At 43.4% G+C, this 144179-nt stretch overlaps 1 protein-coding gene across 2 annotated transcripts; it reads right to left on the bottom strand.

Moving 5' to 3' along the window:
* Positions 1-3689: 3689 nt before the first annotated feature.
* Positions 3690-93301, bottom strand: LOC133124985 (ephrin-B1-like). 2 transcript variants are annotated; one of them, XM_061236626.1, is made up of 5 exons: positions 93122-93301; positions 47692-47969; positions 17101-17193; positions 12005-12130; positions 3690-7148 (listed from the first exon to the last, which is right to left on the bottom strand). In XM_061236626.1, the coding sequence occupies exons 1-5, from the start codon at positions 93199-93201 to the stop codon at positions 6772-6774; spliced, it is 954 nt and encodes a 317-aa protein (XP_061092610.1). In that variant the 5' UTR covers positions 93202-93301; the 3' UTR covers positions 3690-6771. The 2 variants fall into 2 exon arrangements, with proteins under 2 accessions (XP_061092610.1, XP_061092609.1); XM_061236625.1 differs by having other exon boundaries at positions 92196-93301.
* Between the last annotated feature and the right edge of the window lie 50878 nt (positions 93302-144179).

Here is a 144179-nt window from a genome sequence, read left to right on the forward strand (position 1 = left end):
GAATTGACAACAGTATGTTCTTGTAAAAACAAATTTCCCATTTTGTGACTCCTTACAGAGATGAAACAATGAATGCACAAGCCGTTTTTCAAGTAGGCGAGACATAATAAAATCAGGAATATGCTAAGCCCAGCTCCTCCACCCTATGAAAAAGAACACCCACTCTTCTCCCCAGTTTTTCTCCAACACCCCACACTGGGGAATAGATGCTGAGCAATCACATCACTGATTCCATACAGGCACCAGATAATCAGCTCAGAAGATTAAAGGCCCTCTACTGTTGGTGGAAAAACATTCAGGTGAAAATGTATTAAGGGGCATGGCCAAGGATCTACTGTATGTAGTCTTTAATAAAATCTCTCTGAGGTGTTCAGCAGACACAGCACCTCAGGTGTGAAGTGGGCAGGAGGACGTTTGTGGGGTTGGCGGGCAGGGAGGGGGGAATGTTGCATAGCAGTGGCAATGAAAATCCAGGTACACTACTCTTCCCTGATGCGGCTTTTGGGTCGCATTGTTTTAAGATATCAGTGGTACATCGAAAGGAGGGACATCAGTGGGAGTCCAAAAAGCTCCTGGCAGCCATCGACACCACTGCTTCACCGTCCAAATCTGTCTGCAGTTATTCTTCAATTACTTTATCAGCCGGCCTGGACCACACAGTGGAGGGGTTATCCTATCTCATAGTCTGAATCATCTCTTTCTCTCTCCCCTCTCTCGTACTCTTTTATATCAAACCGCTGTCAAATAAACTTTAACATTTCATTGCGGACAGAACCTCGGAACAGCAACCGCAAAACGACACTGTAAAATTAATTAGCGGAGGACACAAAGCGATGTGTTGATGTGCAATCCGTGTAGCTGCAGGCATCTCCAGCGAGAAACACGCTCACCAGCCAGACCCCTTTCTTCTGTGGGGTAGACTTCCTTTTGATTGGCATGTTTAATTTCACTGTGCAAGGGACACTAAAATGACTGAGGACACCGAACCGAGATGAGCATTCAATGGAATATAGGACACCATGATTTCTGTGAAGCTTTTTTCCTTTCCCATAATTGGTGCTGTGCTAAAAAATTGTTAATGATTTCTTTGTTAGTCAACAAGGACTTGCGACAGGCACTTGAGGTTTCAGAAGCTGTATGGAGAGTGAAGAGGCTGGCTTACACTGGCTTACTTACAATACTCTCAGTAATAATACATTATTTCTATGGGAGAAAATAATCAGCGAGAACACTTTTATGCTACCATGTGTCTGATGAGAGGAACACTCACACAATGCATGATAAAAAAAAAATTCATGCAGGCACACTCTTCAAAACAGATATTCACTGCGGTACAAACCCTGAAAAAAACCCGCACTGAAAACCACAATTCAACAATTCAATAAGCACAGCGCTTGGAAACAGCACAGGGTGTGCTCATTGAACAGACTCCAGATATTGCTTTGTGTCAAATTTGTGCTCTCCCCCTCTTTCCCAGAAACAGGCCAGTTTGCTGCTGATGTGCCTGAGATTTGCTGCCAACACGGCACAGCTGTGGACCTCAGGCCCACGGAGCGCGCTGTATGTCAGCCCCCTTGCGATCCCTTCATTAAAACCCCGCCATCCCTGCTTTCGGGGGCCACGTCGCCCTTTTGTTGATTGCCGGTTCCGCTCCAGTCTACCATTTCTGGCTGACCCCGCCGCCCTTGCTCTTGCTGAGGGTCAGGGAGGCTCTGGATGGAAGTAGCACTGGCTCGGAACCCCCCACTTAGAGTCACTGGTTTATGGGAAGTTAATTGTTCTGCGGGAGGCCTGTTGGGAGCGGTCTTTTCCAGTTCGAGAGTATGCCGTTTGGATTCAACGATGCTGTTTCTCTTCCGAAATTGTTCTGAATGGCTGCTTGTGTGTGTGTGGTATCCGATTCTCCCCATGTCTGAACAAATCAGTACTGTCAAGCCAGATGAAATAACAACTGGGATAACAAAAGAGCCATTCTCAGATCGTCTGAAAGAATGAGACACCATATCAACAGCATTTTCTCCTGATGCTGATCAGTTTTGTTGAGCAATTGGTTTTTTCGCTGCACTCTGTGGCCTCAAGTAATGCATGGAGGGCTTTCTTTTATCCAGTCAATTATTAATATGATTTAAATAATGACTTTTTAGTATTTATGTTATTGCATAAAATGAAATATGTGCTGTGATTATCTAACTGCATTAATATAAAAAAGATAGCTATTGCTACTAACTTCTAGCTAGTAATGATAAATAATGTAAGAGATACATTACATTAAATTTACAGATGTACATGGAAAATGTACATTCTTCTTTCAATATGATACACATTCCTTGTAGTGCAACAAACACATTTCCCTGAATGATTAAAGACAAAAGAAATGACGACCATTTGACAAAGAATTCCATAGGAAAAAAATGTATTTATCAATATGTAATTCCAGGTCTCCGTATGTGGCCAATGGAGCTCTGATTCCATAGAAACTGGTTATGCTGAATTGGGCAAAAGCTGCATTGTGAATGGCAAAAATAAATGAACAGACATTTATGAAGCAAAATACAGACACAAATCCACTGGGTTTGTATACAGGTACATCAAACATAAAACTGTGTCTTGTGACATGAAGAGAAATCAAATGAACACAGGAGCATTGCTGAAACCAGAAGTGAGCAACCAGCCGCACATCAAGCTATCACTGCTATCTGTAAGGGGTATGCTTTAATTTGGCTCTAATTATCCGTCCTTCTTTGCTTCATTCTAACCATTCTGTGCAACCATAAAGCAGTGTAAAAATAAATGGTACAGGTATGCAGATTTTCTGCATTGAAAGTTCACTTCAAGCTGCCATTTTGGATCTCCACATTTCCACCCTTAGGTAGGTGGCCACTGAAGGTCTTCTGGCTCACAGCATGCCAACAGGATTGTCTCTCTCCCCCGCAGTCGGGTGCTGGCACTGTTTGTTACAGCGAGCTTGTGATATCACCGTCACAATCTGTTAGAGGTCGAGAGGTCGTCCACCACCGACCTTCAGGGGCTGATAATGGTGCGAGATAGCGCTTTCAAACTGGATGTTTTATAAATTGGTAAAGCCACCAGCTTTGCAGGGTCTGAAGGACACTGAGTTAGCTCCGTCCTGGCATGTCTGGTCCCACTGTGGAATGCGATAAGAGACATCTGGAGCCCAACTCGGCCGTTAGTTAAGCAGTGTCCCCACAAATTAGCAACAAGAGTCCGGCGAGCTTCAAAGAGCAGTGACATATCAGCAGAAATAATATACAAGCTTGAAGGGAGGTGAAATGTGTCCTCCATTTGAAATAGTGGTGTAAAAATAATAAAGTGACTGCTACCACCATGGCAGCCCTCTCTCTGTTTACGTTTCCAAGGCAACGAGTGTTCTACGCTGGTTTTTCACTTCTAAGAGTTTTACTCTGGATTCTCATATCAAGAGAACGCCCTGTGTCACAAGTGTCTCAGTGTAATCAAATGCACAGAAAATGGAATAAACATGTTTTTTTTTCTCACAAAATGTTCTTCCCATGTCCCCCCATCCTCACGAGAAGTTATGTCAGGAAACCATGTAAATAGCATTAAAAAAAGAAAACAAAAATCTCATATGCTGTGAACCTTAATGTACAGTTCTGTTAAGATACCTGGCACTTTAGACACGATCAACTCATGTGTGACACTCGGTCGGAGAGATTTTTTCCTTATCTTTATTTTTATTAACAAAAAAATCAAACAAGAAAATAATTAAAGTTTATACAAAATGCCTTTTTAAAAAGACAACTATTTACAAAAAATTCTGCATTAAAAAATCTAATTTTATATTTTTTTCATAAAAGGGGTTCTAATAAATTCAGCTTTTAAATTCATCTTGTCCCCCACATATTTACACCATTTCAATTGTTTTTTGCTGGATTGTAATTAATGGGATGAACAACATACCACTCAAAATGAAATGTGTGTTGAAATTTCTTTAAACTGCAGTATACTATTACAATTATTCAAGAATGCATTTAAGAGGGGGGAAGCCCAAAATGGGTTGATTAAATCAAGCTATGAATGACAAATCTAGGCAGATACAGTACATTTTCAGTTGAGTAATCTGCCTTTCACTGAATACTCTATTCCAGAGAATAGGTGGATTTCTAGAATATTCTAGATGTGCTATAAACAGACCCCTCCATTATAGTAGCACACATACACCCAATTAATACCACATTTTGTCAAATTATTTGGCCAGTCAACCTTGGGTGAAGCCTTCTCAGCAGATAAATGCAGGATAACTGTCACGATTCCAACAGGTAAACCAGGCAGCAGACCCAAAGCACTGTTCTTTCCTACTTTGTGAATACTGTCAATGTATTTTTGAGGTAAGCGCTCTTCATTAATCAAACCTATTAATCAAATCTTTTTAAAGTCTTGCACATACATAAATTGGTATTGGTAGCAGCGGCAGGCTGCAATGACTCGAACCCCGGGCAGAGAAGGGCCTTCCAGGCTTTCTTCATATATTTGGTAAGGTGTGGGCGACGTCCATTGTGAGAGCTACCTCATTATTCGCTTTCAAAAGTCTGACACTGACAGGAAAAGACAGTCGCAATTCCTTCGTTACTGAGAAGTGACAGCTACAGTGAAACAACAGTCACAGTCTTTTAATCTTTCTGTTTTGCCCTAGAAACAAGATGCTCTAACAAGGGCTAAAATAAAGAACGGCAAACTGGAGGGTCATTTTGAGAAGGCCGGCATTGGGAGAGGATACTGAGGGATCGTGTGCATTTATTAAGATCAAACCTGAGGTGAGATAGACTTGTGTTTAGAATATTTTGGTTGAATAAAAGCTATTCTCTTGAATAATATCCGTGTGGTAGAGAAATGAATGCTCTACATTAAGTTTAAATGTAGTCACTCATAATAATAATAATATTGAGATTAATAATACTAGAGCATACAGAGTTGTTGCAGGGTGAATTATGAGTAACATATGTTTGTTTCTTGACTGGATTTATAGCTTGTAATCGTACACTCAGGACTGTTTAATGCATCAGGAATATGGTTCTACCATTATCTGTCATTGTTCTACCATCGATCACCAGGGCCCTGCTGAGAACAGAGCTAAAGCAGGTCTGGAGTGTTTCATCTTTGCACGCTCTTCTCTCGAGTCTGTCTAATGGAGACACACCCAACAAAGAATGTACAATTTCGATCCCCCTCCCCACCTCAGCCCCTCCGGCTGAGTATGGGTGACGCTATGCACCCATACAGGCAAACTGAGCTTCAGAGGAAGTATCCTGACCGGCTCGATACCTTCCTCCAGTGCATATCAGAGAGCGTCGTACCTAGCCAATCGGCTGCCACAGAAAGGGCAGTAAATTAATGTCCAGCCGCCACAAATGATTCTCACTGCAGTCTGTCCCATTCCAGGCTAGCCTGTCTACTGCGCTGTCCTTCTGAAACTCCAACATTAGGAGAGGAAACGTGCCCAATAAATCTGCTAGTCTTTCCCCTGATAACATCCTAATTGCTTCCACGCCGGTGTTGTTTTTGCAGGACATATTTGATCTTGTTATTATTTCTTGCCACCAGGAGGACCCCTGGGGTCGGCAGCGGCAGAGGTGTGGAATTTCAGATCGATTTCAGCGCAGGGAGGCACATGACCCCACCCCCCCTCCCCCCTTAGGTTTTATTTACGTTTCGGTGGCTTTGGAGTTGGCCCCTCCTAACCTGCTATCGTTGCTGTTTTAATTAATAACACCTGGTGGCTTTTCTGCAGGAAGGCATGCAAGCGCCTTGAGGCTCCTCAGATTTTCACCGGTCAAATTCCTGAGCGAGCATGACCAAAACCAGCCTCTCAAACGGCTGTGGCGAGCGCCGGCTTTAAATACCCAAAGTGTGGACGTGCCCTGCCTGCAAATGCATGGAAGCCAATGTTTGTGTTTGTGTGACGAGAAGACAAGCTGGTCTGTTTAGATGCCCCTCTGCTTAAATGCATGACCTTCTACATAACAAACCTGCACTAGTAACGAATGAGATGAATTGAAATATTTACCATTATATTGTATACTGTAAACATGAGAAGAGGAGAAAAAAACAACAACAACCAATCAACCAACAATAAATGTCTTACAAGCAAAGAAACTATTTTGTGAAGGAGGGAACAAGGTAACGTTCAATGAGGAAGTGGAGTGGTAAACACAATGTGAAATAGTATGGTCTTCAGCTGTTTGTCATCGCATCGTCCCCGGTTACCTGAGCAATCTCCCAACAGGGTCACCTTGGCGACGGAGCCCTCATGTCAGTCTGTTTAAGCTGGGGGGTCCTTGTTGCTTTTCAAATACACCCCCCCCCCCCCCCCTTGTCTCTCTGCACGCACATACAGAAACTGTCCTGCATCGAAAGACCTGACCAAATTAAGATGGCACCTTTTTCCAAAGAGTGATACAGAACAGAGAAACTGTGAAGAGGTGGAGGCAGGGAACCTGTGCCTTGTGTCCAGGAAAGAGGGGGTAGAGGTGCTGGGGGCAGGAGCCGTAGCGAAAGGTTGAAGTCTGTGTTTGTTTGTGGGGAAACCTTTGCTTGTTTCCCGCACGTGCTCACTCTCGTTTTCTCTCGATGTCTCTGTGTGTCAAACACTGAAAGTGTCCTCCAAAGCCACAAGGTCAAGGTAGTTAAAAAAGGCAGGCCAGAATTCTTTTTAAAAAAGCAAACGTCCAATAAGCTATCGACTCTTCTCTCTCTCTCTCTCTCTCTCACTCACTCTCTGTCGTTTCGTCTTCCTCACACTTTGTAGTAGATGTTGGCGGGACTCTGGGGGGGCATCTCCTGCACGATGTAGACGGGGTGTCCGTAGTCCCCGCTCACCTTCTCGTAATGGGGGCAGTAGTTGTTCTCTGTAGTCCGTAGCGGGATGATGATGTCGCTGGGCTCGGAGCCTGCGTTGCCCGAGCCCTTGGGGCTGGCCAGCGTGCTGAGGGTCAGCGCCGGGGCCCGGGGCTGGCTGTGCTTCCTCGCCCGCTTCCGGATCTTAATCAGCAGGATGATCAGGAGGATGATGATGATGATGAAGATGACACAGCCCGCACCGATGGCCGCGAACAAGGCCGCCTTGGAGCTGAAGATCCCGTCGCCGACGTCGGTCTTGTCGTTCATGGACTCTGGCGGAGACAGATATGAACATAAATCAGAGCCAGGAATGAAAAACACCATCGGAAAGTGCGGTAAAGGATCTGCAGGCACCGTTCCAGCAGCGGCCGCACTCTCTGAATTCCACAGACATGATACCATATGCATACAACATAAATATACAACGTAATACTTTGTAAGTGCACATTACCGAGCATATACACACCGGGCCGGATCTGTGTGTAGGATTAAAACCTGATTAATCGACAGCATGTGTTGGATATCTCCTGACGCAGGACGGAGGAAGAGAAGGCAGCGGCCTCTCATTAGACAGAGAGAGCCCACAGACGAGCTCCAATCAGTGCGACAGGACGGTTTCCCGAGCGGTCTCCCTGCCTCCTTGCGCAACCTCCCTCCTACGCCACGCCGAAACGCACAGTCCTGTCCTGTGCCACGCCGTCACATCACAAACTAACACTCCTCCTGGAAATGACAGAAAGATGGCTTCCACTCCCCATCGCCCCAACTCTGAAGGGAACCAGGGCTCTACACAGCTCCCATTTTAGCATTTGCTCCTGAAAATGTATGCGCTAACTGGAAAAATGATTTAGGAGGGCGTCTACTAATTGGGATGTAAATGTGCTCTCCTAATTTTTACAACTTTGGATCAAATGCGCCCCATGGAAAAAATGTTAGCATCGAGCCCTGGGAACTAAAGCTAGTTCAGCAACATCCATGAATATGAAAAAAATATGGTGGGAAAAGCTCTTCTGAAGCTTTGAAAGTGGACTGAGTTCATGTCGTTACCTACGATTGAACTCTTGTTTTCTCTGGATGAAACTGTAAAACTATGAACCAAATCCTTGTTCAGAGCCATGCTTAACCCACCCCCTTCTTTATTTCCAACTTTTTCCCTTTATTAACCTTACATTATTAGGCCCCTAAATTATTGCCTTTGAAATGCATGTAAATTTTTTTACACTGGGAATTGTGCCTGCATACATACCATTTTGTATATACAGTACACTGAGAAGTGTTATATATTTTTCCCTCTCTCTGCAGTTAATGCAGTTAGGCCACCTGCAGGCAAATGAGGAGCAGATTGCGACGGTGATATTGCAAATTAGCCTCCAACACGTGACCATGAGAGATTCTTTGTGCTCCTCTAACACTTTGACGCAGTTTCGCATATCATATTACCTATTCATGCCAGCACTTTTGTTTTCCGTCAGCACTGGACTCTCATGGAATTTCTCCCTTAAAGAAAACTGGTTGTACATAAGCTCTCTCTATCATTTAAAACGTGTCACACTGGAGCTTTAAGTGAATTTACTTTGTGCTGAGAAGGGTAAATGAGGTCTTAAACATACTGCATAAACCAAGTATTTGTCAGTCAGCCTGCAAAGGGAGTGCTCCAAATTTTAATCACCTTCAGTGACACTGACCTCATATAATGGGAGGAGCCACTGATCCACAGAGCGAAGAGAGCACCAATCAAAAATTATTAGTAGAAGGGAATAGAGGGGCTGAGGCAGTAGCTTGGATATGCAAAGATAGCCAAATGATACGTGTATTCATTATCGGCTGGATAAGGGTGTTCAATAATGCACAACAATCACTGAACCTTTTAAGCGTTTCAATTTTTAAAAGTGTTCTAATTACTTATGACTTTCTGTGTGAAATATGATACCATTTTTGTGTTGTGCACAAAATAACCACAAGCCACGTGAAGTCCTGACAGACATAAAACTGCTGCATTTTGCTAATGCTACAAGGTTAGCTAGATACAAATACAAATAATGTAATGTAATTCAAATAAAACAAATTGGTCACCACATGCAAGCACAAGGAAGACAGATTCAAATGTAAAGAAGAAATAACAATTTGCCACCACTATATGGCAAAAATGAACTGCGTAACAGAAAAATTAAAAACTTTCTTTGTCCATAATAACACTCTGTATGCCAGGACGTACATGACATGAACCTGACCCCGGGGTGGTGTTCCACCTACAACTAAAGCTCCTATAAGTAATGAACAAAAAATTGGAAAGCCTAATGTAAAGTCAGTTCATAGGATGCTGCCAGAACATCACTGCTCCAATACAGTGATGAGGAAACTGGTAGGAGGGGAGCCATTTGGAATGAGCCATTAGACCAAGGTCCAGTAAATACTCCACAGTGTGTTACATTGTGTAGGGGGTTCCCATATACCCTGGCTAAATCCCCCCCAAATCATCCTGTCTTTATCTACTGCAGATATCCTATCATTCCTTGTTTAACTGGATTAATGTTGTAAATGCTTGCAGTGTTTTGTGATGTTTGCTTAAGTATTCTGGGTCATACCGTCTGCCCTGAGTGCTGTCCAATACCTCAGGGTTGGATGAAGTCAGTTCCCTCCCCTTGAGAGGGCTGTACGTGCCAATGCAATTTTCTTTTATTTTCTTATTATAATTGTTATGAATGCAGGCATTCCACAGCTGTGAAAGTTGTTTACAGCAATCTGCCTTGGCTCGCCCCTGCCCGAACAGCCACGGTGCTTCCTGTGATTTGTGGATTCAGCGGCCGGCGCTCCCATTAAAGACGCGTCTCACCTCTCTGCTCCGATTACTCACTCTCTAACTGCAACGCGCTACAGCGGGAACCCTGGCACAGGAAAGGACCGGGCTCTGCCTTCGACACACCTCAGACACGCGTGCCATCGGTCCCAACCGCAATACACAACCACTCGCTTTTCCTATCCCTCCCCATAAAACTCCCCAAGCGCATAACTGGTAGTCATTCTTAAAGAAATGTCATTTCGATGGAGCTGGAGTCTGTCGGTGATGGTTCTTGCATGTGTTTGACTGGCTTCCTGGCTGACCACACTGGCATTGTGTGCCTTTGGCTGCTGTGAAGGTGCAGCCCGACTGCAGACAGCCATGATGGAATGCACAGTTTTATTGCATTTCTCTCTCCCCCGGGGCGCGGTGAGAGAGAGGGGGCGGAGGTGTCGGACTACTGCTGCCTTGCAGGTTGTTATGGCACCTTGTCTGGGTATTTGTGTCCTTTGGAACACGATGTTAATGATAGAATTAAAGTTTAAACTGGTGAAGGCCCTTGTATTTCAGCACAGCAGGACTACGGCACTGTGGCCGTGTTACTAGGGAAAGGGAGTGTGGGTAGAAAGTGAGGGAGTAATTGGCTGTGGGCAGTAGTATGGATGGAGAGGGTGGGGTTTATTGGCTGTGGGCAGTAGTGTGGGTGGAGAGGGTGGGGTTTATTGGCCATGGGCAGTAGTATGGATGGAGAGGGTGGGGTTTATTGGCCATGGGCAGTAGTATGGATGGAGAGGGTGGGGTTTATTGGCCATGGGCAGTAGTATGGATGGAGAGGGTGGGGTTTATTGGCCATGGGCAGTAGTGTGGATGGAGAGGGTGGGGTTTATTGGCCATGGGCAGTAGTATGGGTGGAGAGGGTGGGGTTTATTGGCCATGGGCAGTAGTGTGGAAACAGAGAGAGGCTCTGGGAGAAGGCTACCCCAGCTGTTGAGAGGGGAATGTCCTTTTTTGCACATCTGATCTTCATTTGTCTCTCAATAGGCCAATAACTCAGAAGGGGGGAAAGAACTCCCAATATTTGTGAGCTTAGATGTTTCTTTACTTGGCTCAGTAAAGAGAAAGAAAAAAATGGCAGTGTAGCTTTAGTGAGCGATACCTCAGCTTCGCAAAAGCTAAACAGAAACGAGCACGTCTGCCATGCAGGTTTCACACAACCCCCCTGGACTGCTTTACCCTAGCCTCCATGATGGATTCTAACAGTCTCTCAAAATCTTATCCGGCGCTCTATCACCGTGCCACCGCTATGCTTTTAATTTTTCATTATCACACTCCAGTTGCATGTCTTTCTGCACAACCACTCTGTATAATTAAAAACTAGGGCGGACCGACTATCCCCGGACAGATAATAACATGAAGTCTCAAAAAAAGACTAGGGAAATGCGGGGAGGGTAAGAGGCGAGGAGAAGGAGCTGGGGGAGAGGAAGAAGTAAACTATTTAATGATTATTTGCTTCAAGTGCTTATTACAATCACATCAGAGCAATTTGAGACTGCATTGATGTGAGTAATGGACTCAGTCATAAATACAGCCACAGAGGGGAAATTAAAGGCTGGATTGAAGTGCTGATCAAGTCTCAAAAATGGGATAATAAAAAACGGAATCACTTGGATTCAGATGAGTTACTCTGTTATTAAAGATAGCCGAGGCATCAATACTATTGTTTCTCTTTCTTCTGGAAGAAATCCTGATTTCTTTTCCCCCTCTGCATTAAAGAAATACCCAAGTAAGTACATGGAAAAAAGTGCATTATATTTCAAAGACTGTCTCCTGGTCCTAATTTTGAATGTTTCCCTTCATCATGAAAGACTTATGTTGCCTGTATGATCTGCATAAATCCATTCATCACAAGCTGTACTGGTTACTTACCGTATATGTGTGTGTGTATGTGTGTGTGTGTGTGTGTGTGTGTGTGTGCGTGTGCAAATGTGCATGTGTGTATGTGTGTGCGGTGTGTGTGCATGTGTGTATTGTGGGAGTTAACGTACATGACTGGGAGCCCACACTGCTCCAGGGGGGACATCCTCCTGCCTCGTCTAATCAACTGTAAGTCGCTTTGGATAAAAGCGTCAGCCAAATAACATAATGTAATGCGTGCGTGTGTGTGTGTGTGCGGGGGTGCCTGAGTGTGTATGTGAATGCGTACGGACGGGTGTGCCTGTGTATGTTTGAGCACAGACAGCACCGTGTGACAATCTGGTTATGAATCACCACTTTTAGCTGCCACTCCAGCTGCCCCCGTTCCCCAGCACACTGGAGCACAGACAGGAGAGTGAGTGCAGGTACACTCACCGGTGTTCCCTGGCTCCACAGGCCTCTCGTTCTGGGCCGGGCTGGTGGTGGGGGCTTTCACAGACTCGTCCTTCCCATTCCCCGGATCCTCCGTAACCACCGGATCCTGAACCACCGCATTCGGGTCTGAACCGAAAGAAAATACCAGACAAAAAAAGGGACAGTGGAGCACACCTGGTTAGCATACACCATACAAAATTCAGCTGTTATCACTGTAGCCATTAGACCAGGTAATGCAGCTAATTTGCAAATCGCTAGTGTCTTAATTGCTTAATTATCGTAATGATATTTTTTCCCACACACTAGGCTGGTAGATTCAACCAATATTTATACAGCTTGATGATTTTCATAAAATTAAAAACGAGAATTACTCAGTGAAAGGTGCAGGTGAGTGAAAAATGTCTAGCAAGCTGGAATGCCATTTCACAAAAGCTTTCACCAAGAGCATAAGGAATAGTTACAGCTACTTGTCACTGCCACTAAAACTCCCGATTGTTACAGCGTTAAAATATTTAATGGTGTGTCTCTTGGGTGCTGTATACTGTGTTGAGGGCAACACTTACAGACATTGGCTAATATGAGAAACTGGCTCTTGGAAAATGGTCATTAGTGCAGGTATGTTTCACCATTTACTCTCTCAAATGGGGACTCTGAATCCCAGAGGAAATGAATTTATTTAATTTGTCATAAAAAAGAGAAAGCTACATTGAATAAAGTGCTGACTGCACACCTCTCCAGGCGTTTACATTCCAAGCCTGACATTTAAGAGTGTACGCTAATCTTTAATTCAGCCTCTTTTCGCCAAACTAATGTCAGTGCTGCGCAAAATTTAGCGGTATCCTGAGGTTTGTGGTTAAAGGAATCGCAGCAGCAATTTCTTTTCACAGCGGCCATTTTCTACTGGCAGCCATTCCGCGTTATCATACACACGCCCCCATCTGGAGACTTTGGTTTCTTTTACCCTGCAAAGACTTTAAACTTTTCTTTTCTGCCTCTTAGTGAGATAAGGAAAGATTCAATTCACACATCTAAGTAAGAATTCCAGTTTTTTTATTTTACTTACTTTACACAAATATTATAATTATTACAAAAAAGTGACACTAATGTAAAAGGTTACAGTCCCTTATATACTGTAAGAGGGAAGGTTTTGGCTGGATTCTTGCCATAGTATCAGTCTGAAAGCAGTCAGCCAGAGAGACACAGTAAGCGTGATTTACGTGTACATTGGGTTCTGGGTTCAAACCTGAGCATATATTGTGCTCTGTCAGAAAGAACAAGCAACATGCTGGGGAGATGACACTCCAGCGTGTCCTCACACTGATAGTTAAATAAGCCGTCCTTTCGCGCTGATAATTCGCGATGTCCTGCTTCCTCTCACGCTTCACAGCTTTATTACCACACATCTGTGGAGCGAAGCGCCCGTTTCGTCTGGACGCCCAATGTTCTGGGAGAAAAGGGGCGAAGAAATGCCACCTCTTCAATGGAAACAAGCTGAATTCCTTCTGCGGAATGTACAAATACACAGACCACAGAGTGTTTCTCTCTTCATGATTAGAGTATGAAGAATCTGTGATTATTATGTGTAATTATAGGGATTTAAACAAAATAAAAAAGTGAAATCCACAACCAACATAGTGTATTTCCCAAGCAATAAAAAAAGCACATTTTAGATTTATTTTAGAAACTAAAAGCATAAGCCCATTGCTATAGAGTTCCTTTGAGCTTAGCTTTGACCTCCGTCCCACACGTCTCCATGATGACCATGTATACAGGAAAAAGAAAAGACTATTTAGCTGATTTCATACACTGTTACCATACAGCCACCAATGTAAATATCTGTGTTTCCTTGTTTGGGCAGTGGCTCAGTCCTTAATGAACTAGATTAGACAAAATTCTGGCAAAATCAAAACTCGCCAAATAGCTGGATGTTTATTGGCTTTCCAACACACAGGTAACCACAGGGACGTGGGTAATCTTTTGACTGCGGCTGGAGACCATTTTAAAATGCAGTTTCCTGTTTTTGAAAATAGTCCCTATAAAAGCACACATGTTTACTTGCCTTATATAAATACGCAGGGCTAGAAGCTTAACAGTTTAACGGTTTGTTTGATGACCTGGTGCACCACTGAACTAAAATTTCTTCTAGCATTTTACTGCCATACCACATCCTAGGGACATTCCTGGGAAATTCACACCCTGATGTTTTTTTTATACAGATATATAACATTTCTGCTCATTTAGTGGAAAGCCCATAATATTGATGTACGAGATGTAGCCTGCGATAAAAGATATATGGTGATAGAGTCAGCGTTTCAGCTGTTACCGAGTGATTCCTGTTTAACTGCAGGCCCTGCCAGCAGAGTGGCCGAACAGAAAGTCAACACTGAGGGGCTGTATGTTCGCCTGGCCTGCTTGTCAGTGCGGTGCATATGTTAACTCTGATTTTGATAGGCCTGCCAGAACAATCAATGTCCGATGTCCACTGGGGCTCGGTAAAGAACAACCTTGTTTCTCTTCCGCTTTCCTCCATCTCCAATGCTCAGGACAATTATTCTTGAGGACATCTTGTTATCTTTTTTTTTTACTGGGCCTATTTTTTTTTTTGATAAATGTGGGAGGAACAAATTCAGCTTTTTACAGATCCAGCGCGAAATCTGTCTGCGGTTTAATGAGGCTCTGCTCTGCCAGATTTCCCAGCCTCTTCAAAAAACACATCTGCCCTCCCAGCAGCAGGAGGAATCGTTTAAAACACGGTTAATCTTCTCCTTCCCACTGTCTCCAGGTCCGGCGCGATGCATCACCGTCACCATGGAAAGTCAGGGGCCTGTGTCTTTGCTGAGTTACCTCGACGTCCCCCAGAAAGGGTACGCAGCGGGGCGTTCCCGGGGAGCCAGTATTTGTCAGCGTGGAGAGCCGTGAGAAAGAGCCGCATTCCTCGCCCGCTCACAGCCATGGCAGAATGGGGTTAAAGTCATCATACATTCACTTTTTTCCCATTGTTTTTCATTATTCATGCAGCTAATGGGGCCAAATGGCTTGTATCCCCACCCCCCGCTCCACCACCCAAGAGGGGGAGAAACCTCACTCCGACAACTAAATGGGAAACGGCTACTCCGGGGGGACAGAAAATTACGGCTAGTGTGATTTGAGGCAGTCAGATAGTTTTTACTCTTTTATGGGTTTTTGTGGTTTGTAGCTCCAGCTATCCTGCCCCCCTGCCTGCAGCAGGAGCTGAAGCGATAAGTGACCCTGCGCTCACGCAACGGAGAGACCGCGGAAGGTTATCAGTTCAGATCAGACCACACGAAGCGGTCTGTGGCCAGGACTGCGACTACCCTCTGTGGTCAGTAGTGCATGTGCACACTGAAGGCCCAGCCTCATCCCATCGCAGCTTTGCTTGTCGTGGATTGGCCGGCCCTGGTATCCACCTGACCCACAGAGCGTGGGGTGGTCTGTGTGAGTCCAGCCCTGGAAGGGAGAGGACACGTGCTGAGAGACCATGTCCACTGAGAGCCTCCCCCCGCTCCTCAAGACCTCCTCCTACTCCTTCTGCTCCTCCTGACCTCCAATCTGCTCCCTCGGGCAGAGGAGACAGCTGTGGCGCTCTTGTTTCTGCGCCTGTCATAATACAGCGGGTATTAGGGGCCACTGTAGCCGTGAAGGGCTCCCCCCTCCCACCCCACCGCGCGGCACATGTAATGGACGGAGACAAGCGCACGCTCTGGAAGCCCTCAGAGACCGGCAGCACCAGCGGGGGTCCGCGCGCGGAAGAGGGGACGGAATGCTAGCGGGGATCAGACAGCCGCCATCGCCGCCAACACAGCGCACATCGTGTCCTGACCCACTTTACGCCCGGCCCTGACACCGCCCCAGAGACTGCTGGGTAATCAGAAACCCAGTTCTGAGGGCGGCGTCAGCGCTTGTGCAGGCTGCCAGGTGGCAAGGGCGCGGCGGAGGCCCCTGTCAGGCATTCCGGACGGTCCGGAGGCACCCGGGCGCGCTCTCCCAGGAACAACACGGCCACCGACCAGAGAAGGGCAACACGTGTGGCTGGCCAAATTCTAACAGCTCAGCGATACAAGAAAACCCTGCATATACAGGGGGAAATAAAACAGCAAAAAAAACATATACCGTGCAGTCCGTAAGTATTTGGACAGAGGTACAACGGCTCTGTACTCCAGCACATTGGATTTGAAATGAAACAATGCTTTATGAGGTTAAAGCGCAGATTGTCACATCAATAAAGCTCTTTAAAAAAACCAAAAAAAAAAAAATAACCTCATTGGACAGATTGTAAGTCCGCAAGGCAAGTTCTGATGTGAAATGGAGTCAGTGGGCTACCTTCCACTGTCAGTAAGGGGAGCTGGCGAGAGGGGAGCGGTGCGCACTGTAAATTCCTCACTCTGGGGCGACCGCTTCAGGAACAATAGCTTGTGAAGTCAGGCCTGTCAGTCCACAAAGCTCACATTATCAGTCAGGCATTCACACGCTGCGGGCAGCTTGCATTACTGCGCACGCATTTCACAGGCCCTCCTGGTCGAGATGAAGACCTCAGCGTGCGATTGGACACTCATTGGACACAGATGTTATCGCACAGCACAGTGCCAAGGCCCGTAGCATTTAGCCTTGGCGCGCAGTAAATCAAAATTACCCTCGCAAAGTCTAAAATGAATACTGGCTTTGCAAATATCAGGCCTGTGACCTTAAGATTTTCAGTAGCATCCGTACATAATTCTGTATTTGTATTTTAAAATAAATAGTTGTTGTTCATGGCCGTTGTACGGTATGTGTATTTAAATGTAGTGCTTATTTAGTGTTATTTAAACTATTTTTAACTACCATCCTAATAATTCTGTGAATTGTAATATTTTTGTAAAATCTCACCAGAAGAACTATACATAGTATCTACTGTAGCTATGCCTGCTATTTTGTTCTTTCCTGGTTTCAACCCGCCCTCCACTCAGCCCCCTACACTTTCCTTCTGTATAATAATAACACTAATAACAACATGTACTGAACAGCTCACTTAAGATAACTATTGAAAAATGACGGTACTTGCCAAAAGTCAGTGATTAGGAATGAAAGCTGTACATTACCCTGTCCAACCTTCATGATGATTTTCATGGTGAGGGTGTTGCAGACTCCGCCCTCTCGGTTCTCCAGGCCCTCAGAGGTCCCATTGGATGTCGCTGCAGAAGAGAAATTACATGACCCAGAGTTCGAGAAACGGACAGAATTCAGCAGATTTTATCCGAAGAAAATAAGGAAAAAAGTAAACGTAGAGGGTAAAAGCTCACACTGATGCGATGTGTCAGAAAATAAGGAGTTCACTCGCTAGAAACCTCAAAATATCAACCGCAATATGTTGCCTGTTTATGTGTAACTGAAGTAGCAGCATTGACAAGGTTTTGAGGTCACCGCTATGTAATGAGAATACGAATGAGGGAATTTCCTGCAGTTGAAAATAAAGAAAAGACTTAAATTGAACCAAAAAAGGTTTTTTTTTCCGGTACGATCAACAGTCACAGTTTGTGCCCAAGAGGAAACCTTATCGCTGGATTAAACGTGTCTCTGCTCCAGCGATTATGGGGGTTCCTGAAGCAGCCCTCTCCAGGGCTACCAGCAGCGGATGTTGGGGCACCTCCATCTGGCAGGTATGAGAGACTCCCCAGAGGCCGGCGTGTTTACACCCACACACGCGTAGGCGGTGCGGAAAACAGCAATCAGGGCTGATAAAAGCCCGGGTAGCCCCCTCATGGGGGCCTTACGGAGATATCGACTCCGATCCTAATCTAGCCCCCCCGGGAACGAGCTTTCTCTCTGACTGCGGTAATTATGATTTAGGCCAACGAGGAGCACCGCACTGCCCTGCTCCTCCTTCTGCGCCAGTCTGAACCTCTCGCTCACTTTCCCTCTCTCTCTCTCTCTCACTGTCTTTCCTTCTCAGCCTCTCTCCCTCTTCCATCGCCGACAATCTTTAACGCTTAAACAACGGTTCTTTGGTCTTCCCTTTGCTGAGCGAATTTTAACCGAGCGTTCTGCAAGGTGAGTCATGCCAGCAGCAATTATAGCAAGCTGCAAATGCCTGTAGCTTAGCTCTGCTCTGTGTGTACGGTCTGTAATTAGTGACTGGGTGGCACAGTAGCCTAAAACCCTTACTTTACAGAGACCCCAACCACCCACCCACCCAGCCCCCTTCTCTCTCTCAACTCAAAGCTCAATGCAATGGACAATGTCTCTCAATTGGGAGTCTGTTCTAAGCGGGTGGGGGCAGGTTTGGGGGTCTTGGCAGGCTCTCAGTAATACCCCCAGGCCCAAACACTAGGAGCACCCGACCCCCACCCAACCCTCCCCGTCAGCCTGAAATGTGCTGTGCTCCATTCTAGTGACCCCCACCCCCCCAAAATCCCCCAATGTTGAATATTTTCACCTCCAATCCCCACGTTTTCCCAGCCTTTCCGCCTTTCATTGCCTTGCACCCATCCCTCTCTTAAAACCCCCCAAAAAAACCCCTTTCCAAAAAAAAATAAGAAAACACCCCTTACCCTGCCCCGCCCTCTCCCTCCCGCTCCACTCCAGCTCCGTCTGCCTTATTAACTTGTCCAGATTCCATCCCCAATTAAAGTGTCGTGACAGAGAAGCCATTTAGAAAAGTGGTCAGCTAATTAGATCCCACTCCAGGAGAATCAAAGCCCTCTCTTTGTGGCCCTGACACAATGGCCGGGGGAGATGAGAACCGGGAGAGCGGGGTATCGGCGCAGACAAGCGGCCGCAATCCCCCCAGCAGCACGGCCCCGGGAGAAAGGAACGCTCGTTAACCTTGTGTTTCTTTTTCTTCCCTTGACCCCCCTCTCCCCCCCGGCCGTCCCCTAGCCTTGCCTCCGATAAATCCACCAACCCCCCCCCGACACACCACCACCACCAACAAGCTCCCAACATTCCTCTTTCATAGGTTTTCATTTAATGAACCTTTCAAGAGCGGGATTATACAAAACAGGGGCTTTGAAGATCAAGTGCATTTTGGACGTGTTCTTTCATAGCTCCCGCTAATAGGAGACATGTCACGCTCTGAGTTTCTGGGTTCAGACATCTTTGCTTTATCTGCTTTTTATGCAAGATGCTATTTCTGCATCATTTTCAATAGCCGTCTTTCCACCCCCCCCAACTAAAACACGCTCATTCAAGACACAGACGGAGCGCCGCGATATATTCTGCATGATAATATTGCAGTTTTTATAATCAAAATTTTAAGAATGGTGTACGGGGGCTTGGTGTTTAGACAAATGGAAGGTGAATGCCAGCTCCAGTAACCATGGAAATGGACATTTTGGAACCCATCCACATGTGCCTCGCTCCGCTCAGGGTTCTCAGTTCTCTAAACACTGTGGTTAAATAAGATGGCTACAATTCAAAAAGGACTAAACGGAGAAACCAGCCAATGTTGTGAATCAGTGGTTTTCACTCTTGCCCTTGGAAAGCCGCTGGGTGTAAAGGTTTACGTTGTTACTCAGCGCTTAATTGACCAATTGAAGCAGCTGATTACACAACTTAACGCACCTCTTGTGGTTTCTTTGGTCAGAACAGGCTGCTGATTTTACAGTGAAAACAAAAACCAAACTTTGGCCGTCGGCTTTAGGCCAGGGCTCTGTTTTGTTTCATGTATAAACTTAAAATAAAAGGTGTCAACACGTGCTGGTGTTACTTAAAGTCAAAATATATCAGCTATATATAGCTTCCCTGAGGTTTACATCCACCGGTAGTGATTTCATAACTTCAAAACAATCAAATAATTTAAAAAGATTATCAGAAAAGTAGTCAAAGCCACATAAGAGGACAGTAGTGTGTTCAGTGAAGCAGTGTCTCCCAGACTGTCGACCATCTTGCACGCTATTGGAAACCTTTTACACTTCTGGGACAGGAAGCAGACATGATACCTCTTGTTTTGCTGGGGAGTCAGGGAGCTAGGAGCCAAGCGGGAATTTTAGTATTCTCCATGGATGAACCTCAATTTCATCTCAGTAAACATGCAAATTAACATGGGAGGATACACTTCAAACAACCTTCAGACCCCCAACTGTCGGTGGTCATGAGGGGGGGAAACCGGGGCAGGCTAACGTCAGGCAACCAGACACGAGCGGTGACGGCAACTCCAACTGTAAAACACCGCCTTTTTGACGTCCAAGGCTGGGGACGGCGGCCTGCTCACGTCGCCGGCCTCAGATTTACGGCTTAAAATCCGCACAACTGAGTATTAATGAGAGCGGGAGCACGAGAGGGAGAATGAAAGAGAGGGTGAAAGCGGTAAACAGCAAAAATGATTCACGATGAAGAAAATGAAGCAGTGGGGTAAAATAATAAAAAAAAATCACCTGGGTGACCTAATTTTCCCAGACAGGGGGGAATAAATATAGAACAAGCCCAGGCGAGCGAGCCGCACATCCACATGCCTGCTCCACTCTGCCAGCCGCCTCTATTCCCCACGGCTCCAGCCTGCCCCTCTCCTCCCCGACGGCCCCGTTCGCCCAGTCCTCCTCCTCCTCCTCCTCCTCCCACGCGGCTCGGGAGGACCCGAGGGGGGGGCTCAGACGGAAGCCTAAGTGACATTTCGCTTTCCGCCGGGCCCGACAGAGCGCCGGGAGAAACTCCTTTTGTCGAAATTCATGGGTTTGCGTCCGGCTGCCGCCTCCCTCCGCTGCAAACGCAGCGAAAGAGACGAACCCCCCCGGTTCTGCCTCACTCCACGCGTACGACCGCACACCTGCGTCTACCTGTTTACGCTTTCCCCTTTTTATATTAGCCGCTGAATCTACTCTTAAGGGGAAACAAACATTCCGAATATCTATTATCTATTATTATTATTATTATTATTAATATTATTATACAGGAGGACAGCAAAAGTATAGGGGGAGTAATGGAGGGGGAAGGATGAAACCAGGAAAGAGGAAAATCAATAGCTCGCAGCAATTACCCACAGAGCCCGTCATGTCGTATTTGTCGTTTTCCAAATGGTTCTTTAATGGTCTATTAGCAGATGGGTGGGTGGTGCTGAGGGGGGGGGTGTGGCCTTCTCCCTAAATGATGTCATCACTATTAAGAGGCAATGGGTCTGGGAAAGGTGCCAAGACATCCCCACCCCCCGTTTCCCCCCCTCCCCCCCAAAACTCCACCATATTGTGATGCACAGAGCGAGGAGGCCACAGATCCTCCCAGCAGTAGGGCTACAGGAGATGATGACTCTATTGATTCAGACGCCTCCTCCCACCTCCCACCCCCAGAAACCGGGCGATGGGATCCTCTCGCTCCTCCTCTCCGGCTGAAGCAGCCGGGTAGAGTCCCGGCACCGTTTTCCTCTCTCTCTCTCTCTCTCTCTCTCTCTCGTCTGCCTGAACACAGCAGTAATTATGTGGGAGGAAGATGCAGAAAAAAGAGCTGGTAATCCTGTAAAGTGTGTCTAAAATGCGGTTTTATCTTGTCTCCGAGCGCGCGGCGCTCCTCCTCTCTCCCGCTCGCTCGCCCGCCGCATGTTATCCGTTCACGCAGCGGGGCGCTGGAGGAACGCCAGAGCCCTGTCCGGGGTTTCCGTCAGCCCCATCTGGGATCTGAACCCACAATCGCCTGATTTCCAGTCTGGCTCCCATCCTGTCTCATTTTCTCTCCAGGCAGGGGGCTTTGCAGTAGACTAGATTAGAACCCCCTACCCTGCACTGAAGCTCGTTATTAAATTGGGAGGCATGGCAGGAGACTGGGTGTGAGTGAGGTCCAGTTGTAGGGCTGGTGGGGCTCCATTTTATCTATTTATCTTTATTTAACCGAGTCTCATTGAGATTAAACATCTCTTTTACAAGAGAGAACTGGCCAAGAGGCAGCATAAAACAAATAAACAAAACATACAAACAAGAAAACATTTACCACGGATGCCTTCTTGCTAGGCTTGCTTGACCAAACAAGGTGAGCAGAGACTGTGCTGCTTCAATTGTGGATGCATGTTACAGTACATTAGCATTTTACCATTTAGCAGAGACTCTTTTCCAGAGATTTATTTTTTATATGCTGAGTGGGGGAAGAACCTCTCTCGACACTGATGATGGTCTGAGTGCTAAAATGTCTGTCTTGCCGCCACTTAAGTGCATTAATAAAGCGTATTTGATGATGTAAAACATTGCCTTTTTCAAGTGAGATCAATGGCAGTTTCTGTTTTAGGGTCTATTGTTGCCAACTTTTGAAAACGACCAACTATACTAGTGCAGTGGATGTGTGCTCTTTCCAGGTTGCTTAAATTAAATTTAGGCATTTAGCATTTAAATATTATCCAGAGCAACTTACAGAGCTTATATTTTTAAACATGCAATTATTTCACAGCAGGTTAAGCTCCTTGCTCAAGGGTAAAATGGCAGTTTCCCATCTAGTAATCCGATCTGCAACCTCTGACATCCCAGTTTTCCTTCCCTGTTCCCTAAACCTTACTCTCCACGGTTACTCCAATGACAGGCACTGTTCATGCCATTCCGTGCCCAAGCCGGGGTGCAGTGGTTTCAGCTAGCTTCCGAGGTCCCACAGACACATGTGCAAATGCTCTTTTCCAATCTGTTTCCCCCGGGCAAAATCCATGCCATTTATGTGGTCAAATCCCACCCCAATAAAGCGAAATAAAACGTGTTAAATATCAGGGCACAGTTGCGTTTACAGGCCTTAACGAGAGCAGTGAGTTAAAAAGCGCTTTCTGAGGGCGGTGCGGTCTGACTGTGACGTGTGTTGAGCTGGCAGAGAAACCGCCAGGAACAGTGCTCGTCCAGTGGGAACTCTAATCCCCTCAAAAAACTTTTACTCTTCATCTCTATGTTTGGTACTGCTCTGAAAATATCCGCACGATTCAAACCATGAGAGACTCTCTCTCTTCTTTTTAGTTAGCTTATGCACATTTTGTCATTGGGGACGGGAACATTTTTTGCCTCCCTCCATTAAGCAACGTACCTTTTGCTGCAAATTACACAAAACACAATTAAAGCAGTCATAATAGCGGAATGTAACCAGAAGGTAGCAATTTTCACACTGACGTTACGCCACTGAGCAAGGTGATGTATTTAACAAAGAATGCCTTAATACATTTTCAGCTTCGTGAATAGATGTAATGTAAAGCATGGCAATGCGATTTGCCCTGGGAAGTGGCCTGGACACAGCAAAGAGAAACTACAATGGCGGCTAAATAATGCTGTACACGGGGGGGTGGTATGTCCCAGGGTGCATTGCACTCCGTGTGGCCCCCTCTCCTCTTGTCAGTGGCGAGACACTCCCATAACAGCTCGTTAAGTCTACTGACGCCTTCCCCTGGATCAACAAGAAAGGAGCCGTCAAACCAAGACAAGCAGATTGGAAAGACCACCAACCAGTGGGGCTTTAGGACTGATGGGCATAAATACATACACAGACATACGCGCACACAAATATACACACACTTACTGAGCTGCTGAGGCAGACTACAAAGCTGCAGCTACAATGCACATATGGAAGTACACACGTGTACTCACATAGACGAGGCTATGCGCTCTCAAGCATTTTGACCAGTTCTGTCTACATTTCCATGATCTACAATTGATAACCGCAGCAAAATGCGAGGCAGTAAGATCAGCAGTTAGGAATATGCCTCTGGAAATTAGAGTAGTCTGCAGCTCTTGAACTGAGGGGGCAGGGACAAAACTGCACTTCCTCTCAAAAAAGCTAGAATGCAGTACCTCGTGACACCCTGACACATTTATTCTATTATGACTCAGAAATGAGTATGTTCCTCTCCCAATCCCGTACCTCTTTGCACCTTTAATTAAGCAGAAACCTGTTCCCTCATGTTCTCCCTGTCTATTCCTCTGGCAGACAATCCCTTAGCAGGCAAGCACCGTCTTGTCATGCTAAAGTCTTTATCCTCCACTAAATGAGAGCAGAAACAGGAACCTGCTCAAACGCCTGCCATGACATTGCATTGCATGGCCTTCTTTCTGCTCTCTAGTGGTGAAAAGTCACCATTGCAGGAGCTACATGATCGTCAAAGACTCCTATGGAGGAAGATAGTATCAGGCAACATTCATCAAATCAGGACCTTGAATGCAAATCTGGTCCTGGTTTTCTTTTTCCTAGGCAATTAGCCAAACACATAGTGCTACTGTTTGGCCAGACTGTCTTCACACCTGACTCCCAGGTAAAGGGAGGGTGGAAAACCAGCAGTTCTCGGATCCCGAGGACAGTGATTTGATGATCCATGGTCTAGGGGATGTGAAATCAACTGGTAATTCAAGGCAAGGACACAAAGACAAGATAGCTCCATTTCTGAAGCACTGAAAATTGCTGCGTGCAAGGATGACCTCATTTCCTGTCACTCTGTTTCCTGCTAATGAATCCGCCATGCATTCATTACCTCCACCACAGGCCTAGTGTCGGTAAAGAACACAGGGAGGCAAAGCAACAGCAAGTTTCCATCAATGTGTTAGAAATTGCAAACGGCAATTTCTGCTAAATAGACCTGGCATTTCCTAAAAGCAAGGTCTGCCATTAAAATAAACATGCTTCCAAAGACGATATCCCAGCATTCATCTTTGAAGAGAAAAAAAAAAAGCGTTTCAGAATAAACCTAGTAGCAGCTAGATTGTCTTGGGGGATAAACAGCTTAATTATGTGAATGCGAAGGCATTACAGGGTTTTAATGCCAACCAAGCAATCATGCCTTTAAGAGAACCTGTGTTAATGGTGTTCATTGGTGTGAATCGAGTGCAGAAAGGTGGTAATTACATGCATATGTAATTGCAAATGATTGCATGAGCATACAGTACATGCAAGTGAGTCACTCATTTGCCAGAAGTTGAAGTGCCAAGGGGTCTAATTTGTGTCTCCCATGTGATTGGAAAATCAGTGTTTCCTGTCCAAGAACGTGTTGTTACGCTGTCTTTGTTTCCATTAAGGATACGGTAGTCGCCTCTTAAAGACTCAATGTGGAAAAAGCGTGACACTTGCAATGGAAACAGGTGAAGTTCCATTCCCACACTTCTCTACACTGGAAGATAGATTGCACATGTCTGAGATCCCAAAATACTCTCTTGTGCACCTTGGAGGTAAAAAAGAAAAACCAGCTTAATAAAGCATGCGCGTAATTCCTGCTCCCATCAGTGGCATGAGATTTTCTGTCTTTGAAAGACGGACATCTTACTTTGGCAGCGACAACCCCTCAGTCGTCAGCACTCAAGGTCCAGCCAATCGAATGACAGGGAGCACTTCAAAGCAGCTTGACAAGAACCTCGATGACCGGCCGGCTTAATACGAGTGAAAGAGCTGTTGTGAACTAAACTCCCAGAATCCCTCTGACAAGGATGCGCTGTGTGGTGTATGTGTGTGTCTGATGTGTGTGAAAGGGTGTGTGTTCCCTGCTGAAAAAAACAGCTCAAACTAGGTTTTGGTTGACCAGCTCAGACCAGCTCCATACTCAACATGGTTTGATCAACTCACGCTATGTTTTGAAACAGCTAGTAGTTGGTATTCCAAGCTGGTCATAGCTATATTTTACACCAGGGTGTGGTGTATGTGTGCGAGTGAAATAGTGGGTAAAAGAGAGCAAGAGAACAAGAGAGAAATGGACAAAAAAAACCCGAATGCACAAATAAAACACGCCATGCTCTTCTGAAGAGCACACAAAACACACCACCAAACGGATCTTTTGTAACCTAAACTGCAGCTACAGCGAAGAAGCAAGAGTCCATTCCAGCTAGGCTCTGTTTATTTCCGCAGGCTGCACCCCACTTTTAAAAACAAACAAGCCAAGACGATCTGGCCCGGCATTCTGAGGGGAGAGACATCTGCTGTGGGCGGCCTGGCCCGTCCCAAAATGGAGGGCGGGGGGGGGGGGGGGGGAGAGGGGGGAGTACAGTGCTGCCCTGGAGCCTTGGCGTCAGAGACTTAGGGCGGAATTGTCTTCCAGCGGACCCCCGGGGGGGGTGCTATAACTCCTGGCCACCCTCCATTAGCTCTAATCAATCGCAGATCCCACGTTTTTAGGGTCGCCGCTGAAAACGGCCACAATTCCCCCAACGCACCGACAACCGGCTCCGGGGGTGTCATTATCACACAGCCCCCATCTCGCCGCGCTAACGAGCGCTTATTCAAAGCACATGGCGACACACTCCCCGACCGACCGCGGCAGGTGTGATCGGCCGCCGGCCCTGCGGACACGCTTATTTTTATTCGCTCAAATTGTTTACATTTCAAAAGTATTATCCAGTTAAATGACTGAATACTTGCTGGTTTAATTCAGGTTAAGTACCTTCCTCAAGGGTATTGCTACTGGGGAAATACTCCGGTGTTTTGAGGGACGTATCCAGGGGTTTTTTTGTTTCCTCGCTTCGCCATTTGTCACGGTTTCTTGTTATGCGTTCAGCTTAACTTGCGTTTGTGAGCTTTATTTTTTTCTTTGAGATATGTGTTAGCCAGGAGCAATTACAAAAATAAAATGAGGGTTTAAAAATACACTGACACAAAAATAGTGTCAAAAGCAGTGTAGAAAATGAGCAGATGGGAAGGATTTTCATTTTAAAATGCTAAAATGTCAAAGAGGTGGTAAAAACCGGCGAGTAGTATCTAATGTAGCTGTATCTACTTAGACTGTCCACATAGGGTGCTGTCGTTACATGTAGTTCTATGAGGTCTGGATCTTTCCTTAAGCTCCTCTTCCTCCATTAGTGAACTAGCCAAGTGCACGTAGGTCCAGTTAAAACCATCTGTCAGGCCGGGGTTCAATTAACATTTGCCCTTAACTTTGACTGAAAATGCCAAATCCGAGCATTAGCTGACATCTTCACAAATGTGGTCTGACATGTTTAGTGATTGGCTAACTCAACACGTTTCCATTTAACAAAAGTACAGTCAGAATTATTTGCACTCTTGATAATGATGACCAAAAAAGTATGTATAAAATAAACTCCGAAAATCAGATAGATTGAGATACTGTGGAAAAACTAATACAACAGAAAAGGTTCTGTTTTACATATTAATTTTCTTTGTACAAAATCTTTCAAAATCTCAAATATTATTATTATTATTATCATTATTATTATTATTATTATTATTATTATTATTATTATTATTGTTATTATTATTATTATATGATTTTGATTATATTAGCAGTATTATTATTATTAATATGATTATTAATACATATACTCAGTGAGCACTTTATTAGGTGTTTATTAGACTTATTTTTTATCTTATTAAGTCTGCTGCTGTAGCCTAGACACTTAGAGGTCTATATGTTGTCACTTAGATCACATTCATTCCCGATTCTGAAATTTGGTCTGAAAAACAGCTGAACCTCTTGACCACATCTGCATGCTTTTAGACGCTTAGTTGCTGCCACATGATTGGCTGATTAAATATTTGCATTAACAACCGGGTGTACAGGCCTACCTAATACAGTGATCACTGACTGAGTGTACATTATTATTATAACACTTTACAATTCATATATTATAATATTGTTAGTAAAATATATGTTACATTTTGGGGGAAATGTTTTTTATTCACTTAGGTTGTGGATCTCTTCTGTTCTGGCACCCTTTGGGTAGCCTGCCGTGGGCCTCGCCGGCAAGCGTTTGGCTGCCGGTGGCACAAAGAGGAGTCATTAAACTCCACCGCCAGGCCCAGGGTCAGAGGTCAGCCAGCCCGGCATGGGGGAACTTTCCGCGACAGAGACGACAAGGCCAGCCCGTCTCAGGAAAACAGGAAAAACGGAAAATGAGAAAAGAGGGTAGCAGGAGACTGACTGGCTCAGTAATGCCTTTTAATGATTTTTTTCCACCTGATGCGCTGGCTGACTCCCCTCCCCCCACTGCTGAAGAGCTGAAGCCAAGACAGCAGGTGAGCCTCAGGACACGGTCGGACAGGAATGACTTCACAAAAAAATCTACGAAAATATTATTTTACACACATTCAAATCCACAGTAGTTTCAGCTCACAATATTTCATGTTTTTATTTTCACAAATAATACACAGATGCCCGGCAATATTGTCGGATACTTTCTGACTCGTTGAACACAAACAACATAAAACCTGTCGAGCTGCTACTTAATTGAAGAGAGAAATATTTAATAGATGAGATAAATATGAATTAGTCAACAATTCATACTAAATGTATTTTCAAAATTGATTACACTAACTAAGCCAGTAATACTTTATGGCAGAAAAACAGAAGTCATGAAAGGCAATAACATAATAAATCAAGACTAATATGCAACTGAATATGCTTGAATTCTAAATGATCTTAAATATGAGAAATTAAATTACGGGGATGGTCTGGCCGTGTTTTTGAGGTACTGGCAGGAGTGGTGGTGGTGGGAGGGGGGGGGGGTGTTTGGAGAGAGACAGGGAGAGTTCAGATGGGGGGGGGGGGTTGTGCTGGGTTTTGCGGCTGCCTCATGAGATCAGGAACAGTTGTCCAACCCCCTGCCAAATTAAGCCGAGGTTTTGGAGAGATTTCAGCGCTGTGGTGAGATTACAGCTCTCTCCAGTTTGAGCAGTAATATTGAAGGTGACCTTTAAATCCCCGGATTGAGCTGTACCATGGGATCTAGAAGCCGCAGAGCAGTGAGAGGCGGCTTGGGGGTCTAAGCAGGGCAGGAAATTCCCCTGTCTGGTCTCGCTGGACTGGGGGAGATGGGGGAAGCACATTCTAGCAGGCTGGAGGAAATCTATTAGACTGGCGCCTATACTACTGCTACCACTATCATTTTTTAAATCATTATATTAATCAGCTGGCAGATGTCCCTATACGGAGGAACTTACACATGCTCAATTATTTCGAAAAATGTATCCACCCAACGAGCTGGATATGTTATGAAACAGTTCAGGGTAATTGTACATTGCTTGAGGTCTCAGGGTCCCACAGGTGATTTAGGCTTCAAATTCAAAATGGCAGGCCAGGCCCTCAGCCACAGTACAACATGGCCACACAAAGTCATGGAGGATTTGGATGAGGTGCAAAGGAAATTGGTCAAAATTCCATCTTCAATATTATATGTGAGATATTTTATTTTACATAAATATTTTAGTGAGAGGTCTCTTCTTCTTTTTTTTGCGGAAAAGTAGATGTTCTAATGTGATTTTAATTCCCACCAATTTCAGATCTGGATTTGTCTTGGCAGGGAAGTTTGAAAAGGTAAACAAGCTTTCTCTACAGCTGTCCAGCTCTCTCCCAGATGAAGGATGGGGGAACGTCTTTGGGACCGTTTGGATCAGAACCGCTCATCCGTCTCACAGCCTAACACAGCAAATATATATTTCTTTCAAACGACATGAAATGATAAACACAAAATCCTTTGGCCTCTGTTCACAACCAACCCCTATTTCATCATCGCGAATAACCCGCGGATGTGTTCTCTCTGTGATTAATGACGAAAAACAAACGCAAGGAAAATACAGGTTGTTTTTCGAACCTGAAACACCTAATTTCTTACAGGTGACCTCTCTGCTCCTACGCTCAAGCGCTAGACAGCGGATCAAACTCGCACCTTCTCCAGGTACTTATTTTTATTTTTCCCTTTTTCTTTCGGTAGTGAGCTTTATTACAAACCAAGGCCGTGCCCCCGTTTACGTCCCAGAAACGGAATTGATGAGTGAGAGGAGACCTCGGATCAGGAGCGGTTAGGAAAGTGTGTTTTCAGATGAGAAGCATGAGGGAAACACGCCCCGGCAGATTGACTTTGGCCGCCTCTCCTCTCCTCCTGACCCCACTGGCTCTCCGCAGCCGAGAGACGAGGTGCCGGGGGAAACGCTGTCTTTTCTACCCGGCCCTCCGCCGGGGTTCCTCCTACGGACCCTGGGAGTATCTCCTTTCACTTCAGAGGAAACATTTGCACAGAATTTCCCATCATGCATCAGGAACCGTGGGGAATTCGGTGGCGAAAACGGCATTCTAGGGAAACAAAGAATTTGTTCTAGACTGTCCTTTAAAATGTATTTGTTTTCCTCAAGGTTACTGAACAAGATTTGGAAAAAAAGGGAAACATGGAAAATTGATTCATATTTTCCACAAACATAAAACGAAAAAAGAAGGTCTTCGTGTTCCCCACAAAGAAATGGATGAGTATGAGTTACAAAGCTATTGAAATATTTTTGTTAGAATAGTTCTGGCAAGATCTATGCCCTGACCCATAAACAAACACAGTGTAGTTAGGAGCAAGAGATTCCAGCTGAGATAACTTCAAATCAAGTATAAATCAAGAAAGATGACTGGGTTTATATTCTTCCACATTAAATATTTTGGATAATGTGTGTATATGTGGGTATATATGGGTGCATGCATGTTTGTGTGCAAACCGTGATGAAGCCCTTAAATAGTCATTTCCCCTTTGGAGTATGTGTGTGGCATCTACCGTAAAAAAACTTAATTGAATTTGTTGTTTGGTATTCCACAACAGGCAATTAACAGAATATATGCTTTTTGTGCCTTCCAGTTTCAGCTAGGTATTGAATATAAATTCCAGGGGAGCTGAGACTACCTAATAAAGAGACAAACCCAAATAATTGCTACTATGGTTTTTTAAGTGTTGTTTTGGAAAAGAGCAGCCTGCAGCATTAGACATATCTTTTTGCATACCTTCGCACATGAAAAGAGTATTAATGAAAGCCTTTCTCACCGGATAAATTCCGTAGTTCCTCAGTTTTCCTTCAGGAAAGATCTGGTATCCAATCACGGAATTTCACTGATATGAAGGCAAGCTGTGAGATACAGGTATAAGCCAATTGATGCATTTATCACCTAAGAGACTGCCAGGGAAATATCTACTCAGTACACAAGCTGTACTCAAACATAAGCACCTCGAACCATCTGTCCAATCTCGGAAATTTGTGTCATTCTCATAAATAGCGGAGAGCGGGGACCTGCGTTTCCCAGTCCCTCTTTAGCCTGAGACCTAGGTATCTTCCATCTTACTTTGACGTTTTCTCTTCACAATCTTTCTCATCAGAGAGAGATAATCTATGAAGAAGGTCAGGGTCATTTTCTTCCCAAGTTGGCAAAGTCAGGAAGGGTCTAAGTGGAATTCTGTGCTCCTGTGGATATATACACAGTCCGCGTGACCCGTGCAGTCTTCCCATGCCTCACGGTCAGTTTAGCGTGTTCGTGGGAAGCCGCGGCCGTAACGGCTGACCCCTCCCCGCCCCCCGGCGGCGGGTCCCCGGGCGCGGTCGCGGCGATGAGCCGGCACTGGTTTAAGGTTGCGGCGGAGCACGCCCTTGAAGCGGCCGCATGAATAAAACATGCCGGGGCGGAGGCCGGGGCGGCCGATCGGTAAATCCCGGCTGGAATCCAATCAGCAGTGAAGTAAGCCGAGCAGAAACACAGAGGACAGTGCATCAGCCACAAAAGACACTTCATCTTTCAGCCCCATTTCAGACATCAAGAATAAACATGCACATGCACACACATGTACACACAGATACACACACACCCACACATGCACACACAGACACACACATCCACACACATGCACACACACACACGCGCGCACACATGTACACACAGATACACAGACACACACACACATGCACACACACAAGCACACACACCCACACAGATGCACACACATGTACACGCAGAGACACACACACACCCACACATGCACACACAGACACACACACACGCACACACACACACACACATGCACACACACATACTGTACACACACATGCACACACATGCGCACACATTCACACACACAAACACACACATGCACACACACACGCACACACACGTACGCAATGCACACACACATACGCAGGCACACACACGCATGCACACACACACAAATGCTGGGAGTAGTGTGACCCCCTAGTAGCGTTAAGACTCTGAGAAAGGTCTTTTAGATTGTATGCATATCTCACAGAGGGGACATACAAACTGCCCTCTCTCTCAAAGCAAGTGGGCAATCCAGTGTAGAGAGTTTATAAAAGCATTGTTAATGTGCTAAATCAGGCCTTCAACTAACACAAATGGGCTCCCAAACTTGAGGAGTCAATCACTCAGCACCTCTTCTGCGACCCCATACATTTTTGTTCACACAATATAATGTAACCAGAGTGATTTTAAAAGGGTTATAACATAGGCAATTAAACAGATGATAAAATAACTGAACACAGTCCGGCACCATGTTTAGTTTACTGAATTTAGAAAATGCCTAAATCAAAGTCGAAGAGCATGCCATCCTATCAATCAAGGTCTATGCTGAGCTTCAACAAAACCTGCATGAATGATAGATCATAGGGCTGGTTGTACATAATGCTGTATATTGACAGACAGCTGAAAAGGAAAAACAAAAAAATTGACAGATGGCCTACTGAAGCAGAGAGAGAGAGTGAGCGAGAAAGAGAGAGAGAGAGAAAGTGTGTGAGAGAGAGGAGAGAGGGAGAGAGAGATAAATCTTCCCTTGTGTTCCTTCAGGAGGCATCTGTAATGTCCTCAGTGACAGCACTATGAGTGTCTGTAATTTGATATTTCAATCAGTGCTGAATAGTGTTTGATGGTGAACACATGAGAGCGTGACTCCAGGGCTTTAGAAGGGGGGAACGGGGTGTGTGTATGTGCGGGTGTGTGTGTATACGTATGTGTGTGTGGGGCGATGTTCGGCTCAGCCAACTGACTTCACTCATCTCCGGTGACATATGAAAGTGTGCCCCCAGACTCTCTATCCTTTTCATGTTATGAATTAATAAGAGATGGATCCTTGAAGAAGCCTCTTCACTGTGTGCTTGGCACTCCCAGCATCACACGGCCCCGGGTTTGCCGCACCACATCCAAGTCTAAATCCACAGCTATATGCATCTCATCAAAGCAGAATGACTTCAATCAAATACCCCTTTCCTCCATTTCACCAGTTTGTCCTAAATCAAGAGTTCCGGCTGAGAAGGCCCCACTGGAGAGCCATGCCCCACCACCAGCCCCTGCTGAAATCTGCCAGCATCCAGGATCAAATCAGCGATCTCTTCACACCCAATCACTTCTTTAAAGGAAAATTTAATTTGCTGATTGTTATGGCGGCGATGCATAATGTGTCATTTCCGATGTTATTGCTCAGTAACATCCCCGCCTCCTCCGTGTATTGGGAGCGCGAGCTACAAATTGGACTGGCGTCCGCTCTCGGCCGACCGCCTGTTGGGCATACGTGCTCCTGATGCGTGTAGAAGTAGCCCTCCTCGTAACCACGTCCTTGTCTCTGCGCGGGAGGCCTCTGGTCTGGCAGGAAGCAGAGAGCGTGAGAGACGGGGTAAACGAGGGCCGCCTCGTTAACGCTCGCTGCGCTGAAGCGGCCCACCTGCTCGGCCCCGGAAAGTGTCCGCATGATGAAAATATAATACGGGCCCTTTCACCGATATCACCGATTCGTTTATGAACAAGGTTATAAAAATGAAAACACTGCAGGGATGTGTTCTCCGTGCCTCCATTGGCTGGTTCAGATCTCTGGGCCCACTGCACTAGCAATGTGTGCGTACAGCATTTTGTGTACTAACCCCTGCTGTGTATGTATCAGCTTTAGGCAACTAGTCACTGCGCCTGTTTATGTGCGTGTTTGCGTGTGTACTGTATATGCATGCATGCATATGGGTGGATGCATAAATTTGTGCATGCATATGTTCATATTTGCATTCTTGTTCATGCATATTTATGTGTGTGTGTGTGTGCATGTGTGTGTGCATGTTTGTGTGTGTGTGTGTGCATGTTTGTGAGTGTGCGTGTGTGTGCATGTTTGTGCGTGTGTGTGTGTGCATGTTTGTGTGTGAGTGTGTGTGTGTTCTGTTTTTCCCTTCCCATGGCCCTCAGTACCGAGGGTCACACACACCTCTGTGTCCTTCTCCCAGCACTTCATACTCACCAGCAATCAAGCGCAGCCCGCCTCAAGACAACAGTGAGTTATGAACGAGCTCCTGCCACGACAAGCTTTTTCCCAAGAATTATTCTTATCGAGGACACAGACCAGCTGGTTTACTGCCATGATTTACGCGTCAAATACCAGTTAAACATAAGTAATAGCACTCACATATATTTCTCCACAGTCTTATTGGGAAATGATTGACAGAAGTGGCATTACGGGTCATTTGCTCATTTCAGATCTTAATCTAATGACATTTAGAATAATGCATTCCCCCACCACACAAGTGCATTCTTGTATTTTAGAGATACGATCTGCAGTTTTTTTGTTTTTTTCTTTACAACCTTTCCAATGATTTATTATAAATCATTTTGCTTTAGACCACTGTGAGATCTGGGCCCCCAAAGGGACAGCACCGGCCTCTGATTGGCTTAGCTGTCGGAAGGCCAGCCAGTCAAGGCCCAAGGAGGTGTTGAGATTGGCTCTCCTTTTGTTTCGGCTTATCAGCGGTCATCAGGTAAAAACCATCACTGTCTCCCAACAGACATTACATCACATTACTGGCATTTAGTAGCTCTATCATGCAGAGCGACTTTGACAAAACTTTCTGCATTTTTACATAGCATCTATGTAATGCTGGATATTTACTGAGGCAATTCAGGTTAAGTATATTTTTCAAGGGTACAACAGTTGTGTCCTACTGTGGAACTGGACCTGCAACCTTTAACATTACAAGCCCAGTTCCCATTTTACTACTCTGCCTCCCCATCGAACATTCGCCTGTCAGTCATGCACACACACACACCCACATACACACATATGGACACAAGCAGACACACACACACACATACACACACAAAAAGTTAAGTGCTTACATAAGGGTGATTTTAAAAAATCCCGCACAGTTCCAAACAAACATTTTCCCTTTGGTTTCTGGTTGCTCAAAGACGACCTGTGGGGCACTTTTTAAGCAGACAGAAGGGAGAGTTATCCATGCTTCTGCCCCACAGATTTCGCCCGGGGCAGAGCGTGCTGCCTTTATTCTCCCTTCAGTTCCTACACGGACATGCTAAACCCATGCTGCTCAGCGCCCCTCTCCGCCCCTGCCTTCCCTGAACCAGTCAGGCCCACATGAAGAGCACGAGGCTGGAGCTGCAGCTACGCAGATGGGGCCATTAGATCGCTGTTCTAATCTGCAGTCCAAAAAGAAAAGTTTGGCTTCCAATCGTAGCCGTGTTTACGATTAGGTTAAAAATCGAAAGCACATGTCTTAACCCCAAGTGTTGGCACAAATGAAGAACCGAGAAAACTTGCAGTTTGGGAAAAAGCACAAGTAACTATGCGTCTGCTAACCAAAACAGCCATGCAACTGGTCCGAATGATGGGGGGGGGCGGGGGCGGGCGGACACTGTCACCAACCAACAGAATTAGCCGTTGTACCTTAGAAGTTTATGCATTCTACTGGCTCTGCCAACATATGAAACTGATCAGAACAGAGCATCTGTGATTCACCAATCAGACAGAGACCCACGGCAACTACCGACAGAGTAGGGGAAGTAATCCCAAAACAATTAAACAAACGGATATCTAAACTATCCTCCTTCAGTCTAGCTGCAGAATACTCAAATCCCAAGACATCCCTGCAAATTAGGACATGTTCTCAGTCCACTTCCTCTTTAAATAAAGCTTTATTTCAATAAATAACAATGGACCACTAGGTTATAAATGATAACAAACATGCATGCATGCCCCAGCAGTGTAAATAAATAGACATATTAACTAAATAAGTCATGAATAAATACAGGTAGCACCAGTGTACCTAAATAAACACACTTTAACCACCTACATCCCACTGACCAGACAACTGATCCCACAATCCTGGCTAATGCGTCAGATGACACCATTAAAGAATGGGTTTACACACTACCGGAAATAACGGTAGATAGAAGGTACATTTCTGTTATTTAAGGAACACATTTCCCGCACGTACAATACTGTGCTTTTGGGTAGAAATAAGTACCTAACACAAACAAAAGCTACAAATGTGTTCTTAATCCAATGGCAAGAGTTACAATTGTATGTGCCGCCCCAGTGACAAGCTTTTTCAGCGCTTTCCTTAACTTTTTTTTCTTAGAGTCCAGAATGCATGAACGTACTGTATATCTGCGTGAAAACAAATTTGGAAAACTTGATTGATGCCGGAATGAAACGCCGATAAACTGTAAGCTGCGTTTTCTCCACTAAATGAATTTGTATGGAATATAAATATACATAGAGAGGTAAGTGTATAATGTCGGCTGTTTTGGGGACTGTTTCTCCATGGTTCACGGTCCACATTAATGGCAGCTTGGCTTTTCATTCCTCTTCAAACTTCACAGAGGTTAATAAAGGTTAATAAACAGTCAGGGAGACAGGGAGACAAATGAAATAAACGAATTAGCTTGAATCCATCGGTGCGTTCGGTTCCTCTTCGAGGTCACAGTAGCACTCAGCCGTAACAGGGTTTATGGGAGTTTTTTTTTTTTTTTTGCTCTTTTGTTTTTCATTTTTGTTTACTGAACGAAGAGACTAAATAAATGGAAATGTGTTCCTTCTGTCGCCCGTTTCAGTGAATGTGATTTAAAATGGCATTCCTGGCTTCAATTCAATCGCGCTGCTGAAACCTACAGGGGACTGGGGATCTCTCCCCTGAAGGAGCACGTGTCTAGACATCTCATGTGCAGTCAGGCACCACTTTAGAATCTGCGTGTGTTTCGTAGCAGCGCACACAAATTAGCATTTGTATGTTGTGAGACCGCTTAATAAGGTTTGTTTTAGATCCCACAAGCTGAATATTAATGACCTTTCTCTTTCTCATTTTACAAAATAAGATGTGTGTGTGTGTGTGTGTGTGTGTGTGCGCTGGTGGGAGTGTGCGTGTATGTGTTAGTAGGAGTGTGCGTGTGTCCGTGTGAAGTGTCTATTTGTTAGTGAAGTACCTTGTATATCTCATCTGTGACCTCAACAGAGTGCATAGAAAAGGAACTATTTTGGAGAGTGGAGTCACACATTAAAGACTTTAGACAGTGGAGTGTCAAACTTTGACCTTTAGACAGCCCGAGTGTTTGAGTCTTTAGGCAGGACTCAACCTTTCATTCCATGACTTCAGCTGTCTGCAGGCGTGTGTCTCAGCGTCTGATTTTTATTTTTTCAGAGAGGTTGGCTTAACTGCCAAGCTTCAACTCGCCTAACTTACTCAAGAAAATCTACATCTCTGTCCGTCTCGCTCTCTCTCTTTCCCTCACTCTCCCTTTTATTATTTAGTATTGATAAGGTGCTGATTAATGCCGGCTTATGAATGCTAGTCAGGCTTCCAGATAAGCCAGCATTGATTAAGCAGGGAAGGTGTAAAAATATGATAAATCGTGAATAGACGGATGAAGAGACACAAAAATACAATTCAAGAACCCGGCAACCCCACCCCGCGTTCACCCCTTCTCCCTTTCTGTCCAAACGACACACATGAAACTGCAACCTGGCCCTTTAAGAGCGCGGCTGTTTTCAATTTACAGTAAACACCCCGGCCCGATTCCCCCAGCTAGCCCAGCGCAGTGCCACGATTTAGCCACAATATTGTCCCATGAGAGAGGAGGAGACTTTTTGTAACAGAGCTGCTATTCATGGAACTATCTGCCTGAGGTTATTGTCTGGCTGTGACAAGAAGACGTGACTGGCTGAAAGAACCCCCCCTCCCACCCATACCTCACCTGTTCATTACTGCCAGAGGTGTCAAAACAGGCAGCTCCTGTTAGATCAGGAATCAATTTCTCTCGCAGGCAGAGAGACAGAACTCCTAACGCGTCTGATCAGTCTACTTCATAGACAGGGCTGCCGCAACTGCTACTGCTGTTACTGCTTAGGTGTTTAGATTATCTCCGCTTTCCAGGAAGGCGGGTGTCCTAAGAACTCCACTGTCAAAGGCAACCTGTTTTACTTCTGCGTACAATGGCTCAACAAGGCAAAAAAAAGGTCAAACTAACAAGTAAAGTAAAGCTAACAATGAGGATAAGGCAGCTGTTGTTGAAAAGACCGCAGATTAAAAGTATCTTTCAGTGGTGTTGCGTATTTTTGTTGAGAGAAAAAAGTGGGAAAGCTCTGGAGTCTGAGCTGGATACACTGAGGAGCGCTGTATTCGGAGAACAGTGTTCATAGCCGTGTTGCGTCGGCACACAGGCCATTTAGATCCCGGAGCTGAATTCACAGAAATGGGTTTTGCCCCTGCCAGCGGAGGGATACGCCACCCTTCCGTATGCGTGCATCGACCGCAAGCTTTTCAGCTTCTTTTGAGTCTCTCTCCCTCTATGATTCATGGTGTTTGGCCCCTTTATTTTTCATCTACCACTCAAAGTTCGGGAAAACAAACTCACAGCACTTGTCTCAAATTCCCCCAAACTGCCACCGCAAAAGTTTTATTCAGTGTCCAATGTCCCGTCCTGGCCACTTTTAATGGTTTCTAAACTATTCGTATATGAGAATATTGGCCACATACCACTTACTGCATATGGTAGGCTATAGTATCGCACTGACAGGTGAACCCGCTTTTACCCTTTACCACAAACACGCATCCCCGCTGCCCACACCTCCACCCTCGAACCTATGACCCGTCAACCACCGCCCCCCCCCCCCCCCCCCCCGAGACGAATGTATCCCGGTGGTTTGTACATTCCTTGTCTACTGCATTATGAAAAACTTCGACAAGAACCGCGACCAAATCAGGCAGCTTCAAAGCAACGGTAACGTGCTGCAGATTGAAATCAGATGTCCGTGTTCTAATGCGACCCTGTTGCTCAATTCCCGCTTGCACCATTCCCCCCTCCCAGGGAGGGGTCAAACTCATACCACTAAGGGGGGCAACTTCTGTAGCCATGCCCGCAATACAGTCACCCACATACCTCATAAGGAATGAATGTATGCAGAACTGCAGCTTGTTTTGGTTTTTTCCAAAACAACTTATTTATAAAAAATTGGGAGATTTAATTAATAAATGTATTTGGCAGCTGGCTCTCACCAATGATGAAACACTGGAGTGCCTAAACAGTGTGTGGGGGGGGGGGCACTTTTACTGCTCCACCCACCCACACGTACACCCACCCCAGACACTTTGACGATCTGTGATAATAAACTCAACACTCTCTCGACGTTGAGTGCGGCAGGAAATTCACCCGTATGAGCACATCAACCTATTTGTCAGAGGTGCTCACGTAATAAACTTGTTTTGTGCTTTCAGACCTGGAACAAATAATTACTTTAACTAATTAACTATTTACGTGCCAGAAAACTGCAGTTTTGTGGGAAACTAACAGTTTTTCTCCCCCTCCCAATAATCAGAACAAAATGTTGATATTTATGTTAGCTTGATAACATCTCTCAAGAGTAAAGTGGGCTTAAAGGACAGTGGTCTACTCCAACAGGAAAAAGTCTTGCTTTCCTCCTTATTATTTTTTTAATCAGATAACGTTTTTATAGTGTTGTCTCCGGGATGACAGGTTTCAGACACACAATTATCACTTTGATGCCCACTCTTTTCTTAAGAGCTGATTTCCGTGAAAACAATGAGTAGAAATCTCACGTCATTTCTGCTGAAGACAAAGGCAAATTTGTGCAGCTGAATGCTAAAGGAGAAACAGCGTTCTTTCTGAAAGACGAGTCCCGGCTTTCCACGCGTGAGTGAGACAGACTTCGCCCAATCTCCCGGCTTCCGTCTGTTTGCTATTTAGCAGCTTCCTCAAATCCAACTCTGGATGTTCACACCACTCTCCAAACAAACCATTCTGTGCTCAGGGAACACAAACCCCGTCTCCGGCAGGCTCTGAGCAAACTCGGCGACAGCGATTTGGGGCTTTGGGCCGCGCTTAGCGCGTCCCCGGGCGGATGACATCACCGTTCGGTTTTGGCGTCTCCGCGGATTTCCATGACGATGCCCCATTTCCAGGCGGAACGTTCCGGGGGGAAGTTTGCTGGGCCCCATCTGGGCCAGATGCGGTGGGATCCAGTCCATGAATGTGACAAGCCCGCCACTGCCAACTATCACTTCTCCTCCCCGTTAATCTGTAAATAGGGATCTGCAAACCTGGCATGAGCCTCCGCGCTGCGTATGGAGAGGAACATATCAGCACAGCCCAGAGAGACGGAGAAAAACACTTCAACAGCTATGCGTCATCACGAAAGAGCATGGTCCATAAGGCCACTCCTTTCCCTCCTCGCACATGAAGTACAGAGACAGAGCCTGCATGCAGCCAGCTATTTCCAAGAGAAAGTCACCAGTCACCATCTCCTTCCTGAAGTTTCTTTGTGCTGCCCAAGCCAGCTGGGTTGAGGTAGGTTGCAGTAAAAACGTTTTCTACAGTTACCCATAAACACACAAAAAGCAACATTTACATTGTGTTTATGTCGGTGACTGGGAAAATATATATTTTTGTGGATGGAAATGTCATTCAGTGACTTTAAATAGTTTCCACAGCAGGTCATAAATTTGAAAAGAAATACAGTAACTGCAGAATCGCTATACTCGGGCCATTTTACTACCTAAACTACTACTACTCCTACTCCTACTACTGCTACTACTGCTACTACTACTAATAATAATAATAATAGTGTATTCACACATATGTATGTATTCAATGCTTTTCTTCAGAGCTGCTTTATAGACATGCTAGTACATAGGCACACAATATTAATAAGTATGCCTTGCAGGTCGCAAAATATTTATTAATAAAAACATTAAATTAATTTGATTCGCATTGCACACTGGGGCTATCGTGGCATCTAGAAAAGGTGATGTCACCCCCTTAATCGATGTGACCGCCAAAGAGCTCCAGGCTGCACTCAAGCACTGCAGGAGGTGTACTGGAGTGCACAGAACCAGTTTAATTGCAACCAGCCTGGGATTTTGGGTCATTGGAGAAGCATAAAATTCAGCCTTCAGTCCCGTCTTATGAACCCATTTTGACAGTTTTGATTCTTTGCATAGTGGGGCATGTGTAACAAAAAACATCAGCGATTCAGTTTTTTTATAACAAGTAAAATGCTCGACAATGTACCACAAGTTTTTTTTAAAAGAAGTTTGATGTAATTACATTAGCCACCATTATAATGTCCATCTAAATCAATGAGGTAACAGGATAAATTCTTTGTCCAAAAAGTTGTGCGTGCGTATGTGTGCATGTGTGTGTGTTTGCTCGTGTGTGCATACGTGCAACTGAGTATGTGTTTAAAATTTCTACTGCATTTCCAGGTGGAGACAGCACAGGGAATTGAGTCTCCTTGTTTTAGGGATCTCATCAATGGCAGGGCTGCTGCCAATTTCTATTTGGTTTGATCTATACGATCGTTAAACTGCGGATTGTGAGCCCAGAAAGCGCACAGCGTTTGAGGAAAAGAAATGGAAAAAACCTTCAAAGGGAGAGCAGGCAAAGACACAGGGCCCTGGCGGGAGGCAGACGGCCCCCCGGACACGCAGACAGGCTCCGCTCCAGTGCGCCTCCATGTTCCTCAACGCTCGGGCGGGCGAAAAAGCCCCGACAAAAGGGGCCTTCATGCTACCGCCACTCCCGGCGAGCGGGGGCGGGGATCAAACGGAATCCATTCCGGCTCACCGTCGTGTGCTATAGGGGGCCCGGCCCAATGCGAAGGCGCGTCATAATAGACTGCCATTTTGTCCGTCCGGTGGGGCGCTTTGCGAAACGGCCGCAAGCGCCAATAACAGCAAGCCGAGCTCCGGGTGTCACCACGGTCCACCAGGCCGAGTCTCAGCATCTGTCCGCACAATATTGTTCTGGGGCTCTCGCTCGTTCACAGACCAGTCCCCGGCATTATATACTGGGTGGCTGCAGCTCAACCGAAACATTAAAATCCATTGTGATTCAAACTGGCGGAGGTAGAGACGATGAAAGAAGTGCGTGAGACGTCGTACACTCGTGCTCGTTGTGTGCAAGATGTACGCGTGTGTGTGAGCGCGTCCGTGCGTTTAGTCGGGCGCGTGTGAGAGTATGTGTGGCCCAGAAGGAGTTTTAACTTTAACTCTACGGCTGCGCAATGCTTTGAGGAACATATCATTTGAACAAGGGGGAAAAAAGCAAACACATTAATGCAATGAGATGCTATTTTTAGTGAGGCGGAGGAGATATCCAGGAATTCTCCAAACAGAGAGCAACAAAAAAAGCTATGAAAACAGATGTTCTCGCAAAGTAGCCTAATAGTGTGCTTCCGTGCTGCGTACAGTGGATTATGGTAATGATGATACCAATGATAATCTCACATGACCTCATGAGGACAGCTATAAATGGGCTATGCCTTAGGAAGCCTCACTGATTTGCAGTTACGCTGGATGTAATTTGCGATATGCAAAGCGTGAATTAATACAGGTGGTGAGCTGGCGCTTCTGAGACCTGCAGATGGGATTCATTGACAATTTATTCGGAAAAAGAAGGATGACCTCATGAGATGTTACACACACCGCAGGCTTATGGAATTAGGACCAGGCATGGATACTAGGAAACTAAGATGGAAGCTAAATTTCAATGGTAGTCATCTTTTATTCATGGACAAGGATTTGAAATATTCGAAAATATCTTTGCGATGCGTCTGTAAAGCCCTATCTGGAAGACTGAAAATGTGATGATATTTTCGGTTAAATGTTTACGTAGGACATCTGACATAGGCAATCACATATACCGGTGTCTGAAAACAACATGACATGTAGGTCAAACTGCATTGATTGAATCAACCATGAGCCTACAGTTGGGAAAGCAGTCCTGTACATATGCTCTCGTCACTGGATAATTGAAATATAGACATCCCTGTCTATACCCAGTCAGAGTTACGTTTGACCAGATGACGCATTGTTCTGGAGGAGAGCTTTAACCTTGACCTTTAATCCTCTAACACTCATCATGCTGACCATCCTAGCTTCCTCCTAATGCAGCTACCCTCTCTGCAGAGCCCCAGGGTGCGTGACGCTCCATCCGTGGAGACTAGAGAGAGCAGTCCGTCACTTCACGTCACGGTTTTCAGCGGCCGAGCCAAGGGGGAAAATCCGCTGAGGCGGGGATGCAGCGGGGGGCAGTTTGAGGGTGCGTTGGCCCACTCCCTCGCCTGTCTGAGGGCTGGCTGCACTGGAATGTCCTGACTACAAGGTTTTTCCCCCTCGCCGTCCCAGAACAAATAAACAGCGGGAGTAAACAGAAGTGTAAAAAACAAGAACAGAAAAAAGAGCAGTAACACGGCGGGTTGGTAAGGAAAGCGGAGCGTAAAAGGTGAAGGGGACACACTCAAACCCAGCGTAAGGACTCTCACCCTCACCCTTTAGCCTTCAGTAGAAGATACTTAACCTGAATGTGCTTCAGCTAATATCGGGCGCATAAATGGATGATTTTTTTTTTTTAATGTGTGCTATGCAATTGACCATGCATAATGCCATTTGATGAAGTCAGCAACCTCAAGCAAAAGAATTGGAAAGAGTGGTCTTTTAAAGAACATGGGATGACCAGGCAGGGAAAACACCAGGGAGAGCATTTTGTTCCCAGAAACCTCAAAACCAGACGTCTTAACAGGACCAATACTTCAATGAGGGCTGACGTTGAAGATTCCTTGACCCCCCACCCTGACCCCTAAATTGGACAGCTGAAATTTAGATTAGTGACTAACAACACTTCCCGGGCAAAGCCACCCCCCCACACGCACACACACGCACATAAACAGAAACAGATAGAGGATGAGTTGAATATAAAAAAGGTTAAAGAACATCTTGAGACACCCAGGGGAAAATAAGTAGGCAGAGGGGCTGAGAGACAGTAACTCTGATGGGAGAGAGAGAGAGAGACCAGCCATCCCTAAAAGGATGGACAGAGCCTGACCGTCAGTCCCACCATCGGTGAGTACAATCGGCAGAGATAATCTGCCCAGCACGCTGAAATAGCAACAAGGTCAGTCATCGCCTCTTCCCGCTCCTCGCCCGCTAACCCTGGTCTATGGGTCCCATCTGCGGGCTGAGCGCGTTCGCCAGCTGCCTAGCGGAACAGCCCCAGCCGCGGTCACAATCACTCCAGACCGTCCTGCAGCTCCCATAAAAGATGGATTGTCTGTGTCGATTTACAGCGATATGTGAGCAATGCCCTCAAAAAAGTTGTTTTTTTTTAACGTCGATTTCATCATGCAAAGCCATCTTCGGGAAACTGACGCATGACTTGTTTTTCGCAGTCTTTCAAGGTCAGCACAAAAATGGCCACAGGGCTTTTCATCCCACCATTTTTCTCCCGTCATCCCTGTTGACCTTATCATAACTAAGTCATGTGACCTTACAACTGACAGCTTGTGCAAAATGGTGTGATTAATTGCTATCATCTTTTATTTTATTTTTTCAAAGCCACAGGAGAATTGACTCTCTGCAGCCCAGTAGAGGAATTAGTCAGAAGAGTTTTCGAGACTTGTCATCTTGTGTAGTTGGCAATAAATTCAATAAAAACATTATATACAGCTCATATGTTCATACTTACGTACAAGAATGATTATGAAGTAAAGTACAATAGACATGTCTGGCTCAAAGGGGAAAGCTCGATATTACTGGTCATTCTGCTTAAGTTCAGTTTATAAGTAACAGATGTAATATAAAAGAACACAAACATTTATATGTAAAAGAGGTGCTATATCTGGTAGCCTGTAATCCTCAGTCCCTAGCCAATGTGGTTAACACAACTGAACAGCACACATATCACCGAGCTGGGAGACTTGTGGTGCCTGGACTAGCTGAGGCTCAAAGGTCAACAGCCAAAGGTCAGAATGGCCTGTCCTACTTCATACTGACATAGCTGTCGCACCACATCAGTAAGAGTTTCAAATTATTTTCTACTTATTTAGTAATCACTTTGATAATTACATCCCCACACCTAGTGTAATTAAATGATTGCAGGCAAGCTGCATATCTCCGAAGAGCAAGCACGTCATTACTGTTCTCAAGATTTTTATTGGAGTTTTCTGATTAGTTTTACTTAATTTATTTGATTAACAGGTTTTGCACACCAATCTCTGAGTTTGTCAATTTGACTAACCGCAATCACCAGCCAGTGTCAGTAACATTAAAGAGTCATTGCACACAGTGAGAGGTCCTTTTTAACCCCTCACAGTTCAGAGTCAGACGTCAAACAAGGCTGCTGATTGATAACATCAGGCAGTCGCTTAAGCCAAGCACGTGCGGGGAGCTGAGATATACACGGGCGAAAAAAGGCTGAATATAAAGCACCTCACAGATAAATAACTTCCCGAAGCCAAAGATTTCTCAATGTCTGGAGCTACATTAGGCTCAAGTATTATACATTAAAAACCCTTCACAACAGGCTTGATAACCAAGCTCAACAAACAAACAGCAATCAATAAGAATTATTCATTTTCCGAATACTTATAATCAAGAAGCTCCTTTTTTCAGTCAGAAAATGGCTCTGCTCTGTTTTTTCTGAGGAATGGAAAAAAAGCTCCTTCATTTAAACTAAGTCACATTTGAAATATTCTCTCAACAGGAAGGCTAAAGGGCTGGATCCTCTCGCTTACTCTATATCCACAAAGAATCCAGAGTCCCTGCATACAGGCCCGGGTCCTCCAGGCTACTGAAAGCCCAGCACACGTGACAGAGCTAGAGTTCTACACCAGCGCACTTTGATTTTCTGAAACACTCAAACGCGTAGAGCCATTATACGCCGTGAAACACTCCAGCAAGCAGAGCTTTTCGCACCTTGAACTTACAGGGCGGTGCTGATTAGCCACAAGAGCCCAAAGGCCCAAATTATTCCTACTAAGTTTCCACTTCCACCACCACTACCAATAGCAGTAGCACTGGCACATTCATCACTTTGGGGGGAATGGTCAAACCAACGATAACCTTGTACTCGAAAGGGGAAGGAGGGAATTAGCAATTAGAAAACCCTCTACATAGTATGCTGAGAAAAATATCTGTTTGATGGAAGACCCTCAGATCAAACCTTGGGATCGGTAAAACAATAAGAAAGAAATAACAAGACTAGTCAGACTTCATGTCTTCGGTGATTTCAGAAAGTGCCCGTCAGGCTGGGCCGCCCCATATACAGAGGCGCCCAAGAGCCTCACATGACCCAGGGTCACGACCCCTGCACTGGCCTTATGATGCCACCACGTGTGACAGAGGGGGCCTTGGGACTGGATTAGAGGGGGGTTATGGAAATCAGCCCGGTGGCCTGCCCTGGTGGGGTAACTCTATGTGCCACGAGATTCAGAGAATCACGCCAGCTTGACCTATGCTGACCTCCCGATTACACGACTAGCATTGGAGCCACTCTGCGGGTCTAACAGGAAAATATGTTTTTTTCAAGGTTAGGACGCAGAGCAAGAGACAGGACCGGGCCTGCGCTGTTTACCAAATGGGACACATCATGTCACACATAAATCTGTCACATGTGTCTTACAAAAGTCCTGTACTTCTTTTATTTGTGTTAACACTGGGCATGAATAAGAGCTAAAATCCAGTCGAACATGTCCTTTTCTGAAGGTGTACATAGGGAAAACTAGTGGCCAGCCGCGTATTTGCAAACATAAGTCTGCCATACACCGGCAGGATATCCTCTGTAGCTCGTTATTTTGCTTGATTTTAACCATCCTTTGAAAGATTTACAATGCAAATGTGATTTTAAAAGTTGCACAACCCGAGGTGGTAATATAGACCAGAAGATATTACAAAGAGAATTGTTTACAGATAAAATTCCATGTTTCCTGTCAGTTTGAATGAGAAGTCTGATCTCTCGTCTTAGTCTTAAGAGTCTATAATGCTCCCTGATTAATTTTCCCTGATAGTTTAACTGATGTTGGTTATCAACTTTGTTATTGATTAGCACTTGTAGCTTGTATCTGTATAGCTAGCTGCATTTAAAGTTTCCTTACACACAGACGAAGGCTTGGAGCCAAAACATTTGTGTTTTTGTGGCCCTGCTGCTTCATATTAAAGAAGTGATTCATTGTAGGTCCTGTGTGTATTTCTTTTAAATTTCTGAGAGATTTCTTTATTTATTTTTATATCTGCTATTTCAATAAGACATTTGCCCTTGGGTAAATATTTACAAAGAAAATTGCATTTAGTGAGAGCAGCACATCCAAATTTTTGGTGTTTGCTCAGAGATAATGAAGATTTGTCATTCAAAGCCAAGGCTCGGTTTCTTGTTTCTCGCTCACTTGTGTTCTTATAATCTCATGAGAAAATAAACAGCGAAACTGTTTTTACATGCTGTTTTTATGTTTAACAATGATGGGGCAAAAGAGTATCAATTAAAAAAAAGCCCCAGGACAACGTTTGAATCTGACGTGTTGTTGCAATATCAATGTGGATTATCCACGTTTGATCGTTGGTGCGGTAGCTGAGGTGGCCCACAGCAGACACAGGTGACGCACGGTGCCAATTAACACCAGGCCTGCCTTGCCCCCGGGGGACAGTGGGTGAGCTGAGTCCAAATTTTGTCAGCGATAAGCACATGCAGTAAAGAAAGGCAGAAATGCACTTATGCACCTGCTGGTTAAATGTGCCAAGGAATTTACATGAGTCTGCAGTCATGTCAGTATCCTGTTTGGACTGGTCATGCATTCACAGTACATGCACTGACATGTCGACCTTGTAAGCAAATCTGGTGAGGCATATTCGCCAAATAAAATAATGAATAAATAAAAAGGTAGATCGCACATACACAGGGGGAGAGAAGGATGGCAGACAGGCAAGACAGACAGATAGATAGATAGACGGTGACTCACAGGTGATGTAGTAGTTGATGTTCTTCTTGAACTCTAGACCCATGTAGTTTGGGCTGAACTCCTGGAATTTGATGGTGAACTTGATGTCCTTCTCAGGCTTGTTGCAGTTGACCAACACGTTGGGGTCCATGATGGTGCTGCAGGCGTCGGCCTGGTGCTTCTTCACCAGGTACAGCTTGTAGAACTCGTAAGGCCGACCCACGTCTGCCTTGGGGCAGATAATGTCCAGCTTGTCCCCGATCTCCGGGTAGATCACTAGACCCTTCCCTGCCTGGAACCTGTAGAACACACCAGAGGGGAGGAGGGGTTAGGCTAACTGATATCACGTCATCAAACATTGTTTTCCTACAATCTTGGAAAATCTCCCATCTCCCGGACTGATATTGCCGTCCCTGGTGATGTGGCAGGTCCCATCTTTCTCATCTTTCTAATTCAATGCTTAGGAAAGAGGACGGAGGATTGACAGAGAGGCAGACCTTGGCAGAACCACAGTGGAACAACAGGGGGATGGGGAACTCCAGTGGAAAGTTCAAGAGGTAGAGACTGTGAAGGGATAAGCAGGTAAACGGTGCGCACCGAAGGATGAACCTTATCAAATATATTATTCATGATGATAACTGTAACCATAAATAATGCAACAGCTTGCACGCTCAGCATAAACGACCGACGGGGTGGCAAGGCTGATATACGGTATGTATCAGACCTGCTGTCGCTGCCCTACACTTTCTAAAATGTATGTACAAAATGGAGGTTCCTGTGGCAAAAACAACTACCAGGGGCGAGATGTGTGAGGCATGTAGGTCAGCCATGCGTGATCCAGCCCCCATCACCCGCACCTGCCATTTTAGATCTGTGCCATGACACTTTCTCAGCTGTGGTCCCTTTCCTATCTGTTACCTTCTCTGTTTTCTATCCGTCTGTATAAAGCAAACAAAAAAAAAGAAAGGAGGGTTGACTCTCTTGCATTCCTTCTTAAAAATAATAAATAAATAAACAACTGCCAGGGCGAGTCTAAGATTTGACACAGAGGTCTTAGCCAAGTGCCTGTAAATCAACCATAAAAGGGCCACAGAAAAGCATCCCCACTTGGCATGGAAAACTGAAGAGATTCCAGAGGACTGTTCTCAGGTAAAGTAGCTGTTGACATTTGGCATTCCTAAGAACTTCACAGTTTCACACCAGTTTTTGGGATACACACTGGGACACACATGCTAATAGCTAGTTGGCTATCATGCAGATGGTTCTTTGTAGGAGACACCTAGCTGCCCTTATCCCAGACTTGCTTTGAGAACTCCCATGTTAGTCCTATGAATAATGCATGACATGGGAAATGGATTGAGGAAATTGGGGAGTGTTTTTTTCCAGAATGCTCCGGGCTGGACCTTCACAAACAGATATGTTTGGAAATGCTCTTCAGTCTGGTCTTGGCACTCCTTTCGATTTCCTGAGTGCAGTGTCTTAAATTGCTTTAAAATGTAACTTAAATGCAGACATTGCAATCACCCCCGAGCCTGGTTTCAAGATACGAGCCTAGGTTAGTGAAAACAACCAGTGCTAACCAACCGCAGTGCACTGGTGTTAATTCAGTTACGCTGGAAGACGGATTACCCACTGCTTACACCAAAACATCAGTTGTTTCATTGAATTTCCAGGCCTTGAATTCACAATATCCTTTCCTTATGTAAATGTGCTAATGGCAAGACTCTTAAAGCTGACACAAGCCTGGTTGAGCTGCTGTGGAAAAATAAGTCTCATCAAAGATGCAATTCAACGTCAGTGTCAGCCACATCAATGCCAGATGTCACCAATTAGCCACTTCACTTTTCTCATTTCTCTTATTTCAAACTATTCACTATGTTTGAATGAAATGATTATGCATGAACATCCAAACGGGTGCTGCGCTACAAAAAAAAAATGCGCTGATGAAAGAACCTGCACACAAACCGCGTTTCACCATTTACTAGTAAACAGACAACATTTAGTTCTAAACCAGACCTTCGTCCAAACACTATTCATGTTTCCTATTCATACAGAGACATTCAACGTAACATTTGGAACAACACTGTGGAAGAAATATGCTTTTTTCTGAGGAAGAGTCCAGGTTTTGCCAGTGTTTGGTTTTATTCCTATCACACACACACACACACTCACACACACCCACCCAAGTATTCCAATGAAATAGTCATGTATTCATCCATTGTGGCTGCGTGCATGTGTTTGGAATAGAACCAGACACTGGCAAATCCTGGACTCGTCGTCAGAAAAAAAGCACTTGGGCCCATGAGTAATGATTCTGGAACACGTACAGAAAATGTTTCATTAAAATACTTGCATTTGGAATTTGCACCAACCAACACAGCAATGCAAACCCAGGCCTGCAATGTTAGTCAGCCTGCCCTAACATGCAAAGAGAAGTTTCTCGCTCTCTCTGAGAAATGTTACTTTCTTCTTGGCATACTCTACTGGTGCAATTGCCAGTTTTTAGAATTTGTTTGTTTAAGAAAGAATATTATTTTTTGTGTGCGTATGTGACTTGTGTATTCTGAATAGCCCTGCGTGTTCCCATTGTGGTATATTCTCAGAAGGAAAAACAGAGTTAATGGAGATGACATACAAAACACATCCACAAATTAGAGTCTGGCGGTTCTTTTTCCAATATTGTGTTCTGGGTTGTTTTCTTCAAATATACTTCTCAGGAGGGGCTTGCTTGTTTCAGTAAACAACTGCGTTTGGAAAAAGAAATCTACACAAAAGCTGCTTATTGCCCCTCTGTTTCTCTCTGTTATGCTATATCTCAAAATTCACCTCTCATCCATCAACTTTATTAACATTTTAGCTCAAGACAGCAACAATAAACAAGAACAGGAACAATAAAATAAAAAAAATCCATAACAGCAGCAGCCATGACAGAAAACAACAGAAATCATTAAAAATGTATATTTTCAAACAAATGATATCTAAGCAGATGTTGAACGGTCTATTTCAGGAGAATCGTTCTGCCCCTGATAATGTTTAATCTGAGCTTATTGAGCAGAAAATGGATGATGAAAAGGCTGCCCTTGAGGACAGATGGCATTCTGTGTTTCATCTCTAGAAATCTGTTTTCACATCTTTTCCGTCCAATCCACAGCAACATGGATTTGATACATTGTAATTAAGGATTCAAAACAAACTGTGCATTTAACAGTTCTCAGGGCATCAGCTGCTTGCCTTTTTAGGGACTTTTCTTGGAAGAATATTGCTCAAAGAGGTATAAACGTAACGGGCACCCGCCGTTTCTGATCCAAAGGCGCGGCAGAATCCTGGGTTTTGCTATTCATCTCAGGCTCAGGTATCAGCCAGGTATGACGCCGGTTGTCCTAGTTACCCGGGCGATTAGCCCAGACAGGTTGATGCCATAAGTTTGGTTACTGCAGGGAGGATGGTGAATTGAACACACCATGTGCCTTCATTAGCATCCCTGGTGTAAAATTCAGCAATGACGAGATTGAAATGACCAGCTGGCAGCTGTTTCAAAATATAGCTTGAGTTGGTCTAACCATGAATATGGAGCTGGTTTGAACATGTCAACCAGCTACCAGCTAATTCAAAACCTAGCTTGAGCAGTTTTTTTTCAGCAGGGATATGTGCAGCTGTATGATATGAATCCAGCTTTATACAGTAAATGGCTTTTCAGAAGCTTTAGTTCAAACTCACCATTTATTGCTTATTTATCCTTTGTACAGCACAGTACCAGCCTCTAACAGATGGAGTTCAGATCGCATCTTTGTCAAGAGTGATCTCATAACACAGTACAGCACTAATACTTGGGGAGAAAATCCATCTGTTTCTAAAATAATCTCCTACGTCTGGTCTGAAGAACATAAGAACAGTAATATTTCTTCAGCCTGACAAATCTCCATACCTCCAAACTTTCTCTATGTTTTGCAACAATACTATTTTGTGCCCTGTATTAACTTGTATTTCACGGTAGATTCCGATAGAATTAGGTCACACTGCTATGGTAGCAGAACTTGATGAAGCTACTTTAAACTTTTTACACTTGTAAAAAAAAAAAAGCCTTCTTTTAATAACACGTGTTGGAACAAACTGAGCAGGGACTTTTTATGACTTATGGGAAAGCGGCTGTGAGTCTTCAGAAATGGCATTGCGGGGAATTTCATGGAAACTGTCTTTTGCCCTTTACAACCAGCAGGGCATCCAAGCTCTGCAGCCAGCACAAGCAGAGATATTGATAATCACAAATGCTCCCTTTGCCCAGGGAACGTTGAGCAGAATCCACTTTTTTCTTTCTTTATGATCAATTCCGTTCTTTGGTCATGAAACAGTAAACTTTTTATACAGTTCATATCGTAGACTGTGCACACACAAACACAACAAACACATGCACGCACACATATGCGCGCACACACACACACACACACACAAAGACAGCAAACTTTCTGGACTTACATCACAGCTGATTGATCCAGACTTTGCCCTTATCACGGAGAGCAGAGCCAAGGAATCCCAGCAGACATAATCTCAAATTCCCGCAAGAGACTTAAAAAAAAACCCACCATGAACCTCCGTCACTTAAGCCTCCTCTGATCTTTCATTTCTCCTTTAATTAAATGCACCATCCCCTCAGGAGTCCTGGGACAGATGTACACCAGGCTTCCACTGGTATCTACAGCCCCACACAGCAGTGCTTTCTAAGACTCATGTATTGCAAGAGGGGTTGAGATAGGTCAGAAGATACACATGCAGCCTGCTGTACTGCACTGTACTGTATATCTTCCACTTTCTGTTCATAGTCACTCTAAACAAATTAGACAACCTACTTGTAACACGCCTTGTAGCTACTGAGTGCATGCAGTTTTAACATGCTCAAAACATTTCAATTCCGTGTTTGAACGCGCCAGGCACCATTTTAATGAGGCGTGGAATCACACAAGATGCTTCTGCTCATTAAGTGAGCGGTGGGTTCTGAAAGATTGGGAATAATTCCACGATGGTCCACATCCTCCTCGAGGCTTGTTAAAGACAACAGCGATTTGAAAAAAAACAGCCAGAGTCCCAATTCCTCCTGCAGTGCCGGGCGATAGAGAATATTGGAAAACAGACACATGAGCTTTGAGGCTCTTTCCTGGTTATTGCTTTCTATTTGAAGGTCATTTTATCTCCTCCTTCTACTACGGGGATCTCGGCAGTGTTCGGGGCCATGTCGGGAGACTGCACATCCGTTGAGTACCAAATCCATCCGTGGAGTGCCGAATCCATCTCCTTCGCAAAAACAAGTTTCACAAGCAAGTGGATAGACATGAACGATTTTACAGAGAGAAGCCTTTTGCCCAAGATTTCACAAGGTCATCAACTTTAGACTTTTCCAAACAAATAACAGGAAATATACTTTATTTAACTAAATTAACTCATGACCACATCCTACACCACTTTTCCTTTCAGAATCCATGCATATTTATTTATTTCTGTCCAAAGACATCAAACTTCGACCTGATCACTGCACGCTTTTGATGTAAAAGCACAGACCAAAAAAGAAAAAAAAATCCCGAAAGTGAAGCTGGCTTTGACTATTAAACTGTAACTCTTTAAAAGACATTAAAACCCTGCAGTGAGAACCTGTGGCTGGTATAATGTGGCTTAGGGAGCTGGGACTGCAGGATTGTAAATAAAATGTCAGTCGTAAAGCATTAAATATTTAAGATGCAGAGTGCATTGGTTTGTGCCCCTGTACTTCACCCTAGGCTGGATATGCACTTTGGGGCAACAAATTTACGCCCATTTTACAGACCCATCTTACAGACTCACAGCGCAACTCACTCTGCCCAGCTTTTAAGGCTGGTTTATACTCGGTCGGGCGAGCGTCGTTGTGATCAGCGAGTGACATTCGGTCTATACATTAAAATATATTTTAAATTAGACAATGACCATAGTCAATGTCGGGTGACGTTAGAACGATTTCAGTCAAGTATAAACCAGCCTTTCCCTATAGAGTCTTACAGTCTTACTGACCACATATTTAAGTGAGATTTGATTAAAACGGTACAGGTTCAAAGGTTCCTCATTCGGGGGAGGGGATTTACCCTAGGATAGGATAACGAGCGAGCGGCGATATTTCCTTTCACAGCACACACAGTTTTGGCTTGCTTATTCTTTCTGCCCCACCAGTGGACTGGGGTAACATGTCTCCACTATGAAACAGAAAACCCGCAATTAGCTTGTCTCAAATACCTAAGCAGACAGCCAGATGAGAGGCTGTAGGGGGGATTCGCCACATTATCACTGTTATTCCTCTTTCATTAGACAGTACGTCTAACAGTATTACTGTTTAAAACCAGGAACAATCAACATCGGCTTTTAGTAACCTTGGCATGCCTGTTTTAAATATGCGTCTGATGGACATCCAAGCAAATACTTTCATGCCATTGCTTCAGTTAATGGTGCTCATATTGTTTGGATTTTTTTGGTTTTTGCTGTCTTTCCTTTGAATAACTCAGTTGTCTCAGTTTCCCAGACATGTAATACAGCCTTCAGCCAAGCTGCCATAGATTTAAGTTCAATTTAAAAAAAGGATGCTGATATTTTAGAGGGTAACCAGTTTCACCACATTGTTTTTATGAACGATATTTATCCATCATGTTTACTACCCAAACACACCTTTACCAGTCTTATGACAATAGAAATCTGAGTTTATCTGCGAAACATAACTGCAGTGGACTAACGGCATATTGTAACTGCTTCCTCTCAGAGATACTATACACCTGCACTGGAAGGTGGGCAATAAAATGTCATGCACTGCTGCGGCATCAATTGCCAATTGTTGATTGAGCAACTTGCTGAGTGGAACATTACTTTTGGCTTAATAGCCAAGAAAGCTTTCAGATAACCCGCATAGCCTACAATGAATCATGGTAAGAAAGCCCTGCTGTAATGCCTCACATCTGACTTCAAAGATTATTTACTCATCTCCTGGTACCACCCGATCCTGACTTTTTCCTTGTATTCTGAAATTCCTTGCAGGAGAGTTTGCCCCCATCGTGCAACAAACCCCAATCACTCTCTCCAGAAGGGGCAGGTATTTGCCTCATTGGAACCATCTCTCTCCCCTGTCTTGCCTGCCTGCTGCCTCCCTCTCCTGCATTGCCCTAAAGCCCCTGATATGTTGTGCTGTCTCCATAACACAGACCCCTCTTTTCAATGCTGATCCTGCTCTCCACCTCTTTTAAGAAGGGCGTCAGGTAAGTCTGTTTTAAGTTTCCGCATTTGTTTCCAAACCTGGCCTTTTTCTTCTGCTTTTATCATTTCTTCCCCCGATGGGAAAGGTGAGGAGGCCACCGTAAACATTTCTCTTTGCAGTTGGAGAATACGAGGCTACAGTGCCCTTGTCAAATCTTTGCAAAGCAAAAAACACCTCATCTCCCATGAGCATTTTTAAATGGGAAGGCCTCAAATGCTGATCATCAAAGAAAAGAAAACAAAAGAAAACAACAACAACAAAAAAAACACCTGGAGCCACAGCTAAACAGAGAGAGTGCGTTGAAACAACAGACCCACATAGTCTCTGCCTGGGTGAGTGGCCTCCCTTTGAACCTTGTCTTCGGCTAGAGTTGAACACTGACGGCGTTTGAAAATGGTGTTTGAGTTGCATCATGGTCACACCCGTTATTCGCAGCTGAGCTTGCCCTGTGTAATTAGCGCTCTCGCTCCCTAGCCCCCTCTACTGGAGACCTGTGTGCACTGCCAGTTGTGTGAGGGTTTAGAGGAAATGGTGCACACTGAAAAGGGTCTGTGTGTACTGAAGCATATTTTCCTGGTTTCCACCTGTGTCCGTAAAAAGATTACAGAAATGCAAATGCGCGCAATACGAACACAGAGAAGGGTTTCTCCTGGAGCTGTTGTGATAATATTGTTTGTGGCCCACAGCTGTGTGGGGTTAGCATATCTGCTGATAACTTATCAATAATGCACCCCACCCCCAGATTAAACCCTGGCTTAAACCTTTGCCTCCCAAAAGGCCGGTCAAACAGAACACGTTTGAATGAGTTTCAAACAGAAAACTAATTGTCTGAAAGGGCAAAAGAGGGGGGGGGTCTGAGGGGGTTGGGAATGGGTGGGTTTTTCTTTCCCTCGGTCCAGGGGTCATACTCCATATCAAACTGGGCTCCATTATCTCACACCACCTCCCACGCCATCGTTATGGTAACAGTCCAAAGTGCCAAAAACATTTGTTGCTATTATTTATTTATCAACTTTTTTCTTTATTGCCTTATTTTGAAAAAAGAAATCAGCAGACAAAGTAGGGTATGCTTCATGTTATGGAAAGTAATGAATATTGATATGGTAAATTAACATATTCATCAAGCATGTTCAACAGAAGCCATCTGATTCACTGCCCCATCTAACAAATCCTTCCATGTAATATTTTTTTTCCAACCACAAGTTCTCTGTCGCAGGAAATAAAAACAAGAAATTTTGATTATCACATTCATCTTTTGGCTGCGGGGTTAATCGTGCCCACGTAAGCACAGTAAAGCTCCTCTCTGTTATATGTAGTCATTAAGTCTATCTCTACTTCAAACACAACCTCTTCCCACAGTCCCAAAACATGCTGTCTAGGATAAGGGGCGTCTCCAAAATTGTCCCTTCTTTTGTGAGCGCCTGTGCATGTGCATGCATGCTTGTGTGTGTGTGCATTTGTGTATGTGTGAGTGCCTGTGCATGTGTGTTCCCGTGTGTGTGTATGTGTGCATTTGTGTATGTGTGTGTGTGTGTGTGCCCGTGTGTGTGTGTGCCTGTGTGTGTGCCCGTGTGTGTGTGTGCCTGTGTGTGTATGCATTTGTGTATGTGTGTGTGTGCCTGTGTGTGTGTGTGTGTGTGTGTGTGCATTTGTGTATGTGTGTGTGCCCGTGTGTGTGTGTGTGCCTGTGTGTGTGCCCGTGTGTCTGTGTGTGTGTGCCTGTGTGTGTATGCATTTGTGTATGTGTGTGTGTACCTGTGCGTGTGTGTGTGCATTTGTGTATGTGTGGGTGCCCGTGTGTGTGTGTGTGCCTGTGTGTGTGCCCGTGTGTATGTGTGTGTGTGTGCCTGTGTGTGTATGCATTTGTGTATGGGGGCAGGGGGAATGATGTAATGTTATTAAATGAAGGTGCGTACTCCCCCGTGGCACCACAGGTTGTCTCTCACATCTCCGCGCGGCTCGCCGTCAGTTCTCCGGGGATTGGGGTTTAGCATAATAAAGTACGGAGCCTTATCTCCGCCGAACATGCGACGGAGTAATCACCCCTGAGACAAACTCCAGTCCCCGAGACGCGCGGTGACTCCAGCTTTCCCCGCCGAGTCTCATCTCTTAAAGTTTAAAAACTATAAACGCAACCGTTTAATGACTGCAGGTTTTCCAGCACGCCGGTGTTAAAGGTTTTTTCGTTTTTTTTAAATCACACCTAATTAATCTAAGTCCTGTTAATTCTCTTAAACCACCAGCTATGTTTATGTTTTTATTTATTTATTAATTTTATTGCAACAGACATTGTCCTCTTAGTTGGGTAATTAGAGCCACTTGAGATGGAAGATCTACCCTTCGCTGTGCGAAATGGCGGCAATAAAATTACCATGTAAATATTTAATTTGAGTCCCTGTTACGATTTGAAATGAGTCAGCTCCGACTTGATTTGCATGAAAGTCCACATTTAAAAATCAAGATATTCACTACTTGCATCACTCTTTTTTTTTTACAAGTTGAAGAAAAAGATTAAAAAGAGATTTGTAAATGTTAAAAAGGGAAGCAGCGCCAGTGATTGATGCTAAATGTGCCAGGTGCTAAGACCAAGCTGCTGCAATATGTGCACACTCTTTGGCCTCAAGAGAAAGTCTGCCTCTAATGTGCAGGGGGTTAAGGGCCCCATTAATAAACTCCGGAGAGATAAGACGAAACCAGCCTTCCTTTGTTCCCACCTCTTCACTTACTGGGGCCTCCGACACACTTTAAACTTTAAACCCACTTTTTCTCTCGCGAGGCTATTCAGGCTGAGCAGAACACAAGGCCTCATTCTCCCCCCAATTGGAATTACAAGATGCACCAGTCAGGCATAAACAAGTTGCCATGGAAACGCTGGGCTTCTAGGCTGAGCCCTCTCTCCTGCTCTCTCCCTCTCTCTCTCTCTCTCTCTCTCTCCCTCTCTCTCACACACAGACACACACTCACGCGCGCAGACACACACTCGAGAAGAAGTGCACACAGTTTCCTTGAGTAGGATGATTTCATCAGCCCACGTCTGTGTGTAGATGTTATTTTTAGTGCAAACATACATAGTCATAAAAATGCTAATAAATGTTGCTATTAAATGTTCCTTACTGTAGTAAGGAGTTATGAACCAGCAAACCTTACCAACATACATCATCCGTAAAACATTAGGTGTCAGTTTCACAAGGCCCCGCATTCTGTCATGCAGACAGTATCAGGACACATCCATTTAACTCTATGCTAATTATATCGAATGCTGTGTATGCATATTCCTGTGTGTACACATATTTGTGTCCATGCACATGTTTCTTTGTCTATATCGTAGGGTTATAAAGTATTGTTCATGTTTCTCAGGTTGCTAAGGCTGTACACTGTTGTTTGTGTGTTGATGGGTTTTTAGCTGGAAAGTACCGAAACAGAAACAAACTCACCGAACACAACAGGGATACAGTTCATGGAGTTCATCAACCCCCAACCCAGCCTTTCCCATCAAAATACCCACTGGCTGACCACATCACTCAATACATGGCTCGGACCTATCTCTCTACCTCCCAACCCCACCCCGTTTGTTTACTGTATGTTTCCTGGATGTTTATGTTACTGTAGCTCAGAGAGACTCCTCTTCCTCTCACTCCCAGTCCCCGGGGAGTGCGGCCCGTTGCGGATACCCCATGAGTGCGGGTTATAGAGTTACAGAGCGGGGGTTCGATGGGACTTGTCTGGGCAAACCAGGTGCCTTTACCCCGTGACTGCAATGGAAAGCATAAATATATCCCTGCTCCAGACTCAAACAGGTCTTATATTACTTATCAATGATCGGATTCGCTTTTCCATAATTTCACACCAAGTCAAGCATACCATTAATGGCGTATTTTATATTCTGTACAACATTCACATAACGTCCTACGAAAGACATGAATCAAAGTAATGTTCAGCTACCACCATACGTGTGAACCAAATCCGTAGTTGACACTCAGGAGCATATTAATCCCAAAGCCTAAAGCTGTGATCTTAATTATTTAAATGACAAAAGTGACCTGAAAAACAGCCTCCTATTATACGCGTTTTTTTTTTTTTTGCAATTAAAAAAGCAAGCCCTCCCCCTATGGTCCTTCCTGCATGATTTCTTATTAACTTCACAGCAAATCATTACTGCAGCCTTATGCCTCTCCCATCTCAACGCAGAGCGCGCTGTGAAAATGGCAGGGGGGAGGGTTTGGGAGGGGAGCAGGTTAATGGACAGAAGGGTATTTCTAACCTTCCCCGCCCCCTTCTTTCTCCGACAACAGAACACAGGATTTAGACTGACTTGAATACAACCAATTAAAGTGTGCGTTTTACTCCCCTTTTATTTGGCCCATGCAAATGAACTTCATTCACACATTTTTTTTTTCATCCTGCCACAATGCTCTCGAATTTGCTGCACAGAAAAAAAAAGAAAAAAGACGGAGAGAAAGAAAACTCTCAACCGAGAGATGGGGACGCCCTCCGTGCCCAACTCAGATACGTGCGCGCCCCCCCCCACCACCACCCCCTCCCCTTACATTCCAAGAAAGAATATAAGCACATGATTTGGCAACCAGTGCCACCCCCCGACCCCCCCACAGACACCAAAGAATACCCCAGAACCGCTGTGGTGATTCAATGGAGCTACGGGGTGCACCGGCAGACCCCGGTGCCCAACCCGGCTGGGGCACAACCCCCGTCAGCTATCAGCATTCACACCGCCCTCCCCGGGCCTCACGCTGGCCGGGCGGCAGGGAAACATTCAAAGCCCCAGCCTGTGTGAGCGCGGATACGTCCCCCTGACAAGCGTGAGGATCCCGCTCAATGGAAGAAAGCGTAGAAGAAGAAAAAAAAACCATATGGTGCAAATTGTAATAAACTGATTTCTGCATCTCAAAAGCAGCGTGAACGGACCCCTTTATTTCGATGGGAATTAATAACTTCTTTCCTTTTTTTTTTTCTCACAGACAAGCTAATTTGTCCCCGCTGGATTACAGCACGAGCCGGAGAATACCTCGCGCTTCATATTGCCTTTGTTGTTTTTTTTTTTGCGTACAAATAATTAGCGCCGGTGCTGGAAAGTTCTCCTCTCTGCCAAGTCAGGGAGTTCGGGGTGTGCGCTCCCTTTCTACAGTCATAACATTTCACAGCGCTTCATGGAAAAGCGCACACAAGCACAAACTCAGACGCACGCACACACCCCAACGTTGCGGGGACACTGGGTTCTTTGAGGACCTCGAGCGCAGAAGGAGACACATTTTTCTTATTATTTTAAGGAGAACAGACAGTCCACCCCCCTTTCATGTGTGTTGCTTTATTCAGACAGATACTGTAGAAAGCAGAGAAGAGATCACAGCTCAAACCCCCGCCCTTACTGTATGTGGGGACTTGCACTGTACATGTTGTGAGCCACTGTACAGACTCTGCCGCATATCTAGCCAGGAAAGCGACAAGATTTGACATCAACAACACTGTTTGTAAAGTCTGCAAAAGTCATAATTTGGTACTAATAATCTCTTAAAGAAGTAAATAAACCTTAAGCTGGTACAGACCGTCCCCTCTGAACCAGTGGATCAGAGCTCCTGCCCGTGCTCTGATTGCCAGCTTTGTGTAACATCGACCCTGTGTCGAGCGTCCCCCTCAGACTGAGCACTTACTTCTTTTCAGCCTTTGAGTGTCTTAGACATGCAGCAATTATCCTTTGTAACCCGGGAACACGGAGCAGCAGCTAATTTTACGACCTTCTGCTAAAACATCCACGAGTTAGTATGTGGTCCAGCCCAATCAAATCCCTGACACAACAAGAAAATGTCTAAGCCTGGACTCCTTTCATTCGTGTGGGATCGCCCCTGTATGTGCATCTCTGCATTTCCCCACAGTTCCCTTACCTCCGTCACATACCAGAGATAGTAATAGCAAGCCCACACCCAGAAATGCTACGAGAATATTTTTACCACATCTGAGTTGACCCACAGTAGATCTGGGTACAAAGTCACACATCTAGCCATCGGCCTGGAGCCTGTCCCAGCATGCAGCAGGAGAGAGGCAGAAATACACCCTGGACAGGTCGCCAATCCATCACAAGGTGCACACAACATTCACTCACACATACCTACGGGCAATTTAGAGCCGCATTTAGCCTACTGTTTCTCGGGACTGTTAGAGAAAACAGGAGTACCTGGCAGAGGCCCATGTATATCAGAAGAACATCCAAACCCTGCCTAGAAAGGCCGTTGTTCAGGATTTAAACTCGGTACCTTCTTGCTGTGAGGCTTCAGTGGTATTTACTGCACCGCTATGCTGCCCCCATATTAACACATGAGAAACTGAAACAACGTTTTAATGATGCTAAATCTGTCTCTGCGTACGGCAGACAAGAGGTAGCCTGTCAATCATAAGTGGGAACATTCTTTTCCCGACGCTGGAAGTGCGGCAACTAATCAGCCTGAAGTAAAAAATGGTAAATGAGAGAAAACTTTCCTCATTTATTACTGATATTCAGTCTGTCTAGAAGGAAAAGTGAGAACACAAGAAAAGAAATCAGCAGACAGCTGATAATAAAAAAGAACAACTGCAACCAAGTAGAAAACGGTGTACGTGCAGTGTTTTAACAATTCCGAACAGATACCCGCACACGCACACACACGGAGCTACACTCCCCCCCACCCCCTCCATCACATCTGTCATCCTCTGCTGGGGAAAAGACAGAGAGGACTATTACAGCTCAACGAAGAGACAGCCATCTAATTCCATATTCCACCCAGATCAGTCCCACCATCGCAATGAGGGGGGAAGTAAAGCCACTACTGAGTCCCGCTGTGTTGTACAGACAGCCCCTTTCACTGCCCCGAGAGTTTAGCTGGAACGTTGCTTTAACTTTTTTAATAGTTGATATATTTTTTAGTTTTTGGTGTTGTCTGGGAGGTAGCAGAAGATAAATTAACTTCCTGTAGCGAGGCAGGACTTTACCCAACAAAGTTAGACTATGCGAGATCAAAGCAATTGCTTTAACAGATAAAGCAATGATTCTACCCTCATTGACATCCACAAAAAGCATAGAAAGTTTGAGACCAATCCCCTCTGTTCCCCACAGTTTTTTCCTTTATTGTAACGATCGGCAATACTTCGGCGAAGATGAAAAGTCAAACGGAAAGCCTGCACCACAATAGGCTCAAATCGATGATTTACACAATGCACGTCGCCACAGGCCCAATGCGACGTGAATGGAAAGGGTGTAATGTCATTACACCACAAATGCTTCACTGAAACAGGGCCAAAAATGTGAACGCACAGTGACTCTGAGCCAATGACTCACACACCGTATGGGTCAGGGAACTGGAGCTGCAGGTTAAAATCCAGGGTGGGGCCTTCAGCAAAGGTACTTAACCTGAATGGCTTGGGTAAATACTCAGCTTTGGAAATGAATGAGATACATAAGCGTTGTAAGTCTCCCAGAATAAAGGAATCTTTCAACTGAGGAACAGGAGAGATATAAGCATTCCCCAACATTGCCATGACCTGGACACAGCCAATGACAGTACATGGCAGCAGTAACATACAGTAGGTCTGATCCAGTGGTAAGGTTTCTGCGTGGGATGATTTTTCCTGTAGATATTTCAGCACAGATGCATTGTGGGCCAGCTTTGATTGATTATAAGAGAACTAAATCAAATTTTCAGAAAGAATGGAATTCTATTACAGGTATTGTGAATTACATAAAATGTAATGACCTGAAAATACCTGGCCTAGCCATCACTGATGCATGCAGATACTGTACATACTGTATTTCCATTCTGCTGAGATGTGAGGTCAGAAAAACACCTTCATACAATCGTTTCTTTTTTTTTGGGTATTTCTCAAAAATAGCAAATGGGTGTTTTGCCAGTAGGCAATTTTGCTAGAGTTTAAACACAAAACTTTTACCATACATTATCATGGACAGCAGTAGAAATTTGATTCAACTGACAACAGAAAGTTAATTTAAAGTGAAGCCTGTTCCATTTATAATGGTTTTCTTGATGCATATCAATGTCCAACTTTAGTCTTATAGGAAATTGCGCTAACATACTGCAGCAATCTTAGATAGACACACACACACACACAGAACACTGATGGTGTGAACGTAGAATGAGAAAAAGGAAAAGCAGAAACAGCTGAAATTGATCAGAGGCAGTGTTTCACGTTTGACAGCCTGAATTTAATCTGCAGGCAGAGCAGCAGTAGGCGATAGCAGGGCCCCCTAGTTTTTAAGCAGGTTCCATTATTAATGTGTCAGAGGAGGAACCGGCAAGAGAACAATAAACCACATGAGGAGCGTGATAGGCCAATATTTATCTGGTATCGTCCTGTCAGCTGCCACGTCTCAGTGACGTGGACCCTCCCTGTCAAATTCAGAATGTGATTGATGTTTCCAGGGTACCCACTAAGCCTGGCCCGCTTCAACAGGTGCGGTGTGAGTCCCCACAGACCACCCCCCCCCCCCAGAAAAGGGGGATATGCTGGCAGCTAGGCTGCCCATGCTCTTCTTTCAGCCTCCTGCATATTCATATTTCATATGCGATTTTCTCCATTGCGACCACGTGGCAGGAGGGCATGCCTGCAGCTCTGAAACCAGTCGTACCCAGGGGTCAGGCTGTAATGAGCTGCACGTCAACTACGTAATCACCACAGCCCCATCTGTGAGGCTTGTGTACAGTCTGTGAAATGTGTGTAAAAATGTCCCCACTAGCCGTGTGTAAAAATGTCCCCACTAGTCCTGTGTAATGTCCCCACTAGCCATGTGTAAAAATGTCCCCACTAGCCCTGCGTAATGTCCCCAATAGTTTAAGTGAAGAACAGGCTAGAGGGTCGGCCTGAGACACGAGGAAGCGCTCGTGACTGCTCCGTTGGGTCTGGAGCTCCGCTGCAAACACCTGTCGTGAGTGGAATGGGGCAGGGGCAGTGGGGAGGAGTGGGGCGGGGGCGGCAGTGGGGGGTGAGGTGGGTGGCGGGGGCGGGGAGCGGTGGGCGGAGGTGGGGAGTGGGGAGGAAATCTGACGGATGAATATTTCAGCAGTTCACTAGCGCTCCTCTCCTCTACTCCTGCAGCCTGTTCATTACACTGCATTACAGAGCTGCCGTTTGGCAGACACTCTTATCCAGAATGACTCGAACATGAACGCGAGTGCAGACGCGAGGAATGGAACGGCAGCGGTACTCTACAGGGGAAAACGTAGCCGTAAGAGGCAGACGGTAAACTGCAACAGTGCTACCCAGAGCCTACACCTCGTCAACGATGCTGGCAAGCATTCGCTAATAGAGTTGCACAAATAAAGAAGCTAAACACACCAGGCTGAGTAAAATAAGTCACGGTCCTACAACGTGCTAAAGAGGGCTGGAATCAAAAGCATGCTTCCGTTCAATTACCCAGAAGCCCGTTAGCCACATATGCACTAGACTGCGGTTCCCAGACTGCGGGTAGTACCCCAGTGGGGAGTCACAGGAGGGTTTGTAGTAGGCTGCAAGATGGCACACAAGGAACAATAAATTCTGCATATAAAATGCTGCATCAGTTACATGCACTCCAGTAGTTACAGTGCACATGCTGTTATTGTTACAAATGTTCAAATGCATTTTAATTCATAATAATTTGTTATTCAGTTGACGCTTTTATCAAAAGCGACTTACAGTTCATTAGACAAAGTAAGGGAAAACCCCCTGGAGCAATGTGGGGTTAAGGGCCTTGCTCAAGTGCTCAAGAGCTGTGTGAATCATATTGTGGCTACACAATAAGAACCACCAACCTTCCGGGTTCCAGGCATGTACCTTAGCCACTAGGCTACAGGCTACCCAAGTAGGGTACTAAAAAATATAGAATGCACACCAAAAATGATCTGACATTCATATGAATGGCCCGTTGGCAGCAGGCTCTTTGGGGTCCCCAGAGTCAGAATTCTCTCTCTCTTCTGACCTTACAGAATCAAGTTCGCTGTTTCACATTTTAATCTGTCCAACACATTGTTACCTCATTACGCAGGTGCACACTGGGACAGGCACAGGGGGGGCGATCTGCAAATGCCAAATGATGAACTTGAGCAGAAAGGTTTTACCGTGCCAAGCTCCGGTTCTCCGCCCTCACTTTCAGAAAGTTTTACTGTTTAATCTTCTACCCAAGTCCAATATTCTGCAGTGTAGCTTGCCGTAGCAGAATTTTAATGACATTTCACAGACTGCAAGTATTTTACGTTGAAGTTAAAAAGAGAAATACAAATTTAAAACAGGCATCCCTAACTGTGTTTCTAGATCATTCCTAGATCATTTTTGCCCTTGGATTCTGTCTAAGGCATTTATGGTAATGGGATAAATTGCAAACCAGGAACAATTATTGTCACATGAATAATTGATTGCATAAATAACCCCAGTAATCTGCGCTTGGAAACTGCTGGTCCTGCTATCATGCAGACATATTATCCGCTCCCTTGAGGAAGACAGTCACTTTTTTACACAATGATAAAGGAAGTCTTCCACCCTGCATGAAACCTCTCATCCTCCCAGGTTCAGACAGCCCTACAGGCCAGGAATAGAAGCCGGCCTTCCTCTGGATATGCAGCACCACTTCTTTTTCCTACTCCCAAACCTGGCAACCCACCAGCATGGCCTAACTGGCAATAACTCTCCCGAACGCATCAAGAACAAATCAAGAGGGCTCGTAAATCCCCATGTTTCTCTAGCCCAACTGAATAAACATTTTACTGCCCCCTCTGTGTCTGTCCCTCCCTGTTGGTGTTAAATATCTATCTCTGTTTAAATTAACTGTCACAAATCACATTTGCCTCGGTGTTCCCGCACAGCAGGGGAGACAGCGTGTCCTCCCATTGCTCCCTGGACACAACTCCCGTCCGTCCCACCGAAACCTCCCCACCGCCCCCTCCCACCCACCCCCCAGCCTGCTGGGAGTAGGAGACCGGACCAGGAGTCAATAAAAGCAGACAACCCCCCCCCCCTCCCCCCACACCCCCCTCCCAAAAAGAAAAGGCCTCAACAGCAACGCACGGATGCCAGTGTATTCCTTGTTTCTGGCTCCGAGTCAATCTGGCCACAGTGTAGTCTGTTCTTAACTTCTGCTCTGACTGACAGATTTAAGAAAACTGTTGCTTTTTCTGCACTTCACACAAGACCACAAATCATGGGCTGGATGGTTGCTGACACTAAAGAAAGTAAGTGAGGGCATAAAAAATCTGGAGCATTTACTTACAATGGTAACCCAATATTAAGGACAGAGCGAATGGCAGTCATGTTTAATCTGGCTTTCTCACTACAGAACACTATTATTTTATGGATACAAGCCAACACTGACAATATAAAAACCGTGTGCCATTGAACTGACCACCAAGAAAAGGCTAACAATGCGAAACACTGTATACTCGGAGTGCAGCGTAACAGTCTTCTCATTATTCACACGTTCCACTAGTGTGTTTCCAAAGCAGTCCATTGTGTTAAAAAAACACTATCTTATCCAAATGTTCTCATAGCCTAACAGACCTGCTGCAATTTAGAGCCTGCTGTAGATACTTACACCAAACAGAGCTCAAATCCCGAGCAGCAAGCCACACTGAATCTCAATTCAAACGGAACAAAATGCAGGGGGGCTCTGCGTTATACCAATTAGCAGCAATAACCGTTATCTCAGATAAAACTAATCCTCCACAGAGCATAACCTCAGAAACACATCTAAGCTGAGCAATAAATTCCCCTTTAATGAGACGGTAAATGTGGGAGAAGAGAGTTCAATTTGGATGAAACAGAACAGGGTCTTTCTTTTTAAATAAAGTGAAAGTTTGCTTAGTTTGGAGCTGTTGATTAGTATAATTGATTGGAAAGGGCCTGTCGTTTCCATGCCAGGATTCTACTGGTTGCCAAGAAGCATTTGCTCCAAACTTCATTAACGTCATCATGAATATTCAACACGTTCATTGTGACCCCGGACCGGCACACAGCTGCTTTGTAATTGCTTTGTATCTACTCGGAGAATAAATTCGACCAGAGAATAGCGCCCCTCTCAGGGCAACATTCTTGCTTTGAATTGGCTTTCAAAGGGGAAAAAATAAATGAATGACCATTTCATCTGGTTCAGCAATGGGCCAGGCAACCCGGGAGAAATAACTTGAAATAAAAAAATAAATATGTGACATATAAAAAAAATATTCATAACAACAGTGTACATATGCATACTAATATTATGGGAGAAGGAGTGGGACTCCATTGTGCCCAGTTTTTCTTGTTTGGGCTATTTTCATGCGTTATCAGTATCTAAAATGGCTGACTTGAACCAATTATACGGTGGAAACTGGAAAGTGTTTCGGATGCAGGAATGAAGCCTGTGTGATTGGCTTACCAGCTTGTGACAGCGTGCATAAGCTTTACCAACTGTGAGTTTTATGTAACCTCCCTCCCCCGGTCGGTAATTAGCATGTCATTCATTAAAAAAATGCAGCACATAAATGTGATGGCAGAATGAAACATAAAGCATGTCGTACATGAAAAAGCCTGCGGGGACCGTGGAGTCTGCCTGAGAGCCAGCTCCCGCTGGAAGGCTCGTCGAGTCTCTGTGAATGAGCGCTTAACCTCAGGCTCTCGCCTCCGCACCTTCACACCAACCGGCTTATTTACACTAAAAGTCAAAACCCTTAAACCTGGGACAGATCACTTGACTGCAGCCGTTCCAGGAAAGAAAAGAGAAACCTGCCACGTGAAGAATTGATTATATAAATAACCTAAGCGCTCGCAGTCAAAGGAATACGCGGTAGGTCTGCGCTTCAGAAATGTTCTTGCCTTGCTTGAAGGAGACGCGGACCGTTTCTGAAATGATAAAGTGTGTTTAATACCGCTCTACGACATTCCTCTGCAGCGCACGCTGGAGGTGACTGAGGCTGCTCTAACCCAGGGGAGCAGTCCCCTGGCACTGTCTCTCTTAAAGGAAAACACCATTCCCCACAGGAGAGTCGTGCCCCTACACGCAATAACTATTTGTTTCGAAGGCGCTTCTGTTTGTACTCAGCCGCGGGGAAATAGGCTTTTTTTTTTAAGCAGCTGGCTCCACGAAAAAACCTGAGCACTGTGAGAAGTCCGACGGCGAATTGTCGCACCTCCGCAACCCCAAACTCCAATCTGCCACAGCGGCTTCTCCCCCAGCTGCGCAGACAATAAGCGCCAACCCGCGAATGGCCTACACCCAACTCAACAGTAATCTTCCCCCAACAAGTCCAGGCAGTTATCTTCCCCCGGAGCCAGCGAGCGCACACTGCTCGCTGGGCTTCTCCTTTGCCTGAAGGGAATATAACGACCTACTCCCATTGTTATGGATAGCCCACTCAATATTCCCTCAAAATAAGCACTTCAAGACAAAAAACTCTACTGCAGGCTGTGATGATGCAGGAGGGGAGATAGGCCCACGCCTCACAGGCACAGGTGTGAATAATATTTTATACCTTGCATGTCGGGAAAAAAAATGCACTGAACACCTGGTTCTGAACAAGTCTCTGCAGCGAAGGATTTGAAGTTGAACTCAAGGCTATGTTTTGAAGAAGCCCAAGGCTCACCACAGGTAAATTAACATTACAACAAGCCAATTAATCTTGGGGAGAATATTTAAAAGAAACTCGGTTCATCCGACAGGTTGTCATGGGGACAAACATGGATTGTGGAGGAGTATCCACGCAGGCCTGATTCCCAAATGTAATCACTTATTTTCTCTGCGAACAATACTGCTAGCATTTGTTTCGGAGATCTTTGAAGACTAAAAATACCCTGTCGGGAGTAAACGACAAGCAAATCCAAGTTGCTATCTTTCAGGTCCTCTTCCACTGCTGCTGTATAGGCAGATTCTGCTCTTTTGAGAGCAGGTTATTGAAAGTGGAACAGCACACTGCGTTCACTTTAAGTCAAATTCAAAGACACCAGACACTGGAGGTACTGGATTCTTCACTACAGCACGAAGATAATTGTAAAAACATTATAACAATAATAATCTATCTATGCCAATCTATCTTGGTGTCATATGCTTGTCAAAAAGAAGGAAATAATCCTGAACTTGAATTTTGGGTTACAGTGTGTTCTCTTTTCGTCGCCTTTGCGGCGGTGATATGGTAGATGTCAGAAGGCTGTCAGGATCGCTCGCTCGTGGTAAACAGCCGGTGCTTCCTGCCGCACGGAGCAGAGCGTGAAATAGTGCCTGGGAACAATGCTCATTTAAATGACAGCCTGTCACTCAAAGAGATGACTCCATTAGCCCCCGGGCAGCGGACAGGAGGCCCCGCCCCCATTTATGCCCTCTGAAGATCACGGGAGCTCACTGAGCTTTCCGGTCCAAAAATGTATACATTTATTATTATTATTATTATTATTATTATTATACTTATATACATTTATTATTTAAGGAGCGCAGGCATATTTACAGTGCCCTCCATAATGCTTGGGACAAAGACACTTCATTTATTTATTTGCCTGTGTACTCCACAATTTGAGATTTGTCATTTTAAAAATCCCATGAGGTTAAAGTGCACATTGTCATATTTTGATAAAGGGCCCTGAATTGGGGGGACCCAATGTATTTATGTATAAACACTATTCCACACTGTGACCACTCTCTACGTGAAAAAATACTTCCTAATATTTGTGCGGAATTTATCCTTTGCCACTTTCCGTTTGTGCCCTTTCGTTCTGCTAATCGAACTCACCCTGAAGAATCACCTATAGCTCACTTTGTTAATCCCTTAAATGAATTTAAAAGCCCCAATCAAATGCCTACCAAAGAATGTGTTCCAGTATTATTGCTTTTAAGTGATCCAAACTCTCTGTGCAGCTAATGAGTGATTGTCAGTTACCCACCCTGAATGAAAACAAGCTCATACTGTAGCTACTGCAGTGTATGCAACAAGTGTAGTGTTTCGGTTGGTGTTTATGTTTATGTCCTGTGTATTAGGTGCATTGTAATTTTTTTTCCATGTGTCATCTTGGTACCCACCTCAACCCCACCCAGAAGCCACCAGTGGGTCTGCGAATCACGGACCTACAAAACGCATTCGCAGAAACACTCATGTTTGGCCTCCCCAAATCTGTAATTACATTGTGCTGAAATGGTAAGAAGGGAATTACATTTAAATATTTACTTGAAGTACCGCACTTAAAATGGAAAAGAAATGTTGGAAAGCGCTGATTAGTATGAAAAGTGAAGTAAACTGTTTGCTTGATTCCATATGCAAACAAGTATTCACGAGACCATTCCCACTCCTGGTGCCCATGCCAGTGAAGACAGACAGATATATAATCTGTGTTCTGTGCATGTATACAATAAATGGTACATATCCTTCTTTTTAAATGGTTACACATGTGGCCTACAATAATCAAAGGGATATTATGTTTATAGTTCTTGTTATAGATACCCTGTTGTGCTTGTACAATTTAATGGTGCTGACAGCCAATAAATTCAGGTTTGACAAATAGCCATATCTTTTTAAACAGAGGAGATGGCATGTGTATGTGTATTTGTGTGTGTGTGTGTGTGTGTGTGTGTGTACAAGCGCATGTGTGTGGGATATCCTTGTGTGTCATGGTTGCTAACTTGCAGATATACAGTCACTGAGCACTTTATTAGGAGCACCTGGACACCTACTTATTCATGCGATTATCTAATCAGCCAATCGTATGGAAGCAGCACATTGCATAAAATCATTTCGATACAGGTCAGGAGCTTCAGTTAATGTTCACATCAACCTTCGGAATTGGGAAAAAATGTGAACTTGGTGCTAGACAGGGTGGTTTGAGTATCTCAGGAACTGCTGATCCCCTGGGATTTTCACGGATAACACTCTCTAGAGTTATTGGACAATGGCGCTAAAAGACATTGAGTGAGCAGCAGTTCTCTGGGCACAAACACAGTGTTAATGAGAGGGGTCAGTGGAGAATGGCCAGACTGGTCGAAGCTGACAGGAAGGTGAAAGTAACGCAAATAACCACGCATTATAACAGTGGTATGCAGAAGAGCATCTCTGAACAGACAACACATCAAACCAGCAAAAAAGTGGATACGCTACACCAGCAGAAGTCTTCATAAGTCTAAAAAATGAGTCCAATAAATACCTAATAAAGTGCTCACTAAGTGTACAAATTTAAAATGTAGGTTTTCCTAGATGTGGCAGAGAATCAATGTAATCAGAGCAACAGCATTATATCCCGTAGCTATTTTCACATCTCCTGCGTAATGTCAGAGCACACTTAAAAAAATTAAATAATAACAAATAAGTATAAATATGTATAACATGTAAATATGTTACTTTTATTATTTTATTACTATTATTATTTTTATTATTATTATTATTATTATTATCATTATTATTATTATTATTATTATTATTATTATTGTCCACTTACATATCATAGATGCTTGAAAACATGCATGTAATTCCTGTTTGGCCTCTGAAATGCAGGGAGACATGCCATTGGAGAAGATAAATTATCACATGCAACAGCATGTGGAACTGATACGCTGCCTTAATCTTCCCTCTCGGCTGCCTGAAACGACACCTGAAACTCCCCCCCAACACCCCTCAACACCCCCGAAACCCAGCACAAACACCCCCCTCCCCCGCAGTCCCTTCCTCCAAAACAGCTGCAGTCGGGCTGAGGAAACACGCCCAGGGATGCACTCTATCCAGCCACTTGACCACAAGCTCACAGGCTCACAAGCTCAACCATTCCAGAGCCTGGAAGGACGCGGTGCTATCTGCAGCACAGTTTTGAGATATCAAGCTCCGTAGCATAGTGCTAGCTGTGGTATCTGTAGCAAAGTTTTGAGATATCAAGCTTCAGAATTTTCGAGTCCCGTAACAGCAGTGTTTAGTGTTAGATCTAACGTGTTAACATGATTACAAAACGTTTAAGGAAAAAGACACAATTAAAATTTAGGAAGGCACAACAAAGCACATTTCCATCTTAATGTAATCTTAATGTAACATCTAAAACTCTCTAAAATCTATTCTTACTAAAAGTAGTAGGCTAGATTAAACCGTAATTCCAACAAAGCTCTAGATTCGATTAACAAAGTGAACTAGATTTACTTAAATGTTTTTTAGTGTTTCCTTTTTCATAGAAAACATACTTTATCAAATTCATTTCTGACATTTACTGAACATGTTTCTGAAGAAAACAGCTAGGTGCTTCCTAGGTTAGTTAAAAGTTGATGACAAATGTTGTCAGAAAGCAGAGCGTATTGGTTTCACTGACTGGGAAGTGAAAAGTCACATCTTCCCGTGTGATGTATAAGGCATTTGCCTGTTCTGGGCTTGGTCCAGAATGTTCTTCCTCTGGCACCTGACAGCACTGCCCTTTACCAAGAGCACTGTAGAGGAATGAAGGGCAAAATGGAGGAAACAGGAATTCCCCATCCACTGTCCACTGGGCTGCTGTGTTTCACTGCTGGCTTTGGAAGGTCAAAAACACAAGCAGCCTGAACATCTTTAGGAAATGAAAGAAGCCTGCCACAAAATGCCAGCTACAACCAGCATGCAGGAAGAAAAATGCTTTGCGAAGCGAACAATAATTAATTCCAGACATATTGTATAATACATTTATACGCTTCATTTTTATAGAAGAAGACCATAACCTTCATCCTTAAAATGCTACAATTGACCTACAAAGCCAGTCAACATATCCCTGGTGATGGTGAAAACATCAGAGTCTGTCAGACAGACAGACGGCAGACTGTGCTCTGGAGGTTTTCCCCTTAAGAACGTCCCCACTCTCCTTTGAGCTGTTGAGCTGTCCCCAAGAGCCCAGTACTGTCACCATAACCTCCAGTCTGTTCCTTCAGCTTGCATGACTAAACAAATACACCCTGAATACTCAAAAAAAAAAATGTTTTTCCATGACAGAGCAGTGTCTGTGTGTGTGCTATGGGGCGTCTAGCAGAGAAATTGGTTGTTCTCATCAACAACAACCAAGGATGGATGTGGGTCAGCAGGCAGTGAAAGATGCAGGGGATTGTGTGTGTGTGTGTGTGTGTGTGTGTGTGTGTGTGTGTGTGCGTGTGCGTGTGCGTGCGTGTATGTGAGAGGCGAGGTTTCAGGGCTCGAGTAAAGGGAGAAAACTGATCACACCCCCTGGCCCTGTCCCCAAACCCCCAGCTGTCACAGTAATAAACTCCAAATATCCGCACCACCGGCTCTCACACTTCCTTAAAGCGCTGCACCCCACGCATCTTAAAGCTTTATTTTCCCCAATCGGGAAGCTTTGCTTTGCGGGAGCCGGGATGGCGGCGGGGACAGGGGCGGAGGGGAGAACAGGGCTGATTGGTGAAACTCTGTAGGCTATTTGCTGCAGTAACCCTGCCAGACACACAATGCGCCCAGGCTATTTTTCCCACATCCAGGCCTGTAATAGAAAAATGTTAACATGCTGCCGTAACAGCCTGGGACGGGCAGCTGGCAGCCCCGATGCCAGCACAATGCGCCGGGAGACTTCCTGTTTTCCGAGCAGCCCCTTGCTTTCTTATCCAATTATTCTGTTAGAGTCACTTTTGAGACTCTGCGATTGTTAGCGGGGTTAGCTGGGCGGGTGGATGGCCGCTGTGCAGGATTCAAAGCACATTGAAGGAAATAAGTGAAACACGTCAAAGAAGGTCGAGGCTTTTTCGTGGGAGAATCTGATAAACTGACACAGGATTTAAGCACATGCTGGAATATATTGACAAATGACCCGTCCAGGGTTTAGGAAATATGAGACACAAAAAGGGAGGGGTTGGTGATCAGGGCAGCACCTGTGGCTTAAAGGCTTCCCATGATGCCCTGCTTGAGCCCGCACTCAGGTGGTGTTATGGGAACCCATCCCAAATGCAACCCCATCTCCTGCCCCTTATTTACCATAATGCACTACAGGATGGAAACAAAGAGTGAACTCTGTAATGTATACAGAATGCCTCAGAAAAACATATTTATAATGTGATGAAAATGACACAGATACGGGTTCTTGGCAGGTGGTATGGAGGGCTAAACCACATGAAAAGAGTTGTGCCGCTTGTTTTACATGAGATACATGCATGCAAATCCAAATTTCAAACAGCATGCATGTGAAATGCTGCTCATCGCATACTGGGTTTAATCACCACCCGTTTCTACCCATTTTCTGAGTTAATGGCTCACGTATTATATAAACTTTGAGATGTGGGCTACATTTTACTTCATCAAGATTATTTTTAGCCAATGATAACTGGGTCACAGCAAGCACGCCAGTCATTCCATTGATTTTCTTTCTCTGTCAAACTCAATGGGGACATTAATGCACGAGCTAAATGCCCCTTCCCCCCTTCCCCCCACCCAGGCATACAGAGTGCTTGTAACCAGAGGATTGCAGGTTCAATTCCCAAACCCTGAGCGTGACACAGCAGGTGTTCTCCAGCAGGGCATCTGTAGTGCTTCAGATAAATGCCCAGAGCTCTAAATGTGGGGCATATTGTGACCCAACAGAAATTCAGGGGTTTGGGGGAGGGGGGTAATACCTTTCATACAAACTCCACAAAATAATGAATTAAAAAACGTCCCGTTTTAACATACAATACTGATCTTTCAGCGGGGGGGGGAGACCGAAAGGGGTTTGGAAGCATAATTGTGTCTAGTGTCTAAGCACTTCCCAGTTCACGTGCGATGTCCAAAATAATTAACAAAGGAACCCTGACTGCAGTCTAAAATAACCCTTCCTCTTTTTTTAAGCTCCCCCGCATGCAGCTGCTCATGTGACCACCTGGGTGACCTGAGCGAGGGACGGGAGGACGAGGGGTCGGGTCTGCGTTTGTGCCTCAGGTGATAGGCCCCGGCCCGGGTCTGAAAGTGCGCTCCCCAAGGGCCCAGAGCAACAGGTCGCATTTCAGAGCCCGGCCATGTGTATATGTAACAGATGAATTAGGGGATAATGAGGATAAAACTCTGGTCCCTAAGGGTCTCGGCCTACTCTTACCAAGCCCTAATTAAGGCCCAGAGTCTAACCGCGTCGAACACAGTGGGATGCAGAGACAATTTTTGTAACAATGAGGACTTTCAGCTGTGCAATGCCAATTACATCATTTCTAAAAAATGCTTTTTATTTTTTATATATATATATATTTATATATATATATATAATTTTAACAACATGTGTATAATAGCTGTCATCTCTTGCACATAATGACAGAGAAGCAGAGGACGGACAGGATTTGGAATAAGTGGCTTAATGCATTATTCAGACTGAGTCCTATTACAGTGATGAGAGCCTAGTTAGTACCACAGCCCATAAATTGAGCGTTTTGTATGTGTGACTATGTACTGGAACATCTTCTCAGACCAGGGGCTAGCTGGAGATCGTCTGTCAGACAGCACTATCTGTAAGCATAGTCTGTCCAAATTTGTTCACTCTTTTCTTTCATTTTCTGAGCTGTGTCTTTCTGCACAGCAGCCAATGTACTGAGTTATTTGTTGTTTGTTTTTTTTCCCATATTGTCTATTCACACAGATTCCCAGCCATTGTTCTGAAGTATGCCATATTGGGCACACAGGTAAAGAATACGTTGTGCCATGGTTGGGATTTGAGCCAAGAACCTTCTGGTTCCTGCATTTCTCTACAGTGCCAGATGAGGAATTTCTCTCCATGCTTCTGACCCTTGGAGGACCTTTTTGCAAATCCCCCAGGTCCTCATCAGACCAGCTGATGTCAAGGGCCTGGATCAAGAGGGAATTATTGCAGGTAGCTTATCACCATAATTTGGAAGTTAGTAGCCTTTTGTAAATGGGAGGATGACGTTAGTGCCAAGCAAATATATGCAGACAGTGATGTCGGTACCAGTGAACTCTAAAAGTGGACAACCAATAAGCAGGCAGTCTGAGTATTTGGTATCTTGGTATCAGGCTTTAAGCATAAACTGGCTTAGGTTTTTGGCTTGATCTGGCTGGCCTTACTGGAAATGCAGTTACTGAGGGCCCAGTTTCACACAGAAGGCCTTGCCAACCCCATAAATTAACCATTTTCTTCCTGATTACTGTTCTTCTGCCAAGAGAACAGATAGACACACAGGTAAACACACAGATGTACAATTAGATTGCAACAGACAGGCACACAGACACAGACAGACAGACATACCTACATGAGAGAGACGAGATGGATTAGATAGATAGACAGATAGACAGACAGATAGAGAGATTGTTTTCTTTGCCATTTTCTATAGTGCTTCACTTTGTATCCCTTGGTATCCCTGATATTTTCCATTTGATGAGTCAGTCCGTATAAAAGCTTCTGCCACGTGCCAGTAATGTACTGTAAGCTAGACGGATAGGTACATAATGCTGACTGTGGAAAAAATGAAGTAATGTCATGATATAGTTGGTGCAACTGCTTGATAAAAACACAATAAAACAGCATTTTTGTCAGCAGAGATTTGTAAGTTTTGCTCAGGGAAGGATACATAGTGATTTGGTTCAATCAGAGTGAGGGAATCCACTGAGTGTTCAGAAGGTTTAGCATCCAGCGGCATTCGGGACAAAAGGTTTGATCCTGGGGGGTTGGCGCTTAGTGTCAGTGCTGCTTCACTGGCAGCCCCCCCCCCCCCAACCCCCCCCCCCCCCCACTGGTACTATCCATTCCCAGTAGGATTGAGAGACAGACAGTCATGAGAAACCCTCAGGGAATGCTGTGTCTTCATAACCTGTCATATTTAACTCCACGAAAAATGATGTTGAGAGGAAACCGGAGCCGCGTTTGGCAGGCCAGACTGCGCGCCGTTTCCTGAAACTTTAACCCCCGCGCTCGGAGCGCTTCCAAACAACTGCTTTTGTTACCGAGGATAATCTCCGATTGCTGGCCCCTATTGTCTTTGATTGTTTCTGAAATGCCTTGGTCTGAGAAATGAATAGCAGGCAGACAAAAAAGCAAGAAAATCTGTGAACATCTGACTCCATCAATCAAGCAGTCAATCAAAATAATTCAATTACAGGACATCAAATCCTTCTAGCTTAAGTCCCACGTATGTTTGCCGGCAGACAAATGCAACTAAGAGAGCAGAGCGTCTGCACTACAATAGCAGTAACTCCACATACCTCTGCACAAGCTTTCTTCTCTCCCCAAACTTAGATTTCTAATCTTATAAGAAAGCATTCAAAACTAGACTGCTATTTGGCAAAATGCACACGTCCATCAACCATAACAGTAATCATTGTGGCCCCAAAATCGACTCGGTTCTTCTTTGTCTCTAAACCAATCGTTTGACAAAGTTTGAACAAAATAGCTCCATATTGTTCATAAACAATAAACAAACAGACCAACAGAAAGACACACAGGACTGGTGACATGGCCTGTCCCCTTATAGCCAAAAAGTGAACTTGCGATATCCATTATGATAACTGGAAAAAACGCATTTGAATGTGTATATGCTAAGACTTATATATCATCCGTTAAATCCCAAAATGTTTCATGCTTGAATGAGCCGACTGAGGTATGCAGAGGGGCTGGAATAAAGAGGGAGGGGGGGATTTTTCCGGATTTGCATGTAACACGCTTTTCGGACTGGGCCAGAGGAGTGAAAAGGGGGAGAATTCGGGGAGCAGGACGTCCCAGGGTGCGGCCATTGAGCCGGGCCCGTCACAGCTGCCAGTGCTCTTGGCGTTTTGGGCCCAATGTGGGGAGTTTAACAGCGTGACTTTTAATCCGGCCCTTTTCTTTGCTACTCCGCTAAATCCACCGCCGCCCCCCCCCCCCCCCACCCCCCCACTACCCCCCCGCCCCTATATACCACTTAACATGAGAACAAGCCAAGCCAGGCCTCCAGGTCCCCCATGGTAGGGGTTAAGAAAATAAGAACATAAGAATACACAATCATGAGAACAGGCCATTCAGCCTATATAGTTTCAGATTTTACCTAGAGTGAAAGAGCGAGAGAGTGAGGGAGAGAGAGGAGAGATAGAGATAGAGATAGAGATAGAGATAGAGATAGAGAGAGAGAGAGATTCCCACCTCCTACATACACAGCCTGCCATGGCTAATTCCTCCAAATCCAGATTCAGTTTCAGATTCGTTTGCTAGTCACATTTAAAGATATGACATTTCCTGTAATGGTGTGACATCCCTTGTACAGATAACACGACAAGTGCAAAATCATTCATATACACTTGGCAGACACTCTTATCCGGACTGGCTTACAATAGAACAATTAAATAATAATACAAAAGTGCATTCCAGGTCAGATCATTTTGGAGACTACATTTAAAATATTACTGAACATAGCTTTGGTTAAAAAGGTGGATAGCACTTAGAAGAAAAGTGATTCATGGACCATTACTGCTGTTTCTTATGGCTACTACCCTTCGTGTTCTGCTGATAGTAACCTCTGGGGTACGAGGGGGCTGCTCCCAACTGATGAGTGGTGAAATTAGCAGTCTGTCCTCACCCCTGGGGCTGCACTAACAGTGATGAAATCCCACAGACTGTGCTGTGATACCTCTGCACTCCCTGTAATGATCTCCCTGGATTTCTCCTTATTTAAGCAGCAGACAGATTAGGGGCCGTTTTAAAAGCAATAATGGGAGAGCCAGCGAGGGTCTGTCTAGTGCCGTGAGTCCGTGACACAATTCCACAGGGTTCCACCCAGTAGGACGGGACGTTGTCTACTCGATTAGACCCGCAGGTTGGGAAAAAAGCAGGGTTCTAACAGGCTTTGAGACGGCTGTCTCACCCCATCCATTCACCGGAGATGCCCCCGTTTCTGAGACACAACGAAGGGGAAAAGTCTCACAATGACAGTTAAGGTCTGCTTAAAAAATCACTAAAAATGAATCAAACTTCCTAATTTCCTGTCACTTCCCTCCCTTTTCACGCAGGGAAAGGGAGGGACTTCAAAATGGCTGAAAGCAGACTGGTTGCCATGGCGATTTTGCCCCCTTACCTGAACACCACCCTACCCTGCGCCTGGCCATCCAATTATCTCCACTACTAAATAGTGGCCTATATTTGCCATGCGATCTAGACTTGATGTTCATGGCTGTAGACAACTGACACTTTAAGTAGTTGTTTCAATGACCTTAAGTATGCACTTATTGTATGTCGCTTTGGATAACATCATCTGCTAAATAAATGAAATGTAATGCCAAAGGCCCAGACCATGTATAAGACCCTACAACACAGACCTGAGCTGCCTCCACTATGAAAAGACCAATCACAGGTCAGGGACAGGGTCTGGGCAGGGCCAGGTGTAGAGTACTAGGGACCTCAGCAGGTTATCGCAGAAGGCTTTCATTGGTTTAGCCCTAGAGCTGTCAGTGTGCATTACTGTAATGTTTGTCCTCTCTGCAGATTAAAAACAACAGACCTTTCACTTTTCCTCCCTTAGAACAGAGCAGAAAAAGATGAATAATGTATAAAGGTAGCAGAAGATCACTGCTAGTTCACACCAGAATCCCCTTGATAAGCATCTAGTGTTTCCCCCACCTCCCACAATGAACCACCTTGGAGTGAAATCACATGATGCAATGGGAAAGCGCAGTCATATGAACTATGTGTTTGCCCTCTCTGAATGACCCAGTCTGTAGGGTGGACCAGCTATGTGTTTGACCTTTTCTTTTCCAATATAACTTCCATTGCTCGGCACAGAGCCCTGGGAATATCCACCGTGCTGAGCTGAGACACGGAAAAAGGAAGGCCTCCCTGCCACGTTCCAGCACTCTCAATCACTGAGAATGTACTAGCCATTCAGTGCTAGGTTTGCAAACCTCTCAGGCACAGTGAAAATGAGCTTAATGGCTTAAAAACAACAATATGATGAAAACTTGGATACAGTTAGCTTTTTAATAGATAAGAGATCTTGTCACTTGCATCGGCAATCAAGACAGAAAGCGACTGTAAACCCCAGCCTCGGAAAGTAGCGAGGCCTACCATTTTAATTAAACTTCCTGCATTCATTGCTCAGCTTGAACGCTCTGAAGGAAAGCACATGTGACTTTAATTTAAAACTGATTTACAGTACACCCACTGAGTTCAAAAGTACTATAAGATTACAACAAGATGAGCGCGAGAAGAATATGAGATCTGACAGCAGTGTTACAGTGTGTAATGAGAGAAATAGGGGAGGCTGCGTGTTTTCTAAGGCCTGTCAGTACTCTTTCTGGCTGTGTGATTCTGCATCTGTCTATAAGAGGTGGGCAAGGCCCGAGATCACCAGCCGGTAGCAGAAAAGGGCACACATCTAAAACTGGAAAGGATCTGACAAACATCACGGTATTTGTCATTATCAAAGCCGGTTATACAAGGAAAAGTTGAAGAATGGAAGAAAAAAAAAAACAGTCTACACTCAAAGTAGGTAGTAGTAGCAGCAGTAGTACTAGTAGCAGTGTAGCAGTAGTATTAGTGTAGTAGTAGTTGTAGCAATGGTAGTATTGTAGCAGTAAATTAACAATTATTAAGATTCGTGAACATGCGTGGCATAGATACGTATATCTGCATGACTCTGCCTATGTAAAGGCAAATGAGTTTGAAGCCATAATTCCCCAGATGACAGTGAAGGAGGCATTGGTTCAGGACCAGCTTTTGCTTTTTCCTATTAGACGGATCAATGGGTTCTGATGAGAGAGATCATGAGACTTAAGTGGGTAAAATTCAAACCTTCCTGCTCTGCACTACTTATTAGGCGAGCAGTAATCAATCCTTTATTAAAGGTGGCCCCTGAAATGTAGCCGTGGAGGAGTAAACGCTGGAATCAAAACAACAGACTGGCATTTTTTCTCCTTCAGCACATCTCTTGTTATTTGGTTGTCAATCACAAAGCTCCCAAGTCGCACCCAACAGACGTGAGCTACTGTATATGGTTGCCCTCAATTCCACAATTTGCTTGGCAGGGTCCACCGTCTTGAGCATTTCAACAGCAGCTATCTTACTGTCTGAATTGCAGCCTCTGACACCAGGGGCCAGATTTAGTAAGGAAACGGTCGTAACGTAAAAACGTTCGCTCTATTGCAACTCGTTTGCAGTAACAGATACCAGAATTAATGACTACCATGGTTAGCACATTAACAACTGACTTACTAAGACTGTTACTACGTTGAATAAATGAAACATTAATTAGCAATATTGCGGGAGGAAACACCAAGATTTGCAACCTTTTAGCGACTGTTTCTACATCTGAAAAGCAGTCACAATCCTTCAGTAAATCTGGCCCAAGAGTTTCTATTTCTGAACCTATTATCTCACCTCGTGGACACATGTCTCACCTCTTACAACCCGAGAACTTTTATTACACCGTGTTGCTGGACATGGAGTGTCCTATTGATCTGAAACAGCTTTAGGCTGGGAAACACATGTGTTAGGTAAAGGCTTATCTGAGCGACTGAAAGAAGACATTATGAGTGTGGCTATGTACAGTAACACAATGGTCTAACAGTTAACTGAACAACAATGAATACACACTTTAGAGGAAATAGTACAGTACTTAGACAAAACAGATGAAACCGATGAACTTGAATTGCTTTAATTATAAATGTAATATAGATTCATAGATGCGATTATTGCTTAAAGCAATGATCCCCAGACAACCTGAATGGGTTTTATTAAGACGTATGACCCTCAACCTAATGATCTTAAAAGCAAAACGATGCGTGAGTGCCAAGACACCTTCAAGACCTTGTGCCTGCAACAATTCTTAAGACTCAACGCAGGGTGAACAAGGATCACCACACTTAAGATCTATATTAAGAGACAAAATGAAATATTTCAGGTCACCAGACATAGTTCTAAATCACTTAGACATACTAGACTAGTTCTAAGAAGTGATAGTCAACTGGTTGAATGCAACATTTGAGTTTGGGCCAATTAGGAGGTATTTATTAGCTTCGGGGGAAGGAAAATGGCCTCCGGTTCAGACGATAAATTTCACAGGTTTTCTCTCCATTGCAGGTGGTGCCTGACGAAGCCGGAAGAGGGCTTGACCCAGGTGACCTCTCGGCGTGTGGGTGAAGAAACCCGACCTTTCAACCGTTTCCCGAGCCATCCGAATTCATCTCCGATTGGGCGCCTGGCTTCGGCAATTAAGGGAGCTTAATTGCAATTTTATTTTATTACCTCCACATGACTAAGGACACAGCGGTAAACGATCATAAGAGCAGAAGAACTTGAGGAGGATGATGAGAACAGCACATTCGGCCCCTGAAGGCTCATCAAACGGGCCGTTTATTATGTGCCCTCACTGAGGCGTAAACGCAATAAAGGAAAGATTAAGCTTATTCACTGTTTAAAGTTTTCCTCTTGCTCGTTGTCTTATATTCTGTAAATTATTGTGAAATAAAATCTGCAGCATGGACAGGCCTAATACAGATTTACCCCATTTTATCTATATAGATGACTAATTAACTTCCCCAAGCACAGTAACTCAACATACCCGTTGAGTGACTTCCTCTGGTATCATAGTATCTCCAGTAGCTTTCTTTTTTCTATTCCGGTTACATTTACATGGCATTGCATTACATTCATTTAACAGACGATCTTATCCAGAGCAACTTACAATTTAGTAAGTCGCTCGAGTAAGTGTTGTCTTTCAGGCCGCGAAACAAGGCCACTTTGTCAAGCAGGTTGTGGTGAAACAGTTTCTCAAAGCCAATCATCTACCCACCACCAAGCCCACATTTAACACACACAGGTGTCCCTGAGATAAGGCCACCAGCTCATAAAGTCACACAAAAAACCAAACACGCTTGGCTCATAGTAACTAACATCTTTCATTTTATTCATATTGAATACCTACCAAGAAACAAAGTCTGCAAAATATGACATGCATAAACCCTGCATGTATGATATGCAAAATTTGGTGTGTGCTACAGAGCCCTCTCAAACAAACATGGACCTTTGGATTTTTCTCGAGTTTTCTGTTTGTTTTTCATTCATCCATTAGTGGATACTCCAACATTAAATACAGGACCGCTCTTCAGACGTACAGTGTCGAAGCCTGACCCATGAGTATGCTTTTATCTGAGCTAATGTAACGTGAATAAGGCATCTGCACTTGACCACAAAGTGACTCTTGAATAATGGATGGTATTTGACATTACTCGCTCTTCTGCCAGCATAGCTTGTTCACTGTTTTGCTTGAATTAGTGACTTATTAAACACTTGTGTAATAGGGGCTGGCATTTATAACCAGAGAGCTTTGTTGATGTGTGGAGAAGTGAAGAATCCTGGTATTATCAAATATCCATGAAAAACCCTTTGCTCTCAAAGTGCCTAAGAAACATGTGCGCAGTCCTCTCAGAAACTCAACAAGAATTAATACACAGGCTCTTTTCTTGCAGAAGATAAAGAGAACCATGGCAGAAGGTTTTAGCCTTTCAATTCTTTATGTTACGCTGTAATACAGTGCAATGCTGAGAATATTTTTGACTAAGCTGAGTTCTGCATTCCTTTGAATTAAAACCATGCTGAAAGAAACAACTCAAGCTAGGTTTTGAAAGAGCTGGCAGCTGGTTGACCAGCTGAGATCAGCTCCATACTCAACGTGGTTTGACCAGCTCAAGCTATGTTTTGAAACAGCTGGTGGCCAGCCATAGCTGGATTTTACACCAGGAAAGTCTAAGTTTTCCTCTTAATTTCTCTAACAGTGTGCAGGAGTCCCTGTCTTTACGGACATCAACCTTGCCGTCGTGTGATTGCTGATTGAAATCCTTGAAAGTCAGAAAAAATCCACGGCAACTAAAAGCAGTTCAACAACAGCTGATACACCCTAAAGAAATCTCAGCTGCTGGGCAGATAGAAATCTCAAACACAGTATAAATTCATAAATAACTTCACATAAAAAACATTCAATTGTACTGCTGTCTTTTATTATTATAAGTCTGCCACTGTATAAATACTGCTAATTTCTATGGTATTCTATTGTGCCGTTTTATATAAGAGAATGCAAAAATGACACTGACCTATGGCACAACCTGGTATTAAGGTCAATTTTCAGTTTTCTCCACTTTTTATAAAAATACACTTTCTGTTTGCCAGTCTGAATACTGAAAAGGTCATCTTGACATAAACGTTGATTTGCTACATGAGAAAGAGCCAAAATAAAAGTCTTGTGTGTTCAAGGCAAAAAAGCCCTATTTACATAGAACTTTAAAATATATTATTCAAAATACTTTAAATGTCACACATTCCGAGTTCTTATATATACTGCCCATTTCTTCAGTGGTATTATTAAAACGGAAAGCGCAAGGGTGCAGAACCACAAAACAGACCTGGGCCAAAAATCTATTTGAAAGACTTGAACCCTCTAGACACCAGTAAGATTCCTGAAGATTATTCACAAAGAACAAAAATATTCTTTCATTGGATTGTACATTTTTACATTCTGTTGAAAACTCTCACGGATGTTCAGGATTGTGTAAACATTCTACTGTCATCATAAGAGTTAAAGTATTTCAAATACTTATTTGATCCAGATCTGCTATGAATCAGGCTGGAATGCTTCAACCACTAAACCATATGGTATTCTTATCCCTCCACACCACATTCAGCTGATTGGGATATCTATGGTGCATTTAACAGATTCTTTGCAACCAAAGACCCAATACCCCCTGATGACTCAAAATAACTTAGTTTGGCCTTGGTCACTACAACATACTGAATGTTCACACTAGATGCTCACGGATAAAAAAAATAAACACACACGCACGCACATACACGCAAACACACACGCACAAGTACACACTCAAACGCAAACACACGCAAACACACACAGACCCCCAGAATAACCATTTTGAGCAAAGCAGTCTTTCAGGACAGATGCCCAAGTCATTGAAACAAACCCAGCTGCCCAAAATATCTCCAGACTTAGACACTCTCCCAGGCAGACAGACCAGTTGCTTTTTCCACAAGTGGAATATTAGTTTGCCTCTAATCTAACAATGCCTGCTTTTACTTTCTGCTTTATTTCTGGGTTAAGCCGTCCTAAGGTTGCTCAAAGTCCCCCCTCCCCCCTCTCCCCCGGTCTTAGTAATCAGATCTCCGTCCCTGTGAAACGTGATCAGAAGCTACGTGAAGAGAACAGAGGTGGGGGGGGGGGGGGTATGGGGCGGGTAGGTGAGGACGGGGGGGTTACAGAACAAAAACCCTTCTGTGGCACTTCTCACCAGAGTCCCTCTCCCTTTAGTGAACTCCAAGTGCGCGGAGGGGAAGTTTATTGAAGAGCCGGAGGGCCCAGCATCACCTACGGACACCGTGACACAGTTAATCCCGGAACTGTCACTTTAAATCACAGGAAGGTTGATCGCAAGAGCATACCAGAGGCTGCAGCCCATGTCCCCTTAGACCCCTCATTTATAATCTATAACCCGGGGCTCGGACAAAGTCTCTCTAACTGGAACGCCGCGGAACTAACCGCGACCTCCGTGAAACTTCGGGGAAAAACCGAATTAAATTCTACATCGATCGTGACTGTTTTTCTTCTTGGGTTAGAGTTTTCATACTCGGTGGCTGTGTGTGTGTGTGTGGGGGGGGGGGGGGGGGGGGGGGTGTTTGCCAGCTTGCAGGAGACGTTAATGAGCAGAGCGTTCTCAGACGAAGCTGGAGGGAACCCGTTCGGAAGCACCACGCTGCTCCCCTCGGTCTGTTCCTTTTCCCTCTCGCTCGCCGAGGAAACAGAATAATCAACCCCCGCGGACGTTGCTATGACAGCTAATGGGGTAAAATATGTGCAATTTAGGCGCAGAGTTAACTTGGAGCAATTATTCCAAACTGCGAATTATCAGCATTAGCGCTTCCATTTGCGCTGTTAAAAGTCAGAAAGACACCAATCACTGCCGTGTAATCAAGCCAGCCTGCCAATCACCTTTTAAACGTAATTATGGGCATTCACTAATCAACTTAAAGAAAAGGTCACACTCCTCGTGCTCTTTAATATTCCCAATAAGAAGCAAAGCAATGATTTCTAAACTGGGCAGCTCACTCTGACCCAATGGAGAGATGGAGAGATGAATATAAGCATAATTCTGGCAACTGGATGGCTCATTTAGTTACGGTACCAAGCAGTGGTACACGGATGAGCCTCGTGGCCTGGGATCGAATCCGGACCAGTGCTGTCTGTGGCTGGTAGCGCCAACAGGCCCAACTGGTGCCTGCATCACCCAGGGTATGGGAGGGTTCAGAGCTCTGCCTTTCATTACTCTTGAGCGCCCACCGGTCGAAAATGGCGCTGGGAAGACAGTATGTGGAAGCTGCATATCGTCATCCTCCCACCCCACTCTGAGAAGCTCAGCTGAGGTCTGGGATGTGGAAAGAAGCAGCTGGTGGACACCATGTGTTTTTGGGGAACCGTGGATGCGTCAGTTCTCCCGAATTCGCAGGTGTTTCGTGCAGGGAACACAGCTGCGGATGCAAACACGGCAAACGTCCTGGAGAGGGGTGGGAATCGGATATATGTAGCCCCCGGGAAATGACGAAAACATATAAATAATAGTTCATTGATTCATATATTATTTTATTATTTGAAATAAATAAGCATAACTGTCTTGTTTTTTCCTGTCACCTAAGCATTTACTTACTGCCAGAAAAGCTATTTCATAATGTAGTCGAGAATATTTTAGACCAGCATACAAACTTTTATTCTGCACTATAATTTAACTGTCATATTGCATTGCTGGCGGGGGGTGGGGGGGGCATAGGGCTGGTGATGTTGAACAGTATGCGCCCCAAATGGTCCAGTGACACTGAAATTGCTCAAAATATCCATTAAATGTGCAGAACACTCCCTATTGTTGTTCATCAAATGCTTGCCAAATACATTAATTCTACAAAACAGAATCACATTCTTGACCTTAAAAACAGGCAAACTGCAATAATAAGTGACAGAGGATAAAAGCAACACTTTAAATGCAATGCTCAAAAGTAAGCATCAGCTTGGCAGGTAGTGTTAAAAAAAACAGCACAACCCCGCATCCCTCCCAGCCATGTCTTCTCTGTCTGAAATGAGATCTTTCACTCCTAGTAAAAAGTTGTTGCTTCTCATCCTTATCATCTGCCTGCTTCTGGGTGAAGTTGAGGTGTTTTCTTTTTTCCGGTTTTTTTCGGAGGGTTGAAATGAATCAATCCGAGTCCATTTTCCCATTTGGGTTAAAGGTGCGGGAGGACATCTACTGAACGAAGGTCCGGGATGACAAACTGCAGGCTGAGGAATAAATATAACTGGCTGAAATACCTGCTCAGCATCCCCCTGAAAGCATAACTCAGGGTCCCGCGGAGCATCTGGCTCTGAGGGCTGTGTTAGATTGGATTATTATTGTTTCAGAGGAGGAGGGGAAGTGGCAGGGAACCATTCATCAGTTCAAAAGCAGCAACGCTCTGCCGCGGAGCCCGGGCGGACTACACCGCAAAGCCCGACAAAACAGCGTAACTCCTCTGCCATTATTCCCCAGCAGTGACCCAGTTTGAAAACAAGACTGCCATAGCCCTGCATTTACATTACATTTCACATTCCCTCAAAACGGCATTAAAACCCCTAGATATTTAACAAACAAGCTCAGATTAAGTGCCTAGCGCAATACAGCCACACACCTAGGACCTGTAAACTCTTGGTCTTAAGCCCCATTGCTTAACCACAACACTAGACCTCCACCATAAGCACTATAGTCAGCATATAGTCACCAAGGCCATGGATACGATCAATGTTTTTGCCACGCAATAAGATCATTACACCCTTTTTAATTATTTGAATAAATGAACTCAAATGTAAGCAATGCAAAACGTTTTTCTGATATGGGCCTTGAAAGCTCTAAAGCTTGATTAAATGCTGGTGGTTGCCTGGGCTTACCAACTGTGATTAAATAAACACTAACACTCTGCATTCTTTTGTTAGCTAAACTCAAAGGCCTAATGTTGAATGAATCCAGATCAAATTCTCTTTTGTTGTTCAAGCTGGTAAATTTGGGAAGGACAGCACTCAAATTAGGCCAAGTCTCGTACTCGTGCAAAGCGAAATTCGGCCCGTCTGTTTCACGGTGGCTCTGGGACCAGCAAGCGCGGTAGCTGGCAGTATTAAAATTTCCTGCCAGATTTAAATGACCATAAATCGGTTTAAAGCACTTTAACAACTTCAATTCTATTAGGAACTTCGCAAATCACCTTTGCTAATCAAAGGCAGGCTCTTTTTTTTCCCTCCAATCCCCTGGTCATTCGAGCTCCTCTTGAGAAATTAGCCTTAAATAGGCAACATCAATCAGTCTGTAATCAGATTAGGCTCCCATCCATTTTCCCCCTTCCCTAATTTGCCTTCAGACCTCACTTTCCTTTAAACAAGCACAGCTTTCCCCATTGCAACTGACCTTATCACGCAAGCTCTCTCGAAAGTTGGTGTAACAACGTGGACTTCAGTGCTATTAATATGCACTGTAAACACATTATATGGATAAGACTAAGTACACTAACCAGATAAAATCTCCCTGCCCCCCCCACCACAAATAACAAATGTCTAACTCAGTATTTCTAACCATGACATGCTTTTGATGAAAAAGGACAAATGCATTTAAGATAGAAACATTTATAAATATTTTTTAAATTCATCAGTCTTACACAATGAGCAAAGAGAAAGTATCCAACAATTCTTTCATATCTCCTGTAGTGTAACACTTCATATTTTCACACGTTGCACCCTCCACATTTAACAATAACTTTGGAATTTTTTATATATATTTTTTTGTTTATATGCAACTGCCAAACCCATCCAGATCTTAATTTCCCTTCCCTGTAGACCATCAGACTTGCGTCCTAACCTCCATCTGAGAGTCTTTTTGGTCAGGAAACTACAGTGCTTCCATGCAACTGAAGAAACCAAGCGAACACTCAGAGAACTGCTGAAGAGCTTGGCTCATTAAACTCACTGCACACAGAATTCAACACGCCAGAAACCCACAGGTCACACTTTTCAAATACCACCACCCTACTGTGTGCTTCAAGGCCTGGTCCTTAAAATAATGGCATCTGCTCAACTGCCTGGGCAGGTTTACGTTATATACAGCTGAAATCAATAAGATATATAAGTACAACACTACAGCACATATGAAGTCTGCCACTATGTATGTATACATGTATCGTATATATAAAGGGAAAGCTTCAGGCTCTGAAAACCTTAATTTCGACCGCAGAGTGAGTATTAGCCAAGTGAGAAAATTACAGAGTAAAGGTGCCCCAAGCTAGGGAAGGAAGAGAAAAATGTCTTGAGGAAATGTGTTTTCATCTGTGCCTTCAATATCGGCCAGTGCTGCATTTTACACCCCGGAGCCCACAAAGAAGTGCGTCCTTAAAAAGCCTGGGTGCTTGTTTACGTAAACTCTGTGGAGCAGACATCTCACAAGCCTCCTCTGGGGGGGATTTACTGGTCTGAGAGACAGGGTGGCGTTATTGCCCACGTCTGTTTAGAGTCTGTTTAGATATCTGCAGGCCTCCCACAGGATGATCAACTACGGCCATAAAATCATTATGGTCCACGGGAACAGTGCAAATGTTTGTTCAGCAGCCCTGAAAACAGACATGTCAGCCCATGCAAAGCACCCTGATGACAATAGCATGGCAACACTGTGTGCGTGTGTGTGTGTGTGTGTGTGTGTCCGTGTGTGAATAATATGGGTAGGAAAACTAAAGTCTAAAAGACAATGAGATTTCTTTTTGTATCATTCTCCCAGAAAATTTGCAAGGATTTCCTTTCCAGTTCACAATGATTTTCCTCAGAAATTGTACTGGCTTGGTATTCAATGATGGGCAAATAGTGCTTTGATTTAGCTTTTCTTTTCTGGAATAAAAAACTTCAAAATCAAATCTTCACAGCAAATTCTTCCTTTTGAAATGACAACAAGTGACTTTTTTTTTTATGTGTCCATTTAAAAAGCAACTAATAAAAAACACAGAAGGACATGTGTTATGTTTTAATCTTGATCGTTCTCGTTTCAATGAATGTAAAACTAAATAAATAAATCAATGCAAGCCACACAAAATATCTGTTTTGAAAGTGTGTTCATTCTTCAGGCATTCAGCAAGTTATCTAGTCCATGGTGTCATTATCTTGCCAATCTAAAAAAAACAGGGACTTAAATGTAAGTGTTGCTTCTGACGCTTCTGGGGGTCTGTAACGTGGTAAAATAATCACATTTGTGTGTGTAATTGTGTGTGTGTGTGTGTGTGTTGGGGGGGGAGGTGTTAAGAAATGGAATGCCACTTGGTAGGATGAGCAAACACTTTGGTTTGCTTGACAAAACAACCACCAACTGCTGCAAAGAAACGGTCCTTATTTTTACACCTGCCCTCCTGCCATTCAGAACAGGGCCACATCGCAGCGGCCCTGACAATATCCCTGCAGATTTGAACATGCTGACAAAGGCCTCCGTCTGCTATTGTCATTCCACTGTGTTAAAGCAAAAAAAAACTGAAGAACAGGACCCCCGCAACAAAACTCACGGTCTCAATATGTACCTAAATTACGAAAATGGGTTTACTGCACGTAATTAATGTTGAGAGAAAAAAAAATGTTAAGTCGCAGGCTACTAGAAGACGCCACATTTTGAGTCTCTTTCTACATAACATTGTCGTAGCCAACTAGGTAATCGCTGAAAAGGCATTCCCCTTGAGTTCTAGAAGTAAATTTAGCCTTATGCCTATCTATTTAAGAGGACATATTTAATCAACAGAGCAGATACAGTGAGCTTTAGAAGAAGAGAGAAGAGCAGGGGCAATCAAGAAACTGAACTTTATAATTCCAGTTTGCCTGCTACTTTGTAAAACTCTTAAAGATAACCTTATGCGTAAAAATAATTATATAGTTTACTGTACTTTAGTAACTAGTAAAACGACCCAAACCACAAAGCAGCCATGAGCCGTGTTACCTCCAATTATTTTGCCCAGTGTTAAATTGTCTCATAGCAAATTAAGAAATGCAAAAAAATAATAATAATAAATAAATAAATACACGTAGGTTGCACATATCAAACATCGTACTAATGTACTTTTAGAAGAGTTCAAAATCATTTTGTTTAAAATGGTTAGCATGAATAATTAACTTTGTGAAGTAGCCAACAACTATTTTTTTGCAAAGTTGAGATATAATGAATTATTCCCTTTATAACACATGCTATAAGAGGAGCAAGGGATGTTCATGAGATTTATTTTAAATGATACATAAAAGCTAAACCTAATTTGTCGACATTAAAAATGCGTCTGCCTAGTTAGAGACGTGGACAAGTAGGCCTATTTCTTTGCATAGTGAGCGTTGGAAATTGATATTATGCAATTTAAAAGACAATAGCACTCGAGACAGGGATACAAATTAACTGAAAATATATAATCTCTAAAATGTATGTATCATCTACGCAGTGGAATCGAGGAGTGCCACATGATCACATTATGACTATATGCCTAAAGCATAGATTTGAAAACAAGTGTAGTGTACACGCTAGTGTACACGGAAACAAATTTAAATATAAATGTGATAAGTGTCAAAACATAATTCTTAAGAGTAATAAGAATAATACAACTGAATACATAATCTGAGAACTGCATTTGTCAAGAATTGACAATCACATTTTCATGATGCGCGGCAGTGCATAGTCATGCCTTCGTTCATTGTTAGAAACTGAGTCGCTGAATGATTGATTATGCTAGCAATATACATTTTATAAGTAGCAAGTGAAACGGTGGGTGAATTATGAACTAGCTAGGCCTGATAGCTCACCTGATGCGCTGCGTAGCCTACATCGCGCTGTACTAGTTTTGTTCAACCCGCCAGCTTTACGCATACAATAAAATTGTGGGATTTCCTCCAAATATAAATAAATAAATAAATAAATAAAATAAAGCTAATTCGTTTCATGCAGACAGCTCGTCTCAATTGATGTTGTAATGTAAATGAAACAAAATTTCGACACGACATAGCCTAAAGCTTGTAATGCATTCAGCATCGTCAGCGGCGAAGTATAGAAAATAGCGAAGAAGGGCGCCAGTGCACGGGCCTTTCGTTAAAATCGTAGGTTAATTTACGCTGTAGATAGCTACTAAGGGGCATGATTTTATTAAGAAATGTGAAAAATCTAAACATTTATGATGCATGCCGTTGGTCCTAAATAAGAACCCCAAGTCGACAATTGCCCTTATATTGCTCGTTGCCCCCAAACATCTTTAAGTTTGCACTGTCCCCATGCCAAAATCACAGTCGGCTATGCATTCGAGATAGGTTCATACAGAATGTCAATGAAAATAAGTCACTTACTTGGGATTTTGTGAGCTCCAGATAACTGTCTCCAGGGATTTTGCAACTGGTAACGCGGATCTGCACATGGCAATCAAAATCCAGAGGTAATATTTCCAACAGCAACCCACTCCAGCCATTATCACTGAGCTTTTATCTGTAATGCGACCGATACGCAGTAATTCTGTGTTTCAAAAGAGATGGACTCAACGCAAACCTCGAGGATTTACCGCCACATGTAGTTTGATTTCGCTCGCCAACTAGTAGAAGACATGGGCAGCGGACTGTAAATGGAAATCCGACTTTCCTACTAACTGTAAGTGTTTCGTTTTGCACGCGTGTCCTTGGTTAAACTGCAAAGCTAGCCTTGGTGAAGGTGCACACAGTAGCGATGCCAACGGTAGCGAAGAGAAATTGGGATTTTATTGAGACGCAGTGAACAGTTTCGAAGGCATGTTCACATCAGCTGTCAATGAACGGGTCGGTTTAGATGAATTCTTAAAGTTCTTATAAATTCCCAGTTAAATTCGAAGAATGCAGTTTTCGCACGGGTACAGACGTAGAGCGATGTAGCCAATCTACCAGATAGCGCTGTCAATTCTCGATAACACAGAATAATATCTTTCAGTGAGTTTTGTCCTCCGTTTTATTGGACTTTTCTTGAAGAGGTGGGCACATTCAATAATGTGTGTTGTGTACAAGCCTCTGAGACTACATTGATAATCCCATGTCCATCCCTTGGTTATGCCAACTCCAAAGTATTCGTTTTATCTCTGTCCAAAGTGCCTCTTCTTCAAGGTATTCTCCACAGAAGGCAAAACAGCGATTATCTCCAATATCCTCAATGCGTATGTCAGAGGTTACCTTCCAATATTCCCATGCAGTAAAATTCCAACAATTTTAATAATTGCAAAACATCTCCCTCCTCGTCTGACTTTGTGCATTACCATGCGTACATTGCAATCCGTACCAAACCGCGTAGACCAAAAGACAGCGTTGTGGTGATGGCAAGTCGCGGCAAATTCATTCAGTTTCAGGTGAGTGTCGAAAGCTGTTCCTTCCGTTTTATGTGCAAAGATAAGTAAAAAAAAAATAGTATCATACAGTCACAGCTGCTGCTGCTCGCTCGCTCCCTTTACTCTGAATATGATCACTGTCACATTCTATTCGCCAGCATCGCTCAAGCTGCGCCCTCCCCACACAATCTGCAAGCGAAATCTGATGCTCCGGCCAATGGAGGACCGCCCCCAGACTTCCAACCAATCACAGCGCACTTTGAGGTTCTTAACCAACATTATACAGGTCCGATATATGTAGGCCTAATCCGGGCCGATTTAACCTACAAGGATATTAAAGAGGGTTTTATTTAAATTTCAGAACTGTTTTATGGCAGAAACATTACTTGAAGGTGTATCATTAATCTATGATTTATTTTATATTTCCTGTTCTTTTCATACTTTTTTGTGGAAATTCTTCAGAAATGGTAAATTCTCCAGAAATAATTTCGGCATGATTTGTGTCAAACAATGCATCAAAATCTATTAAACAAACCTGTTTCTGTTTTACGTAATTAATTTAATGTATTTATTTCGTTAGTTATTTCCTGGCCTGCTTGCTTGCTTATTTCCTTGCTTACTTACTTGTTTTATCAATTTCAGTTTGTACTTGTGTCATTCATACATATGAGGATTTTGTTGTTCCAAACCTAACAGGTAACGATGCCTTGCAATGAAATCAATAAAAGCATATGTAAATCAATCTGAAGAAAGTTTACTTATACTTTCGCAATAGACCACGTGCACATATGGCAGCTATTTTAAGGAATTGAAATATCAAGGCTGGCAATTCGATTCGTTTCAATATATACGTATATAATAGGTGAAAATGTCTTTATTTTCGTAAATGAAACTGATCAGCCTTCGTTCATAAAATTCTGAGTTTCGAGCAGTCAATGCCGCCCTCTATGGGTCATTAAAAAACCCTCGCGAGGAAAAAGTTATACTGTCAAGTAATGTAATGTAAAAGAAAATACCAGCAATATTTTGCATAAGTCATTATGGGTCCATGTATGCTTTGCGGCTATATAAGCTTTGCCGTTTCAGTAAATTAATATTGTAATAATGCAATATGGCAGCCGTGAAGCATAATGGGTGGGGAGCTGGCCTTGTATCGATGGGTGTACTGTCGGTTTGATTCCCAGACAGGAGACCATTATGCCCTGGAGCTGGGTACTTAGCGTGAATTGCTTCAGTATATATATCCAGTTGTACAAATAGATGCTTTGTAAAAAAATCTTAAAAGTTGTGTAAGTCACTCTAGGTGATAACATCTGCCAAAATGTAACTAATGAGCATCTGGCCTATAAATGTCAATTCCTATTCTTGACACTGGCAGTGATACAACTTGGTGTGTTTAACAATAACCAAATGAGCAATCTTCTGTTTTATTTTAATGTATACATCTCAAAAACCTCAAAAAGCTTAATCAATTTAAAGTGCATTGCTTTTGGATTTTTCAACATCAGTTTGGGACATCAGAACTGTTCCAGGTGACTTATTCCACAACACCTTAAGACATGTTTCATTTGTCAAAATGTTATTGATGTTTATATTGGTGCGCTTAATTGTGTGTGTGTGTGTGTGTGTATGTGTATGTGTGTGTGTGTGGTGTGCGTGCGTGTCTGTATATAGGTCTGTGTGCCTTTGTGTTCTCATCTTTGCACTATAACAAACACCTAGCCAAATGTTTTGGCAATGAACAGAATCTTCTCATGTGATTTAAATGTCCCAGCAAAATACTGCAAAGGCATCACTGTGCTAAAGCCCTTATTAGATTGAGTATATGTGAGTATACAATTAAAGGACCTGGGCAGCTGATATATGCATAATATTGTACCGCTGTTTTATGCAGTAATTACATTTTGTGAGTTCCAGGTCTGGGGAATTCAGACCTATTAATATAGCCTATCTGTAGCATCTTTCCAAGCCTCAGAAATAGCTCATGCCATGCAGTGTGTGTCTGATTAGTCACTGGGAGAAAAGACGCTGAAAAAAGCATCAGCAAGGCATTCATGGGAGGAGACTTGGACACTCACACAGATAAATACGCCAGACTGAAGAAAGGCCTAAAGCAAAACATAATTCAGACAGGGAAGACCATCACTCACTCACAACGACGTGCTGCAGATGTTCTGATAGACTGTACGGTAAAAGCAAGCCTTGGTGTTGTTTTCCATAAATCCATTACACATTAGCATCGCCTAAAAATATGTGGATATAAGAATGAAACGTCATGAATGTGATATTGATTCATAGCAGTAGTGTGCTTGATAGTTGCGTGTATTTATGGCATTATCAGTTGAAATGCAACAATATTTGCTTAATGCTTGCCACTTCTGTGAGCGAACACTCTAAAGCTGCTATGACATGGCACAATAACTTTCTCTGACGGTGTTGAACAAATGCAATCGGGGGGGGTTGAGAAAAGAAATTCAAAAATAATCATGCACTTAAGGTGCATGGACAAGAGTACCTTGTCTAGCCTTGCTAATTGTTCCTCTTAGCCTACACTTAGAGCTCGGTAATAAAGTAATGAAAATGGCTTTGGAATGTGCAGAGAAATTGGGTGTGGGTTCCCACAGTGTGCCACTATGCCAGCTCATTAAGCTGCTTTAAGCTGAGGTCTCAATTGCATTGACTTGATAGGTAATGTGAATTTAGCTCTTACAAAATAATGCTCCACAGGGGTGAGTAATGCTCTGTGGGAGTCTTTGCTGTTGTCTACGTAGTGTCTCACTCATCTTAGTGGCACTGCTAATATGGATAGAGCACACATGCAAAGGATCAAGGTTCCTTCCTGTCGTGAATTTAAAAATAGTTTATTTGAAGTGGTACTCCTCTGAATGTTCTGTGTTAATAAGCAGGCTATACAGCGATGTGTTTTTAATGCTACTCATTGGTATTTTGATCTTGAAATGAAGACAAATGACTTAAATTCCAGCGTTTTGCATGCTAAAGAGACAGATACCTCCTGCCGTCTCCTGTCAGTGGTATCACGGACACTGCAGCCCTGTTTTCACTGTATGATGAGGTCACAGCTGTTGCCACCTGACCTCCCTTCCTCCAGAAATCTCCCTAGACTTCCGGTCAATAACTTCTGTGGATCTCCATAGCACTCACAGTAAATTTAGCTAGTATGGGGTCACACAACTGGTGATTCCAAAATCCAAACATCACAGTGCATGTTTGTTTTAATATTGCTGTTTTTATTGGTTGGTGGCTGGTTTGGAGCCACAGTACCGCTTTGTATTTGAAGGTTCCCTTATCAATGCTCAATGTCTGAGGATCCCAATGCCTGAGACAGATGACAATATGAATTTACATTCTGAGGAGTAATAAAGTACTGTATAGTATACATTTCCAAATCAATGAATTTGACAAAAACTTTCTGGAAAGTGGGTTCCGAGGACTGAAGTTGAGAAACACTGCCCTATTCATGCTCTACTTCTGCCAAAACATTCACAGCTAGAATACTACCAGTAAATAAAATTGTTGTGCATTAATACTGGATAAACAATAACAATAATAAAAGGCAGAAGAATATATACCTAAAGCTATAGGTTGAAATTGACCACAGGCTTTGTTTCTATGGCACAAAGGCTTCCTCTTAGACCCCGTTAGTTATGCTTGTTAGCTTCCATAACCATAGAAGAATGTGAAACTGCCTTAAGCTAGGAGATGCTGAAACGCTGTTATCTTTAATACTTAGCCAACAGATAGTCTGTGTCAATACCACACCAGCCTTTATCTCAAGGAGAGGATTAGCCAGGGAGAGAAGCATGCAGGGTGCGTAACCCTCTCGTTCCAAGGGGAATCAATATCACTCACATATTAACTGGTCAGATAGCATATATGATAGCTATCCGTTTACAAATGGAAGTAGCTGACCAAGAGAAATGTATGTTTAACCTAGTGAAGCATACATTACATCATCAGCTGACTGGAATAGCTGTTGGGTCCATATGGGGTTTGAATTCCTTGTAGATACCCCCCCAAAGATTATTTTTTATTTGAAAGCGTGAGCTCATCTTACTTTCAAATTCCTCTGGAAAAGAAATTGCAAAAGCTTTCTGACTGCACAAAAATGACTTAATGGTATGTGAAATTTTGTTCACTCTGCACAGCTAAATATTACAAATGTGTGTTATTTCAATGAAACATCTTATCTGTTCCGGGAAGCTAAAACATTATTACACATTATTCATCTCTCAAATTTGATTCACAATTCACAAGTTTTTCACAAATACTCAACACAATCAGTATTAAAAACTGCACCTACAACAAAGTTATACTTGTAGTATGCTTGTATAATAATAATAATAATAATAATAATAATAATAATAATAATAATAATAATAATAATAATAATAATAATAATAACAAAATAATAAAATAATAATAATAATAAAATATAATTATATAACAACTGAATTAGTTATAATAATAATATTATTATTATTATTATTATTATTATTATTATTATTATTATTATAATAATAAGCTAATTTAATATTATATATTACTTTCATCTTAAAGTACAGGATATTTGCATGTCTGTTAACTGCAGGTCGGGTATTTATAGCACATTCCTGCTGGTCACGATGACGTGTCCTTAGCTGTGGGGTGATGACTGCTCAGACAGTTTGACCCCAGACGCCCCCTCTCCCTCTGCTTGTCTTGGGTCACTGCCTGGTCAGTCTGGACTGGCACAGGGTCGCCGGTCTCAGCAGGACACCAAAAGCGTAAGCTCCTGCAACCGGTAGAAGTCTCACTGTAGAACTAGAATAATTCTGGCTTATTATAGCGGATTCAGTAGCTGCAACCAGGCCGTCATGCTAATACACCTTTCCATGGTTGAGCTTGAACCAGTCTGGTCTAATATACCACTTTCAGGACTGGAGCTAGGCTGTTTCATGAGTACCACTCTCCAACTGTAGACCTGGAACCAGACTGTTTCATTAATACCAGTTCCCCTCTGTAGAGCTAGAACCAGGATCTTTCATTAATACCAGTTTCCCCACTGTGGAGCTGGAACCTGACAGTTTCATTATTACCACTGTAGAGCTAGAACCAGGCTGTTTCATTAATACAATTTGCCCACTGTAGAGCTAGAACCAGGCTCTTTCATTAATACAATTTGCCCACTGTACAGCTAGAACCAGGTTGTTTCATTATGCCACTTTCCCACTGTAGAGCAGGAAGCGGTGGAAACAGACTGAAGAGCTGGAACCAGGCTGTTTCATTCATACCAGTTTCCTACTGTAGAGCTGAAACCAGACTGTTTCATTCATACCACTGTAGAGCTGAAACCAGACTGCTTCCTTAATACCAGTTTCCCTCTGTAGGGGAGGAACAAGCCAAGCTCGTTACAGTATATCCCTTTCCCACTATAAAGAAGGAACAAGCCCCGTGCATTATATTACTCAAGAGCTGGAATCAAGCAGGCATTATACCCATTACCACTGTAGACCTGGAATCAGTTTGATTTTGGTCGGACAATGTGTCATGAACATTATGGCACAAAAAGGGTGAGGCTGCACATTGCCAGTAGTTGAGGTGAGCTTCTCTCATTTACTTGGCAAGTCTGGCTTGCTCGGAAAGCTTGGCCCGAGATTTGCCCTGCTCATGTTTTCGGAACTGGTGGATGAACACCGCTTCGAGAGAGACCTTACCAGGGGTCATACAAGTTCTGCTGCACATACTTTTGGTCTTATTTTGAATCCTTTCTGAGATGAGACACAGTTGAGTTGTTTGCGAAATGTAACATTAAACCTAGAAGTTTATCTGTGTTTATTCTTCAGTGCTCTGAGTCCCTGTGAAAACACATCAGCCAAAGGAATCAGAAAGAGGACCTTTCTATGTCTACGTCTGTGTTTTTGTGTCTTGTTTAATCCTCTGTGAAAGCAAGCATTAAAATGACTCTGGAAACATGTTTCAAAAAGGCTTTTAGTGAATATAAAATCCATACTAGTTGTATTTATTTATTTATTTATTTATTTATTTGGATGCTTTTATTTAGACCTTTTTTATGAACCACCAAACGATGGTTGGACAGTGAAGGAAGATTAAATATTTAGTAGAGTTGGTGTAGACCGGGAATATCATATTACATGCAGAAGCCTTTTTTGTGTTTTCTCGTTTGGCAGCTGCATAGGAGAAAAACTGGCCCATATATTAACTGAGAGGACAAACCATCATGCAGAGCCTTTTCCCCACCAACTGTTTTGAGTGACACTTCAAAAATATCATTTGAATTTGATTACAGGCCTTTCTGACCAAAGGCAACACAATGTGCGTTTGATAAAAAATAATGCAATAATACATTTATAATAAATATCTTATTTATTGATTTTACATATTACCCATTTACATGATGCTGGCTGAGTACTAAAACTAGTCAGGTCAGTCGGCAACTCCTTGACCAGGGTTGGAGGCGCTTGACATATGTATATTATATAGAGGAGACTGGGCCTTAATCTCTATTTTTCCAGGTGTATTAACTCTCAAACTGTACGTCAGCACTTTAGTGCACAAGAGATAATGTGTATGGAGACAGACCTATTTTGAGTTGAGTTAAAACGCTGCTACAGTAGCTACAGCTCTCAAAACACCTCGTTCAGATATTCAAATGTGTGTGAGTTACCACCCCCCACCCCCCCTCCTGCTGGGGGACACACACATCGCCGTCAAAACAGCAGACGGGACACACTCTGATACCTGCAGGGCCTGTCAGTCACCCTCCAGCTCGGCAGATAAACAGAAGCCCACACCTGCTCTCCACTTTTCCACATGAGAAGGAGGCTGTACCCTAGGGGAGCCAGGAGGAGTTTCTTCAGCTGCATCTCGAAATTGAGCCAGGGGGTCCGATTGAAAGACACCACAGAAACTATGCCCCGTTCCCCACCCGCCCCCATACTGTACATGTAACGGGGTCTGGCTTTAGTGCCAAGAAGGTGCAGAGCATTGGGAGACCTGTTATTGAGTCTGTTAGCAGACCTGTGGTTGGTCTGGCATTAGTGTTGAGTGAAGTTTAACACAACTGTTAGCAGACCTATGATTGGGTCGGCATTAGGCCTGAGAAAACACAAGCTGTTAGCAGGCATGTGATAGGGTCTGGCATTAGGGCTGAGAGAGCTGGGAATGAGTTTACTTAACAAAGTTCGAGATGCTTTCTTTTCTGTTGTTTCCCTACTACGATCAGAAAGAGAACACAGGTTCATGTTCACGTGGCCTATACTTTCTTTCCCTTTTCCCCCTAAGCTGCTTTTGACATCTGATACAGAACTGACAAAACTGGATTCTTCACTCATTAACATGCCAGCTTCATACAGAAACAAAAGTTTGAGAAGCAGACCGCGAGGTCGGGTTTCTTTAAAATGCAGTCAGTCAAATGTCTGGAAATAACAAAACATCTGAAAATGGGAAGTGAGTCAGGAAGGTCAATCAGACAGACAATCTGCTGAACAGACAAGGTCCTGTCAGCTCAACTTGGCATAAAATACATAAACAATCCCAATCAGCTGAACTATGGTTTATTTTTTTCTCAGTAAATAAACACAAGGGTTCATGTTTTCCACCAATTACATGGCAAAATGGTGCATTATTACTTTGAGTGACTGTATTGATTCTTAAACACTTTGTCATCGCAGGAAACCTGATTTATGTCAGTTTACAAGGCCCCTCTGACATTATTGAATAGAACAGGATAAGGAAAGGCACGACTATACAAATCAACAATTAGAGATGAGTAGGACAGGGCAGTCCTTTACTCTACCATGCTATTTTCTCACAAGAAAGATTTAACTTAGAAGTCTATAAGTAGTTTAAATGTCCAAGGAACTACGTTCCCTGGTATGAGTACCCTGGTAAGGTTCTCATAATACAATCATAGATGTTTTTTTACGGAAATGCTAATGTTTAGTTAGGAGGCTGGTTTATGGCACACCTCAATCTGGAATGTTGTTGTAAGATATTGTGGCGAAAGAGGTTCTCCAGTAACAATGGTCGAACTCACCTCCAGCAGAGCAGTTAGGCAGCCCCACTAGCACATCGCTACCCTGCGCCCTCTATTGCCCAGTCATATGCCCCTCATAGGGTTGCCATCCATCCTGGATTCTCTGGGACTGTCCTGGATTTTTGTTTTCTGTCCTGGAAAAAATAATGAAACAAAATGTCCCGGAAAGTAGTGTGTTGCATACATGAGTATTGCTTAATGAAATGTAGACAGTGCAGCCAGTGTTCGTTCCTAAATGTAATGTAACAAATGGTGCAGAGACGTTATTAACCTTCACATATTACGCTCTTTATTTGTGTAATGAAAGAGGAATTGGCACCAAGCACAAGGTACTTGCGCATCACATTCCTTCGGGTTCACGAACCCTCGAGAGCGATTGACAGTCCGGCTTACTCAGTTTGCCAACTTTGTATGTGTCCAGGATTTTTACAGGACTGAGGTGGCAACCCTAGCCCCTCACAGCCGGCCAATGATCTGACAAGGCTTGAACTCTCGCTCCCCGGGTGAGAGGCGGCTATGCTAACCACAGTGCTAAAGAAGGATTCACCACTAGCAGAGCAGTTAGGCAGAGAGGATCGCTGCAATATTTTGAACGCTTATTCTGAGATAAGAAGTAATTTCTCTCATTGGAGTTTCTGGGTTTCTTTATTGCATGTACTTGCTGGCTTCTTAATTTCACATTCATCACAAGTCCTGGTGTAACTCGTCTTAAAAACATACTTCATCCTTAGTCTTTAAACTCCATTAACTTTGCCAGTAGAGAATGTTTTATCTTCCCTTCCTGTCTCTTGTGCCTACAATTTTAAAACAGACAAGTTAATGGACGGACATTTTAAGAACCGAAAAGACAAATAAAGAAGAAACAATACACACATTTCTAATTGAAATAAGACATCGATACGCTCTCTTACTACACTTCCTTACATTGTTATTTTTATGGTTTGTGTGATTGGTGAAAATCCAGAGGTGGGACCTGGCATGACAAATCACACAACAGCATGACAGGAACAGGCAAACGAGTTCCCCAGTATCTGCACCCCTGCTTTTATCATACAAAATCAGTGACCAATCAGGAGCACTTTCATTAGAGAACTGCAGTCAAAACACACAGGCTAAAACAAATATAATAAAGGGAAGTTAGACATGTCTCACCACATTTTGGAAACACTCTGAATCAAGACTGGGCAATCAAGACCGGTTAAAAGGATTAACCAGAAAAGAAACCCAAGTAAACACTTAGCTTTCTCGGTGCTATCAGTGGCCAAAACACATTGAATATTTTATTCCATGGAGCAATTACGTTAAAACAAAATTTTATTCAGCATTAGCTCAGAAACTATTTTTAGCTAGCCAAAATAATATTTACATCTTGGCCTTTCCAAAGAAGAGATTTCCATTTTATATTGACTTTAACAAAAATGCTTTGGCTATTTAAAAAAAACATGCAATACCACCCTGAACACCACTAATGGAAGCGCGGTGGCTGTGATGTTCAAAATATTTAAAACACCAACATTAAAAGTTATTATCACTGCCTTGTGTTTATTAAGTCGTGAAATGGTATGGTAAGCAGCTAGCACTCCTCTGCTAATGTTTTCGCTAAGAGCTTTTGTTCATGTGATATTCTGATTCTGAAAGCAGTAGGTGCATGTAAATATAGTTAAAGTATTTGGAAATCATTATCAGCCACTGTTCTTTCAGTGCATAGCTGCCCTAGTGATACTGTATTGTGGAAATAATGACAGATCCATCATGATGCTCCCTAATCTTATGCTACGTATCCACTGTCACTCAAGCATTCCTTTCTCTGTGGAAAATGAGTTAACATGCGTATGCATGTCTAGCGTACCTAGATCTTAGAATAAATGCCCTTGTATTAAATTAGCAGTGTGTGTTTGAAAATGAAATGATATAGTTGAAAATGAAAAGATATAGTTGAACTTGTCAATATGAAGGTGACTGACAAATGCATCTTGGGAATGTTATCTAGGATACAATTAGATAACCACCAATATCAATTAAACCTCTGGCTTAAATATCACTATTTTAGGTACTGCAGAGAATCTTCTCATTCAAAATTATGAGTAAGTGACAACTAGCAGCATTGCTGAGCAGTGGTAAAGGAACAGGACAGCACCTATCACACCACCATCGGTGTCAACTGTCAGTCCCAAAGCATTTTACAAATTGGCATTTTAGTGGCGTGGGCGGCATGGGTGGTGCAGTGGTTAGCACTGCCGCCTCACAGTAAGGAGGTCCTGGGTTCGAATCCCTGTCGGCCGGGGCCTCTCTGTGCGGAGTTTGCATGTTCTCCTCGTGTCTGCATGGGTTTCCTCCAGGTACTCCGGTTTCCTCCCACAGTCCTAACACATGCAGGCTGATTTTGAGAGTCTAAATTGCCTGTGGGTATGAGTGTGTGTGCCCGGCGATGAACTGGCAACCTGTCCAGGGTGTATTCCTGCCTTTTTCCCAATGTATGCTGGGATAGGCTCCAGCCCCCTGCGACCCTGTTCAGGATAAGCGGGTTAAGATAATGGATAGATGGCATTTTAGTGGCCTGCTGGAGGCAGAAACATTCTCCAACTATTTTGCACTCTTTTACTGTAATGGTTAATCCTCATCTCAGCTCTCTGCCTTTTTACAAATGAGACCATTAAAGGGCCAGCTTGCAAACTGCTGGGGGACTTACTGCACTGCTACTGTCAGTGGACACTGTTTATTTACTGGCTGGGTAGCACCAGAAGGTTGTAGGGTCCACTGTGGTTATGCCCACCAGGTCATGTGCCTTTTGTAAACATTCAAGTGCATGCAGTGCAAGCAAATAAATAACATAGAGACGAAAGAAGAGCATATGAGGCTGAAATACTTGACCTAGGAAGTCCTCTGAAGTCACTGCTCAGAGTGGAACAGAGGTAACTAACCGTTTTCTGTCCCCTAGAGCACATAGTAGATGCTGTGTTGCTGCTTTCAGTGAGGACATTCGGCTGGTTTTGGGAAATGATATGCCTGTTTTCCACATCAGGTGTCCCAACAGGAAAGCAGAGGCATGGGTTAAACAGTAATGGGTTGCAGAGGTGGAGGTGTGAAGTTTGGATGTCAGCACGTTAGCGTGTAAGCCTGCATTTGGCCTCCATTCCCGGCTATCTTAGAACCAGACAGACCAGGGTGATTTTCAAAGGAAATATGCATTTTTGCTTCCATATTGTTTGCATAACAGCTCTACAAACTTAATTGGTCTTTTTTATTTCCCTTTGCTGTTGTTCCTATTCTCGCAGTGGTAAATACCGTATGTCTTCATTTTACTTTATATGGCATCATACTGTATAGCAGTTTAGGATTGTAGTGGTGTTAACCACTTGGTCAAAATCCCACGAAACTGTTTCCATCTGGTTACCTAATCACACCCCTACATCTGTGACACAATCCCTTGAATTCCACCCACCTTCCATTCAACAGGTCATCACTGCAAATGAGAACGGAACTCTCATCTGACTTACCTGGTTAGAATAAAGCGAAAAAAGAAAAAAAAAACATTTCAGCCCGACCCACAGAATAATCACTTTTTTGTTCCATTGGCAAAAACTGAGATCTTTCTGCTGGTGCACATCTCTTCTTAAATTGACATTTTGTGTTAGCTTCATGTATTGCGGTTTGGGAGGCTGTCATGGAAAAACCCTTTCAGTCATTCCCACCAGCAGTGTATATAAGCCGGGCTTGGCTCTGTTCATTTAATAAGGCCGTGAGAGTGGATCGGCGAATCCCCGGCCACACAGAGGGCAGTTAAGGAGAACAAAGCCATCAGCAGGAGAAATAGCACAGATAATCAAGCTCACGCCCCTCTGGAGATATCTGAATCCTCAATGTGTTTCCCAGAAGCAGCTGCGGGAGGCGGTGCGTGTGAGCAGGCCCAGCCTTGATACGACCAGACAGCCTAATTACAGTTGGGCTGAGCGCATGCCACAGAGGCTTGATGAATACTGAGGGGTGTGGCGGACGCTTGACGGCCTGCGCAGCGAAGATAAACATCCCCGCACTTCCTCCTTCGCCGGTCTTAAGCCGAGGAGAGCCGGGGAGGAAGCCTCCGCACATTGACTCACGGGTGGTTTTCATAATAAAAGTCTTGCAGGGGAGAGTTACGCAAGCAAAGATGGGAGAAATGAAGAGAAATACCGTCAATCTGAGTCACAGAGTGAGAAGGGGTCTGTATAGGTCTGGCACGTAGCGCACGTTTTCATGTCGTACTGGGCTGGCAGAACTTTTGGAGAATGTGTGCCGGGAAAGTGAGCGCAGGTTGAGGCATATCCGTTAAAGCGGTGACTCCAAACCCTGTTCCAGGAAATCAATGGTCTTGTAGGTTCTCGCTCCAATCTGCACAAAGCACACCTCCTTCAACAGATAGGGATCTTGTTGAGCTGATAATTAGTAGAATCATTAGGAGAATCAAGCGTGTGTGGGTTTTGAGATGAAAACCTACAGGACAGGAGATCTCCGGGAACAGGGTTGGGAATCAGTGCATTATTGCGCTAAAGTATTTTCCACACTGTCGATCAGGACCCAATGGAGGGCTTGAGGTGAGTCAGAAATATACCTGAGAAAAAAAAAGACCTACATTACTTCAAACATCAAGTCACACTTTCCATAGACATTCAAAATAAGTCAAATGAAATACAAAAGCTGGCTGCAAAGATAGCCTGAGTCACAGTGTGCATTTAAAAAAAGATTGTATAACAACCATTTAAAGGCCCGTACTCGTCCTGGTTTTAATATCTAAAACTCCCAGAAAGTCCCCTAACCCTTCCCCCATCGCCTCTCTGTGTTAACATGGACATTGGCGAAAGTGAAGCTTACCTTACGTTTAGTAATGGCAACATAAAAGGCTTATTTTGTCATTGTTTGAGTGATGAGCTTATAAAAGCACGGTTCCAAAGAGTCAAATAATTCAATTACATAGTGTATTTAAAACTATTAGAAACTAGCAAAAATCCTGCATATTCCTGAATATTTTAAAAGGAAGATATATTTTGATGAAATATTCTGAAATGTTCTTTCATACGACTGTATGCTCTGAGGATGTGCTTTCAAATTTGACCAGCTTTGAAAGATTTTAAAGTGTTTCAAATATTTATTTGAACCAGGTCTGCTCAGGGTCCCTCTGCTGTGAAGGGAACTTGAGCAGCTGGGTTTCATTTGAGATTTTGTACACATTGGTGGAATCCCACTGACTATGTATCCTGCTCTGTGACTGTTAATCAGAGTGGAGTCATACACAGCTATACAACACACTGTTCAGGAGAATTCCCCGTAGCTCAATAACAGACTTAATTAATATTCCCATTGCACCCATTAACCCCTCCCCCACCCCATAACATAGCTTTATATAGCATGACTGGTTCAAGTCACCATGCTCTCGCACACAAAGTGTTGGACAGGAGATCAGGGGAAACAAAAGATTGATTTGTCTTGAGAGGGAAATAAATATGGTCACATGTGCACGAGTCTTAATCAAACAAACCTGTCTGCACTCCTGGCTATGCTGCAATCGAAAGTTTTTGTGCTTTGTTCTGAAAGCATACGCTGTATTTTTCAATTATATTTAAGCTGACTTCTAAATCAAAGTGCTTTGTGGCAGATTCTTTCACTCACTGTCAAAATAGTCTTCTTGCCTGTTTTCACAAGGCCACTGCTGGAAAAAAGATGACTTTAATGCACCGATTAGAGTTTTTCCCCGGCACTGCTGCAGAAATAAAGAAAGGGGAACAAAAGGAATACATAAAGATCTGAGGAAAATGAGAGAGATGATGTTAAACGAGTGCTGTGAGAATTGGAGTTAAGTGCTGTTTATATTGATGAAAGGCTCTGCCACTGAAGTCTGTGGGCGAAAGAAGAAAAAAAATCATATCAGTCGTGCACAAAAGAATAACCCTCATGCAAGCATGAATAAGGCTTCTATCACTGTGCTTCTACATGGAGTCAACAGTGCTTTCTCTCCCACCAGCCGAAGCTTTTTGCCGAAGGAAAATGAAAGTAAGCTGTTTTTAAAGCTCCAATTGTAATCATATTTTACAGTCCTTGTGCAACTGGAGGAACTTTCTCTCCTTATCAGGTTTCCCTGTTTGTTGAAACTGTGGCTGTGGGAATGTCTCATAAAATGAGAAGTTCTGGGCTTTGTGGTGAAACTCTTTATAAACACAATAGATACAGTGGAATAAGTTGCAGTTTTAAGGACAAGAATGCGGTGCTTCGCAAACAATTCCTATTATTATCATTGCTTGCTAAATCCTCTAATTCAGCAAGAGGGAGATGAGATAAACTAGCTTTAAGATATATTTGAAGTATATTTACTGAAGCTAGTTGAAATATACTTCAAAAAGGCTGGCTCCTGACATCACATTCCATTGTAATTTGGCAAAAACCACAGCCCTTCAGTAAGACAATTGTTCAGGCAAACATCCTCACCACTAAATATAATTAGAAATGTGCTTCTTCCATATCTTACAATGCACCTACTGTATGGTACAACTATATGACTCAGGATGCAGAATGGGTTTTAGTTGGTGTTCAGGTAGGTGCAAGGAGTTTTAGTCAGTCTGGAAATAGTTTTGGATGTGTCTTTGGGCCTGAATATACAGCCTTCTGAACTCTTCCTTTGACACAACTCTTTTAATACTCAATGCTCTGTCACAGGTTTTAGCTTAAACCGAAGGTATCTGTGTGTTTGTCCTTCTGATGTTGCTGAAAATAATGGTTTAGTATGGTTAAATAATTATGGAAAGACTACATCAAGTTACGAAGACAGTAGTACCACTTTGACTTCTGCTTTATTCTGGTATGGGCTAACCAATAATCTCCAAAATAGTGCCTATAAATCAACCTTTGTTTAATCTGACTCCAATTTAATTTATATTGAATTTTAGTAGATTATTTATCATTTAAACTCTATTGCTATAGGAATCCTGTACCGTAACTTGCTCTCTGAACCTGCTGGTCCCACCGCATGTCACATTGTTATAAACATGACTCATGAGCTGGCTAGATGCCTGCGTCATTTCAGTGGAATCGCTACTTCTTTAGGTTCATCCGATAGCAGTTGAGGGACACAAGAAGGCCAACATGAGCTATTCCCATTCTCGACATGAATCAACTGCTAAGCGGAGGAGATTGGTTTAACGACAAAGGTCTACGTGCGCTATACTCCGTGATACAATAAGCTTAAATTTGCATCCTCCCTTGATCCCTAAATCCTCGGTATACCGCTGTGGAAATTATACCATTGCCCCAGTCGCACTGAGGCAAGTAAAATGACATCAAACATGAATATAATCTGAACTTGCTTTGTCATGAAACATCCCATGGTTAATGCATCATTTCAGTGACCGAGCCCCGAGATGAATGCGACAGGGAGGGGGCGATTCAGCGGAGTTCAGAGAACAGGGGACCCTGCGTGAGTTTTCCTTTCAACCCTTCCTGTGCCCTAAAATATGCCAGGAAGGGACTGTGGCCCACAGGTATTGGGAATGTGTGTTGTTGTGTGAGGTAGTAAACTTTATGACACCACTACCTAGATGAAGGTCACTTCACCTGCCCACTAACAGTGCGTAAAAGTGCAATTATTAAAGGTTTTTACAGTTTGTCTGTCTTGCAACACTGTTCCAGAAAATGTCAAAAATGCAGCACATCAGACGCCTCTATATATAAACATAAAAAGGTAATGGCAAGGTTAAGTCAGGGTAATTCTTCACAGACATACCCTGGGTGTATTTCAAGAGGTGTTTATCGGATTGATGTCCTTCCCGAGAATGGCTGCCCATCTGCTGCTCTGCGATAAAATAATCTCATCACTGAAACGAGGACTGAAAAACTGGAAATTTACACCGCCAAAATATTATTGTTTTCACTTTGTTAAACCATTGGAATTCATTAAGTAAAATTTCCATTCTCAGAACATCCCCAGGATGTTAGGGAAATTAAGGGAAATGTCTCACCACGTACATTCGTCCAGTTTATTGGATACCTGTTGAATGTTACCATAAAAAAATATTGCTGAAATGGCCTTAGAACATTATTCAGTATTGTCATTGAAGTTCAAGAGGACAGACGGTCACTTATGTTTATTTTATCATCTTAGCAATGCCGTTTCATTTCATTCAAAACATTGTTAAAATATAGCTGACCTACGTATGATGTTTTTTCATAACTAAGTGATGCACATCAGGGAGTGTTGTGACTTTCAAAAACATTTGTGAATCATTTCCATCATAATATTTTCACAGTCTAACCAGAATGCTCCCCCTCATTCTTGAAGCTTTTAATGTTGGCTGGATTATTTTTTGGTGGAGATTCAGAGGAAGAGCTAGACAGACTCATACTGCCTGAAAACTGCCAAAAGTTATGGACAAGGAGGAGGGGTCAAAGGTTTGGCTGAAATTCCAGTGACCGCCCTTCGGCCTGTAATCTCACAAGGCTCCCCACTGGTTCCTGTCTCTTCATAATTTGTTCGGTTGAAACCCCAGACCACGGAGACATGGGGCTTTCCGGAGGTTAACATTTTAAGACTTGTGAAGATCGGCTGACCAACAAACGCCACTGATTCTGCAGGCCAGAGAAAACGTTGTCCCTTTGTGTCACTGACCCTGCCCTTAACAGCAGCTCTGAGTTCAACACTCATTCTGAGCAGAATATGCTCTCTAAACTCCAGTCCAGCTGTGTGGTTTCTGTGGCAGAACATGGAAATCTAGCCAACACAGCCTGAAAAAGACCGGTCTGTTGTTATCTGGTTTAACCTGTTTCTGTCAGTCCCCCCATCCCCCATAAGATAAGATTCGTCTGCCCGTGTTTCTAGGACTCGATCAATATCAGACCTGGGTCAGAAACACATTTAAAATACTGTTAACTGTTTAACTACAGGAAAGTTTTGTAGAGTGTTTTCAAAATCAATTTTCAATGAAACGTGCCATGAACCAAAATGCAAGATCATGCGGAAGAAGTATTTTCTTTGAATACTGGTGAAAATAGATGCCTCTATTAGAAATTATCAGTAATCTCCAGGAATATTACTAGTGTCGAAAGCAGGGGTGTCGGATTCCAGTCTTGAATGGCCACAGCGGCAGCTGGTTTTCAGTGTATTTCAGCCCTTAGGTTATTAAAAGTCTTGACTGGTTGGCTTAGGTCCACATACTTTGTCTCCAAGGCCTAAACCAGCTGCTTATTGAAACAAAATGACAAAATCCTGCTGACACTGTGCCACTCCAGTGCATGAGTTTGACACCTCTGGTCTAAAGAGGTAAAGAATTTCAAATAATTATTTAACCCAAGTCTAATCAATAGCACTTCTTCCGTAGGCAAGGACACAGACAAGAAGGGGGTCACTGTTTTTCGATGAACAAGTCAACATGTTGTTTTTAACTCCTTTCTAGATTAAGACCTGCCTCATTCCTCAGCTGATTTAGCAATTATGTTCACGTTGTTTTCAGTGGTCGTGTGTCATGACCTGACGCCTAGCATTTGTGTGTTTAAACAGGTATGGCACGTGAACATTTTGCAGTATGACACAGAGAAAACTGTACCCCAGGAACCCCCTGCGGCCAGACAGAGGCGTTGTCGGAGCGAGGCGTGCTAAGTTAACCCCATTTCGAGCAAAGCGCCATCTAATGAGCCGACCGGAGCGCTGCAGGGATTCGCCTGTCTTTCCTAAAGCCTGCCGAACTGCAGGGTAATAACGGCAGCCCTTCAGGAGAACCGAGAGGAGGAAAGATGAGCGTCTCTGAGTTTGGGCGTTCGGGAGGGCGGAGAGGAGAGGCAGAGCTCCACACAGTCTGTGACAGTGTAATTACGGTGCAGTTAGGGTGTCTCCAGACAGACCCTCTGCTCTCCGCTGCTCCGGGGCAGTGCAGGCTCACAGAAGACCTGCGTTCTGCGTCCTGTCACCAGGGCCCGGGCCGGGAGGAATGCAGGGCGGTTACAGCTGACATTCTTCTCTTTTCTTTTTTCTCAACCTTCTGGCTGCCTGTGCTTTCCTTCTTTCCATCTTAAAAATATGGAGAGTATTCACTTTCATTGTGATTCTTTGATGTGCTTTTTTTTCTCCATTATTTTATGTTTATCTGTGGATTCTGTTTAGTCGTTTCATACCTCTAGTCTAGTTTTCATATTTTTTTTAGTGACTGTCTTCATTGTGTAATGGAGGCTAGGCAGTTTTTCAGTCCCATTTGCCACCTATTCTTCCTTTCTTTCCATCTTAAAAATAAAGAGTTTATAAAGAGTTTCATTGTGATTCCTTTTTCTCCATTATTTTATGTCAGTTCATTCTGTGTACTCTCTTCATCCTTTGAGTCTAGTTTTAAGTAATAGTTTTGTGTAATAGAGGCTAGGCTATTTTCCATTGTTCAGATGATACTTAAAGTGGGAGGCAGAGCAGTGTAGCATGTAGCATGGTTAGGGAACAGAGCTTGCGATTCAAAGGTTGAGTTTGCTTCAGTAAATACACAGCTGTATAAACGGGTCATACTTAAAAAAGAGAACGTAAGCTGTGTAGCAGATGCTGGGGTTAAGAGACACTTGTTTGAGTGTTAGGTCTATGTTCAATATCACCAGAATGCCATGCAAGTTTCATATTTTATCAGTGTGTATCGAGTGTCATTTTTGCAAGCACATTTTTAAAGGAGTTTCTTTTCTCTCTCTGTATTACTGTTGATACAATTTAGCATCCTGCAGCTGCTGCCTGTTTTTGTCTGTTTTTTTCTGTTTGCTTTCCACACAAGGACACCATACATTAAGCCATCAGGGAGGGTGTGGGAGAGGAAAGTGTCCTTCACTGGCAGGCCACGCTGATAATGTTCCCCTCAGGACCGGCACGCTGGTCTGCATCAGTGCACATCAAGGACAGGATCAGTGGAAGAGCAGGGGGGAGGAGGCGTTGGAGCAAGAGAGGGAGGGAGGGAGGCGTGGGAGGCGCGGAGAGGATCGCTTTCCCGATAGCCAGGGGTCGGCTCGCGCTCTGGCCGCACCGCGACCCCTGAGGTGAAAGCCTGCGGTCACTTAAATCCTTCACCTCGCATTTTCCTCCGCTAATTCACTGCATATTGCTATTCATCGGGTGAAAAGAAAACAGGAAGCACGGAGCCAAAGTTTAGCTGTAAGCAGACTCTGATCCCTGGAAGCATTTCATACAATTAGAACAAAAGAGTTCTGGATTTAGACTGGTCCAAATTTCCAGCATGAGTGAGATCACTTTTCATGTGTTTAAAAAGATATCTCACAATACTTTGCAGTATTGTTTAATTTTTTTTTGTGAAGCATGTTTACTTGGAAAAAAAATACCTGGAGGGAAGGCCTTATTTTCACAACAACCTGAAATCTGTCTGTCTCTTATGAGTAAGTTGTCCTGGAGTTTTCTTGTGTAGGAGAGAAAGGTACATTTGTGCTTATTCTTTTCCCACTGCCATTTTGTTCCTGAAGCTCATCTCTGAAAGACAGCATCAGCACAGTCCCAACAGAGGTTATTTACAACAACAAGAATAACAGGCTCAATATCAGCTCAATTATTTATGAGTCCAGACTGTTATTAATGATTTCTATTTTCAAACCTGTGTTATGTGCCTAATCGCGTGATCACAATCTGTCACAGAAATAAAATAAAAAAGAATAAGTTAATACATAGTACATTGTGATTTCAGAACACATTGCAGACAAGTTTTTGGCACAGCTAAGAGGCAAGTGAAAAGCTGCGGGATATCTTGTGAAGTTACTGGGTTTTCAACAAATGATTTTGGTTCAAAAGTGGTTATTTTTCTTTGTATTCCACATTTGGCCTCCTGCTTGGACTATCTTTTTTTTTTATTTCACCACATACAGTGATTTGTTTCAAAAACAAATCTTGCAGAGGTCTGTTGAATATGAGAAATATCCCGGGTCCGTGAAAACCAACGGGCCATCAGCCAGCGAGAGCTAATGTCTCCCACACAAGCCGTACGGGAAGTAACAGGCCAATTCTCAAGCACTTTACTCAGAACAAGAAAACTGAATCAAGAGTTACAACTGACAGCAGATGGGTATTGAAATTCAATGCGCATCTCAGTGATGTAATTCTGTTGAACAGTGTGAAGCTCTTTAAGGCAAAACTGCTCTCCCAGGTGGTGACACATCAACTTATCACAAAAGCTGCAGGCTAAAGGTTTTAGAATAAAGTAAATAGATAAGACTTCATACATGAGTTGAAAATAATAACAATAAAATTAGAATTGCTTCATGCTTGTTGTTTTTGTTGTTTGATGATGATGTTGATGATGATGAAGATGAGGAGATAATAATGCTGATTTAGTGTTATTCTTGGGGAGATAATGAAGATGATGGTGGTGGTGATGGTGATGCCAATGTATTATTATTATTATTTTTATTATTTTTATTTTTTATTATTATCGTCAATATTAAATTAATGCTGTCAAAGAATCCCAGCTGCAGCAAAAAGTATCTCCAAGACTCATGGTCTCTGCCACTACTGCAAATCACCGTATTGCACTTCCACGATACTGCAGATGTTGCATCACTGTATATGTTGGCACGGTGACCTGTCTGTTGCATTCCATCCTTAATTCAAATACAGACTGCTCTGTCAGACAGAACCTTGCATAATCTGTCTGAATGTATAATTGCTAGAGGGATTAAAAAAAAGTATCTTCTGACAGTTGTGCAACCACATTAGCACAGATGTGCGAGTTTATCACCGAGAATGATTTTCGATGTACAACAATGTGAAATGTTTACTCTTGTTTGCAACCAGCAAAACAAATGACTAATGTATTTCAGGGTGTTAAGGTTGAAATTGTTTGTGGGAGTCATAAATCACGTGTATAAAGTGTGTGGAAATCTGGAGTAGGAGAGACAGGTCTGTGTTGTACACGTTTGGCTCCTTCCTTACTCTGCGCCTCTCTGCACTCAGGGTCGCCAGATCAGGAGCCAGGTGTGAATTTTCTCCACCAAATCTACGTTTTTCTAGATGTAATATTCAAAAGAGATGTTTCAGTTTGCAAATACATGGGAGTCAGTGATTGTAAAAGAATGTGAGAGGTCTTCAAGATGTGTAGGGGAGTCAGATGAAGATGGGGGAAGATGTTGAGGAGTATTCAGGGGAATAAAATCCCAAGCATCTGGCAACACAGTGCAGCTGTGGGAAACCATGGCAAGAAGATTAGTTCAGCGCATCTGTGTGGAGATCCCCAAGCTTAGCCTGCCCTTACAGTGGACTCACTCTCCACAAGCTACAGACATGATAAATGAAATATCTACCACCCCAAAAAGCAAAATTAAAAACCTCAGATGATGTTGCTCCTCGCGCCCTCCTGCAGTCGACACAGTGATGGCATGAACTGATTGATTCTGGCAGTTGTGAACCGAGGCGCTGTTTCAAAGCTTCGGCAGTAATATCACCTGGCGCCGGCTCTGTGACTTTCTGCAGGTAATTTGGCTCCGGTGCCCTAAATCACGGCTGTTGAAATACTTTGTGAAGCTGATGCCCATGTGACCCGTCGTGCCGGTCCTGGAAGAGCGATGTCTGGCGGAGCAATCTATTGTGAACTGTCAGTGAGTGCTCGCGTGGATGTTTTTATTACGGCGCTTGTATTTGACAAAAAAAAAGAAACACTTTTATTTAAGTGAGAGCCAACGGTAAGAAAATGTTCGACAATATCCAGAAGAGAGCATTTTATTCTTCAACATATTCAATCAGATATCAGGCCTGATATCTCCTGAGTCACATTCAGCTCTGCGTTCGAACACATCCGGCTCAGGTATGATGATTGGCCTCCAGCCAGCCAGAAACCGACAGCATCAACAGGGCTTCACTTTATTACGCTGGAAATCACTGCGTCTGCCGTCGCCAAACACCACACATTTATATTACTGATCAGTCCATAGGACAGGAGCAATAAGACAAACGGCATGCATTTTAATGGCTCGCTTATAAATGCCTTCCATCTTTAGATGCGATACTGTAAGGTGGTGCTTATTTTATGGGCTGCTTGTTTTAGTTGTCCATATTTATTCCTCACTTTGTGAAGGACCAGCGTGCAATACATAAAAAATCCTCACATAATGAATTCAGTCAGCCATTTTACAACTTTCTCACTGGCTGTGTCTCGTAATACTGCATGGACTGTCGACTCACCGGCGGCCTCATGATTTAATCGGCCGGTGTAATCACCCTAAAAACCTGACGATGACAGCAGTCGCGGAGTATGATTGAGTGGGATGATTGAATCTTTTGGCCCGTCCTCTCCATAAACCACGTTAACGGACGTGGCCAATGAGTGATCACACTGTCACAATGATGCAGGGCAGCGTAACTGCGTTTACAAGACCAATAGAATTCAAACATCGACGGTACAGCAAGACTTCCCAACCCCTGATCCTAGACAGTCTAAGTGTGCTGGAGCTTCATTGATCAATTTAAACGGCTGATTACTCTGCTAATTTATAGCACCTTCATGGGTCTGAACTAGTTGCTGACTCCAGGATTGATTGGCAACACTGGGTAAAATGTTACTGTTGCGCATTGTGGTACAGCAGTTAGAATGAAGCACTTATCACAACATTAAGACAGTATGTTTCTCAAATTTTTTGGAGGGGGCAGGCTGCCATCTGCTGATTGCAGACCAAATAAGGCTCACATTCTAATGAAATATGTTTGTTACATTAAGTAGCCACAAGTATAAAGCCGAAATACATACTGTACATTTCTGTGGAAGAATTTTTGTACACTTAAATGTTATTATCCAGTAGCCCAGTACAGCATGGTGTGACTGCTAAAATGCACTTTGTGAGATCAAGTGGTCACATGCGTTTTAGCTTTAGGTAGCTTTAGCAGTTTTGCATACATCGCCCTTGACTCCCATTCAGTTAAAAGTATTTCCATGTCACCGGACTAACACAGTAGCAGCCAGACTGTCCATATATGGCTGGAAGGAAGAGGATTACAGACCATAACAAAGGCAGGAAATCGCCCCTGGAGGGCTCATGCATCACAGGATCATTATATATTGTGAAAAGTCATGTTGCTAATATTAACCGCAGCCTGATTAAAAAGCAAGCCGTCATCGGAGCGAACGATCACACGATTATGATTACGCCACGGTTTACCACCCTCCCGGATGGACCAAGATGTTCTTCCGTCAGAACAACACAGCTATAAATGTCGACATCTACGGTAATATGAAATAGTTATTTAAACCGCGCGTCCTGATATTTCATTATGTTAGGCAGCCCTGTCATATTCACAAATCCTGTCGAATTCACACTGGCTGGCCTTGTTTGCAGTTGCTTGGAAAAACCTGGCAGTGACAACACCCACTGAAGGGTTAATTACACTGAATCTGAAATGAGCCTGTGGTAGCACAGGCCACGAGCACCATTATGAATTGACATTAGCCCCAATTATGTCTCTAGCTTTTCAACTTTGGAAGACAGCTGCAGATAAATTGAAAGATACCCCAGCTCTGAGAAGGCTAAATGATGCATTTCAGCCAATTTGAGACTGACACAATCATCTGTGACCCACAGGGAAGCTCTTTAAAGCTCAATAATGCACTGTGAATAATATTATTCCAAGGAAATTAATGATAACACTTGCAGAAATATCGGGATAATATTTCATCGCTCCCCTGAGTCCTGCACAAATCTAGTTGATCAGTAACGATAAAAGATACATTGCTGAATTGCTTGATACATGTTACTCAGAGCAAACATGCAAGCATTTAGTAGTATGATGCATGTACATTCGAGTTTTGAAGGTTTTGGTTGTAAATGACCCCTTAACAGTTGGCAAATTTGATGATACAATATGCCGTGAGTGCGCGCATGTGTGTCCTCATGTTTAGTTCATGTACAGTACTTATGTATGCATATGTGTCTTGTGCATACATGTGTGTATGCTTGTGTGTGTGTGTGTGTGTGTGTGTGTGTTTGCATTGAGACAGGCTCCAGTCTTCTGAGCCACATAGCTTGTCTTTCAAACAGTGAATCAACCAAACCAGCACTCTCACACCATGGGCGGCGAGGGGTGTAGGGGGTTCCAGTTGTATAAACTACAACACCCAGCAGCAGGTGAAAGGGAGGATTATAGTGTAATTTAGCGTGGAACTTAATCCCATTTAATTGAACACCTCCTCTCCTGTGTGATTGACAGGGCTTCAGTCACAATGGCATTTAGAGTGACAAGTTCCAGCTCTGCCCTGCGATGGACTGGCGACCTGTCCTGGGTGTATTCCTGCCTTTCGCCCACTGTATGCTGGGATAGGCTCCGGCCCCCCTGCGACCCTGTTCAGGATAAGCGGGTTAAGATAATGGATGGATGGATGGAAGTTCCAGCTCTTATGAATAAGAGCTCATTCATTATTGCGGGGTGGGGGGCAGCTGATACATCTTTACCGTTGAAAACGTGTGCCCGTACTGGCACAGGCCTGGGGACTCTAGCATCGGTGAAGGCATTCTTTCTGGAGCTGGAGCTGGGGTTGGGTGGGGGGGGGGGGGCTGGGGCCGGGGGGCTGGACCCACCCGCCTTGTGGGTGAAATTGTGTTCTGGGAGAAAAGAGGCCGCCCTTGGTCCATGAACCCGCTGGATTGGTTCCAGTTTATTTTGCTTAACATCATATGGGTTGTATTATGCATTGGCTGGACAGACATGGCGACGCATTTATTAACCCGCTCAGGGCCGAGCAACGAGGCAAAGTTTCTCATTCAGGGGTCAGCCATCTTATTCCATATGGAATTGGCAGCCCCCGGCCCTGCAATAACACCCCGTCGCCCTCGAGCCCGGCACTCCGCCTGTACGGCAGTCCCTACACAGCCGCCATTGAACAATGTTTTCTTTAGCTTTACATTCTCCATGCATGTGTCACAGGGCAGCTGCTGTCTGTAGCCAGGCAGAGGTGGATGGTAGCGAACCAGTTAAGCCGAAACCAGTTTAAAAATATGGAAACTTTATTAAATCTACTTCAAACAGGACTTAATGGAAGGGAGGTGGTTCCTCAATCTGTTTGTGCTTATTTGTGTGCATGTGTATCTTCTTCATTTGTATGTGTTTATTTGTGTGTGTGTGTGTGTGTGTGCATACTGTAGGTGTATGTGGGGGAGGGGGGGAATGTATGTGGGTGTGTGTGTGGGCACGTGTGTGCGTGCATGTGTGTGTATATGTGTGTGCGTGAGTGCATGTGAGTGGATGTGTGTGTGTGACTTTTCAGTGATTTACTGGCATTTAAGAACAGAGAGAAACCACAGGGGAGGTAAAAAGCTTTAACGTGTCCTAATTGCCAATAAATCACGTCATACTAGGCCTGTATTCAGTGTGGACCTGACCTTTTCAATACAAAATACAGAATTATAACAGTGGTTTATGTGTTTGTACTGCCTCTGCTGTAAAGATGAGGTTCTGAGGTTCTCCCAAGCAGCAGACAAACCCTAGCAAGAATGGAAAACTATATTCTCTATCCTCAAGTCATAGGAATACATTTCATTTACTATTCTTTTGGTCTATAGAAGCAAAACAAAAAATGAAAAAGGGAAATAACATTTTTCTCTGGGGAATTGATGGTGTGGTGATACATTTCACAGTAAGCCAATGGGGACTGGAGTAAATGAACATGTCTTTAATGCAACACTGTTTTGACTAGACAGCGCAGCACTGGGTACGCTCTGTCTGTGAAACTGAGGGTTAGGTATGTTTCCTATAGGAAACATGGAGCCGTTGTGGGCATTCACACATTCATATCCAGATGCAGTCATTCGCACAAACACACACACACACACACGCACACATGCATCCATAGACAGAAGCATACACAGATGTAGGCTTAATTTGTCGATCTATTTACTTTTTAAGGACTGATGATTACTTTGTTTCCCCAGAACACTAGGCACACATGCTATTTATGGTGTGAATTCTGCTCATTTTGGGGATTCGTGTTCCTGCCATGCCTCCTGTCATCCGTGTTCCCCCTTAATGAGGTGACCAGGCTCCTGAGACACATTTCAAAAAGGTGTCCAGGCTTTGGAAGTCACGTATTTATCTTGGTCTGTCATCTCAGATAAGATATGCAGTTCAGAGCCACGGTAAGCACCACTTACCACTTACAAAGCCTCTCAGTATGCATATGCATACAGTACGTGTGTGTGTGTGTGTGTCTGTCTGTCTCACTGTGTGTGTGTGTGTGTTTGCTCACACATGCACTGACATGTGTATTGTATCATTTAGACAGAATAAGAATAGTGCAGACTGCACTGATAAATCATCGTATTCCCTATAGCTGACTTTAATTTAATATTACTGGTTCACATACCTTACCAGCTATGTAAAACTTATCACTGACTTAAAAGTATAATTTGCAAAGATGTATTTCTTGGCTGCCATAAACGTTAACGTCAACTGTTGAAGTTTCATTTTGTGCATGAGAGCTGGTTGCTAACCATTGCCTTCTAGAAGGTATCAATATGTACCGATGTCTTTATCTATGCTTCCATACACAGCCTTAGTTTGATATATTAGCTGTCTGTTCGGAAGAGCTGGAGAGTGTCTTATAATTTAACTTGATTTTCTCCAATTACATTTGTAAGCCAAGATCATCTGTGTAACACCTTCTCTTTTATAGACAAGTATGCTCTCTCCTCCAAAACATGTGATGTCAAAACATTGGTTTTTATCTTTACTACCACACTGTGCTGATTCTCTGTATTTACCTGCTTTACTTTTAGTTTAATCTGTGGCTAGACTAAGCATATTACGCTTCATAATTCACTGCCTGATGAAGTCTATTTTCAGTTATGACTGGGCCATGGACCTCTTCTCTGCAATGTTCTCAGTCCATCTGTACTTAATTTATTGCTTTTTCCAGCAAGGACATGGCCACTGGAGGCTTATTCTAAATACTGCACACTTGCATTGTACAACTCCATCTAGCAGATTGCTGTTGAACTGTCCATTTTAAGAAATAGTTCCAAGTTTTTGTTGAAAGAGATAGATCATTTACATCCCTGAATTCATCTTTCATTTTCTCCTATGGAGTCCCATCTAATCACTGCAATGCCGGTTCAGGTTGAGTGTTGACAAACATACACTTTTATCCAGAGTGCATCCTGTTAGCTGCTGTTCCACACACTCTCTGCTCTATCTGCTCATCTGTGAGCCCACTCTATTCACTGCTTTCTCAGGCCTGAAAAATGCCTTGATGCCTCCTGATTCACACAGTGGGCATCATGATTCAGTGATAACAAGGCATCCTAGCCGAATGCCATGTAAGATTACAACCATCGAGAGAGCCATACCAGAGTTTGCTAGTTGGCACCGAGTGTTCAGAGCTTCATTAGACTGGGACCCCGGCCAAAAAGAGCTTGGGCCTGACAAGTCACATTACATCACATTACATTGAATTGCATCGCATTCAGTAGATGTTCTAATCCAGAGTGACTTATACAATGAGGTGCATCAGTGCCAGTGTGTTCAAAATGGGATAAACAATTTAAGGATTGGCAGGACTGCCATCTAAATTAGACAGAACAGATGTGAGTGAATCTATTGCATGATGTTCTGTCTCTCTGTTTGGCATTAGCCTGTGTACAGTATTGCTGTTATCATCTTTATGTGCTGAGTAGATGAGCCACATCCAGATTTTTTTAATTATTTACTCCTATTTTGTCCAAATTTGGCTTTCTCCAGTCACACTTGTTAGCCAAGATCATCACTATAACTTCCTTTCTTTTCCAGGCATGCATGCCGTCTCCTCCAAAATGCGGAATGTCAAGCTGTTGATTTCATACCAGACCATAGGGACCATTTGTACACCAGAACAGTACTTAAACAGGGTGAGCTACCCAGCAGTACCAAATACAGCTCCAATTTTGGGCATAAATAATGCTCATATTCCTGGACAATAGTGAGATAAATTCAAGTGTGCTTTATTGGTATATACTGTAGTATTCACAGCATTATGACTGTTTTCAAGCCAACATCTGTGGCGTAAGCTTTGGTCTCAGCCCTTGAGAAAATAACACAGGATTACCCAGTTGCATCATTTTGGTACATCAGAGTGAATATCTACAGTGACTTTCCTTGGGATTTATTCCTCAATAAGTATGCTGTGATTTCTGCAACACCCAGCTTAATTTAGGGTGGATCAAAGAGCATGCCAGCAGCGGTGGTGTGGAGAAGCTGAAAACGTTGATTGTGAGGGAACAGGAGGAGGATCACTTGCAAATCCAGATGTATCCCTGTTTCCCTTTGTGAGTGAAAAAGATATTGGATTTTGGGATCGGAGGGGAGAGTGGAGAGACGTCTGTTTTCCACATCATTATGGAGCGGGTCGTAGCATAATTCGATTGGTTTCAAAGCAGATATTGGATTTTCATAGCAGAGCCGTCACATGAAAATGCAATGCGCCGGGCGCTCTTTGTGAGCCGGTTTTCCTCCCGTTAATTAATCCAATGCTCGGGGAGCTCAGAGCCACGGAATTTCCGCAGTTGATGAATGAAGTCTCGCATCACGGTGACACTCAGCCAGAAATGATGAACAACACAAAACCGAAAAGGCCCTTTTTTTTTTCTTTTTTTTTTCGTAACTAGACGGAGGCTTAACAATCTGACGATCTTGAGTTTCCTCTGTGTTTCACAACATCATCAGTGCGTTGGGCGCAGAGACAATAGCACTTACAGTAACACCACTGTAATGAGGCTGGGTGGAGTGCCTTGGTGCCCTCAGGCTAAATAAAAGGAGGGTGGTATAAATAGATGCAATACACTGGTGCACATACCTGTTCTAGGACTCATATGACCATGTTACACAGTATGCTAGCCAGATAAATTATTTGGTGGACGTCATATATAGAGCTGCATCACAAGCAGTGTTTTTATATATCACAGCAAGGCAGACATTATTCATCTCAACCTGGGAGTTGGGGACTGCTTTCAAAATGAGGAGATTGCATGTTTGAATCACAAGGGAGGAACTGCTGTGTTAACCTTCACCATGGTATACTGATAAACCTAGACTAGAACTACAATAAATACCCAGCTACATAAACAGATAAAATGCTATGTGTAAATTGCCTTGAGTAAATACGTTTGTTGAGTAGATTAATATTTTCATACATCACTGGATTATTTAATGGCTGGAAAACCATTGCATTGCAAAATACCCAGAACTCTTATAACAGTAGAAGAATGTAATTTAACCAATTGGAATTTTATCAGGACACATCCTTAAAGCTACATCTCATGTACATACTGTAGGGGAATTTACAGGGAGGTTAAGGTTGGGATTTCGGTGAAGAATTGTGGTTGGTAAGGCAAACTTCAGGGTTTGGAGGACTGGGGTGGTGGTTGATGGCTGATGTGAAGCTGTTCAGGAAGAACATAAAACTACAATTATTAAAAAGAAATTATTTTTTACTTCTGGAAAAAATCAGTCATTTTTTTCCTATTCTGACCTGAAAACACCAAGAGACAAATATATACGATATCACCCTGTAAATATTCGATACTTCTTTGGCATACACCCTGGATGAGAAGAGCAGGGTTCACAGAGTGCTGGAACGTGTGTGTGTTTTGGAAGCCAGCGCAGACGTGGTGTAGATGTGTTGTCTCAGGACAGGTTCAGTGTGGGTGATTCCAGGTGCAGTCTGAAGAGGTGACTCACGAGAACACACGTGGTGAGCACGTCTATTGTTCTGCCAGAGATGTAAAAGTTAATCTTATGGGATTGTCTAGACTGTCTGATTTTTGTTGCTTGTTTGTTTGTTTGGCTTTCTGTATTATTTTCCTCTATAGACTTAATACATGTTCTCCTTTCATTTTGTGTTCTTCTCGATAACTCTTATATTGTCAAGGAAAGGGGCCAAAACTATTTGAAAAACAGCAAGCAATAAAGAAGAGCGATAAAAAGCCAGTTTACCTGTCCCTGTAAGCTCTCGGCAAGGATGATAGGAACTCTCCCTCCCACTCTGCCTCGGCATCCTCTCTGTTTCTGCACCAATTAGACCTGTCCCCAAAGTGGTCAATGGAGGCCCCTGAGCAAACCAGGGACCTTCACAGTCATAGAGCACCACTGTGCCTGTGTGCTTATGTGTGTATGCATGTGTGTGATGGTGTAATTGTGTGAAGGTGTGTGTGTGTGTGTGTGTGTATGCATGTGTGTTATGGTGTAATTGTGTAAAGGTGTGTGTGTGCAGGTGCGTGATGGTGGAATTGTGTGTGTGCGTGTGGGTGTACATGTGTGTTCGCGTGCATGTGTGCGTGTGTGCGTGTGTGTGTGCATGTATGTGTGCGTGTGTGTGCGTGTTTGTGTCTGTACACGTGTGTATGTGTGTGTGCGTATGCGTGCATGTGTGTGTGTCTGTGTACGCGCGTGTGCGTGCGTGTGCATTTGTGTGTGTGCGTACACATTTCTGAGTTCTTGTCTGGCCCATGCTGCATGGCATCAGTGGGTGCTAATGGAGCTGCAGCGACTCTGAAGTGCTGGAGTGAGCCGCCTCTCTGTCACACGAGCCAATCACTGCTGTCCATCACCAGCCACCCAGGCTCTGCCGCATCACAGTGTCATGCAGCAAAAAGCTTTTCTTCGCCCCGGCCCCGTTTGTTCCTTCTCTGGATAAAAATGTGTATTGACTCAGGCCACTGCTAAAAGAGGCGCACCTGCAATTTTACAATGCTTAGGTTTTCTGTTCCACTTCAAAGTAAGAGATAACTCAGCCAAAATAATGGGAACCACACTCTGGCTGTGCCGGTTTGAAAGAAACATGTACTGAACACCTTTATCTGCTGCATGCATGATAGGACCGCCATAAATCACTAATTGTGTAGCTCTCTCCCTACTCATGCCAGGGTAAAGAAAACACATGACATAAAGAGTATTATCAACTCCCTCGCAGTGGGCATCAAACACATTTCAGACATGATTCGTGAAATATGTCAATGGTTGCAGGAGTCTTACTGTTCCAAATGCAATCACCATACTTCACTCAAACCAACTGCCAGAAAAGTACACAGAAGGCAAAATTGTAATAATAAAAAAAAAACTCTTGAATCAATATGACTACAGCATTGGAATAATAAGATTAGGCTTAGATAAGGCTGTGATACGAAAACCTGAAGTTCCATTGAAGGTGGCGGGAAATTCCATTCTCTTGAAAACGGAAACTCTCTCGTTTGTGTTCAACTTCCCAATTCCCGTGTGTGGTAAAAACACTGGAAGATGAATGTATGTAAACTATCTGTTTTAACTCCCCATGAAGAGATTCCAGACCTTTCCAATATCCTTTGGACGGCATCATTTCGTCTTGTCCCAAGGATATTCTGGCAGGTGTCCTTATGGAGATTCGTAAACTGCATTGCAGAATTCTTTTTCAATGTAAATTGTGAAATACAACAATTTAGGAGCCTCTGTTGACACTAACAGATGGTATAATTATCATACCAATGTTAAGGTTCTTCCAGGTACTGGAAGTGGTCACATACAGTATGTGTTTCTAAATATCATAAATGAATGTTTTTTTTATTAAAATGCCTCGCCTACCTATTATTTCATAATGAAAGCTGCCCTGTTCATCCCTTTTAAGTCCAGTTGTGGTCAAGAAAAAAACGTTTCTGCCATGGTCTAATCCTCAAGTGTGCTTTGCTAGTGAATGTGGGTACAGCTGGCTGGATCCCAGCGAGCAGGGATGTGATTAAACATGGTTTTGGTCTGAAATTCAGTTCTGAAAAACAAACTGTTTAAGTGTTAACTAAACCACTGTCAGAGGAGGAGAGAGGGAACATTAATCAGACATGAGATCCAAAACCTAAACTCTGCTTTAAGATGTAAAATTCTGAAAATTATGGTTGCTATGAAATGCAGTATGTTTTTTTTATATATAATGAATTATGAATCGGCTAAAAGCTTGCAAAGGAACCCTTAAAACTCTGCGTAGGCATATGGATATGAACATTTTCCTTATGGTTTGTAATATAAATCATATGGAAGCGAATCACAGACAGAGCAGCTGTCTCCTCGTATTCACAGAGGTTCATTGTGCTCTCCCTGAGGTGAATCCACGTTCACCCCCAAGTGCGTGTAGAGGAATAAAATGTAAACACTTAACTCCACGGCTGCATTCGTAGCCCCGTCTGTCTGCAGCTCGTCACTGCGGGAAGCTAAAGCGGTGTAGCAATCGCGCCTGTCAGGCAGGGTGACATCACCAGGAAGAGCTCTGTAGTCTAATATCCCACCTTGCCAAGGGGCCTGGCCTCTTAGCGATGAGGTAATGTCACTGGCTGAGTCCAAGACCAGCGTTTCTTCCCACATTCTGCAGGGAAGCTGTCCGGCCACCGATGTTCGGCCCCGTTCGCAAAGCCCAAAAGTCCAGACTTGCCCACAAGCCCGCGGCACGCCCTTCCCCGAGTTTTCACAACTTGGCGCGGTTCTCCCGTAAACATAGGCCAGGATTCAATCAACATCTGTCCATAGCCTTGGCTCATAATTAAATGCAAGTGTTAGGTTTATTCTTCACAAACACAGTCTGGCGCATTTGAGTTTGGTGATTGCTGAACAAAGCGCAAACGCTCGATCATGAATCAAAGACAAGCACATACGTTGATAGGATCCAGGCCGTACAACCGCATCCAAAATGTAATCATATACTAATGGAACATTATGAAATAGGATATTCCATAGCTCTTCTATTGGCACGATGTGAGCTCTGTGATTTAAAGCAAAGTTGAAAGAGCAGAGAGGTAAAAGGCAATGGCTAGTGTATCTTGTGTGAACAAGCTATTTGCTTTTGAATGATGTGGAACAGTCAATGAGAGGTTTGAGGTGGTTATGTGCCTACTTGTACTGGATTGAACCTGTACCTTATCTGTATCCTTCCTCACAACTCTCTTGCTTTTGCTCTCTTTCTCCATCCTTTGACAGCTTCTCCCTTTCTGGTGCTCGTCTACATTTTTTGTGGCTTATTTATCCTTAACTTCGTTTAAAAATCTGTGTTGGTTTCTTTTCCTTTCTTCACAAACACAGTTTAGTGAACTAGTGTTTAGTAACAAAACTGCTTAAGAAAGACAGTAGCACACATTTTTACATGTGAGTCAACAGTTAGGGACAAATGTTGATTGAATATGGGCCTTGTATTATCCTCCTACCAAACTGGATCAAATCGTGTCCCCGTGTACTCCCGGGAAGGAGAAAATAAAAATATTTTGATTTGCTAGAGGAGTGAGCCAACAGTGAAGACATGCAGGATTGTGTGCGGCATTTACTAATCAGACCTAATGGACTAAATCTGCAATAAACTGTTTATTGGGGCTGGACAACCAACCACCTTCCCTACATCTGATACCTATTACTGGGATGAATGTGGCTGTTTTGAACCCACGTTCCATTTTTTTTGTGACACTTATCACCTCAGTAAATCTGCCCTTCAGATTTATCAACAGAAATAAAAGTCCCCAGAAAACCTTGTTACAGTCACGGACAGGGTGCGTGAGCGTGCATTGAGATGTTACGACATCTTCGATGATCCAGCGCTTAAACTGCAACTAAATTAACAGGCTGGGATGAGAACACAATGAATGTATCCACACAAAGCAATTTGTCAACGCTCACATTAGCGCACAAACACAAGTATGTGTTCAAAATACAGATAGCATCTGATATAGCTTTTCCTGGTGGTTCTACAATAGGGTGGAGCACATTTGGTCCATTCCAGGCATGAATAGACAGTGAATTCATGGTAATGAGTGATTAACTTCACCTAGTTTTTTTCATGTTGAGAGCAGTGTCTTTCTCTGGTCCCCTGAGTAGGACCTGAATGGTTGGAACATAACATTGATGATATCTATTGTGCAGGCCATTGCCTTCTCAGTCACTAGATCTAAATCCATTAATGATTTTTTAGGATATTCTTTAACTATGCTTTACCTGTGGCAGAGGTCTGACTGATTTCCTAGTGGAAGTCTCACACTGTTGCAGTACAGTTACAGTAAAGCTACAATATTCAAGATGAGGGTAGACTCTATGCCATGGTACATGGTACATGCAGGCTGTACTGGCCACACATGATTAACATGTTATTGCTGTAAATAACTTTACATTGGTATTTTTTGTTTACCACCTTTTGTGTATAGGCTCTATCTCACATGGTATCCCATCAAACCAGTTGTAAACATTACAATAGTTACAGCAGGCTCCAGCTAGGCTTGCCATTACCATCATTTAAAATAATATTCCTTGAATAATCCAATTCATTTCAATGCAATATTTGTGCACAAACTTTATGTGAACTTGTGTACTAAATTTGGTAAAGATATCAATAGGCATTCAAGTTCCACATGAGTTTTCCCAAAACTGCACCCAGATGTCCTCAAGTGTCCCCAAATCTCTCCAAATACAAAACATCTGCATATATTTTTGTCCAGACACATGAATGATCAGAAAAGCTTATTTTTCTATTAAAACAGATATTTTGTTCCAAAATGTAAAGAAAATTAACCTTCACATGTTTTTTATAAAGCAAGTGTCCAAAAAGCTCTCCAAAAAGGAATACTCACCGTGATGCTTCCTAACCAATCTGCATCACGTTTAAAATTGAGCTTTTTTTCTAAATGAGGTCAACCTGAGCCCCGTTAGCCAATACAATAACAGGTTTATCTATAGAAAGTCCAAATCCGGTAATTGTCTTTTACCATCTCATACAACATGGATGTGGGGTTAGATTTAGGAGGAAAATTTACATAAAACTATTTACAAAATTACAATATTTGAATATACACAGACCAAAAACACTATGATGTCTGCTATAGCACCAAACTTCAACCCACGCATGTGCTAAAAAAAACTGTCCTCTGATGTTGATGTATCTCATAGTAATGTATGCACAACAGCCAGATAAATACCCCCAGGATAAGCTAAAAACATAGTTTTACAACATACAGCCCATCCTTGGGGTGAAAGCTTTGTGTATTCTGATTTATGTCTTAATTTACCTTTGAGGCACCACAATGTATATATTGCTATGTTTCAATGTACTTTTATGTATGTACATTATTATTATTATTATTATTATTATTATTATAAAACTTAGCTCAGTCTATGAGAAATTCCTGGACACAGAGCTCAAATTTAGCTCAGTCTATCAGGAGTTCCTGGACTGCAAGCTCAAATTTAGCTCAGTCACATGAGAAGATTCCTGAACTGCATGTCCTCCTGTGAGTCATTGCCACCCCACCCCCCATCTCGCCCTGATGACGCTCATTCCACCTTCCAGAACTCCTCCTGCAGCACTCGGTTAATCTCCCAGTTCATAGGTCCCATTAAGCCCACCTCTCCGTGAGGGAGAGGGCTGACTCACCCAAAGACTTGTCTGTGCAGCCATAGACAAGTCATTCATGTTCAAAACACTTATGTACTGATTCACTACCCATCTCTCTTTCTCTTCCCTCCTCCCTCTCACCCTTCATATCTCTCTCCCCCTCTCTCTTTCTCTGATTTGTATTTGTCACCAGCTCATTCCTGCCTTTACTTGCTGCCTGAAAGTTGAGACATTCTTTACATGACCTTAATATAGTATATGTATTTCCGGAACTGGGTTTTTCATTATTAAATTCCTTTGATCAAAACTCTGAAGGCTGAACCCACAATTGCATGTGGGGAAACATTTTTATTTTTTCTGGGTCTAAAATAGATATAATTATGGTACACAAATAAGGTAGGCAAGGAAAGTAAAATAATTTTATTTTTGACCAAGAAAAGTACTTTACACAGTTTGGTGCTTGGAGAAATGTGCAGTGCTCTCAATCATGTTATTAGGCGCAGCCCACTTAAGGCTAAACCACTGATTTATATGACCACAATATCTTTCATCAAAGATTACCATATAATTCATTATGATATTCACAAAAAAAATGTTATTGAAGCCTTTATAACCCCGAACCCGTGGCTTAAAACCTTTAGTCATTTTACCTCCAGATGAGAATTGTGGAATAAAGCATGATTTGACTCAAGGATAACCTGGCCAACTGGATTTACCAGTGTCTGCAATGTACACAAGGTGTGTGTGTATGTGTGTATGTGTGTATGTGTGTGTGTGTATGTGTATATGTGTGTGTATGTGTGTGTGTGTGTGTGTGTGTGTGTGTCTGTCTGTGTGTGTATGTGTGTGTGTGTGCATGTGTGTGTTTCTGTCTGTGTGTGTATATGTGTGTGTGTGTTTCTGTCTGTGTGTGTCTGTCTGTCTGTGTATATGTGCGTGCGTGTGTGTGTGTGTATGTGTGTGGGTGTGTGCATATGTGTGTTAGGTCAGCTCAGGGGAAGATCCCTGAGCCAAGCTTGCTGGCAGAGACAGCACGCCATTCTTTGCATGGCGCACCAAGCAAAGGTCAAAGTTCACTCCCCCATATTCCACAGACTCAGTCACCCTGGAAAGGGGACAGGAGAGCGAGACCTATAAACTGGAAAGAGCTGGGTCAAGTGTGAAATAACAGCCAGCTTCCCCAGCTCCTCAGACACTCACCTGACCAGGGATTAGAACAGCAGTGGTCATTGTACCCCACTTCAGTCACCAGGGAATCCTGCACACTTCACTTCTAAGGCTGTTATGCTAAGACTGTTGCACTGCTCCTTTCCCCCATTATAATACTACTACTACTACTCCTAATAATAATAATAATAATAATAATAATAATAATAATAAACAGTAAAAGCTATATTATTATTATTATTATTATTATTATTATTATTTGTAGCAGTAGAAGTATTAGTATGAATATTATTAGTAGTATTATTATTACGATTACTATTACTATTATTGGTGATATCATTCATATTATTATTATCGTTGCTGTTGTTATTATGTCATCCCAAAGTCCTACAGTGTTTATTCTAGCTTTGCTTAAATGTAATGTTATTCTTTGATTATCTATCCAACTGACATGAACATGTGCCGTTCTCCCTCAACTTTTCCTTTTTTTATTTTCATTCTTTCTTTCTTTTTTTGGGGCGGGGGGGGGGGGGGGGTGGGGTGTGCGGGGTTTTGACGGAGAGCCAACGCGTCCTGAAACGCGAGTGGCGTTGATTAGGTGTGGTTGCGGAGCCGAGCAGAGCGGGGCTAATCCGGGGCCCACTCTCCCCAGCTGCGTCTCCGCTTCCCCCAGCACGGCCTGCCGCGGTTTGCAGTCAGGCTGCGGTGAAGCCGAGAGGCTTCCGCACTGAGGTCTCCTCTCACCTGCTCCACCTGGGCCTCCGCACTGAGGCCTCCTCTCACCTGCTCCACCTGGGCCTCCGCACTGAGGCCTCCTCTCACCTGCTCCACCTGGGCCTCTGCACTGAGGTCTCTCTCACCTGCTCCACCTGGGCCTCTGCACTGAGGTCTCTCTCACCTGCCCCACCTGGGCCTCCGCACTGAGGCCTCCTCTCACCTGCTCCACCTGGGCCTCCGCACTAAGGCCTCCTCTCACCTGCTCCACCTGGGCCTCTGCACTGAGGTCTCTCTCACCTGCTCCACCTGGGCTTCCGCACTGAGGCCTCCTCTCACCTGCTCCACCTGGGCCTCCGCACTGAGGCCTTCTCTCACCTGCTCCACCTGGGCTTCCGCACTGAGGCCTCCTCTCACCTGCTCCACCTGGGCCTCCACACTGAGGTCTGCTCTCACCTGCTCCACCTGGGCCTCCGCACTGAGGCCTCCTCTCACCTGCTCCACCTGGGCCTCCACACTGAGGCCTCCTCTCACCTGCTCCACCTGGGCCTCCGCACTGAGGCCTCCTCTCACCTGCTCCACCTGGGCCTCCGCACTGAGGCCTCCTCTCACTTGCTCCACACATGCTGAAGCTGCAGACACAACTGTATAAAAGAGAAGATATGCCCCATTAAAAAGAATGAGAGAAATTAATGTGAAAATAACAGCACGTGTACATTTAGCAAATTATTATACTGTATAATGTACAGTATATGTGAAAATTAAATAAAGATATTGATTCTTTTGTTTAAAAAAAATACAGTGTTTATCTGTTGATTAATTATACATGTATTTATACAAATGCATTCTAATGACTTTAACAAAAAATGGTAGATCAAGTTTATTGGGCTAATGAAATAATCATGAGCAGAAGAATTCAAAATGAAAGTGTGAAACAGAGCAACCCTCTTTGTACACCCCACTTTAAAACATTAATTGTCAACAGTTCCCAAAATAAAATCAAAACCTCCCTCAGAAACTGCAGCAAATGTCACTGCTCTGTTACCATGCCATTTAAAAATGCAAATGGAAATGAAGTGCGGTGGCTAATGGTGTGCACACAAGGGCTTCCACAGAGTGAAAAACAGAAGCTAGCTACAGAGTAATACACTATATCAGCTCTGAGTGGATATGGGTGGGAATAAAATGTTTTGAAAACAAAGAAAAGGCCATTTTGACCAAAATCCATGGTCTAATTTTAGACAGAGAGAGCGGGCACACACTGAAACGTGATTTGAGAGGCATCTCTTTTCGACCATTTGGCTGGAGGTAATTCTGTTCGCCAAATTGAATTCCACTAATGCCACACTGCCGTACAACAGAGCCTTTTGTGCTGCTTCATCGTAAACAAATTTGATCTCCAAAAATAACGGCTCTCCTGTGAGGGAGGGTCCCTCCGTCACCTCCATAACTCAAATTGAACGGCTCTTTGGTATCAGCCGGTCAGAGCCCACGTACTGGAGAACGTCTGGGTCCTGACCTTCGATCTCTGACCCCAAGGCCATCCAGCTGAGGGAACCGGACACTGTACAGTTTCGAAAAAACAAGGCTTAGATGATCCCAACCTGCCAAATTGAATTTACAACACTGTTAAAACAATGGGAGAATCCCACGGTCAAATTTCCAGGGAATTTTCAGGTTAAGCATAATGTTATCACATCTAAAGGGGCACTAAAGGGCAGGTTTATAAAATTCCTGTGCATCTTTGTGAAGAGCTTTAAAAAAATAGAAGTTAATGGGAGATTTTGAAACAGCCAGGAGGGATTACCAAGCGCGAGCCACTGAAAAAGTTCTTTGCTAGAAAGTTTTTTTTTGGTGGGTGGGCCTGCTAAGCTCCGGATGAGTATGGAATATTGCAGATGGAATTCTGAGCATTCCGATTTAAGCCTGAAAAACGGGAGGGGATTTAGCTAAGGATGTAATGAGGAAATTTACTTAAGCCCTCTCAGCAGTTGCCCTCCTTATCAATACACAATTTATTTTTAGAGAGCAATGAAAAACAGATACACATATGTCTGTTAAATATAAATATAAAATTAGACAGCCAAAGCAATACAGATATTTAAGAAAATGGTGCTCCTGCAGTATTTTTTTTTATCTTAATGGAATTCAATATCTTGCAATTCATGTTTTACTTCTCTGATCTAATTGCTTTTTCCAGAATACATAAAATGTGTGAACTAAACTGTACTTGGATTTATGCACTGTACTTTGGATTTGGTGCTATACACTACAAAATGAATAATATTTTTGAACCACATTTAATATGCAACTGCAATAAATGCTGCTACTGAATGTGTGTTCATGTCAATCTGACCCTATAGACACTCCTGGTCATAACTGTATAATGGGAGCTTTAGTGAAGTTTTATGGCTTACACCAATAAATTATTCGCCGAGAAGCTGTGGACTGGATCCCACGCAATCCAGAATTTTAGTTATGTTATATTTCCAGTTTTTTGTTTCTCTCGAAGTCTGGAAAATATGATGTAAGGGCATTAGGCTGTTTTCTGTTTGCTTTGCAATAGTGCTCCACTGGAATGTTGAAATTTATAGTTGGGCAAACAATACCTGGAAGTCACGTTTATATCATTCATATTTATTTTTAGGCAGCGCAAACCTGTTGCATCCACCACCCACCTTCCGTTTTATACACACACACACACACACACACACACACACACGCACACACCGTAATGCAAGGCAGACTGTCGAAATTTAATTGCATCCAGCCACCTTTCCCTCAGGTGCACTGTAAACATGATTTACGATGAACTCTGACAATTTTATGGCACCTCAGAATCATGGCTGCAGCGTAACCAGAGCACTGCAGGAGAAGACACCCTTGAACTTCCCAGATTATTTCAAATATATACGTGTATTTTTATGATGTGACACTCAAGGAAATAAAGAAACTTAAGGAGGGCTCGCGTCTGTGTGTTTTCCTTGGCGAGTGCCGTCTCTCTCTCCCTCTCTCTCCCCCTCTCCCTCTCTTCTGTTTCCCGTCCTTCTTCCCTCCTTGATTGTCCGGACCGAAAGCAGACTCCCCTGTGCGGTGCTGGGGCGTCCGTAACATTTGTTCACTCAGCTATCTGCACACTGCACGAATTGTTTACCCAGTGACTGCCATTTCTATGAGCTATTTGATAGATGGGACCATCTGGGGTGTGAGAAAGCATTCCTTAGACCTTTCAGCTTCACTAGACATTATGTAAACATCCACCAAAATATGGAAATACCTTTTGGCCTAGATAAATGAGGTACAGTCATTTATTATGCAGGTTGGGCTATGCGGTGCAGCTGACCAGGTCATGTGAAAGAGGCATACATTAAACCCCTGGGGTGCTCAAGTCAAGATGACGCAGTGCTGGATACTCTAAGGACCCAAAATGACAATCCAAAAAATACAGTACTGTCTTAGGACCTAGAATTATTTGATATAAATTTGATGTTTATTTGTTTTTTTGTTTTCTGCATTTGTTTGTCAATAGAATAGAGCCAAAGGACAATTTTATATTTACAAAAAAATGTTTACGTTTAAATTAAAATTAAAATTAAATTTCATTATATATGTAATATATTAAGTAATAGACCACTTTTCTGATACAAACTTGATGAAGACTCTCTGGGAGCCAGAAGCAAGTGAGACACCCAAAGTCTGTGGCAAGGTCTCCAATATGTTTGGTGCAACCCACCAGCTGATTTTCTTATAAAACTGCAGGACCGCATACCAACTTGTAAGAGAATTGATGCTGTTTTAAAGACAAAGGGTGGTCACAACAAATATTGATTTGATTTATTTTATAATTGATTTATTCTCGGGTCTTTATAGTACATTTTGTGATATTTAAACCTATTAATTTCATTATTTAAGAAAGCATATTTGCTTCACAGGTTTTCTTACATGTGCCTTGTGCCCGGTATTGTATAGGCACTCTTGCGCCCTTAGTTTGTTGCTAACCTTTATGGGTTTTGTCTCCTGGTCAGGTGACACACAGCACTGCGCATGGAGCAGGAGCCTGCGTGCCCTCTCCAGCATCTGTAACAGAAACCACTGCGCTCAGATTCCAGCAGCTGTTTATGTCCTCTGTCCCTAATAATAGACGTGGCTCTTCCATTTGCCAACAGGTCAAACCCACACTGAATCATTGTGGGTTCGTCGAAGAGAAAAGTTCCCTATTTTTCCCTATAAAAAGTTGATTTTTGTTGATAGAAGTCGCTAAGAATAAGGTTTGAATGTTATTCAGAGGCAATTCGATGGCATTTAAGCGTGTCTTTTAAATTCGATTTTTGGGGAATTTTTACTGTCAATTGATGTCATAAAATTCCTTTGCATTTATAGTAATTATTTTCCCCCTGTGAGGTCTGAAAGAAAGCCCTCACTGCCACTTAATCTGCAGTTTAAATTCATTGTCACTTTTTTAAAGTGAATAAACTTGTTAGTACAGTAAATTCTTTAGGGAATGTTGTTCTACAGCCAGAGGAGGGAGACCACTGGGTTCTGACCAAGTGTAGCCTCAAATTATCTGAAACACTCTAAACAGACACTGCATAGCAGCTTGAAGGAAAAGGCTAGTTACAGTCTGTAAGATTTGTTTACAGTTATCTTATTGTTACCCAGTTTTAGCCAGCCGGTGTTACAGGTCAATGGTTCAGCTGGCTTTAATTGCCACCTCCTATTGGTGGCCGTCTCAATGTCTCGACAAAGCATAGCGACTGCATCATAAATAAATCAGTGGAATGTCTTTCCCCAAAAAAGAAAGTCTGAATTCATGCATTCCCCTCTCAGCCAATGAAGGACTGGTGAGTGACTGGGTTTTTTCCTCTGGAAACTGGCGATGGATTTATCGTCTTTCTCTCCTTGGTGGCACTAGGATTACGGCTGCGTTGACAAGAAATTCTCTCATAAAACTCCGCCCCTGGGGGATCAAGGAGCATGTATGAAAAATATATTAGCTCTGAGGACTCCATGTTCTCCCGAATTTGCTTTGTCCTATTTGGTAGAGTTCAGATTGTGGCGGAGTTCATAGAGCTGAGAGTTATTTGAATCATAAATTTACAGCTTTCAGTCATTCGCTGTTCGTTTGCAATTATGCTACCATGAAACCTGACTGGGAATAAAATACCGAAATCTCACTGAGCATTTCAGAGATTTCCCTGCAACCCTCTATAATATATTGAGTTCAAAGGCCTCATTAAGCTCACTTCTCTGTGTGTTCAGCCTGGCCTGAGATCTCTTCAGAGGGAAAGGACTGACTCTCATCCACACCTATTTGAGTATACTTTACTGTCAAAACACTTTTGTACTGATTCACTACCCATCGCTCTTTCTCTCTCCCTTTCTCTCATGCTCTCTCTTTGTCTCCCCCTCTCTTGTTCTCTCTCTCCCCCTCTCTCGCGCTTTCATCCCATATAGTCATGCACAGCTATAAATTATGTGGATGCCAGTCAAGGCAGAAATGATGGCCGGTCTGGCAGGCAGCGACATTTAAACTGTCACCGCGAGCAGGGACGGAAATCCGTTTTTGGGCGCGAGATAATTTCATGTATATCCATCATTACAGGTTGACTTTCACATCAAGATGGACCAGAGCTAGTGCTGGAAACCTGGGAATGATGCTCGTGACTATTCAATTAGTATATTCAAATTGTGTATATTAAAAATGAATACCACTGTCACCATGATGAGGTGACCAGACTGTGCTAAACCAGCCCTTAGGTATTACTATTGCCAGTGAAGTTACTTGATAGGTTCATATGTGACACTGATTGATGGTTCATGATGTGAATGTGTATTATGATGATTATGATGATAATGGTAAAAGTGTATTATGAGATGCCTTTGCAAGATCTTCTCTCATTTTCCTATTTTCCTATTTTTTCTTTCCACTGTGCATTTTGACAGCCTGTTTGTAAGTGGTAGTCACATACTGTTGATTATATCATTTTCAGATAACATTATTTAAACACAAACTGAAGACTGTTCTATGCAACCAATCCTAGTGATGTATTTTAGAATGCAAATTGTGTCACAGGAAGGTTGTAGAAAAAGTTTCCAAAGTTTACAGAGAAGTGAATTTGTTGGCATCTGGAGAACAAACTTAGCACTCATACGTATATATTATATTCCTTGGGAAAACTGACTGTTGTCATCAAATCCAAACATTGCTTTTTCACAGTTGTTGGTGGTGTTCTTTTCTGTGACATGTTGACAGCTCTGCTCTCCTGTGTCACTTCACAGTCAGATATCTGCAAACCTCAACAGATAAAGCAAAATGGAGAGAAAACACCAGAATCTCAGATACATTCTCACACCACTTATTTGTTTATTTGGGTCCTGATATAAATACTAATTTTATACACTGAATACAATTTTCACTTTCACCATTGTCACTTCATATCTATCTTCATACCTACAATGATAAATTAACGCTTCTAAATTTATTCGGTTAAAAATTGGTGTGAATAAATCTGGATAGTGTTAATAGGAATATTCAGCCCCCTTTCATATTCACCAGAGATAGGCATATCAATCTCTGAGTCAGAAGTGTAGCCCTGCGACCTGCAGTGACATGTCCTTGCAGGTGATATTTGTTGCGTAGTTCATGAAGAGGTAAAGTCCTCCAGGTGGGCTGGGGAAAGAGATTTTGGATGGTGATAAGGTGATAAGGAGGATGATTTAAACAGGGTGAGTGGTCTGTGGGGGAGGGGGGCTTGGGCCACTCTGGCACCTCAGTAATGTGGTGCAGATAAGGGGATAAATTGTGCCATAAACGCAGACAGATTTATAACCGGTCTTCACCTCCGGGCCCTGCTGAATTACTGTGTGTTTGAGGTCTAAATCTGCCGTCTTTGAGGACCCATAATGAGACCATTACGTTTGCGCTGTAGCCCAAATCAGATTTTTCCCAGATCTTAAGGGGTTACATGACTTCCATGTTCCTACCCTCACTCTGTCCCTCCTCACCCAATCGTACCTCGTTAGAGTCAAAGATCTGTGAGGTTTAGCACAGAGACCAGACCCCAACAAACAAAGAAACTGCAACAGATCAGGGATCTCTTCCAGAGAATGAAAAGAGCAGAAGGTCTCCTGTGTGTTAAATGTTCATACAGTTCCCACAAGCTAATAAACACATTTGCTTCAGATCATAGCCTGGAAATTGTATGCCTGACATACAAAAGCAGCCATGTATCTTTTTAAAATGCTAATGACAAAACATGGGCTTAATGTGTTCTGTAAAGTTGTTGGTGTCACAGAAAAAAATCTTTCATCTCCAATAAAAAAAAATATTTTCTCCATTTATAGAACATAGCATTATGATTTAGCCCTTTTGGGATTTTAACCAAGTTCATGAATTGTTGACTTATGAGATGTTTAGGCTGTGGACCATTTAACTGATATTCTGACTAAAAGCAGCATTTTAAGACAGGAAGTAAAAAATCATCAACCTTGTGATCTTGTTATGTATAGACAATGAATATAATGAGTCGGTTTCGCAGACACATAGCTTATATCTGAGTTTTGCATGGAGAATCTCCACTAAAAATTGAATTTGATCTAGAACAAGCCTTTATGTTTCTGTAATTCTAATATATGTAGGAAAAGGTTAGATGGTTCATTGAACTACAGAGCTTTCTGCAAGCTAGCTAGTTTATATCTGTAACATTACTAGCCCCTAGAGCTAATGCACGTTAGCCAGTCAACTACGTAACTATAAGTTGGCTTACTGAACATTGTAGCTATTTTGAAATTGTAGCAATGTATTTATTTGTTTCTTTCTTTCTTTCTTTTTGCTGTCAGTTCTCTGTGGTGTGAACATCAGCTCTTTTGCAGGATGTGTGAATTCAGTGCATAGGCGCTACCTTCATTATGGAGGCTCCATTTGGGAGAGATTACCTTGATTCCTACTAAAGCAGCTGTCTCCCAGGGCAATGAGGCAGTATGCAGCTGCCTTCACACTGCTGCCATGGAGCAGATAGTGATGGAAAGGAACTTTCAAGGTCTGCAATAAATAAAATTAAAACAGAATGGCAAGAAAATAAACATGCAGTTTTTCTGCTGACATATTTTATAGCTATATAAAAGATATATGATACATGTTAAGTATGGTATATTTCATCTTTCTTTACTCCTCTGCTTGCATTGATTTGATGAGGCCTTCTTGGTCAAGGCCCATGAGGGAACCTCAAACCCTGAGAGTTAATACAAATGATAATTATTCATTTTATATCTGGGTATATTTTACTGTGTCAGCGCAAAGATTGCCACACTGCAGTTTCCCAAGAGATGTAGTTGAATTTGATCGACAAGATACTGCCAGGGAACAAAAACAAGGTATCGTGTGTCCAGAGTCTCAGTCCCTCACCTCAAACTATGTCAAGGGGTTATGTTCTTGAAGTTTCACCATTTTTGTTTTCTTTGGTTTAAAAATAGAAATTAAAAGATCAGTTACTGTTGACTTCACTGCCCAATGCTGAGTCTGAGCAATTTTCTTTTTAAAGGAGTAATAATGTTATATTTTTTTTAAAACCCAGAGGAATGCTCTTCACAGCTTTTCTGCAGAGTCAGAGAATACTAAAATATTCTGTTTTTTTTCCACTCAAGAGAAAAGGAAGGGAGGTGTTAGCTGTGATGCCGACTTCTGTTTGCGATTTGTGTTATGAATTTTATCCCCATCCTCATTTGCTCCATACATGAATAAACAGTTTTATTTATTCATTATTTATGTGAAATAAATATACATTTTGCAGTCATATCAGTAAGGATTTTTACATGGAGATTAATTCATTCTTGGAAGGACCTGGGCATGTAATCGCAGGAGAGCCCGCAGTTCCAGATACTCTGACTGCAGGTAATATGACACACCTACACGGGCTGAATGGCCTTTTCTTACATCAAAAGTATTTATGTTCTTACGTAATAGTTTCGGGAGCATTAGCGCACTGTGCAGGTTGTAATTTCTTTGCTTGATCCCGACTTTGCCCTGCACCTGCTATGCAGATTGAGCGCTCGGATGAAAGACACATTCCTCCGCAGGTGGCCATAATCATAATCAGAGGCCTTTTGGCTGGCGAACAGCTTCTTGGATGGAATAGCAAATGACGGCATTTGCAACTGAATAGCAAATAAATTTGTTCAGATTGTGCATTGGGAAGTGAATTTGACTTGATTAGAATGAACTCCAGAAGAACAGATCACCCCTTCACGGTGTGCCTCTCCTTCTTCTCCAATGGAGCAGAAACTGAACCGAGGGAAAAATACAACATGGAAGCTGATAATAAGGAGACACTATAAAAGAGACAATGCTTGGAGATACCTTTTTTGCCATTTTAAGCACATTTAAACAACCCAGATAATGCCATTTTTAGATGATATACCTGTACAGACATTTTTGGTTTTGGAGATATACTGAAATGAACACATCTGTTGAGATACTGCTATGCCCTGCTATGGCCAACTATTACTGACCGCATAAGTAGTCCATGTTTGCCATAACTGGGAAGACTCACCCTGCTCCATGTGGGACAAGACCAGTTTGTTATTCCTCTGAGGATTTGAAAGCTCTGAGCTTTAGTTGCAATCTTAATTTTTCACCAATTTTATTTCTTATTTGAAAATAAACGGTTCCACAGTGGAGACAGCTAGATTGCTGTATTGATGAGGTCTCCAACGGTGTTCACAGATCAGAGACCAGCTCTACAAGGTGGCACAACAAGCTCTGCGACCTCTAAGCTTAGTTTGTTTACGTTTTAGCAATTTGGTAACACCACTGGGTCGCATTTTCTTCATGGGAAACGACGCTCTGAAATCTCTCTCATGTACTCATGGGTCTCCCTTATGGAAATAAATGCCCGCAAGAGTGAAGTAAATACAAGGAAACTACAGTGCAGGACTCCATTTGTCACATCTCTCAATTGGCTTTACTCTGTGCTAAGTGCTGTCGACTCCAGTTTCTGCAGGAGGTCCCTTTCATTTTCAGTCCACTGCCGTAAAAAAGGTAGTGTGACACATTAAACTACTTTGTGAAAATTAGGTGAATTATACATACTTGCCCATGTTAGAGGCCCAGATGTGTCCCTTGGATCTGAATGTAATGGGGGAGTCATAAATTTAAGCCCATGTCACATTAAATGGCAATTAGGGGACAACGCTGACATTTATGGGAAATGGTTTTGGCTCTTCCTGTTAGGGCAGCTTCGCCCTCCGTAGCCTGGTCTTGCTTCTTTTTCGTAATCTGGGGAAATCTTTTTCTTTTTTTTCTGTCTAAGCCGTGCATTTCTCTGATCTCGTAAATACTTCCCCAGGCTAAAACACCGTGACAACACTGTAAATCTGCCGCTCTCCGGAATCCCACGTTAACAAGCAGCCGAGCGTCAGGGAGAGGGCCAGGATGTGGCGCGGGCCTCCATCAAAGACCCGAAAATCACTCCCTCCGCCCCGGTTCCCCGCTTCCCAGCATAAATCTCCTGTTATCTGTGCCCCCGAAATGGGGATTTTTTCCCCCCCATTTCAAAATATCTGGTTTATATTATGACGCCAACTTCTAAAAGAACAAAGTCCAGAGGAGGGCATAAATAAGGCCAGAGTGAAGCCTCGTGGAGATTTACGCAGTGCTGGCAGAAGGGCAAAATCACAGCCTGCACCGGGCCATGCCAGGGCCTCCGAGAGACCCATCCCATCATGCACCAGCCGGTGAAGGGGATCAGGCCTGGGTTCGGCCTGCGATTTGACCCAGGCCCAGAGAAAAGTACCCTCTCTGAGTGGGATTAGGCGTCCACGGACTTGTGCAAAGGCCTCCAGACCCCTTCCATAACCCCAGTCCCATCTGGGAGTGATGAGCCTGCTTCTCTCATTCCAGAAGGAAAGGAAAGAAAAAAACCTTATGACTGGGAAACCATGGGCTGTTCAATACATAAATTTTAATCATCTTCTAGTGAAGCACGGCACATTATTATGAATATGTTCCTCCTAAAACCATAAAGTATATCCTTAATACTGGGATAATATTTGCCTCAACAAATTGGCTTGGAACATGTATAACAGTAATTCTTTCCTTGGCTATTGACTAAGACGTTTCTTCCCTCTTGGTGATACAGGAGGACGAGAGCGAGATAGCTGGACTTTTTTGGCCTTGTTTATTTGACAAGAGGAATGCAATTACAAAATGTTAAAAAGCTTGACAGTGTACAACGTTTGATTTCTTCAAAGGGATGCCTACACCATTGGTTCGTTCATTAAGCAAAGCATTCAAGTTATGCTCGCTCTCTTTCACTCTGTGCAGTCAAATATATACGTATGTGACTGACTGAGATTGCTCAGATTTCTGAGCATGAATTTGGCACGGGAAACAAACTTTTCTCTAAAAGTTTGCTCAAGTATGTGATCTTGAAGAGATTATACCTTCAACTAAAACCTTAGGCCTGTATGCCAGTTAGGTTTCAGTTTTCATATGCTCACAGAGCTTGAAAAAACCTTCCCCTTAGCCAAACGGAAATCATTTGGACTTTGAAACCAGAGGAAACTCACTCTGAGACAGATCGCTTGATGTTATTGGAAATGGAAGAATAACAGAAAAGCAAAAGATGGCAGCTTGTTGCACACTGGAACGTTGTTCAGGACTGAAGATAAGATAATATTATGTTTGCCCAACCCTTTGAGGAGAGGAAGAGTGTTTAAATGCCTCTCATTTGGAAAGAAAACAACTTGTCAATGCTTTCCTAATTAGCCCGTTCCTTTAGCGACTGAATAGTTCCTTCAGTACAGGGGCTGCCATTTCAGAGCATATAGTCTCTCCAGGTTTTTTTTAAGGACTCGTGGCCACACAGGAGTTCTGCATGCGTTTCTGCAGCACGTGACTCATCGATGGATTTGGAGGATCTTAAATCACCCTGCTGTAAAATCCAGATATGCCAACTTCACCAGCTTGAAACTTGAGCTGTTCAAGCTGGTTATAAAGCTGGTCTAGCCGGGTACGAGTTGGTCAACCAGCATGGCCTAGCTGGTCATAAAGCTGGTTTAGCTGGGCATGAGCTGGTCAACCAGCTAGTACCGGTAGCTTATCTGAGTTGGTCGCTGGTCAACCAGCTACCTGCTGTTTTTAAACATAGCTTGAGCTGGCCAAACCATGTCAAGCTGGGAGCTGATCGGAATTGGTCAACCAGCTAAACCATGGTAAGCTGCAAGCTGTTCTGAACTAGTCAACCAGCTACCAGCTGTTCAAAAACATTGTTTTTTTTTCAGCATGGTAAACATTTATGGTGAATGCCTGAGCTAGCAAGTCATTGTCTATTTCGCCAATATGCAAATGTGGACTCAGCAACTGGTGTATCAGAACCTGTCTGGAAAGGATTATAAATGCATTGTGTCATCCGGGTCCAGTTTGGAGTTTTGCCATGCAGCTGCAGAGCCACATCACTGCATTGTTCTAAGTTTTGGTAGTAGATTGAGATAATATACAGTTTTAATACAAAAATGACTGGACCTTACAAATCCAATTCCAATTTTTTTTCGTAATAGATTTATCTGTATGTCTGCCGTAAGAAATATTTATAATACACTTTGTTGTGTGCCTTTTTAAATTAAGAAGTTGAAAACACAACATTTTTAAAAGGCGATATTTGACAACAGACTTTCTGTGGTATTTGTACATTCCCTTCCTTAGTTGCCTGGATTAGCCGTTGTTTAGTTAAAGGTAACAGAGGGCTGGAAATATCTCCCACACTGGTGAGAAAACACTGCAGGTAACACCTGTGAACATAACAGAGGCTGAATATGAGGGGCCCCCAGGCTAAACTTTTGGGGGGTTCAGTCCTGGCTGTAACTCAAGCCGCCCCCTGGAGGAGCCGGATTAGTGGGAGATTACAGAAGGTAACAGTTCCCCTTCCACATTCCGGATTGGAGAGATCTAACACCGGGGCAACATTCCGTGGGAATCCAAAAGGAATATGCAGCACCTCAAATGTGCTCTTGCTGTGAAGGTCTGATAACTGGGGGTATCTCCTCCTACTCACAAACTTATTTGGCTAAATTTGCAATGTCCAACTGTAATTCACTACAGTCTCTTGCATAAACCTGAAAGGGCACAGCCCATTGGCCGAGCTGTGTCAAGTCATTGCATCAGAGGAGTACGCTTCACTGCAGCTGGTGCAGGCAGACTGCAGACTCCCCAATGACTGGATGTGAGGCAGGCACAAACCCGCCAACTGAATCCCGTCTTCCTTCGGCAACACTATGGCTGGCTATACACTCTCGTGGTTACAAAAGGGCACTATAAAGTACAAATGATTCCTCTATGGAGACAAGAAGCCTTTCTTCTGAGAGTGTACTCAACTGTGGTTGCTCATATGGATACCTGTGCATTCCACATACTGGAAATCTGTGTTACTCCAGATGAGCCACTCAGTAGCCCTGTATTCTGTATGACAGGGGAGGCAGTGCATTCTGGGATGCTATTGGTCTCTCGCAGCTCATTTTTCACTGAGACTCAGAATGCAGGGCGTATGGAGTGTCACTGTAGAATAATGATTCTGGATGCTTTTGTTTGAACGCTGTGGCGCAGGCCTACAGTGCTGTAGACTCCAGTGGGGAAAAAGGCATTTGCATTTTGTTTTATTGCATTACTGTCAGGAATGTTACAGTGCAGGGGGAAGGGTAATGAATGACCCTCTGCCTGTATATCGAAAACATATTTACAGCACAT

This window comes from Conger conger, chromosome 3 (genome assembly GCF_963514075.1).
Source record: "Conger conger chromosome 3, fConCon1.1, whole genome shotgun sequence".
In the NCBI taxonomy this organism is placed as follows: domain Eukaryota; kingdom Metazoa; phylum Chordata; class Actinopteri; order Anguilliformes; family Congridae; genus Conger; species Conger conger.

Bases quoted from the DNA above. Each gene is read 5' to 3' on its own strand.
- LOC133124985 (XM_061236625.1), bottom strand. From the start codon at position 92,314: ATGGCTGGAGTGGGTTGCTGTTGGAAATATTACCTCTGGATTTTGATT. The intron at 47,970-92,195 runs GTAAGTGACTTA...TGTGTTCTACAG, and splicing joins TGGAGCTCACAAAATCCCAA to GTTCCAGGCAGGGAAGGGTC. The intron at 17,194-47,691 runs GTGAGTCACCGT...TCTCTTCTGCAG, and splicing joins CATCAACTACTACATCACCT to CGACATCCAATGGGACCTCT.